A 144179-nucleotide genomic window follows, 5' to 3' on the forward strand; every position below is an offset into this window, starting at 1 on the left:
ATGCTTATACTTAAACTGCAATGGCAACATTTGTTAAAACTATTCTCTAATCTTTCTTAAAAGGAAAAATTAGTGAGGACATCCGGTTAAGTCGGGTTTAGTATCTTCCCACCTTTCCCGAGAACTCCCTTGTAAACACAGCTTATCAAAGACATAACATGTTTCAATATACATTGCCAAGCGCTCAACTGAAGACAAATCTATTCTCAACCCAGGTTCTTCATCCACAAAAGTTTAATGACTAAAATAACACAAAGAATGAACAAAGGTTTTATTGGCATGTTCATTGTTGTAAACAGCATCTGGCATGAAAAAGTTTTACCAAAACCTTTTTATTGATTTTTATAAATTAGATGGTATTTCAAAATTTGTGTTGAATTGTTTCTTGAATACCTAGCAAAGCAATAACTTGCTGATTCGAATGAGCCTGCAATGAAATCATGTTGACTGCCTCAGTCTGAACCACAACCTGATCTTACCAGCAAGTTTACTCAATGTGATGTTAAGACATTTCCCCAAAGTTAAAATACATTTAACTACAAATTGACTTTAAAAATTAAAATGGGACTTAAAAGCATTTTAGAAGTTTCAGACTTGAAGTAAATCTTCAAAAATAAGTGTACAAAGAGAAAAATACCAGAAGGCGCTGAACAGAAAAGCCTTATTAACAGGGCAAATACAATCCTACAGGACGCAGCACTGAGGAACCTCACTGAGGATGACATTTACATAGGTTGCTTCACTTCTCAATGTACACAAAATGTACATCATAGATGATATGTGAAGAGAATAACCAGGGGAGATAGGTGAGCTCAAACTGGGATAACTCAAGAGGATCATTTTATTTACATGCCGAATGAACGTGTGAAACATATTCTCTACATCCATAACTTAAGTACAATCAGGTATAATTACAACACCACAGCAACTGTAGCTGCCACCTGCTGCAAGCGGTCTAAGGGAAATGAACTGATGTTCCGGAATTATGTTCTTAATACTCTCCAAACAATGAAATGAAAAACACAACTTCACAATTCTTCTCTAGGTTACGGCTGGTTCTAAGAATTTTTTTTCTTCAGTTCTTACTTTTGCTGCTTTCCAAGAGTCAACACATGTTGCATTAACTTCTGAATTATCAATGAGGTAATGTGTGTATCAGTGAAATAAACAGAAAATCCATTCATTCATGGCCTTTGCACAGCTTTTATTATTAAGCTATGAGATCCTGTTGGAGGCTAGTTTTACCAGCAGCTATGTGCACATCTGTCCGCAATAAAAGAAGTTTGCTCATTTCCCCATCCCCCTTTTCTAGTAGCAGGTTTTGCTTTTTGTTTTTGTATTTTTAAAATTTTTGCACATCCCTTTTCACTTTACAGTAAATTTGCCTATAGTGCACAACATGATTCCAAGTCAAAACAGTGGCCCATTGGGCACTGAGCTTCTGATTGGTGAAGGGCAGTCCAATCAGTGCTGGTGTCACGGGTTACCCCAACCATGTCCGACCATAATGGCACTACGCAGTAGTAGTGAACCATCTAATTCAAACCAAAAATCCCCCAGGGAAAATGCTACACTAGCAGAGTCAGTCTTGAGTCAGATCTTTATTTGGTGCTCCATCCAGATATATTTTTAGTGCTTTCTCTTTACGAGGGGAATACGTTACACGATGTCCAGTCTTCTGGAGTCGACTGCTTTCTTTTTTCATCAGTTCATTTCTCTGTTCATCTGTCAACTCCATTACTTCTTCTGTTTTATCCCTATGTTTAAAATATTAACATATTAGATCACTGTAGCTAAGAGCCTCTGTTATTTTCTGCTTGAGTGCTATGATGTTCCTCAGTGAGATAATGGAATCTGCCTGTCACTGGTGGAGTTCTATAATCTCACATACAAGGGTGTCTTGGACTCCTAATGTAGGTAGCTCTCATATGAACAAGTTGCTCACTTTTAGAAATGGCAAAGAATTTCCATGCTCTAACTAGTAGCAATAATAGCTGTCATTAATGAACATCTTTGTACAACAGGGACTGTGCTAGGTATTTAAAAATAATTCTCCCAGAATCTTTAAGGTAGGTTATCATTTCTGCCTTTTTAAAGATGAGGAGCAGGTTGGAAATAACAGCCAGATTGGAATCCATGTCTGTCAGTTCCAATGACTATTCTTTTGCTTCTATGTATTCTCTAATATGGTGGTCATCAGACATGGGTGGTTACCAAGCACTTGAAATACACTTGGCCCACATTATGAAATGCTAGAAATATAAAATCTATGTAACATTTCTAGGACTTGGTACAAGAAAAATCTGAATTATGTCATGAATGCTTTTCTATACTGATGACATGTAATGAGGCATTTTAGATGTAAAGGATTAAAAATACTTCACTAAAATTAATTTCACCTGTTTCTTTTTACTGTTTTCAATGTGGTTACTAGAAAACTTGGAATTATAATGTGTGGCTCTCATTCTATTTCTATTGGTTAGGACTGCTCTACAAGAAAATAGTAGTAAAAGATATTTAGGGGAAAATGAAGTATTGATGCACACCCAAAATGCGTTCACTTGGAGCAACAAAACACTGTGAATGTTACCTATAAAATATGACTGCACCATCATCACAGATATAAAGAGGCCAGACATTCAGGGCAGAAACTTTAGGATTCCAGTCCAAATCCTGATGAATATCAAGGACAGAAATATCACAGGGAAAAGTTCCTCTGCCCTGAGAAGAGAAGAATAAGTGAATAAATCATGCCATCAGCCAGAGTTACTGTGCATTAACACACAGGTGCCAACATTGTTAGTGCTTTACCTTGGCAAATTCAATATCTTCCAAAGGAATCCCGCTGATTTCACTAAGCTGTAAAAGAAAATATCTTATGAATGCATTTACAAATAAACTTGCTTTAGGGAAGGTATTTTCCTTCTATTCCACAAACAGAAATAGCTTTACATTTTTGTAAAAACATGCCATCCCCCAAAAAAGAAACCCAAAACAACCCATATCTGTACAAGAGAGAAGAAAAAATGAAATGAAATTTTCTCTTCTATAACTCTTCAAATACTGCATCTCAGATATGTGATTGGTTTATTCCTTTCAGATTTTATATGATACTTAGGCACACTATATTCACATACCTACAAAAATATAACACTGCCAATAATTTCCATGATTGTAAACAGAATACATGAAAAACAAACAAACAAACAAAACAGGGGTACAGAGTAGCTTCATTCTCATTGGCTGAGCCATTTTCAATTTTTGCAGGTAACAATGCTATGCTATATCCCTCCATGAACATCAAACTCCAGGATGCAGAATCATACATTTGAAATGTCAAATTCGATCATAAAAAATTTCTATTATCCACAGATGGACAATAATACCCATTTCCCTCAAGTCTTGACAACTCTAGACAATTTCTGACTTTCTAAATCTTTACCAAGAAAGAAATGAAAACCTGCCATGGTTTATTTTTTTCTTTCATGAGCTGGATAATCATCTGCTTATGTTAAAGTTAAACTGAGGTAGTGTCACTTTATATATTATGGACATATTTCACTTATGTTTCAAATAATTGTCTTCTAAATGTTCACAGGTTGTATGCCAAACTTTTCTTTAAAGCTTTATTTATTTTTATTTCAAAGGTGAGCTTCTAAGTAATGAGAGATCTTTCATCCACTGTTCAATCCCTAAATACAATGGCTAGAGGCAGGCCAGCCCAAGATAGGGCCAGGAGCTTCCTGTGGGTCTCCCACATGAGTGCAAGGGTTTCCAAGCATTTGGGCCATCCTCTGCTGCCTTCTCAGGCCATTAGCAGGGAGCTGGATCAGAAGTGTAGCCCCCATGACTCAAATTGGTGCCTAAATGGAATGCCGGTGCCGCAGGTGGAAGCTTAGCCTCACATACCATGGCGCCAGCCCTAAATACTTCTTTGAGGAGCTGTGTAGCAGAGTTAAACTTTTATGTGGTGGATCTTTTCAGTTTCTTGTTTTTTTTTTGGTATTACAGGATGGAAAAAATACTTTAAATATTATTTTCATATTGAGCATTTATTATTTCATATGTATTTCAAACACATAGGATTTATTTTTGTGTCTAGTATGAAACAGAGAAGCAAGTCTTTTTCCTGATGGGATACACCCAACAACTCATTTTTTACCCAAGATCCTTAAGAGATCCTGCCATAAAACATAAAATACAAAATAAACTTTTATCTGGATTTTTCACTCAATACAATTGAATTTTTTAATGGACCTACAGCAATGTATAGATTTCTAACTACTCAGGACAAAGGGGATGACAGTTTTCACTTTCTACAGAAAGCCTGTTTCAGGATGGTCAAAGCCTATCACTCAGAACAAGAGTGTGGCACAGGGTGTGAGAGAGGTCAAGAAAGAATGGCAGCTGCTGTTAGTGTCGAGTCCTTGTTTCCGAGGCTGACCCTCATGCAACAGTCAAAACTGTGGATCAGCTCACTGTGTTTAGAATGAACTTACCTTCTCTCGCAGTTCATCAACATTATTGCTTTCCAGTACAACCTCCTGGAAGGGATCCAGCTTCATCTCCGAAGGCCTCCACCGGCGCGACAAAACCGCAAGCTGTGACATGGACTTCATCTTCTCTACCCCTAATAATTTTAAGATTACATCAGCATAATGTTTTCTCAACCGGTGCAAATATGACTTTTCTCACAGTGCTGACTAACCAAAAATGTTTAGTTCTTTTTTGTTGTTGTGTTTAGTTCTTAAAAGGGGGTACACATTAAACATATTATCCAAGGAGTTTTGAGAATTAAGTATTTATTCTCTTCCCTCCAGCCTCTATAAGGTTATTCTTTCCTTTTTCAAGCTATTCCACCCACCACCAACTCCTTTTATACTCTGCTTTATCAATTACACTCTTCTCTGGATCTCTAATCTTTGTTTCTGTTTTGGCTATTAGTCCAATCTAAATGAATAATCAAATCATCTGTACTTCACCTTTGTACTCAAGCTGTCAGTGATTCCTTCTTTCTCAAATTTAATGATTCATCATCTAGTTCAACTGTTTTACATAATGCAACTTCAGATTTTGTGTATCATTTGAGAATCACAGACTTGTAATTCTGCTTTCTTTCAGATTGTGTGTATATTGGGGCAATCACGAGTTTTACTCATTTTATAGCATGAGGTATTAGCACTGCTAGTATATTATATGTCAAAAACTTTATATATATATATAAAGTTATATGGTTAACCATATAACTTACTCCTTATTTTGATGCTAAGATACATAATGAAATGATGCTGATACAGTATTATTTTCCTTTTCAATTCATCCTTCTCTGCTTTGTACTCAACCTTTTCTACAAGGATGGCTTCCATGTCCTTCTGAAAAAGCTTGAAATAGGTGAAATACTATTACTAAAACCTCAAAAAAATCAATGCCCAGAACTGATGTCGTAAATATCCACAGAAACAAGGGAAAATTAAAATCTTTCTAAGTAAAAGCAAAAGCATAAAAGAATCCAGAATTAATCCTTTACTTTGATGTGATCTCTCCAAGGCCAACTATTCCCTTATTACCTCTTCAAAAAGCCCAAGTTTTTGAATGTGCCCAGGCTGACAAGGCTTGGAAGCATGCCAAATATAAGTGCTCTTCCAAGTCAGTGTGAGGGACTGTGTATGAGCAGGCTCTTCTCCTGATCGCAGGTACTTCAGGATGTGACCACATTTGCAAACGGGGTCCTCACACAAGTAATCAAGTTAAAACCAGGTCATTTGGGTGGCCTCTAACACAACTAATATTTTATAAAAAGGGAATTACAGACACAGATACACAAGCTTACAGAGAAAACATTGTGAAAATGAAAGCAAAAATTGGGGTGATGGATTGACAAGCCTAGGAATGCCAAAGAATGCTAACCACCTAGCAGAAGCTAGGAGAGCACACAGCCCTCAGAGGGAAGGTAACTGTGCTTACCAATCCCTTGCTTTCTGACCTCCAAGCCTTTGTTTGTGGCTTTTTGTACAGACACTGTTCTCACAAATCATCACTACTACAATTCAATGTAAAATAAACTATAAGAAAAAAAGAAACTAAGAGAACAAAAATGGCTAAGAAAATCTTAGATGAACTTTCCATAAAAATGTACTGAAGACATAACTCTGAAAACAATTTCGCTATCAGAGAGAATCAATACTCTCAAAATTAGAGAAAAGATACTTAAAAGATAAATGGGACTTAAAGAAAAAAAGGAGAAAGCTGAGAACACTGGATGTTTTCTTAAAAATGAAAAGTAAACAGTTACATTAGGATACAGCAAAAGATAACACTCTGGGGAATGGGATGGGGAGGAATCACATCAGTCCACAAAATGGCATCTTTATTACGCTTCAGGAAGCACAAAAATGCTGAACTGCCTCCTGGTCTCCAGGTAACTCACTGCTTAATTAAAATCTATAGGCTTCTGCTACCTCTAGAGTATTGCCAACTGATATTTCCCCACAATAATGTAGATAATACCATCAAGAACTTCAAGGAAAACCTCCCAGTTGCTGGAAATATTAATATCTTCTTCATAAATATGATAATCCAAAAACACAGTGCCAGGATTCTTCCATGTTTTTTTCCGTAGACGAAACCTACAAACATGATGACATTTAAAACTATCATCTGACATTCTCAATTTAAAAACTGACATTAGTCTGATCCCAAGAAAAAGATAACTATGTCCAAATACAAAGTCAAATGGTCACTCATTAAAAAGGTGTAAATGTTCACAATACTTCAAATTTAGTATTCTCTGCAGGAAATGCAAACAAAATTACAATATTCTAACTTAGCCTATTAAATTAATCTGTAGCACTAATACTGTCAACAACACCAGAGGTTTTTAATTCTTCAAGTTTAGAATGTCATTCCAGTCTCTGTCATCTGGCCATACAGCTGTTTCTTCAATCAGGGATGACACTGTAACATGGCTTTACCTGTCAATACTGAGCTCTAAACCACAATGCTCCCTGAGTTGAGGAATTAACTCCTCTTTTGATTGCCGCACAGTCATTCCTTTAGCAAACACAGCATCTAGCAGAAACTTGCATGGCTAGAAACACAAACATAAACAATTAGGTCTTGAATTATATGGTAAAATAATGATTATCGAGACATTTTACCTACCTTCAGAAGTCTATCTAGTTACAAATCTGAGCTCCTCTATTTACTAACTCAGGCTTATTAGTCAAGTTTATTTATTATCTGTTCAAAAGTGTTCTCGTTTGTGAGCTGTGGACAATATCTTCTTCACAAAGTCATTATAAAGATTACATAGAATATACTCACTTCTCATAATAAGATTATCACAATTTTCAAAATAAAATACTTTGTGAACTAAAACAAGAAAAATGCATACTAACTCTCCAAATGCATTAATTAATTGTTCTAAAACAGACCTAACAGCCACTGATATTGATAGATCCTGAACTCAGAAGCAACATATGAAGGAGCTTCAAAAAATTCTTGGAAAAAGCTACGTATCTTTATGTCACATTTCCCCACAAATCTATTTAAGCCTTTTATGCAAGTCAAATGGTAACACATGATAACATAAGACGTATGACTAATACCTGATAAAATGTTGAATGAATAAAGGCATTTTATGAAAACTTTACGGTTTTCCTATTTGTCTAAGTCCCCAATAAATATGTTAAGAGAAACATCTTGAAAACAGGGTGCTGTACAGCACAAGAACTAAAACACTGTACTGCTTTCTCTCTAATCACTTGTTTAGATCCATAAACTACCAGTTGCAAGCTATGTGCCTACTTAACTAAGATATTTTTTTCATCCATAGAATATATCACAGAGTTAACTGATGAGGATTAAATGAGTTAGTATTTACAAGCACTTACAGCATGTAATTAGTACATAAATACTTGCTGAATACTAAAATGATTCAGGACATAGAGTTTTGATAGTTCTACAACACAACCTATAGCACTGGGATTTTTTCCAGAAGGCAAACACAAATTCCTTTTAAAAGTAGAAAAATTCGGCTTCACTCCAGGATTGTAGCAATACTTTAAGGCAAGCATATGACAGACAATGGCCTGTGGGCCAAATTCACTATTGCTTGTTTTAGTAAATAAAGTTTTTTAGGGACACAATCATTTCCACCGGTGATGACAACTTTTGCACCACCAGGGCAGAACACAGCAGCTCCAATAGACACATAATATGCAAAATTATAATAGTAAAAAAAAATGTACAATAAAGTTTCTGCATTGTATGATTTCAGCAACACAAAAAGTGCTATTATATTGCTCTTCAATGTGTTTCTTACCTCTTGTTCATTGACTAAAAGCTGGTACACTTTAACTCTGTATTCTCCTTTTTTAAGTGCTCTCCCCAGTCTAATTGTAATCTACAAATTAAAAACACTTTTTTAGACATATTATTTAAGGAGATTAAACAACCCATTTTAACCCCCATTGTTTGGTTTTCCAAAGTTCTCTAGATTATGGGCTGTTTGAGAACATGTATGTATATGTATATTTATTTATTTATATGTATCTTTTACCTCTGAGTTCCCAGCACCTAGAATAGTAACTGACACAGAGTTAACACTTAATAAATGCTTGTTAGAAGAAGAAAAACAACCACCAAAATACCCAAATAATCACTAAACATCAAAGAAAAATGACCCTTTTAGGGTATCTACTTCACCTTACTAGGAAGTAGTACAAGATGTTCTCAAATCTATCATTTACAATAGAGTCTAATTATGCAAAGATGATTTTAATCAACCTTAGTGTCATCTGAAAATGATGAAAGTGTCTCATTCAGTCGGACGCTCTCAAACTCTTGATTGCTGGCATATACTCGAAAGACCTTGAAGTGAGAGGACAAAACTCCAACAAAGGGCTCTAAATGTTGTTTGAAAGCTGCCAGAGTAATTCTTTTATCAACATGCACCATCAACCCTAAGCATAAAAAAACCAAAACAGGAACAAAAATGTAAAAGAAAACCTCTTTTGAATATAAACAAAACAGGTCATATGCTTTTTATTATACTATAATCAGGAAAAAGTACCCCCTTTAGCTGATGTACTGAATAGCCACAACTCATGGACTCTGGGTATAAGACAAGAATGATTTAACACCTTTAAACATTCTGAGGTATCTAAGTGCTTAGGTGTGCGTAAGTCACAGTTCTTTGGCATACATACATTCCTATTTCTATCCAGATACAGTGTAGGCTCTGGATGAGTTCCAACCCTGCCTCCTGTGTTTACTGGCTGCAGGACACAGAGAAAGCCATCAGCCTGCATACTTCCCATTTCTCCACTAGAAAAATAACAGTATCTAGCTAAGTGTGAATTCAATGAGGCAAACATTTCATCATGCTTTCAGCACAGTGCCAGATGCACAGTAACTGCCTCAAAATCTTCAAACCAGACTAAATTCTGACGTTTTGACTAGAAAAACATTTAAAAACTAGTATATCAAGATATTTATATCACATGGTTGAATTGTGACAGAAACTATTATATGGATCAGAAACTATTATTTTCTGCAGTTCTAAATGTAAGCATTCTTGGCACTGTAATTGGATTTTTGATGAGCTGTTACCTTTTCCTAATACTTTTCCATCTTTTTGTCCCTCACTTTATAAGCCACTTATGAATGTACTACTGGAATGCTCCTATTTATCTTGGTGCACATTCTAGCAAAAAACAAAACTAAACTTAGTTGTTAGTTCCTCTTGTCATCCCGCAGTGTTGAACGCCAAGAGCAGCCATGGTCCCTGAGGACTTCCTCTGCAGTACATTCACCCTTTCTATGAAATCTCTTTCACAGGTGAAGGATGGAGGCCTCCCAAAATGCCCCTCCTGGGTTTACACTCTCAGGTTATCTCAACTCTTGAGCTGATGAATTTTTCAGATAATCATAGAAAATGAGACAAGCACAAATTGGAAGAAAATAATAGTGTTCTTTGTTTACTATACACCTTCAAGACAACAACTCTTTGGTTTAAAATGTCAGACTTTGGGGCAGGTATGTGGTGTGGTGGTTAGCTCATCCCACATACAAGTGCCTGGGTTGCAGTCTTGGCTCTGCTCCTGAATCATGCTATTGTGAGTGACACTGACTCCAGTACCTGGAGACCAAGATTGGCTTCTGATTCCTGGTTTCAGCCTGGACCAGCCCTTGCTATTGTGGGCATTGGAGTGAACAAGTAGATGGAGAACTGCCTGTTTTTGCCTTTCAAATAAATAAAAGATAAAAAAATTTAATTAAGAAAAATTGTTTATTTTTGATTGGAAAATTAGATTTACAGAGAGAAACAGAGAGAAAGATGCCCCCACTGTTGAATCACCCCCCAAATGGCTGCAACAGTAGAAACTGAGCTGATCTGAAGCCAGGAGCCTCCTCCAGGTCTCCCATGCAGATGCAGGGTCCCAAGGCTTTGAGTTATCCTACTGTTTTCCCAGGCCATAAGCAGGTATTTGGATGGAAAGTGGAACAGCTAGTACATGAACCAGCACCCACATGGGATTCTGGCACATGCAAGGCAAGAAATGTTCTGGGCCCTTAATTTTTTAAACAAGTACTTATTTCATTTACTTCAAAGGCAGAGACAGGGGGGGAAGAGAGAAAGATCGTGACAGATGCCACCTGTTGGTTCACTCCAACTGCCTGCAACAGCTCAAGCCAGGAACCAAGAATTCAGCTTGGATCTCTGAAATGGATGGCAGGAACACAACCACCTGCATCGCGACCTGCTGTTCCTGAGAATATACATTATCAGGAAGCTGTAATGAAGAGCAGAGTTGGAGCTGAAACCTAGACACACTGATATGGATGCAGGCAACCAAAGTGGCAGGCATTTTAACCATGACACTACATCTACACTCCAAGATGTCAATTTTTATGCTTTAAGTGGTACCCCTAAGTCTTAATAATATGCTGTTGGCCAAGCAGCCCCTATTTATGTTGTCTGGCAAGGTACTTCTTGTGAAGGGTTTACTAGAGAAATTTCTTGCCTAGGAACTGTAGCACCATAACCAGATTTCAGTTTTGCTACGTAAGCGTGATAACTGGCTGTTGCTTGGTCATCCAGCCTTCTTAAACCTGTTTTCCACATGATCACACCACCACAGTGCCACAGGTTGTTATGACAAGAGTAGTACATTCTAAAACATTACTCAAACAGAAGCTGTTCTTACCATCTTGGTTTCTCTCATCTCTAGCAATGGCCTATCAAAGGGTGACACAAATGCTTGCTGGTTATTGACACAGTGCTGTATGGTGATTGGGTACAAAGGACTCTGGGGTTCAATGGCCTATCCTGAATCAATTCCTGACTTTTCTTTCTATATTAGATTTGTGACTTTGCCTTCTTAAACTGTTTATGCCTCATAGTATTAATACTTCGTAGTATGTTTCTGGATCAATGCATGTAAAACAGTGAGCACAGCCTTCCAAAGATTGTTGCTGTAATTTACTAGCTATTATTATATCAAAGACCAACATCATGCCATTTTTCCCATCTACCCTTTGAAATTAAGAGTCATTATTCTTTAGAGCACACCTCAAAACACTGTTAGGGGCTTTTCTTTTTCCTTTTCCTACATTTAGTAAGTAGTAGCCAAAACTGTACAAAGAAACATCAGTGCCAATATATTCCTTGATTACCTTAGCCTTCCTGGTCATTCCAAAGTACCTACATATTACTATTAGGTCACCCTGGGACAGTATTTTCACAGAATAGTCTGTAATTATTCCTTGAAACTGTTCCTGGATTATAAGTGAGAGCTTAAAGACGAACATTTTCGGTGCATAAGGGACGTGTCCACACTGGGCAGAGCAGTCACTTTTCAGACATCAGCTCTGTTTACTAGTACTGCCCACCATACCACTTCACTACTCTGAAGAACCCCTACTACTATCACGCCCATGTTTTCCAAGTTCTGACTTTCAGATCACTGAAGAACTGAGACATACCATTCCAGCAGTGACCCCTGAGAAATCTGACGGCTTGCTGTCCTCCCCACTCCTCTACCCCAAGCCAAGTTTTTACTTTTTCTTTTCAAATAAGCCTTCTTTGTTGTTTCTGAAAGCCTAATGTATTACAGCAAATGACTTCTCTTCATGACTTGCTGACTTTCCCAGCAACCACTAGGAACTGAACCTAGTTTGAGTTTTCAATGGATAGAAATGTCTCTTTTTAAAGATCTTAACTTCTCTAAGACATAAATGAGACTCTTGAAATTGTAATTCTAAGTGGCCTCACTAAATTCTGCTTACGGCTGACTGTTATCTAGTTAAAACTTTAGCACCACATTCTACAACAAACCAGTTAAAAGATGTTTCCACCCTCTCCTGAAGAGGACTGGGTTGACTTTTCCCAAACTACCCAATGCGCTGAGTGTGGTAAGAAAGTAGAGTGTCGGGCCCAGCGCGGTGGCGCAAGTAGTTAAGGTCCTCGCCTTGCACGCCCGGGATCCCATATGGGCGCCGGTTCTAATCCCGGCAGCCCCGCTTCCCTTCCAGCTCCCTGCCTGTGGCCTGGGAAAGCAGTCGAGGACAGCCCAAAGCTTTGGGACCCTGCACCCGCGTGGGAGACCCGGAAGAGGCTCCTGGCTTCGGACTGGCATAGTATCGGCCCGTTGTGCTCACTTGGGGAGTGAATCATCGGATGGAAGATCTTCCTCTCTGTCTCTCCTCTCTGTATATCCACCTTTCCAATAAAAAAATAATAATAAAAATAAATCTTTAAAAAAAAAAAAGAAAGTAGAGTGTCACCTGGCTATTTTCCCTTTACTATGATGGAGTAAAGAGCGAGAGCAACAAGGGTTGGCAGCAACAGGGTGGCTGCTGACTCAGAATACCAGTGTTTGATGCTAGCAGTGTGACCTCCCAAGCTGTGTGATCCCAGGCTGATTATTCAACCTGTCTGAGCCAGTTACTTCATCAGTGAAAATGCTACCAATTCCACACAGCTGCTAAGAGAACTAAATGATACAGTACAGTTAGCGAGCCTTAGGAGGTAGAAGCTCCATGGGAATGGAACATCACTGTAATGATTTTAGTGTTCCTACTCTGGCCCACTAATGCACTGGTCTTTCCACAAGATACATATGTGGTTGTCTTATTTCAGTCTAATATGGACTAATTAAAACAAAGCACACACATTTGTATGTTTACATACCACCACTTCCACTTAGTGGCAGAATGTTGAGACTGAAAGCACAACAGTTTTTCTAGTGGGTGTATGTGCACCTTCCCCACCAGATGAAGCCTGAGGCTCTATCTTGGTCATTTCGGCTTCTAACTGCTGCGTGTGGTCAGGAGGATGGATGTAGGAATCCATTCTGGAACTATTAGCGGTGGGCAGGTGAGTGGACAGATGGTGGATGGAGCTCTCTCTTGCAAGCATACGACAAGCAAGAGCATGCTACCACAGGTCTTAAGCTTTAACAATGAAACTACTACTTACTAGATGTATCTCTATTTTTGGACAAGTTATTCAACCTCCCTGATATTTGTTAACTAAGGACATCCATGTTTGCTTTATTAACTTAAGAGAAAGTTTAAATAACTTTGAGAAGTAGAAATGTAAGGAATAGAAGGAATACTAATATGTACTTTGTTTGAAGACTAAAACTATTTCGTTTTCTCCCATTTCCTTTGTTTTGATTTTGTAATCTTAACTGGGCTGTTTGCTAATTCTTTGGCTCATTTTAGTCTGAAGTTGATAAAAGTTCTTTCAAGTCTTACGCAATGTTGATTTTTTATTGCTCTTCTCAAATGCCCGAACTGATAAATCTCTTCCCCCTCGCCTTTTTCTTTTTGAGAGTTATGCAATTTGGAGTCCCTAGTTGGTCCTTTGCCTGAAGTCTTCCAAGTAACAAATTAAAAAAAATATGTTTTAACTTTTCTGATAAACTAATTAGGACTATTTTGGAAGTTTAGGAAAAAGAATTGTTTGCACTGAGTGGTGAGACAGGTGAGTGCACAAATCAAAAATATTTTTCTAAATATTCAATATCAGCATTTCTAAAGCATCTGGGCTTTACGTTTTTGATACACTGTTCACTTTAAAAACTATTCCTTAGCTCTTCACTAAGTACTTTTAGTACTGTTTCAACTTTTTACCTCACCAGTTTTGACAGAACCACATAGCACTGTTTAACACAACCACATCAAAAACCAAAGAAAGGTCAAGAGAATAATCTTATAATCCAGGAAGTTATAGATAGTCTTAAATCGAAGCCCTTAATTCTAAACTAAAATTTAAGTCAACTAAGAAATGTACTGATGCTGTCTCAAAGAGCCCTTGTCTTTTGAAGTACATACATTTATGGCCTTCCCCAGAACCTTCATCTGCAGCATAGGGTTCTGCTTTGAAATACATGTACTGCATTTCTCCCCTACTCTTGCCACTCTCATCATATTCACTATCAGTTCCGGAGTCTTCTTCTGCTGTATCCCACGTCTCTTTTTTCCCTTCATTTGCTTTAGTTCTTCTACTACTTGTGATACTGTGAGAATCGAGTCCATTAGCCAAGGGGATCTGGGCACTGTCTGCATTGCACAAAGTATCACTGCTGTGACTGGAACTAAGGATATCACTGTCCACTGAGCTTGTACTCCGGTCGTTGTTCACATCTGAATCTGATCGTTCTTCAGACTGAAAATGTTCTGGATCGGAAGTCTGAATATGCTGGTCCAGTTCTCTGTTGTCTACTGATGTGGAGGAGTCTCTCTCATTGAGAGGTGATTCAATGTTTTCAAAGTCACTTGTCTCAGTACTTTTGCTGCTGTCCCCGTTATCTCCATCCTGCTGTTGCTGCAGTGACAAACTTTTGAGTTTTTCAGTGCTTTCTTCTAGAATAGCTTCCACAGACTTCAGACTGCCTGCAGGTCCTTTGACTCTTTCACAATCATCATCCACATTACTTGAATCACCCCCAGCTTTCTGGTATCCTGTCCTTTTGGAATAAGATCCTGGAGATTGTTCAGGTAGCAAAACAAATAATCGGATTGTATTTGCATGCCGATCCAGGAGTTTCCATAGATGGGAGTCTGTAAAGGCCATCTGGTAATCCAAAGTCTCTGAACTCTCAACAAACACCTAAACCGCAAGTCAAAGTTATAGTACATTTTAATTTAACATCATTCTCATTTTCTGAAGAATAGCAGCACATCAACATAAAACTGTTCGGTAAGTTACAAAACTCACCTTGATAAACTTTATATAGCACACTGCCTGGTTTTAGAAATTAAATAATAGACTCATGTATGTTTTAACTCATCACAAAACAGACACACACACACACATATATACCCTTGTTTACTGGCTTGTCCATTTTCAGATATATTTTGTATTATACATCTGCTCTTTAGGAAATCAAAGCTTAATACAAGAATACACACAGGAACATCTATAAAGATATGTTAGCATTGTAGGACCAAAATCTGGGACACAGGAAAACTTAATGGGTAAATAAGCTCTAAGCACACAGGGGGATCCACAGCTTAAAACAGACTCAAGAGATATATTATAGACTCGATTTGGATCCTGATTTAAACAAAAAAGAAACCCTTTCACAATAAGGGAAATCTGAATGTCAACTATATGCTGGTTGGTACTGCACCATTTTTTAATTTTTAAAGAATGCTCATGTTTCTACATGCATGTTTATATTACGTATAGATGAGATGATACAATGCTGGGAAGTTTATCTTGGGGAAGTAGGTGAAACAATTCAGAAAGTGTAAAAGCTGGTCACTGTATTATGTTTACTTCAGCTTATGTTTGAAATTAAGTTTAAAAAATTAAATGCGTATAAATAAATGTGGCAATTATCAACAACATTCTGGGTTTTATGTAAGAAACCCATTATTTATCAAGATTACAAATTGAGACTATCAGCCAACTATATAGAGAAGGTCAGATCCTTCCTGGATCTTTCATGGTTAATTAGACTATGTTACATACATAAACACCACACAGATATTAAAATAGCTTAATAAAATTATGCATTAGGATTAATAAAGTAATACCATAAAAAAAAGGTTAAATGATAATAAGAACCAGACTTTGCTAAAATGAACGGGACAGGAAATGCTGCTGCCTTGTGGTAGAAATTTAAGAAAAAACAGAAAGGAAGGACCTCAGCATTGTGGGCCTACCTAGTTAGGAAGACTTGGCCAATGAGGTTTGGCTTCATCAAAGTGGACTAATCTGGGAGAAAAAATACTCCAGGCAGGCACACATAAAAAACGCAAAAAGGAAACCACCAAGATTGATTTGTAAGACAGACAGACTGCTCTGACCTGACTGCAGAAGTGACTACAGGGAGGAAGTGAGAGTTCAAAAGATAAACTCAGGACAGATGTTGGGGGCAGAAGAATCCTGATCTTAATTCCACTTATTATCAGAACAGCAAACAGTAATGAGATATTAAAGACATACCTTGTTACTTCTAAAAAACCCTTCAGCTTTCAGAGTTTTACTGGGCACACTGAGAAGACGCAAATCATTATAGCAGCGTTCCAGTACTATTCGCATTGTTTCAGCAGGTAAATGGGTGGCCTATAACAAAAGCAATTTGATAAAAAAGTGCTCTGCACAGCACAGTAATGCTGCTGGACATAAATATGTAAGAACAAAACATGAATGAATTTTTCTTAAAAACAGCAGAGAGAAAGCAAAGAGAAAAATAATTTTAGTGGAAGCTTTAAAATTTTTGGATAAGGTCTGATACGATAGCTCAGTTGGCTAATTTTTAACCTCCAAGTGCCAGGATCCCATATGGGCACCAGTTTGTATCCTGACTACATTTGGTCCATCCTACACATTTCCCAGGATGGACCAAAACCTTGGGACCTTGCACCTGTATGGGAGACCCAGAGGGAGTTCCTGGCATTGGATTGACTCAGCTTAACCACTGAGCCCATCTGGGGAGAGAACCAGCAGATCAAAGACATTTCTCTGTCTCCCCTCTCTATAATCTACCTTTCCAATAAAATGAAGTAAATCTTCCAAAAAAAAAAGGGGGGGAGATATCATAAGGGAAAACGCAGAATCATTAAATATGCTATCAAGTATGAGATAATATAAATCACTCATAGATGCTCCACTAAAACTTCTATTTTCCTTGAAGTCCTAAAGTAAACGGGGTGATCTGATTCCAGAGAAATTGAGAATTAATGTCAAATTTACATCCAGTTAATCTTGATGGTTGTGATAAGTTATTCTGCATTCTGTAAACAGTTGTTAATAATTTTACTAGGTCGAATTTGTATAAATTGGAGATAGAATTTAAAGCCATTATGAAATTTCACATCCTTAATTTTTGGGGTCACTTTTATGAATTCTACATGAAATGAACAGATAAAAATAATTATTTTAAAAACATTTTGCTTTCAATAACACTGTATCAATTATAAATACCTAGTTATTAGGCAGTCTAGATATAACTTCAAATCGCGTATTTTCCAAATTAATATTAGTTTCATCAAGGGAACATCCCGTGACTCTATTGTATTCTACCTTGGTATTCCTACTCTAGATTACACTGATTTTTTTTTTTTACACCTGGAATGTAAAAAATGTAGTGTAAAACAATTTTGTACAATATATACATACAATAATATATGTAATATAGAGTAGTAGTTAAATCACAAAATGAAGTCTAACCGGATCTGATCTGTTTGCTGGCTACTACCACTCCAGCAGAAGTGAAAATATTAGAAGTCATTATTGTTTTTTAAGCATAGTAATAACCACATTCTGATAAGACACTTGGCAAAGTTTTTAGCAAACACCCTGTATTTTATTAATTCCTATAACCATGTAAACAGGTATCAAGGTCTTAAATAATTATATCAAACACTAACTAAAAAAATATTTATAATTACTGAATAATTTATTCTATACAAGGGTTGTTAACCTGGAGTTCAGAAACTGCAAGATTTTGCTTACATTTATATGCTCATCATCATGTTTTTTTCAGCTCAAAAATTTTCAATGATGGGACCAACACTGTGGTACTGAGGATTAAGGCCACCACCTGCAAATCAGAATCCAGGGTGCTTTCACTTGTGATCCATTTCCCTGATAACAGGCCTGGGGAAGCACAAGATAATGGCCCAAGGACGTAGGCCTCTGCTACCCAGATAAAGTTCCTGGCTCAAACCTAGCTATCGTAGTCATTTTGGAGTGAACCAGTAGATGGAAAATCTCTTTCTTTGCCCATGATTTTGCCTTTCAAATCAGCACATCTTTTGAAAAAAATAGTAATCCTAAATGAGCCTACATTTTTAATAACTGATTCACACTATGGGGCATATATTTATCACCTTCCTTATTAAATCTGTCTCCTTAGCTTATCTTGTTTCTCTTAATACATCACCACCTTTCTGACTGATCAACTTTGAAACCCTTAGGGTCATCTGTATTCCTGGTTTATCCCTATATTTACCAACACCAAGTCCTGCAAATTCTACTTACATATTTTCTCTCCAATATTTTCCCTCTTGGGCCCAGCATGGTAGCCACGCAGCTAAAGTCCTCGTCTTGTATGTGCTGGGATCCTATATGGGTGCCGGTTCTAATATAAGCAGACTTGCTTCCCATCCAGCTCCCTCCTTGTGGCCTGGGAAAGCAGTCAAGGATGGCCCAAAGCCTTGGGACCCTGCACCCGTGTGGAAGACCCTGAAGAAGCTCCAGACTCCTGGCACTGGATTGACTCAGCACAGCTCTGGCTGTTGCGGCCATTTGGAGGACTGAATGTTTGGACGGAATATCTTCCTGTCTCTCCTTCTCTCTGTATATCTGACTTTGCAAAAAACAAACAAACAAACAAACAAACAAACAAAAACGCCCTCTGACTTCCAGAAATATGCTTTCATTTGAATATTCACAGCTGCTTCATCTGCTCCATTCCTGATGCTCCTTCAGGTCATCTGGAACTCTAGGTCTAGTGTCACCAGACTTAAAGGTCTACAGCATGGAGCTCATCCATCATACCACTACTGTACTTAATGATGATGATAATAATTTACCTTCTACAGGTCACACTAAAGTCAGTACAAACCATTGTGCTTACTATTTAAAACTTTTCATGAACTGAACTGAACACAGAAGGCCTATATTTTAAAATGACTTAAACACACAAGCTATATTATAAGCACCTGAATTGTTCTTTCTTAATTTTTTATTCAAAATGTCTGCTTTTACTTAGTTGTGTCCTAATTATAACATTTTTACTTCTTAAGGCAGACCTATATCATACTCCTAAAATAATGCCTTGTGTGTTTGTGTGTATGTATGCTTATACAAAGCAGAAATTCAAAATAATCAATGGCCAATTTGAAAACTTACCTTTGAAATCAGCTGCTTGAACTCTGTAACTGTTTGACTTAAGTAAGCACGAACAGTTACAGGAAGAGCTACAGATTCTGCCTTTAGATCAACAACATGAACTTTCACCATCACTTCTGTCACATTTGAAGACACAGAAAACAGTGGAAGGTTATTTTTACTCATTTCACATTAGAAATACATTTTTCCTGTTTATCACAAATGGTAATAACACTATCTTCTAATTAACAAGATGGCAGAGGTACATCATATATATAACATACATGAAAAGACTTCTCTTTCACAGTTTATTATAATACTAGCAAATATACACAAAGAAACGAAAATGAGGACAATAAAAAATCCTCCTAAATCTGTTTTAAACTGCTTTAAATGCAGCCATCATTAGCATTGCATCTCCTATAGAATTCAAAGATTTAAAGAAGCTCAAGATTTAAAAAAAAATTTGAATTTAAATTTAAAAATAAAATTTGAAAATACCACTGGCAAATTTACCACGCATATTAAAAACACAAATCCAAAAGTTCTTAATATAGACCAAAACTACACACTAGAGAAACATAAATAACCAGAGACTACACACAACACTAGATGGGATTTAGCCCCCTCACTTGCTTATAAATAACCTTCAGCACACCACACATCATCTTCCTTCTCAAAGTTCTTTCCTTAAAATAGTGTTATCTATGTCTTACAATGGAGAATTCTACATAAAATTCTGCACAAAAACTTACTTATGTGCCTATTTTTCCCCCTAAATCTCTTATAACTAAATACCACCTTCTTGCCCGTTTTCAAGATATGTCTGTAACTAAACTCTCAGTCTCTTGGGAAATGAGTAATAGTTACTCTTTTTGGGAACATCTTTTAGGTGTACTAATCCTCAGTTTCCTCCATGCTGCTAATCTAAATCTGACAAAATATTCTACCCAAGAACTTATTAACAAATAAAGATTACAAGGAGTTTATAATGTACACATTTAGAGTTCTTTTTTAAATACATAGTTTTAGTGCTTACTTCTGCTATATTTTAATTGTTATCTTTTTTTTTTTCCTACTTCTAAAAAGGACTCTTTACAGATAGGGTAGAGTCTGACTGAAATAGTTATTACCAAGTTTTCAGAAATGAAATTTTGCTACTTGAGAAGTAGGTTCTCTGATGAAAATTCCCCTTAAGGTACTTTAGAAAAAAAAAAATCTTCACAATACAAAAGTTTTCAGGATCCATAGAGAAACATAATTTAGAAAGGCAATATAAGGTTTTAAGTTAAATTTACAGGGGTAAACGTAGAGAATATAATTCCAAAATGTGATTAAGGAAACTAAGGTTAAGATACACAGATAGAATTTTCAAAGATAATTTCAACTTTTCTCCTATTAGAACTTATAGATGGTGATTATAGAAAACTTGGGACATGAGAAAGATGGGGTAACTGTTCTTAGAACTAGTATACTAGAAACAATGTATTTTGTTTTCCAACTGGTCTCAAGGAAAAAAACAATTGCAACAATGTACTCGGAGAGCATGGTAGATTTATGAAAACCAGCTAATCACCCGAACCTGTGATGTGGAGAAGACAAACATTTTAAATGTTGATGGTTATAAAAACATCCTTCCAAAGACAGCCTGAAAATATAAGCCTTGAATAACATGTTTTAAACTACATGGGTTCACTTATGTGTGGATTTTTAACAGTTCTTGGTGTGTGTGTGTGTGAAGATCTAAGACAATGAAATCTCATGGATCTACTGCATAACTTAGAAATACATAAAAAATTAAGGTCAAGTGTGTCATGAGTGCATACAATATATATAGATAGTCTATTTGCTTATTTACTATCATCAAACACAAAAATTTTATATTAGATTTTATAAGTTAACATTTTCAAAACATGCATACAGCTTGTACATCGTATCATCTGTAGTTGAGAGAAAGGCAAATAAACATTAATATGCAATATTAAATTATAACTGCACAAAAGTAGCTGTAGTATGTACTATACTAGGGTAATAGTTCTGGAGCCATCTCTTGTTGCTACAGTGTTGAGCTCATTCAAGTGTTGTGAGCATCAGTTTAACACGTTCTTTGACGCTAATCATCTCTGCATAAGTACTTCCTTTCTCTAGTAAACTATATTCTGTGGTAAAAAGCAATTTCTGGTAGTTCTTGTGCAATTTTCACCATATATAATGCATGTAACATGCAAAATATATGTTATCCAACTGCTTACATTATAGGCTTCCAGTAAAGAGCAGACTACTAAAAGAGGAGTTAAGAGTTAACTTCCATCTTGTCCAAGGGTCAACTGTATTTCAGAAACTTTAAGGGAACGCACTTCTTTGGTCTAGGGTCTGGGGGTATGAGTCAGGGGAAACAGAAACGGAGGACAGAGAAAGACGTAGGGACAGGGATAGAGATCCACCTAAAAGACAAGCTTATAACTAATATATAACATGTATTTTCTGCATTTTTAGAATGAATACTGAATGGTTCAGCTCTACACTTTACAGAAATTCTGTCGTTGTTAGTTTTTAAAATTCTATGTGCAGACTGATTTATTTCCTTTGCTTTTATTTGTGAACTTTTACTTTGTATTTTCAAGTAATCTAGAAATTAATTCCAAGCTTGTGGCTAAGTCCCAACATGTCAAAATCATTCTACATTAAAGGAACATATTAAAAATTTTAATCATATCTGTTTTTAAAAACAAAACCCTTTTCATGAAAATTTTAAGTACATTGCAATTTTAAATACTAAAAGCCGCTCACCTCCAGGTTTATAAGATTGGAAAACTTGATCAGGCTTCCTTATCTCCAACAGCAGATCAAACATATATGTTGATTTGACGCCACCTAAGAGAAGTCCCATTGGCGTATCTTCTTCTCCTTCATACGATCGTTCCAGGTAATCATGAAACTCATCGTACTTCACAAGGCGACAGCAATCCAGGGGTATTACCTCTTCCAAATCCATCAACTAACCCCATAGCAAAAAGAAAAAAATACAGTGACTTATTCAGATGGCTACATATTAATACTAGCAGTTATGTCCTAGTACAATAAAATCAACATGCTTATGACATGCATCAAAGTAAAAGGTGCAAATGAATGTTGATTTGAGATATCTGTTTCATCACCTGTCAAATGATACAAACTATGCATTAACTTATTTTAAGAGCTCTTTTTATTTGAAAAAGTTGAACTGAAAATCAATGTATTATCACATATTGCTCTGTAATCACAAAGCTGGAAAGACGACAGGAGAATAAGATGCCAGCCAACTAGAATATGCATCTTTTTGTCTTCTTAAACCACTTTGGAGATGCACTAATACATGAACCTACTAATACACTCCTAAGTACAGCATGACAACAGATCTCTCTGGGCTACCACAAAGGCTGCAGCTCTGATGCCTCCAAGAGTCACCGCCCCCTTCCTCCAAAGACACCCCTTTAACACATATGCTGTTGCAGTACCTATAGCCCCCAGCATGTGGATTTCTGTGTAAGAATTGTCCTTCAGTTCATTTTAACAGATTTAACATAATCTGGATGCAACAGCCCTTCAGGGAACAATGAGCTTCCTAGAAGGAATACATGGAGGTACTGAATGTCCATTTAAAGCATGTGATTGTAAACCTACTAATTCTACCACCATTTTACCTCGCTCAGAGATAAGAGGGACGGATTTGTTTCTTGTTTGCTTTTGCTCATGACATTTTTTTTAAAGATTAACTTATTTTTATTGGAAAGTCAGATATATAATGAGAAAGAAAGAGAGGGAATCTTTTGTCCTCTGATTCACTCCCCAAGTGGCCACAACGGCTGGAACTGAGCCAATCCGAAGCCAGGAGCCAGGAGCCTGATCCATAACTTCCTTGCTGGTATGACCACATCTTTTCCCTGTTGTCTCTTACAACTCATGTGGTCTGTTCATCAGGGCATCTCATGCCTCATATGACAGGTACTCAGTAAGTATCTGCTAACTGAATGGAAAGAACACATTATGATTTTAATCCTAGTTCTGAGTTCTAGAAGATCTAAATGTGGTCTGTAGAGTAAGAAATTCTCAAAATCAACTGACCATGCTCTGAAACAATTATAAACTATATGGGATACATGAATCAGTTACTGTAAATCTATTATTACTATAATAAAACTCTGGCAAATTAATATTAAATGAGCTACCAATTTAGTAAAACTGAACATACCTTGTAAGCCATTTCCACTGCTTCCTTTAAGGTCTTATCCTTATGGACCTCTAATTTATTTTCCATCATTATTTGCTTCACAGGATGCAAACAGAATAACTTTATCTAGAAAAAGTTAAAAAATCATCATAAATCAAGCCTGTCAACAATTTTTTTTTTTTTTTTGTATACAGCATTTCCCTGACAAAATACTATGATTTAAAATTTTGGTTTGATTTTTGACAATCAAAGGTTAGACAGAGATGTCTTCCTCAAATTCTTCCATGAACTGGGTCTAGGCTAGGCCCAAGTTAGGAGTCCAGAACTGCATCGAGGTCTCCCTCGTGGGGGCAGAGAACCAAACCCAAGTCACCATCTGCTACCTCCTGACCACGCAGACATAGGCAGGGAGCTGGCTCAGAGACCCAGAGTCAGGGCTTGAACCAGGAATATCCAGATTGGATGCAAACACACATCAAAATACTTAATGTTTCACAAAACAAAACTGAGATAATTCTGTGTTTACATATCTCACTTGACTATATTTCCTATCAAAAAACCCTCAAAAACATGAATTCTAACCAACTGTTTCTTTATAAACATGTATCCTAATTTAGAAAACTGATAAACCCCCAGGATGTTTCCAATAGTTCCCTAGTTTACAAAATATTAGTATCCTTTTGATCAAGAATTTGTACAATGTCTGTGGCTATGTCATTAGCAATATTTCCAAAAGAGAGCTTAAAAGATAATGAATCTGCTTGAGACTCATGACAAATTTACTGTTTTATTCAGAAAGATTTTAAGGATCTATTCCTATGGTAGGATGAGAATTTCCTCCTTGCAACCTCACCTGCCTAGAACACTGTCAGTCATACAGTATTTGGTTTTTATGCATCAACTCTACACAAGTTTTACCTTCACAGTGTACTCGGAGAATGTGTGGCTCACAAAATCATTTGGTCTGACCCTGCCAAGGTAAGCTGCAGCTGCAACTTAGATGGACAATTCTATGGACCATTCCCTAAATGTCACAAACATTCAAATGGTCTTGGCAGAAAGTCCTTTAGCTTATTAATAACATTCACGCTATATGTTCATGGTGGTATAACTGTCTATATAGACTTAATCTAATGGGATTTTCAATGAAAATCATATCTAACCTTGCATGTGTTGCGTTCAATTTCTCGTTGTCTCTTTTCTTGTTCTTCCAATTCTCTTTCTCTCTCCACCAGATTTCTAATATGTTCTGGATATTCATCCACTTCTAAAAATTCTATTAATAAAAACAGAAGATAGTGTCACTGAAGTTAAGCTTCCTTTTCTCACTGTGCTTTCCTATGCTCCCATAGCACACACCTACATTATAATACTGATGAGAATCTATCTCAATTGCTCTCTCAATCGGAAACACAGGTTTCCTCCAGACAAAGGTAAATAACTATTGAAGCTAATAATATACTCAGTCTTCATAGATTCTGCAGATGTTATTGATAAAAGCTACTGGCTTTAGGACAACCTGAATATAGATTAAAAATTTTAAGAGCAAGATTTCCTTTAGCTTAATAACAACATGCATGCCACAACATTACATGGGATATAATATTTTATAAATGCTGTTGCTGTTCCAAAATCTGCCATTTATATTATCACTGCCCTATATTGTCTTTGCTTTAGTCTTACACTAGTCCTTCACAAGGCAGCTACAAAATTCACACTCTTTGTGCTAGCCTTGCCTCTATTTATCATCAAGATTCATATAAATGAAGAAAAAACATTTTCAACAACCATTTAAAACAAACCAGTATACGCAACAAATGATCTACACATAAACTGTTTCTGCTACTTCTGCTCTTAAATCTGTTTTGAGATTACTTGCCGTTACTACTTCCCTGATTTCATTAGTTCCACAATAACTTCTTGAGCAGATACTATGGGATAGTTCTGGGAATACAACTTTGTCCAAGTCTATTTATCAACTGAATTTATACTCTAAAAAGGGTTTACAAAAATGTGAATACATAAGGTTCAATAGCAGCATGGTCATTAATAGACAAAGGAAGACCATAATGGCGATCACATCTTTTAAATTACAAAAAGACGATGAGTCAGCACATCACCTGTACATGTATCTGTATATACCTACACGCCTCTACCTATCTGCAACACTGCTTCAAGTTAGAGAGTTAGCAATAATTGCTATTTTTAAAGCAATAATTAACCCTCAAAAGCCCAAGGGAGACAAAATTTATAATGGTTATTTAAAGGGTAAAAAGCTCAAAGACATTTTGTGGTCTATGCTCAGGGATGGGATAAGTGGGAGAAATGTCTCCATCCTCCATCCTGTGTTCATGGGACGATAGGAAACACCACTCAGCGCTGCCAGTCGCTTATGTGCCCTGGGAAGAGAGTGACCATATGAAAAACATGCTTGTATATTTAGGATTATTTCTGGTATTTTCTTTTTAAAGATTTATCATGCTGGGACCATTAGATTTAAAAGAATCCTAGGGCCCACTGGGATAGCCAGGTGGCTAAATCCTTGCCTTGCACACACTGGGAGCCCATATTGTTGCCAGTTTGTATCCCAGCTGCTCTAATTCCTATTCAGTTTCCTGCTTATGGCCTTGGAAAGTAGCAGAGGATGGTCCAAAGTCTTGGGACCCTGTGCCCACCTGGGAGACCCAGAAGAGGCTTCTGGATTCAGATCAGCTCAGCTCTGGCCACTGCAGATGGTTGGGGAGTGAACCAATGGAAGGAAGATCTTTCCTTTCTGTTTCTCCTTTTCTCTCTGTAAATCTGACTTTAATAAAAATAATAAATCTTTAACAAAAAATATTTATCTGAAATGTAGAATGACAGAGAGGAAGAGAGATCTTTTTTTTTTTTAAAAGATTTATTTTTATTATTTTTTTATTGGAAAGGCGGATATACAGAGAGGAGAGACAGAGAGGAAGATCTGCCGTCCGATGATTCACTCCCCAAGTGAGTGCAACGGGCCGGTACTATGCTGGTCCGAAGCCAGGAACCTCTTCCGGGTCTCCCACGAAGGTGCAGGGTCCCAAGGCTTTGGGCCGTCCCCGACCGCCTTCCCGGGCCACAGGCAGGGAGCTGGAAGGGAAGCGGGGCCGCCGGGACTAGAACCGGCGCCCACATGGGATCCCGGGCATGCAAGGCGAGGACCTTTAACCACTTGCGCCACCGCGCCGGGCCCGAAGAGATCTTTTAACTGCTGGTCCACTTCCTCAAACACCATTACAGTTAGAACTGGGCCACAGTGAAGACAGAGCCAGGAACTTCATCATGGTCTTCCACACAGGTGGCAGGACCCTAGCCCTCTGCCTTCCTTAGAACATTATCACGTAGCTAGAGCATAAGCAGAGCAGCTAGCCTAACTGGTACTCTGATGTAAGATGTAGGCATTTCTAGGAGTGGACCTTAACAATTAACCTACCAGGACACCACACCAGATCCTCTTGGATTTGCAGTAACATTAAGATGTAGTAAAGGATGTGCACAAGAATTATAAAACTTTGTGTTGTAATTAAAACAAAGATATTTGTAATTTCTAAAAAATGCTAGTGGTAGATTCGAAGTTCAAGTTAGCAAGTATCCCCAAGCCAGGACTTTAGAATTTATTACACTGAACCAGCTTGATGTTTTTAAAAAGCATTAGCTAAAGTTGAGTTTTTACTGTATACTAAGTATGTCATAAATGCTCAAAATTTTATCTCATTTATAATAACTTTTTCTCAAGTATTTTTTATCATGTACTATAGCCTCAAAATAATCTTTATAATTAATACTTCTGGGTATAAGAAAACTTAATTTCCTATCATGTACAAAGGAAATTAGTTTAGAATACAAATCAAATTGCTTTGTAATATAGGCTCAAGTCAAATAACTATAGGTCGACATACTTGCATTTCTTGTTGGATCCTTCAGTCTATATATCAGCATATATGCATTTGTAGAGCTGGTAGAAAAACAGAAAAATTAATAGGGATAAAATATAAAAGAACACTGTAAAGATTCTACCTCCTAACATTAAATATTTATTTCAAATTGTGAGGGTTCCCCCCCCACAAAATAATCATAATATGAAGCTACCATTTAGGGCCACATTCAAATATCAAACATCCTAAAAAGGAAAAATTTTCTTTGATTTCAATGATACACTCATAAGAAGACTCCCGTCTCTTCTTCATTAGACAGTGAAGAACAAAATTGTCCTGGAGTGACCGCAAACAGTAAGTGCAGAGTCTGAGTTTCTCTGGAGAGTCAAACAGTAAAAATCCTTGCTTTTGGGGGGGCATACTGGTCTATGCTATAATTACTCAAGGATGCCTTAATAGTATGAAGCCATGGACTATGACATACAAACAAATAACTATGGTCAGTGTTCCAATAAAACTTTACTTTCCAAAATATGGAGACAAACTAGATTTGGCTCAAGGATTATACTTTGCTGGTCTTTGGGTTAAGTATTTAACAATAATGGAACACTGAAAAGTTATATTAATTCTAACTTAAAAACACTAAAATTTGGAAAATGACTTTTTACCTTGCAAAAGCACTAGAATAATATCCTCTGTTTCCCGAAGATCCACCATGTGTTTTCTTAATGTCCTCTTGTGTTATCTAGAAAGTTGTTAGGTTTTAAGATGAAATCTATAGGAGCATTCTATTAAGATCATGATGTAACTGAATGTTTAAAGATCAGAGTTAAATGTTACATAAGAATTTCAGATACTGATTCATAAAATACAGCCAAGAAGCACATATGAAGGCTCAAAACAAGAGAATAACTGGTAGCTTATCTTTGGAAATAGGCCTCAAACCAAACAACAATGAAATAACAACAAGAAACAAAATCAGAATACTCAATGAAACAAAAAAGATGATATGACCCCTAAGATGCATTCCTGGACAGGCTTTCCCATTTTGCATTAAACCCAACTGGTGGTGATAACCATTCCTCCTCCCATAATTCAGAACAGTAACATTCAAAGAGACCGCCTTACCCTGCTCACATGCTGATCATTGAAGCTGTACCACTGCTCATCACTGAATGACTTTATACAAGCATAATAATGACCACCAGCAGCACTCCCCGAGTGAACCATAACAGAGAACAGCTCATAGATCAAGGAATTCTAAGTGGGAAAAAAATCAGTCACTCACAGGACAGGAGAATCACAAAAACATTAAACTCTTAGTTGCATAGTATTGTAACATGATAGTTGGCATAGTGTTGACTTATTTGGATTATAAATAAACTTTTAGTAAAAGATTAAAATGTCAAGTCATTAGATTATTTTATGCAACATAAATTTCCCGATGGGAGATTGGGGATTGAATACCTGGTTTGCTGGCTTTGGTCCATCCCAGACCTGGCAGTTGAGGGTATTAGATGTGGGAACCAAGCATGGGAATTCTCTCTTTGCCTCTCTGCCTCTTAAATGAATACATTTGAAAAAAAAATAATGTTTTAAATTACCTTTTCAAGTCCAGGTTTTGCAATCTTTTCAGTTCCAGTGTTGTTTTCCAGGCAGATTCCTTCATCAACACCATCATCATTGGAGAAATCATTGCTCATCTGATCACTGTGACAACTACCTTCGTTTTCTGCCCCACTGTCAGTGCAACTTTCAGTCTGAGGAGATTTCTTAATAAAACATAATTATTTTAAAATCATGAGCCAAACATTCTACTCATAGAAATGAGACCTTACATAAAATTATACAGGGAAGACATGTATTTTAAAAGCATTTGTTTCATGGTCTTAAAATTCCAATACAAGCCACAGATTCAACATTCCATTAAGCTCTGTTTATTCTTACCATTGTAAAGCTTTATAAATCAATTCTTTTCAGCAAAATCCATAAAGCAGAAAACCTAGACTCCAAAGCAATCAAGTTTTATTTTCAAATCCTAAAAGAATATCATCTCTTCTTGAACCAAAAAGTCAATTAAGTCTAATAGCATGTTAGGTATTATAAGTGATTAGAAAAGTAAGACATTGGATCTATCCTCAAGAACTACTCCGGTGTAAAGCAAGTAGAATGTAATTTTTTATGCTATACAGTTTTAAAATCAGATTCATGTGAAATTTAGCAATTCTATGTCTGGAAATCACCCAAGTAACTCTGTTCTTTTCATTTTTTACTAAAAATTATCTGTTTAAAAAGGTTTGCAACTCCCAAACATAAATGTTCTAGGTATGTGCAAGTTATTGAATGGAAGCCTTTGAATGAAATAAGCAGTTCATTAGCAATGTGCTTGCCACAAACTCATTTATAGATACACATTTTTACATATTTCCTAAATCTACACAAAACTTTGATTCATGGAAAATAGAGGCAAAAATCAACTTCAGGACTTGAAACTAAATCCAAAGAGATAATTATTGAAACTTTTTAAAGCTAAAATAACATCTGTTTTATCCAAGAATTAAAACCAGAACTCCCTAAAAAGATCCTGTAAACTTCATTCTAAGGTGTCTTCATCTTGGAAAACATATCCTTTGATAAGGAATATATAGTCTGTATATACCTACAGATTGTCACCATTTGAGTAGGGCATCCTAGAAAGATTGTCAGCTTTGAAAGTTTTGCATACTTAAGAGATTTTCCAGGTTTCAGCACATGAGAGATTATTTTAAATTAAACCTTTTCAAAATGCCATTCAATCAGCATTTCTTTGATCTAAGATACCTTCTTACAAAAGCTATAACAACTAATCTTACTTTATAAAAAGCAGAGTACGGATCAGAAAGGCTACATGAATGATCCAAGATCAAGAGGCTATTAAGCGTAGGGCAAGAACTTGAACTCTTATCTCAGCCAGGTCCAAACCTGTTCTACTGCTTCTTAGTACCTAACAGTTCTAAAGAAAATTATCTATATTTCAAATCTTTACTACTGTGCAAAGGCATTTTTGTAACTATATTAATTAGTTTCAGTCAGAAAAAAATGCTTCATGATAGCTTTGAGAATATTAAAGATTTCTTCCTTTATTACAACTATGCTGGGTGACTGTAAATATTCCACATAATAAAATCACAAAGTTTCCAAAGTAGGATACTATCAGTCATTCATTGAATAAGTATATAGAATTCTATGAGTACAATGAGTGGGAAAAAAACTGATGAGTATTAGGGGTCTTTCAAAGTCTGATGCTCAAACCATTTGCATAAATCTCCAAATGAAAATAAAAACTAAAAAAGGAAAACAAATAAAATACCTCATATTTTCTAGTTTTCTAATCTCGCCAATTTAAGACACAGCAAATTTTAGGTGGAATAACCCGAATACCTTAATCACTGAAAAAGACACTAAAGACAAATACAGATGCTGCATTCTTCCATTCAGCTGTACACGTTCTGCATTAGTTTGGCCATGCAATGAAACACAAGACAGATCTCTAGAACTGACATCCGCATGGTATTTTCAAAGAGTATCACACATTACTGAAACAAAATTTTTGAAATACAATTTCTTTTATGGAACTCAGCGTTAAAAAAAAACTTTTCATAAAGGAAAAAGTCTAAACAACATCAATATTAAATTTTCACAAACAGCTGCTCCAAAAACTGAGTATTAATGAAAAAGGTTTTTATGGCAGGAAAGTATAATAAATATTTACCTCATCTTCAACATCGATAAATGTACTCATATCCAGTTCCTCGGGAAATGACATTCGATCATTTAATTTAATTCTATGCATGGTTGTATAATCAAAATCAAACCTTTTCAACTGTAAGGTCAGGAGATAAGGGAAATGTAAAAACCGAAGACCCTAAAGAGGAAAAAAGAAGGGAAGAGACTCTGTGAAATGCTGAATACTACCTCAGATAATGAAGCATTAATTTCCACACTGCACTTACCTTTCGTGCATCACACTTCTTCTTACAGCGTTCACAGAAGTATTGATTTGGGCCATCCAAGATCTCTGGCTGGATAAATGCATGCAATGCTTCTTCCTACACACACACACACACACACACACAAAACTGTTTTATAATCACTTAAAGTATTATGTTAAATAACAAAGCCCTGATTATAAACATACTACAATGACTAATACAGTTAGAAGTAGAATGGCTGGAAAATTAGGAACTGAAAATTTATCAAGGCAAGAAAAGTTATCAACAGTAAAACGTTACCACTATAGAAGTAAACAAGATAATTACTCATTTCATTTGTTTAAAATTTGCATTCCTTAGTACTTCAAAACACAGTAAGTGATTTCTGCCTAATTGCTAACACTCTAAAAATGTTTTGCAAACCTAAAAACATCCTTGGTTTTTAAAAGTAAAGTTCCATACTTAATTGACACTGATCTCTGAAGAATTCACAGTACTCATAACTTTAAAAATCATATAATCATCATGTATCGCAATAATACAGTAATTCTTTTTTTTTTTTTTTAGATTTTTATTTTTATTATTTTTTCATTGGAAAGGCGGATATACAGAGAGGAGAGACAGAGAGGAAGATCTTCCGTCCGATGACTCACTCCCCAAGTGAGCGCAACGGGCCGATACTATGCCGATCCGAAGCCAGGAGCCTCTTCCGGGTCTCCCACGCGGGTGCAGGGTCCCAAAGCTTTGGGCCGTCCTCGACTGCTTTCCCGGGCCACAGGCAGGGAGCTGGAAGGGAAGCGGGGCTGCCGGGATTAGAACCGGCGCCCATATGGGATCCCGGGCGTGCAAGGCGAGGACTTAACCACTTGCGCCACCGCGCCGGGCCCAAGTAATTCTTTTTTTTAAGATTTATTTTTATTGAAAAGTCAGATATATCGAAAAGAGGAGAGACAGAGAGGAAAGATCTTTTATCACTGATTCACTCCCAGCTGGCTGCAGTGGCCAGAGCCAAACTGATTTAAAGCAAGGAGCCTGGAGCTTCTTCAGGGTCTTCCACGCAGGAGCAGGGTTCCAAGGCTTTGGGATGTTTGTACTGCTTTCCCAGGCCACAAGCAGGGAGCTGGTTGGGAAGTGAAACTGCTGGGATTAGAACAAGCAGCCCATAAAGGATCCCAGTGCTTTCAAGGCAAGGACTTTAGCCTCTAGGCCACGACGCTGGGCCTTGCTTCATCTTTGCTGCTATGCTTCTGAGTAGCCTCATGCCTTTTTTCATCTATGTCATTCTTTCCCAGATTTCTACCAAGTCTGCTGCTTCTAATCCTGTTTACTCAAAGTGCATTCTCCATAGCTGATACCATAAGTCATCTACATTCCAGCCTATACTCACTATTTCGGCACGTATTATTGTTCTCTCTTCTTGAAGGAGACTCCTAAAGTCCACTATGTTCTTCACAGACTTGAACTTCTCACTTTCATATTGTTTACATGTACAGCTCCTGTAGCAGCAGTGGAAGTTTTTGTTTTTCTGTCTTTGGTAGAGCATCCAATTAAAGATCCAGACTTGGAAATTTCCATTCCAAAAGAATTTTAATTATGAATTTAATTACCTTAGCAGCTATAAGCTATTCAAATAATCTGATTTACACCTCATGAGTCACAGTTTTTGTGCTTTTCAAAGTACTGGCTCATTTAATCTAAGTTGTCAAGTTTATATGTATACATAGCTGTTACACTTATTATCCATTTGATTGTTGCAAGATGCCCAATCATACTTTATGTTTGATATATTTTTTAATATTTTACCTTCATTGGTCTTTGCTTCTTCGATGTTTCTTTCATTTTCCAACATTACTGATTTCTTGTTTTTTATGTTATACATATTTGTATACCTTTAAAGTTTATATATGTTATAATTTGAATTTGATAGGCCACAGTGTTTGTTAAACTCATTTTTTCCAATGGCTGCTCTAGATGTTTCTTCATACATAAACAAAAATATATACAGATTACTCTACTGGTACTATTTTTTTTAATCACTTTCAATGGGAAACCTTACCTCCTTTTTCTAATGATCTGAAATATTTTTTGTATACAGATTTAGATGAACTACAGTTGTAATTTTGTAGAAAACTCATAAAGAGAAGGAAGGACTGTTAATTCATATTTGCTTAAATTCCTTTGTTTTTCCTTCCTGACATTCCAAGATGTTTTCCCTTATTTCGTGTTCAGGCACTTCAGCCATCTTTTTAGTATAGATCTGCTGGTGTTTTACATTCTCTCATGAAGCTGCCTGATTTCTCTTTCATTCCTGAAAACTATTTCCATTTACTATAAGACTCTCGCTGGTGGCTCTTTCAAAACTCTAAAACAGTTGCCACTTCTTTTGGGCCTTCTTAGTTTGTAATGAGAAACCAGAATGATTTCCTCATTTAAGAACAGCATCATTTGTTTTGTTACTTCTAATAATTTTGTCTATTACTTGTTAGAATCTTTGCTACAGATGAACTTGATGTAGACAGAGTTCTTTTGGCTTGTTTTGTTTGTTAGGATTGTTCAGCTATTCTTTTTCTTGCATAAAATGCTCAAGGTTTTCATTTGTTTTAGCAAGGGAAATGATAATGTATGCACCTATCCCATCTTCCTGAAAGTAGAAGTCTCCAGTTTTAAATTGGTTCCCACTATGTCTAACCACACAAATTCCTGGAATATGAGTGGCACAGGCTGGGAATGAGATTTTCCTTTATGTGATGCTTACATATTTGGACAAATTTGGACCATTCCTTCATCCAAATGATGACATGGTGGAGTCAGCTATAAAACAATGTCCAATATCAACTGTTAAAATCAGAATTGGATTTACAATATCAAATTTGTAACCTAAATATTTAAAATACTTTAAAAAAATACTTTTGAGTCCACAGATATCAATTCAACAATTTGCCATGCAAAACCTTAAAAGAATCACTACATTTTATTTCCATAGCGCCTCTATATAATCTGATGTCTCCAAAGATATTACACGGAAGAAAGTGGCTAAACCCAAGTTCAGACATTCAAACATATCTTGTCAGGTAACAAACATGAAGCTGAAGATATGCTCACAATAGAATAAAAGCACCCTAAATCAAAACAGCCTGGACAAGTGTGTGGTGTGCTACTAAGCATGCACTCATTAGGTACATTGTCATGACAACATACATTGTCTAAAACTTTAGTTTCAAATAGGAAAGCACTTACTTAGCTCACATAACATAATATGTCATGAGGTTATACGCTCATATAACATACTTATGAAAAAATAATGAAATATACTTTAATTAATCAACAAAAATATATTTCTCATTTCTATGTATTAGCAGAATGTACTTTGGAACATTTCATTTAATATATTCTAAAATGTGGTAGGAAACAGTAGAGACAATGACACTTTAAATAATTCAGATAAATCTACTTTCCATAAACTTTCAATGATGAACACATAAGGATCAAATTACTTAAGAATTCATTAAGAACAAAATTTTCTTAAAGGACTTTTAAGTAATCCTTCAGCTGATATTTATGTTTCAGGATTAATAAAAATATATAAAAACAGTAAGAAATTATACCATGTTTTAATATTCTTAATCCTCCAAAGATATATATGCTAACAAACTAGGGATTTTAAAGATCTTCTTAATCAAGTGCAATTTTCTGTAATTTGCTCCTCAGAATACTAACATTCCTGAAGACATTAACAGATGTTCCTTGAGACATTTAAATAAATTTCAGTATATGTATGCATAGGAATTGCAGTGCATTTGAAATAAAACATGCAATGTCGGGCCCAGCAGCGTGGCCTAGCAGCTAAAGTCCTCGCCTTGAACACGCCACGATCCCATATGTGCGCCAGTTCTAATCCCGGCAGCTCCACTTCCCTTCCAGCTCCCTGCTTGTGGCCTGGGAAAGCAGTCAAGGATGGCCCAAAGCCTTGGGACCCTGCACCCGTGTGGGATACCCGGAAGAAGCTCCTGGATCCTGGCTTTGGATTGGCATAGCATTGGCTGTTGCGCTCACTTGGGGAGTGAATCATCGGACGGAAGATCTTCCTCTCTGTCTCTCCTGTTCACTGTATATCTGACTTTCCAATAAATAAGTAAATCTTTAAAACATGCAATGTTATCTTAACAAAAAAGATTATAACTGCACTTCCTCAAATTCATTTATTGAAGGAACCCTTCCCAAGAACACTGCTAAACAAAAGTCAATCTGATAGTTCAGAATGATGTAAGAGACCTAAATACTGATCTCTGACTTGGGTAAAATCAAGTTCAGAAACATAAGAATTTTATAGCAATTTAAAAACAATAAAAAGGGCCTGGTACGGTAGCCTATTGGCTAAAATCTTCACCTTGAAAGCACTGGGATCCCATATGGGTGCCAGTTCTGATCCCGGTGGCCCTACTTCCCATCCAGCTCCCTGCTTGTGGCCTGGAAAAGCAGTCAAAGATGGCCCAAGGCCATGGGACCCTTCACCCACATGAGAGACCGGGGGTTGGAGGGGAGGCTCCTGGCTCTGGCTTCAGATCGGCTCAGCTCCAGCTGTTACAGCTACTTGGAGAGTGAAACAGTGGACGAAAGATGAAAGATCTTCCTCTCTGTTTCTCCTACTCTCTATATATCTGACTTTACAGTAAAAAGAAATAAGTCTTAAACAAAAATAAAGAAATTATTGTGAGACTATAGGACACTCCTAGTACTCATTATAAAAAAATATCAGCCATCAGAGTGAACACATAAAAATTAATTATAAATGCCACAATGATAAAATAGGTGACTGACGATTTCACTCATTTTATCTTAAATATTATTATAAATTTAATTTATTTGAGTATAGAGATTTAAAAAAAAAACTCCAGAAACAAAATGTTTCAGGTGAAAGTAAAAATAGAAGCTTTAAACAAAAAGAATCTTAACACTTAACTGAAATTCAACATTGCATGCCCAATTGCATAGAACATACAACCAATGCTGTGTGTACGTATATGTAGATGTCTTTCTATATAATATAAAAATAACAGTGTCTACTAATATTGGTAAAGTAACTTTTTCAAGAATTCAGATATAATTGATGCCAAATACTAATAATCTGATTTTAGTGGTTTCTTTAACCACATTTTTAGAATTTATATTAATTTTTAAAACACACAGAATTAACAACGGTGAGTAGTGACATGAACTAATTTTAGATGCTGCCATGATAATGCATGTGAACTAACAAAAGTAGGTTACAGATTTGGAATTTAGAAAATAACAATAAATCACTTACCTCTAAATTAATGTTTCTGAAGGTAGTGTCCTCCTTAGAACCCCTATCTTGGGTAGCTTCACCTGCTGTTCTTTCCCATAAGAAATTCTAAAAGTCTAGGAGTTTAAGTTCCCTTTCGCAAGCCCTAGTAGTGCATGTGTGTTGAAAATATGCTCATTTAGCTTCACAGCTGTAGCTTCCAATTTCCTACCACAACAGCACCACCCTTGTACCAAGGGGGACAGTAACCTTGGAAAAATTTCATTCAGAAATGTGGCTGAATTCACATCCCTGAAAGCATTCTCTACTTTGTACAATATACTTATCAGAGTGGTGGTAAAACAGTGTGTAAGTAATGACATATAACACTGAGCTAAGTAATCAAACTTGCTATATACTCAAGCATAATATTCCAACATAACAGCACAAACAATACTAGCTTCTTCAACATTCAGTATGCTTTTGAAAAGTAAACTGAAAAAAAAAATGTTTTATGAATAAAAAATTTAATAGACAAGGTTGGAAAAAAATATGAGACTACCAAGTGTTTTCCTGGTATGTTTTGCCAGATCAATGCCAATATTTAATATTTTAAAAATTAGCTAATTAATCAGTCATTTAAAGACATGTTTTACAACTTTTTAGTGATTTTTTTTCATTATATTATTTTTACTTCCAAATTGCCAAATTAAAGTAATACACAATTTCAAATATAAAGAAACCAATGGCGTTAGGCAGAGGAAAAAGATAGTCACCTAAATGAAGATTAATTTAATACCCTAGAATAGTAGGTTATAAGGAGATAAAATTTTCCAAATATATTTAAGTAACAAACTATGAAAAACAAAACAGTAAAGGATACCGGATCTTATGTCATCCAGACTAAGTAATTTTACTTAAATGTTTGTCTTGGGTCTCCCTTGAGTAATTTCAGAAATTCTTGCTGGAATAAAGCAAAATAAATCAAGCATCCTACAAACTACAGACCAAAAGACTAAAGCACACTTGCAGCACTATTTCTGAAGACAAGGCACACAACATTGATTATAGCTAGGAACCATCATCAAGTTGGTAACAGAAATGATGACATTCTTTATTCTTCCCTTAGAACTTGATGTCAAGAAGGTGTATGAGAGAATCTTAATCCCACAAGCTGATATTCAATGTGCAAATAAGATGACTATAGTCTTGATTCTTCTAATAATCTGTGCTCTCCCCAGTCAAAAATATTAGGGTATAGACGTATATTTTTTAAAAATACACAAATTTAAAAATATTTTTTAAATACTGTTGCTGTCTATTACTAAAAGCAGAAGCTAACTTTTTTTAAGGGAACAGAAAAATTCATTCCCTCAAAATAAGAAGTACTTTCCAAAGTGAGAAGAAGTTTCAAAAATATCATTTGCAAAATAGATCATCTGAAGTTACAAAGACAAAGGTGAAATCACCTAATCACTTATCAAACAAAAAATAAAACATGAGCCATGAGGCAGTACATCTGTATTCTCTTCTTACTAATGCACTATTAGGATTCACGGAAGGGAACCTTCTAGGTATTACTAGTTTAAAAGCAGGATTGACTAACAACCCAAGAAGGTGTATCTAGAACGATACTGACCTTACAAGAGATTATGCCACTGAGCTATTATGTTTTCAGTGTAAGGACACACAAACAGTCAGCTGAAAGGTACACACCACACTAGCAAATGCTTGGCTGGATCCATAAGGTCGGATGACCAGTGGAATATCAAGGTACGTATCGATTCTCCAGCCCTCATAACCACATTCCAGACACCTCACGTAGTCCTTCAGTTTGCCTTGATACAGCTCATTTATAAGATCAGCCTAAAAGCAAGAAAAATAACATTTTACAAGAGTTCTTTAAATTTTTAATAAAGACAATAATACATGCTGTCAAATTGGGCATGCTTTCAAAATACTGATTTTAAAAGTTATTGTGCTAGCTTGAATTTAAAATTTATCCAAAATTTACATTTGCTGTAACTATAAACATTTGTATCAAGAATTTATGACATTAACAAAAATTTAAAGACTCAATATGCACAGATGAACTATTTCAATATTTATGCTACTAAAAGGTTTACCTATTCAAAACTGTTTGATGAGTCACCAATTTATTACAGTGTTAAGCCTTATTAGAATGAGAATGAGAATACACACCAATGTATCACTCTAGGCATGTTAATAATCATGTTAGCTGAGTTTTGTAGCTTTCTCTCTATATATATCACTACTCTTAAAATAATAGTTTGATTCATAAAATCCTATGCTCTAACTCAAGAGACAAATACAAATTTTAGCTTTCAATAATACCAGGGGGTTCTCATAAAGTTCACAGAAAATACATATTTTGAGAAACTGTAGATTTCAAAAAACTTTGCAACATAATGAACTTTAACTTCATTTTCCAAGTACCTTAAAAATATCCTTTTTATATGAAAAAAAAAATGACTTGAAGGAAAAATGCTCAATTTTTTAAGTATATGAAAATTTATAATATATCTTAATACCCAGCCCAGTCAATACATCTTCAACTTAAAAAAAAAAAGGGGGGATCTCCCCACCAAGGACTGTCAGTACAGGCACCAAGGACTGCATCCCAACTGCCAAAGAGACCACGGGGAACTGGAATGCCTTCGGAGGCTGAGAACTCAGAGGACATCCCCTCACTTTTCTCTAGACCTACCACACGGGATGGAAGAAGCCCAAGCCATTCATCGGTGGACCCAGGGTCATTGGAACAACAGACAGGAACCCTGAGTGGTCCTCAGAACCAGAACACTAAACCTCCTTTAGAATTGGGGAGAGGAGCTTTCCCTGGTCCTTGCTCGGTTCCAACTTTAGGTCCTCAACCCTCTCTGCAATGACCATTAGGGTTGCTCCAGAACTCCCCCTCCAAACACACACACAAGTTAGAATAGATAGGCAGAGAACAAAAAGGAAAGCCTGAACAGCATAAACTCATACACACTTCACTAGGGAGGACACGAAGATTAAGTACTCCTTACCAAGGTATTGAGAATTTCTCTGCGCACCACCCCTCCTAAACTGTTTCACACCTCAATTGTTGAAATGTCATTGAAGCAGTCACAGGATGTGGTTAAGAACTTGCATTTAATGTTAATATATTGTTTACTCGATACTATGTCAATTAGTTCCACAAAATTGTATATTGTTGCTGATGTTATGTTGGGGCTTTTAATCGATCAGGATTTTACTTTGTTGGCTCTAACATTGGACCAGAGAGGGTCTCCCCAAGAAGCTGTTGAACTTATCTGGACGATGAGATGCTGGACTCTATTCTAGGTATATGCTCACAAGGAAGGAATCTCAACTGAACTTGAACTGTGGATACGCAACAAAGTGGAGGAATCCACCATGGGGGGAGGATTGGGGGAAGAGAGGGAGGAATTCCAGTACCTAAAAAGCTGTATCACATAACACAATGTAATAAATGGGGAAAAAATGGGGAATCTCTCACCTAGTCACCAAACTTAGTCAATCAGGGCTCTTCTGGCTCAAAGGATGCACATACCTCCCGAGAGGACCCTCCACCTACATGTCTTCTTCCCTCAAGATTCTTGTACCAAAGCTTGAGATCTTAGTTAAAATGCCTCAACTGTTATTAATGGAAGTATTGAGAGGACGATACCATACAGGGTAGGGCAAATAGGGAGAAATAGCCCCTAATATCATCTATTAAAAATGATTAAAATATAACTCCCATAGAGCTATGCACAGAAATTAGGTCACTAATTAAAAAGCTTTTCAATATGTCTCAAGAACAGGCATGAGAGAAAACATACACACAGAAAATTACATCTCTTAAAATGTCTAGATTTTATAAACCTTCTACTCTAATACTATTTGATGAAGCCTTCTTCATTCATCAGCCCCAAATCATATGTGATTTTATCTTCTGTACCTCCAAGGCATGTCAAAGTGGGTCAAGTCAGTGTTTTTCAAACATCTGACACAAGCCACCAAAGGCAGTGATTTATACTGCAATCCTGTAAGTCAATTGTAAAGGAAAAAATGTTTTATAGAAATACTTCCTTACTTAGCTGATGCATTCTCATATCTTTCTATTCCATTTTTCAAAAATGATGTTACAGACCCACTAAACTGATTTCACAGGCCACAAGTGGATCACAACCTAGTTTGAAAAATGTTGGTGTTGGTTCATGCTACCACCACCGTTCCAAACAAAAATCAGACTCTAGGCTACCTTTCTGGGTCCTCATTCACCACATCCAGTTTAAACTCTTCTTCATGTGGATTCCGATGGAGTTTAGTCCTACTCTATATCCCATAAACAGATCAACTACTGTCAACTAATGTTCCTGTTACCCATCTGTTCCTTTTCCCACGGGACAGAAAGAGGGCCAGATTAATTCTAAATGCTGTCAAATTTAGGATATATACATTACAAGGTATTGCAGATTATATAAAAATAGTAAAGATCCAAAAAATGTTCAGATGTCATTCCTTTGTCAAAACCTACATATGCATGCACTATATGATTTTTAACACTGAAAAAGACCTTCTAAATCATATCAGCCCAATTTCCTTATTTTAAACATCGTGAGGAAACTGTGGTCTAGGATGACATAGTGAGGATGGCCACAGCTCAGTGGTACTTTAAATCTTCCATCGAGACATCAAACACTGGAGTAATGTCCAAGTGTTGAAACATTCAAATGGAATAAACCACTTGAAGGAAATGATTCAATCAGACAAAAAGTCCTTCTGATTTGAGAGATATGAAATTACCTGTTCTGTTTGCTTCCATTTCTGTTCCAAAGCATCAAACATGACTCTACACAGTTCTTGTACATCATGTTGCTGCCAAGCTATTTTAAGACAAAATCTAATTAAAAATAGCAATAAACTTAGGGTAATGAAACACTAATTTCTTAAATAAAAAAATATAATAGTCATGCAAAGAAGTTAACAAGGAAGAGAATTTTTAAAAATCCTCAGCATTTTATAAATAAAAGCTTGCTAGTGCTAAAATACTTTTGATCAGTTAAAAATTTGCAGAAAAAAAAACAAAGATGAAAACAACTTAAACATCAAACTTATGAGAAAACAAACTAATTAAAACTTGATCCTTCAGAGCTTAAATTTTTACAAGTAAGTTATTGTGAAATTTCAGAAAAGGGAATGAAGAGGTAAAAGGTAAATTAAAGGTAAGCAACGTTATTAGTATGTATAACATTATCATATTATATCTCATAATTCCTTTTGCTGTTAGAAATTCTTATCTTTACAAGAGAATAAATACCCTCACTGCTATCCCATCCAAAGCTTCTCGTAACATCTGTAGTTTCAATGGCTCTTTTCTTGCTGGTTTGCAACAAAACAAAAAGCCTCTGAAGTTGGTATGGGATACTTGTCACTGGATCTTCTTCTGATTCTTCAAATTCCCACCTATCAAGATAAAATATTTGAAAATCAGTTGCAAAATAATTCTTTAAAAGAGTAATTTACATATAGTTTATTTGAAAAAGATTTATTTAGGGGCCAGTGTCATGGCGAAATGGGTAAGCTAATCTGTTTTTGGCACTGCCACCCTATATGGGTGCCAGTTCAAGTCCCAGTTGCTCCACTTTCAATCCAGCTCTCTGCTAATGGTTTGGGAAAGCAATGGAAAATGGTTCAAGCCATGCAACCCTGCACCCATGTGGGAGACCTGGAGGAAGCTCCTGGCTGTTGATCAGCTCAGTTCCAGCCCTTGTGGCCATCTGGGATGAATCAGTCGATTGTAACTAGGCCTTTAAATTAAATGAATCTTTAAAAACAAACAAATATTTTAAAAAACATATTTATTCATTGGAAAGGCAGGATTATAAAGAGTTTTACCATCTGCTGGTTCACTCCACCAAAGGGTTTCAAGATATGGGGCTGGGCATGGGCTGAAGCCAGGATCAAGGAACTCTACCTGGGTCCTGCACATGAGTGGGAGGGACCCAAGTAATTGCGCCATCTTTCACTGCTTTCCTAGATGTGTCAGCAGTAGAGAGTTGGATCTAAAATGGAGCAGCTGGGACCCAAGCAAGTATAGGATCCCAGTATGGGATGTTATTGTTTCAAGTCCCCACGAAACATACTAAGAGTTAATATTATGGAATCAAATATTGCCTCAGGGTCTATGAGAGAATCCTGAAATAAAAACAGTCAATGCCTTCATGTCCTGCAAGACAAATTTACTAGTGGTAGGAATTACTATAACCTCAAACTGCATTCTCACTTCTTTTAGGCCTGGCACACATACAATGAAAGATTTTAAATCTTGTTGATATATACTGTTAATCCACCATCACTTATTTCTGCTTTTGATGGTCTTCCCGTCTTCTCTTTCTTCTCAACCTGGTCAATCATATTGTTTCATGACTCCCTCAAGTTTTACGTTCTTTTCTAAGCCATTAATTTCCCTTCTCTCTAAACTGTCATGACACTTAACTGTCTTTGAATGTTGTTAAAACCATTCATATCTACATACACTGCTAAGTCAAGAGATTTACAAATTATCAAACACAAAGATCCTACTTCTTAACTCCCTGTCTACCAAGGACTTAGCAGGTAAACATATATGGAACGAAAAACATATCAACTTTCACAAGCAAATTTAAAAGACAAGCTTATAAATAAATATAGCAGTATAATATTATAATATTGTTTAAGCAATACAAATGCAGTATTAGAAGTTATAAAAATGAGTTTAATAGAAATTTCAAAAATGTTACTAAAAATAACTACATAAAAGGAAAAAAGATCAGTTAATCCTATTTTAAACTGCCTTTTAAAAAGATTATCTTAAAAGAATGCACAAAGCAAAGGTATTAATAATAGGATATTCAGAAAAATAAACATCTGACTTTAGAGTTCATTTATTGACTTTATATAGCATTTTTAAAAAAAAAGATTTACTTTATTTTTATTTGAAAGGTAGACTTACAGAGAGTAAGACAAATATCTCCCATCTGCTGGCTCATTTCCAAAATGGTTACAATGGCCAGAGTTGGGCCAATTGAAGCCAAGAGCTTCTTCTAGGTCTCCTATATAGGGGCAAGGGTCTAAGAACTTGAGCCATCCTATCAGCTTTCCCAGATCATAGGCAGGGAGCTGGATAGAAAGTGGAGCATCTGGGACATGAACCAGCACCCATTTGGAATGTTGACACCGCTGTTAGAGGCTTAGCTTACCATATGCCATAATGTCAGCCCTCAAGTGCCTGGTTTACACATAGTCCATTGAAAACAGACACACAATAAGCTACATTTTATATTAACCTGAAAGAAAGTTTGTAAGTTGAAAGAAGTAATTCAAGATTTATAAATGAAGAGGAAAATATAGGTTTACATATTTATTTTCTCTCAAAAGCAGATAACACAGGCAGGTGTCACACTGCAGTGGGTTATGCTAGTGCTTAAAGACTTTCCCTATTAGAGTGCCAGTTGGTGATCTGGCAATTCAGCTTCTGAGCCAGTGTCCACCAGTGAGCCTAAGAGGACAGCAGATAATAGCCCAAGTGCTCCCAGTCACCTAGGTGGGAGACCCAGATGTAACTCCTGGCTCCTGGAACTAACTGCCCTAACTGTTGTGTATATTTGGGGAGTGAACCAGCAGGTGGATGCTCATTCTCTCTGCCACTCTATTTTTCAAATGAGTAAATAACTAAATAAACCCTTTTAAAAGGGAGATTAAGATTTATTCTTCTTTAAAATGCTAAAGCTGTGACAAGCTAAACGTACCCTTCACATAATTCATCAATGTATCCTTTGGCTGTGTATGCAGCTCTGATTACCTTCTACATTCTGCAAGCCAGTTTCTCACAAAAACTGTGTTGTCACATAATATTGAAGAAGTTGTGGCTAATGAAGTGAAATTAGACTTTAACAGTTAAGGACTATATTTTCATTTTTACATCAACTTTATTTATAGAATTTTTCTTTTAGTACTCACTTATATAGTGCATTCCTAAATTCAGGTGTCATAAAAAGTGTCTGCAAAAGGCTATTCAAATAGCATGTCATTGCCTGGTTTACTAATCCCACATATCCTTTAAAGAGAAAAAAAAAAACAAAAAACAAAAAACAGGTATGAGTCAACATTTAGATTTTATAAAACAATTATGTATTTAATACAACAGGAAAACTCAAAAATTAAAATTACTCCATTGGAAATCACTTTAATGTTTTCAACATCACCTAAGAATGTATTTCTAATATGTAAACTGTGTTTCTCAGTTCAGTTTATTGTATACATGTTTAGAAATCTACATGAATATTATACAGCATTTAATAACATGGAAAGAGTAATATACTGCCTAATTTCATGCAATCTTTCCCTCCCATTTAAAAGTTATAGATTAAAATGAAGTTACAAAAACACTTTATATAAATATATATATATATGCTCAATGTAGGGAGAAAGTATTGAAAGAGTTATCCCTTTCATCAAGACCTATAAATCTATTTTTATTAAGATTCAGTAACATGAGATAAATGTATTATATGAAAAATCACAAAGCTGAGGAAGTCATAAAACTGACTTTCTTTATTTCCACAAACCCATCAAACATAATATTCTACAGGTCACCATGCTATGCAGAGTGAAACATCATCTTCATTTACACACTGTATTCAAGTTCAAGCTTTATTTCTTTTTTATTTCAAAGCACTGTTTATTTATTTTATATATGAACATACATGTTTATGTATTTTACTTTCATTATTATAGAACTACAAACTGCCTCAGTCAGTTATTTTTGACTACTCCTACCTGAGTTGTTCTTACAGCACCCTCCTTAATTTGTTACTTGTTAATTTCAATGAGAGCCTTTTATTTTGCAATTACCCATTCAAATGTCTCCCTCACTACACAGAGAAAACAGATGTCAACTCTGATTGGCTTCTCTCTCCTACTACCTGGCCCAGCAGCAGATGAGCTGGAGGGGGAAGTGTATATGATTTACAGTAACAGCTGATCTGATTCCTAACAATGAAAAGTGCTATTTCCCTCTTAATTCATCTAAACAGCCTCTTCCCCTGTGAACAAAGGTGCTTTGTGTAGATCCTCAGATTGTTCTGCAGCTTGTTCTCAACTATAAACTGTCTCCTCCTCTCCATCTCATCGACCCAATTTTCAACAACCAGGTAAAATCAATTAATTTAAGTCTTAACAAGCAAACAAATATTACTACTGTGCTTCGTGAACTTAAGCATCAATCATATATCACTTATTGTGACACTGCTTCCCTTTTGGCTTAAAAAATGGGGTGGGGGGCAGTGTGAGAGGAGAGGATTTGAAGCCAATAAAGGAAAAACAACATTTTTGTTATTGCTCTTTATTTTGTCATTATCAATAATAATTGTGATGTTTTTTACTTAACATCATATTTAAACCGAACAGTATCTTACATAAATGTACTACTATTTTCTAAAAGTATGAAGATTTTAATGAAATTACTAGGATGAAAAGTGTTAATGGATTAATAGTCTTTTGTCAATATGTATTAATTAAGATAACAAATTTCAAATGGCAGTTATCATCAAATATGCTCTATATCTGAAATAGTTACAAGTCGATATTTCCAACATAAGCCAGTAAGAAAGAAGTTGAGAACATATACTAACTATCATGTAGGGTACCTGTGTAGCAATACTCATTACAACCAACAGGTAAAGAAGGAAAAGAAAAACCAAAATCATTAAATGAAATACAATCAAACAAGCAAACTTATCGAGCAGCTAAAACTGTTTAACTTCAACAACCCAATCTCCTGTGAACAGTGGCTGGCTACCAGAGTTGGCAGACAGAAAAATCAGGGACCAATGCTCAGGTGTAGTTCATAAAGCTGCGGCCTGCAACTTCAGCAACAAACATGGGTTCGGTTCGGGTTCTTCACTTTCAAGATTACTTCCTACTAATGGCCTGGGAAAAGAGGCACAAGATGGCTAAGTGTTTGGGCACCTGCCACCCACAAGGGAGATTAGGAGGAAGCTCCTGGCTCCTGATCTTGGAGTGGACCAGTGCTGGTTGATGCAGTGATCTGGGGAATCAATCAGCAGATGAAAGATCCCTCCCTCTCTGTGTAACTCTTTCAAAAAAACAAATAAACAAATAAATATTTTTTAGAAGAACGGAGAATACATTATCTGTCTAAATCTGCTGTATTGAGAAATGTATTTGTAGAGCCCTAAGTTGAAATCATGGAGCATTTTCCAACAAACATTTCATATGCAATACCATGATTTACAATAACTTAATAAGGGAAACATAAATTCGATAGCAATTAACAAAATAATGTTTAAGTCATAACTTTCAGATTTTTATAGGTTATTTCAATTTTAAGACAGGATCCCTGAAAGCTAAAGGAAAATATGTAGGTAGGGAAATGGAGTGGAGGTATGTGAGGAACAGTAATTGGGAATGACGACTACACTTACATAGCATTGTACATTAAAAACTTCTAAAAACTTAAAAAATAAATTGCAAGTTACTAATTCAATCTTTGGGAACTTACTCTAAGAAATACTCAGAGATAAGAATAAAAAATATAACACTTTCTATAATACAAATTGTGATAGCTTACAGAAATCCATATAATGTAGTATTTTTAGCTACTTAAAACTATGCAAAATACTACAGTACTATTTAATATCATTGAAAAACGTTCCTTGCAGAGGAATAGCTGAAAAATTTATTTTTTAAAATGTGTTCATAATACAATTTTCCATTTTCTTAAGGGTAAACTAAACATGGAGAAAAGAAGCAAAAAAGCAGAATCACTAAGGTGATTTCTGCAAATAGTACTGCCAACGATTTTCCCTTTTCTACTTTACAGTAATAGGCACATGCCACATTTGTATAATCAAAGAAAGAAATGTCCTGGTCTCTAGGAATTCATAGGCAACAGAAAGCCATAGCAAGTTGAACCTAGGACACACCACAAAGTAGGATTTCTATAAATATATGCTGCAGAAAGAACCAAATCATATGTCAGAATACACAGCAAATATTTCAAGAATACTGATATGCTAAATCTGGAACTTGCTCAAGATGTTAACTTCTCAAAATAATCTGGGGCACCCATTTAAAACAAAATGCCTCTTTGTCCAACCTAATGCACAGCAGCTAAGTTAGCAATTTGAAAAATAATATCTTGGGACCTGTATTTTATTTTATATTATTACTTTCTGCTTTAACATTTTGTAGGTATTGGGCTTCCTCTGGCCCCCCATCGTTCCTCCTTTTCCCCTCTCCATTGGGACCTGTACTTTTAACAAGTATCCCCACATGATTTTTAAATAAATAAAAATCTAGGGGCCTGACCCAGCTATCCCACTCCTAGGAATACAACCAAAGGAAATGAAAACCACATACAGGAAGGAGAGCTGTAATCCTATATTTACAGCAGCACAATCTACAATAGCAAAGACATGGAAATAATCTAGATGCTCATACAAAGAGGAGTGGTTAAAGAAATTGTAAAGAATGAAATTATACTATTTACAACTAGATGGTCCAAACTCAAGATCATTACGGTCAGTGAAATAAGTCAATCAAAAAAGACACATACCATACGGTTCTCTCTAATATAAGGAAATGACTATGCAAATTAAGTTAAATAACCCTTTCATACTGCTTTTGCTGCATCCCATGTGTTTTGATGTTTTTTGTTTTATTTTCATTTCTTCCAAATACTTTTTTTTCTCTTGTCAAATTCATCGCTGGCAATACTTTCTTCTCTCAGGCTCATGGATCCCACGGTGGCATCATTTTACTCAAGAGGCTTTTGTGTTTTCTTTTCTTTTCGTCACCCATGCATTGGTTACTCAGGGGCGAATTTTTTTGGCTTCATGGTATTGTATTTTTTTTGTTTTAACTTCATTCCCGCTGTTGACATTGTTTCATGGCTTCTCATTTAAGGGAATGTATAGTGATGGAGTAATAGAGATTGCCATGTCCAGATGTGAACACACAATGCAACATGTATCCCTATTCCAAATCAAGGACGGACTCCCAATGAAACTGTTGGACATATCCAGACAATAGGATGATCGCCTGTCAATGGGATCGCCTGTCAATGTCAGGGCACACTTAAATAACAGACTGATGGAATTATTACTCCTTATGAAGGTCTATACTATTGTAACAACACGGGGAAAATCAGTGGGGGGGATGGGAAATTGGTTGAGGGGGTGAATCGCAGGCTCTGTGGAATTGTACCATAAAATTGAAAAAAGAAAAGAAAAATCTAAGGGCCAGTACCATGGCTAGCAAGCTGATCCTTTCCCTGCAGCACTGGCATCCTATATGGGCACTGGTGCGTGTCCAAACTGCTCCACTTCCAATTCAGCTTCCTGCTAATAATCTGGGAAAGCAGCAGAGGATGGGTCAAATCTTTGGGCACTTGCATCCATGTGAAAAACCAGGAGGAATCTCTTGGTTTCTGGTTTTGGATTGGCTCAGTTACAGCAGTCTGTCCGCTTGAGAAATGAACCACCAGCAGAAAGCTCTCTCTCTTCTCTGTAAGTCTACCTTTCCAACAAAAATAAATAAATCTGGACCTGGCGCAATAGCGTAGTGGTTAAAGTCCTCGCCTTGCATGTGCTGGGGTTCCATGTGGTCGCCGGTTCTAATCCCAGTGGCCCTGCTTCCCATCCAGCTCCCAAGGAACAGTCCAAATCCCTAGGACCTTGCACCCATGCAGGAGACCCAGAAGAGCTCCTGGCTCCTGACTTCGAATTGGATCAGCTCCAGCCATTGTGCTCACTTGGGGAGTGAACCATCACACGGATGATCCTCCTCTCTGTATATCTGACTTTCCAATAATAAAAAAATAAATCTTTAAAAAAATAAATAATTTTTTAAAAAAATCTAGGGCTTGGTGCAGTTGCCTAGTGGCTAAAGTCCTCACCTTATATGCACTGGGTTCTCATATGGACCGGTTCTAATCCTGGTGGCCTTACTTCCCATTCAGCTCCTTGCCTGGGACCTGGAAAAGCAGTCGAGCATGGCCCAAAAGCCTTGGGACCTTGTACCCAAGTGTGAGACCTGGAAGAGGTTCTGGGTTCCTAGCTTAGGAACGGCTCAGCTCCGATCACTGCAGCCACTTGGAGAGTGAGACATCAGACTGAAGATCTTTCCTCTCTGTCTCTACTCCTCTCTGTATACCTGCCTTTCCAATGAAAATCTGTAGCTCTATACTTTTGTTTTTATTTGAAATTTACTTAAAAAGTGAGGTGAATCACAGATACATGTGAGCAGGCTCAGGGAGAAAGGGAAATATTTGTCTTTTATTCTGTGTCCATGGGAAGAGAATTAATCCCTCCATGCTGTCAGTCCTCACGTGATCTTGAAAAGAGGAGTGGTCCATGATACTACCCCAATGCCCTGCTGAAACAGAGTATGCCCTGGAAAAAGAGTCCTGATTGATAAGTAGGATTTACAAAGTGCTGGGCAACTGTAGCTTTCAGCTCCTGAGCCTGAGCTAGGTACTTACCTGTCCCACTTCATTCCCCCCTTCAGAGGTTTCCAAATTTTTTTTTAAGGTTTCCAACTTTTAATCTAAGGGTTACGAAAAGGTGCAGATTCAATATAGCATCTGTAGTTGTATCCTGCTGATTAGGGGAATGGGGTTTGCCTAACCTGGGCTCAGAACTCTCTTACTATAACATCTAATGGATCCCGCTCACATGCCAGAGAAGATCCATTCAGTGTCAATGGTTATTTCCCACACATTTTCGTAATTACTCTGAGGAGTTGTCGGCTACTTTGCACAGGAGACTGTAACATAGGTGGCCCAATCATACAACATGCGTGCCAAAGTCAAATCACAAATCCACAGGTCCTGGTCCCTGAGATCTGAGCTCCAGACATGTCTGAGGCCAAAATGAGATGACAGGATGAACTGTTGCAGACACCAAAAGCCACTGGTGAGCTTCTCACTAGCAGATGCAGCAGCCTGCCCAGGGAGGTCTGGGGCACCAGCCTATTTGGCTTCTTTCCAGCCTGCCCCCAGCTCCAGCTCTCACATGAATGAGAGCTGAAGGTACAGCAGCCTGGCCCAGGGAATCTCTGTATTTTCTTTTTATATTGAATGCTTGTAACACAATTTTTAAAAAACATCTCTGTTTTAAAGTTAAGAGTAAACGTTCTGAAGCCATGCCTACCACAAAACACCATTAACTCCCATTTTCATTGCTTCCAACATAAAAATATTACTTATGGAAAACATTCGTTAATGATGAAATGACACATGAAAATATCTGCATTATGTTAACAAATCAATCTTATAAATTAAGTCAGCATAATATAACTTTCCTAGCTCAATAATTTGAAAAATTAAAAATTATGTTTAATGTTCAGAAAACATGAACTGAAATTTTGAATAACATGACACATTTCAAAAATATGACTAAACTAAGCTTAAGGAACAACAACAAAGCACAGCAGATCCAATAAAATATGCATGGTGTTCACAGTCTATTCTAACCCAAAAGAAGGTAAAGCTTTCTCTTTCCAGAAGTCAACTTTAAAAATTTAAGATTAAAGTCAAACCAAAAAATTATCAAAAAGAACTCTTCTCTCAGTATACAATATCCAAAATCTTTATGTTACCATTAGACAATGACAATGCAAGCATACAAAAAATAACGTGTTAAGGAAGAGAAACTACATTTTGGTTCTAAATCTGCTGCAGCTAGCTTGTGATTTTGCTCAAACACTAGGGGAGATTAGGTTTGAAATCTCTAAGAATACTATGGGTCTAATGCTCTAGGATTGTATAAAAATACAAAACAAGAACAAATCTTACCAGTTTCTGATTTATTCAAAATAGACGAGTAGGAGTAGTTCTGGCTGACATAATCACTGGTAGAGCCCACAGAACCTTCTCTTGGAAGAGGACCTATAAACCTGTCATGAACACTGTCATCCACGGTATTAGAATCCTCCTAAAATGCAATAATCCATATTCACTGAACAGTAAGTGTTGTCAAACAATGAAAAACATGAACTAACTGCTGAGGCAAAGAGAACAAACAGCAGCATTATTACTATTGTTTCATCATGCCACTTAAAGGATTATACCTTCTCAACCATTTGCTGTAGGAAGCTTTAAAAGATGCAGATTTAAAACATGTTATGTTTGCAACAATTGATGAAGAGAGGGGGTGGAAAACTGAGAGGGAAAAGGGGAGTGAGGAAAAGTGTGATTGTCTTCTTGAAACTGTAACTATGGAACATAGAAAATCTTTCTCTCTTTGTTAAGGTTTATTTTATTTTTATTGGAAAGTCAGATATACAGAGAGGAGGAGAGATAGAGAAGAAAAGATCTTCCATCTGATGACTCACTCCCCAAGTGGTCGTGATGGCTGGAGCTAAGCTGATCCAATGCCAGGAGCCTAGAGCCTCTTCCAGGTCTCCCACATGGGTGCAGGATCCCAAGGCCTTTGGCCATCCTCAACTGCTTTTCCAGGCCACAAGCAGGGAGCTGCATGGGAAGTGGAGCAGCCAAGATAAGAACTAGCACCCACATGGGATTCTGGCACATGCTAGTTGAGGATTTTAGCCAACAGGCCACCGAGCTGGGCTAAAAAAAATCTGTTTTCTTTACATTAAAACAAAGTACTTTCAAAGTGCTTAATCTTCTTCCAAAGTGTTTAGTTTTTAGAATTCCTTTAATTCTTCCTCAAATGTATATTTGCAAGAAGAAAGGAGATCTGGGATGCTAACAAGCCAAAAGTAGGCTGTGAACTCCTTAATGACAAAATATTTCATTTCTATATCATCCTTATCAAGCAGGCCTGGCATAAAGGGGATGCCCAATAATTGCCAAATGAACAAATTATGAAAAAAAATTGAAAAGGATTAAACGATATTAAACACAGCAGAGGAATTAGGACTGAAAAACAAATATCATGCATTTTAAAACATAAACCTCCACACTGTGAATCCAAAGTTCCTAAAACACACAGAAAATTTAGATTTCAGTGTCATTCAGAATAACCAAAATTGTCTCAAGTTGTTTCAAAAATAAATGATGGGATTAAGTAAGGTCAGAAATCATATTCTGGAATTGCTTAAGGAGAAATGCACTTTTTACTCAGAATAGAATTTTACAACAAAGTTTTACTGAAAAGAACTTGGGGGAAAATAATTCACAATCTTTGAGTCTTAGCTTCCTCAGGCTATAAAAGAGTGAGATAAATCAAACTGTTTTCTTCTCTTTTTTTAACCCATGTTACACATGTACTATATATCTTAAGTCCATATTTGAAACCATCAGGCAAAATTTAGTTTCCATAGTTTTCAACTTCAAGACAAAAAGGATTCTAAGAGGACAATTTTTTAAGTTTATAGATGCTCAACCTTTCATAAGTCAGAAATGTCTGAGAAAATATTTCTAAAATCAGAAGTTACCGGATTAGCTCATCTCTAAGGCTACTGGACTAGAAACGGAAACATACTAACTTGGCGTAAACACTAAAAGAACAGAAATAAATGAAGCATTTAATTTACCCAATGATCATCACAAATAAGGCTGGTGGGAGTGGAATCAAGTTTGGTGAGAGGGAAAGGAATGGAAATGTGAAAATACTAAAAAGTTGACAAAACTGCTAAAGATTTACAACCAAGTGAATGTTTAACTGGAAGGCCACACAAGAGCTCTGCAGTATTCAGCTTACTCTAAACCCAGCCCTTACCCCAGTGTGCTAGCGCTTTTGAAGACAGCAAGTCATGTTATATAAACTCAATGAGACAATCTATATACACAAACAGTGGTGCTTCAATGTCCAATGTAACTGTGTTATTATGCACACTTAAACACAAAATATAAAACTAATAATTTGTTACACAAATCACAAAATTTTTAGCTTCTCTTTTTTTAGGAAAACTGCATTTCCAAGTACTAAGTAACAGTGCATAAAATGTATGAATATAGAGCTGTATAAACAGCTTACCAGAAGTATTTGAGGCTGTTCACCATCTTTATCTGTCAAATGCAGAAAGTTCTTCTTTCCTGGCTCAAAATTAGCATCAAGCAGAGACTTCTCACTGGTATGATCCAGTGGAGCCTATGAGAATAAAAAGTAATATCTCAGATCATGAAGAATCATTAGCTATGGCAGTAAAAGCAACAAGCAATACGTAAACAACACATTTCTACATTTAAACAGTATTTTACAGTAATAACTGGTAAAACTCTATTCACATAGGCTTGCAATGGATTCATCTACTCACACTGGGACAGCTAGGCCCACTAATGGTGTACATACTGACTGATATTGCAGAAGTTCACATTTCCAAACATCTAAAAAAAACCTGGGAAAATGGGAAACCAAACATCCAAAAAACATGGGAGAACGGGATGAGGATGGCACAGGGCACACTAATCCTCTACCTCCTGCCTCCCATATAGCCACAGTTGGTGTCTTGGCTGCTCTACTTTGGATCCAGCTCCCTGCCAAGGTGTGGAAGATGGCAAGTCCTTGGAACCCTGCACCCACACTGAAGACCAGCAGAAAGCTCCCAGCTTTGGATTGGCTCAACTCCGATCATTGTAGCTACTGGTGAGTGAATCACCAGGAAAAAAAAATCTCTTTCTCCCCTTCTCTCTGTGTATCTCCCTTTCAAATAAAAATAAATCTTTTTTATTTTAATGGTCAATGGTAAGGCAAAATACTGAAGTACTACACAAAAAAATGTATGCAATATACAATTTAATGGATTTTTGTGAAAAGTAAAGGGAATTCTAGGTAATGGAAACCTGTAAAATCAATTTTTTATTATGAATATGAGGATTCCCAATTCAGCAGCATATTAAAAAATACAAGCAAAATAGTTATATAATATTATTACATAACTAAAATGCATAACATAACCTTCAGAAAGACTCCTTTAAGCAAAATTTGTCCTAACAAATCATTCCATTCCAAGTCTGCTGCTAGGACCAAAGATCACAGTGAGGGTGGAAATGATCACTCCTTTGAAAACCTATCAAATTCAGGAGTCTCCACCTAACTTTTAAAAGGGTGGGCAATTCTAAATTTCATCATCATTCTGATACATTCTACTTGGGGAATGACAGAAGGAACTCCATATGTTCCACTCTCCAACCCTACTCCCTATCACTGTTGGGCAAATGAATAAGGATAAATATGTTATTTTGCAACAGTAAGAAATGTTTTTAACTTTTTCAAAAACATGGGTGATAACTCCTTAGAAAGACTAAGTTTAGGAAAGGTATTTATTTCTTAGGAAATTAAAGTTATACAAAAGTGAAAGTATTAATGACCAAAAAAAAAAAAAAAAAGACTAGTTACAAGAGATTGTGCTCCTTACTGTCCTTGTGATGTTTTTGGACACGTTACTTCACCTCCCCATGATTCAGCTTTCCCATTTATAGTATGAGTCTGTAATACCTTATGGTACAGTTACAAAAATGAGGCTATAGGTGCATTGTATTCAGCTCAGAACATTATTAGAGACATAGTAAGTACAAAATAAATGCTAACTAAGCAAAACAGAAAATGTATCTATGGTCTGCTTCTTAACTGGCTCACACCTACAAATTTATGAGGAAAATAGGACAGAACACCTGAAATTAAGAGTATCCACATGGAAGGAGGGAAAGTATTCCCAGCCCATAAAAGATCAGCTGATTTAGCTGGAATTCACAATTTATCTCAATAAATATGTATGAACTTATGGCTGGCTAAGTGGACTTGGTTTTCAGAAGAATATCAAATAACAATGTGTGGTGAAAGCTGGCATACTCTCAAAACAGAAATGAAACCTTAGGAGTAGTCATCACTGAAGGGGGACAAATAGGATAATCCTGACAAGCAGCAGAGGGCCTAGAAGGAGTTCCTATGGAGAATATAAATTAATACTATGAGGTAGTTGCCATCAAATAATTATATTCTACCAACTGAAAAGACAGAAATAAATAACCATTTTAAAAAGAGACTATGCATGGCATGGGAGGAAATAAAAGGACCTAGGAGACAAGTAGGATAAAATTCCTTTAAAGTAGAATGATAAAACATCAAGGCTTCTGAAAGAAAAAGAAACACTTGATAATGCAGAATTATTCTTCTACAAATGCAAAAAGAAACACCACTAAAATTATATGGTGACATGTCACAAAATAAAGGTTAGAGATTAAACATTATTTTTCAATGTGTTGAAGGAATATCACCTTTTCTGGCCCAATTTACAGAAAAAAGGTAATTAAAACTCTGCATTTTCAAAAATCAATTTTCTTTTAAGATATTTATTTATTTATTTGAAAGCCAGAGTTACTGACAGGGAAAAACAGAAAATCTTCCACCTCTGGCTTACTTCCCAGATGGCTGTAACAGGCAGGGCTGGATCTAGTAAACACTGGGAACCAGGCCTTAACACAATCACTAGTAAGAACATTAATGGCCTCAGACCATTAATAGATTAAGAAAAAGATGTTTTAAGCCTAGAGTTTTACCATATCAGCAGTACTGATTCCGTTTCCCCACACCAAATCAAAGGTTCCATTTATGTAGCCTACTTTGCTGGCCACATCTTCAAAGAGCTTTCTGACTGGAGTAGAAGCTGGCAAATTCAAAGTGATCCGCTCATTCACTGTCTTTGAATTAGTAGTATCTTGTATTATACATAAGACTCTAGGTTCTTCAGCAGCATTTTCTATCTGAAATTGAAAAAATATATATATATTATTTCAAATATAACTTCTTACCTTGACAAGAAAATGAGACAACTAATGTCACAAAACTTTGTGATAAATTAAAACCCATAGCAGTGTTCTATGCTACTGTTATTATTTTAGTATTTCTGAAATACACTCTCTCAAGGAGCTTATATTAAGCACATAAGCACAGCAGAATACATTTCTCTTAAGAAAGCTGGATATATTTCAGAATCAATCACCATTTCTTGTCAACAATGGCTTTCATATTTTCAGATTATAAATAAATGAAGACATGAAGACACTATATCTAAGCAAATTTTAAGTTTAAAATTACAAAATATGATCTTTAAAAATGTGTCACTGCCATGCTAACATAATCAAATGAAGTATTTCTGGATCCCCTGAAGAAAGAGAAAGGCAACTATGCAGAAATGCAGTAAGAGTTATCTAAAAATTATAACGCCTATTAACTAAGGGACATGGGTAACCATGTTTGCTAATCCTTATACTGCTAACACTGCCTGATGATCAAAAAGGCTTACGTAAAATGTGCTGGGAGTTGACAAGCTTATTTAAACAGATATACCAGGCAGTGGTGGTTTATCTTTCAATTGTTAAATGCAGAAGAATGAGGGTCTCAAACTCTTTCCTTCTTTTTCAACTACTCATAAATTAAGTAATTGTTGACAAACATTTTAAAAACAAGATTCAAGAAGCTATACTCATCCCCAAGCTGTTTAAGTCGCTGTTGTCTTTTCACTTTCCACTGGGTAGCAGGCTGCATCAGAAACTTCAGAGGAAAGGAATTTTTTTTTCTCAATAAGCAGCACCACCATCTGCCTGCCTGAAGCAAACAGCTAAGCCCCACAAGCTGCTTGCCTCCAGTCTTCTTCACTCCGTGCAATCACCAGATCCCATCAACCCTACTATGGGAGACCTCTCCAGCTGTCTATCTCCTACTCCTTAGACCTAACTGCAAGACAAGAAATTTATCAACGTTACGGCGAATATGTCAAAATCACGGCTATACTTCTTTGCAAGTTTAACTTCTTTAAAACTTAAATCTCTCTGGGCTTGTCTGGACAATAGGATGCTGGACTCTATGCTGGGTATATGCTTGCAACGAAGGAATCTCAACTGAACTTGCACTGCGGTTATGCAGCAAGGTGGAGGAATCCACCATGGATGGAGGGTTGTGGGAGGGATGGGGGGAATCCCAGTACCTATAAAACTGCTTCACATAATACAATGTTACTAACAAAAAAAAAATTCCAATACAAATAAATAAATCTAAAACTAATGCCTTTCCCATAAGAAGAAATAAACAGATGACAACAGAAAAAAAAAAAAAACTTAGATCTCTCAGCCCAGACCAACATTACTATCAATACAGTAACTTCATTCAAAATGGTAATTTTTTTGCTTCTATACTATCTCTTAAGATACTTATTATCATTGACTAGTACTGAAGAGTACAGCCATAAAGCTTTCATTTGGTGAAGCAATTATAATTTGCTCTTGCGATACACAATTTGGGGTTTCCAAGCATTACTTAAAACGAATTCTATTAGCAAAGAATGTAAACAAGTTGTTATGAAAGTATATGCTATCAAAATATTAGCTGGCACATTTCAGAAAAATCAAGATATTTAATTGTCAGTAACAATGTATTGTAAAATAAAAAGGAAGTAATTTCTGCAAAATAAAATCTGAAAAAGATTGCTAAGTTTCTCAAAAAATAAAGTGTTTTTAAAGTATGGGTGTTATATTAACACATATAATGGGATTTTATACACTCTAATTCTAAAATAAAATGGACCTTTAAAAAATTTTACAAGAGTTTAGAAGACAAAGTAAACTTCAACTACAAAAGATACACTTGTATAGTTTCAAAGGTCAGTCAAGGATAAACTCAAACATTCACTTTAAAACTTTAGGTAAATTGTAGTTGAGCATCTGAAGAAGCTGACCCTAAACATTCAAAGAGGAAAGTGGCACACACATAATACACAAGAATTGTGATGTGCAGCACCATATGGCCAGACTTTAGCAGCTCCTGGTTCATTCTCTAAATAAGCAAGCACAGGATACAAGCACTGTAAATCTTTCTTCTTCTATCTAAACATAAGAGAAATTACCCTACAATAGAATCCCATTTGAAAATTGTTGAAAGCAGTAAACAAAAGTTAATCTCATACATACCCTTTACTTTTCAAAATAACCTTATTTTCTGTACATGCAGTTTTGCTCAGTTTTTAAGACACAATAAAACGAAAATACGGGGCCCAGCACGGTAGACTAGGGATCCCAAAGGGGTGCCTATTTGTGTTCCGGCGGCCCCACTTCCCATCCAGCTCCCTGCTTGTGGCCTGGGAAAGCAGTTGAGGACAGCTTTAAGCCTTGAGACCCTGCACTCATGTGGGAGACCAGGAACAAACTCCTGGCTCCTGGCTTCAGATTGGCCCAGCTACAGCCGTTAGGGGCCACTTAGGGAGTGAATTAATGGACGAAGATCTTTCCTCTCTGCCTCTCCTCCTCTTTGTATATCTGACTTTCCAATAAAAATAAGTAAATCTTAAAAAAAAAAAAAAAGGATAAAAACAGATACTGTTTGTAATCCTATAACCAAGAGACAAAAATATTTGGGTATGTATCCTTCCAAATATTTTTCCTACACAAAGAAACAGAGAAACATGCATGCGTCTTAAGTACAAACACAAGCTTAGAATATACACACTGTTCTCAACCTTTTAGTTGTATACTTTCCCTGTCAAGCTTTCTTTTCTTTTTTTTTTAAAGATTCATGCATTCATTCATTTCAAAGTCACGGTTATAGATTAGGAGAGTCAGAGCTGGACTAGGTCAAAGCCCAAAGCCAGGAGCTTCATTAAGGTTTCCACATCGATAGCAGTGGCCCAAACATTCCCAGGTCATTAGCAGTGAGCTATATTGGAAGAGAAGCAGCCAGAACATGAATCGGTGCCCATGTGGGATGCTGGTGTCACAGGCAGCAGCCTTACCTACTATGCCACAATGCCAGCTCTGTTACTAAGCTTTTTCCAAATCATCATTTTAATAGGCAAATTGTATTTTTCAAAAAATACATGAATAATAACTTAGTGAGTTAATTCTACTTTACAGACAGTAAAAGCTATATTTTATTACAGTTTTACAAATAACTGATGGACACATAATTAAGAAACCTACATAAATTTACATAGTATTTCCTTTAAATTTTTATACCTAGAATTTATGTGCCAATTACATTTTTTATCCATGAATTCAATTACATTTTTTATCCATGGATTCAATTACAAGATAACTTGAACAAACTAAAATCTCCATCTTCAAAGATTCAACCTAGCCACTCATAAAACGCAGTACTTTATAACTTCTCTCCTGCTCATTCTTAGTATATGTGCTGCCAAAGCAAGCACACTCTCCTACTAATTATTTTTTGTACCTGCAATTTAACCCCATCACTACCATCCAAGAATCTCACCTAAATTTCGGAAACTCTGTTAACATTAATCAAACTAAAATAAAATTTCTCTTTCTCCTATTCCAAATTTGGACCTGAGAAAACAATTTTTTTTCAATTTGAAGATAGTTTTACCTGATTTGACTTTTAAATCTACTTTGAATAGACCAATAAGATTTTTATGATTTATTTATTTACATGAAAGAAATACATAGGGTGAGTGCAGGGATCCAAGTCCTTGCATCATTATCTGCCACTTTCCCAGGCACATAAACAGGGGACTGGATTGGAAGTGGAGCAGCCAGGACTCAACATGGTGCCCATATATATGCAATGCCAGTTTTTCAGGCAGCAGCTTAAACAGCTACTCTACAATGCTAGACACACCCAATAATCTTACAACACCTTTTCAAGAGAAAAAAATTCATAATACAAAACAAATGTGCAGATTTCCAAGAAAGTCAAAGCAAAAAGGTATTTCTAAGAAGTGGGAAAAATAAGATAGCAGTCTTCTCCATTTCTTTAGGGTTTTACCCCAGATTGCTCCTGGCTACACCCAATGAAAAAAACAGTATCATCTCGAAGTGGGTGACACGTGACTACAGTGTTCTGACAGTGTTCTGCCACTCTTTTCTGTTCCTCCTTCCTATGAACCTGGGCTAGCCATTTGACCATCTAGGACCCAGGGAATGGGACAAAAGTGACATTCTCCAACTTAAGTCAGGGTCCATTATTATTATTAATTATCATTATTATTATTTTCCATTATAAGTTTTTTAGGTACATTTCCATCTCATAATTCAAGATACAGAAGGCAAGTTCAAAATTTCAGAAAAGCTTGAAACATGTTCCATTTAGGAAACATCTAATATACTTTATGAGCCAAAAGAAAAATACAAAGTTTTCTAAACAGAAAATCTAGCAAGGACAAAAGAGGTGCAAAACATACAATTAAAACTTAATTTTAATAACAGTTTACTGTGAGCAAAAATGGGAAGTCAAGAGCAGTTACATTTAACACTGTCTATGCTGAGAGCATGCTGCATCTTTTTCCATGCTCCTTGGAAAAATGAAGTTAAATTTTCTAGCAAAAATGAACAGAGAAATCTTAGAGAAAAAAACCACAGTAGTTTACAAAGGTAAAATGTATTTGAATATGACATCGAAAACATAGTTTTCACCTAGACTTATTAGTAGGAACATTTGGAAGTGCTGACATACTAAATTCTCACCCCCCAAAAGTCATCTTGTCTCTTTAATGCTTCGAATGTTTTTAAGTCTAAATCTGAATTTTCTGGTGAAAAGATCATTTTTATTTCAAAGAAAAAAATACTTCCTACATGTTTCTTGAAAACAAAATACCAGCTGGGACAGGTGTTTGGCCTATAAACATCTCTTGGGACATCTGCAACACATATCAGAATGCCTGTGTTTGAGCCCCAACTCTGCTCCAGTTACTTGTTGGACAGTTAGATCAGGTGAAAAACCTGAACTGAATTCCTAGCTCCTGGCTTCCACCTGCCTGGCCCTGACTGTTACATGTGTGCAGGAGACAAAGCAACGGATCTAAAGAAACAAAACAAAACAAAAAAACAACTCACACAAATTAAGGTGTAGAACGTGTAGTATATATTCAGAATGACATTAACATAGAAAATAAGTTAGTATCAAACAAAATTCAAAACTATTAAGATTCATATTATTCTAAACAAATTTTAAGTAAGGGATTAAAGATAAGGAACTGCTTTACCTCTGAATTTAATGGCCAACCTATTCTCTGTCAAGACTTTTCTTCCTTTCAATACCATAAACAGTATAGTCGTAAACCTAGAAATATCCACAGAAATGAAGCTCACTTTCCCTATTTCTTGGGACTAGAGCAGCTTTGAGGTAAGAAATTAAGCCTCAGAGCACTATACTTCAGGGTATCCAAGGTAATAACAAATATACTGTCACAGATTTAAAAATGGACATGGCCTAGCAGCTAAAGTCCTCGCCTTGCACATGCCAGGATCTCATATGGGCACTGGTTCTAATCCCATCAGCCTTACTTCCAATCCAGCTCCTTGCCTGTGGCCTGGGAAAGCAGTCGAGGACAGCTTTAAGCCTTGGGACCATGCACCTGCATGGGAGACCCAGAAGAGGCTCTGGGTTCCTAGCTTTGGATTGGCTCAGCTCTGGCCGTTGCAGCCACTTGGAGAGCTCCTACCTGTCTCTCCCCCTCTTCGTATATCTGACTTTTCAATAAAAATAAACAAGCCTTAAAAAAATAACAAGGAATAAGCAATATAAATTCATTAAAGGTGACTTCTTAAAAAATTATTAATACTGGGCAGAGAAACAAAACAGCCAAACATAAAATTTAAGACATGCCTTGTTATTAAAACATGAACATGCTGTTACTTGTTTTGCTGACTATCACACTAATGTAATTGTATCAGCAGACTACCTGTGAAAATTTCTTCTTCATTTCATCAAAGATATTTTGTCTGCATCTCCAAAACACATCCTATGATACATAAGAACAAAATGAGTTGCAAATTATTTCTACAAAATAAAGGAGGAAGACAGTAAAAGAATAATCTAAAAACCTCTTGGAATAAAATATATATGAAACTATTAGTATGTCCTAGGAATTTTATTCATAAGTAAAATTAGCAATTTTTACTTAGGCCTCACATACTTGTGTACTATTTATTAAAAATCATATGAAACTGATACAAGAATAAGATTAACTTAGAAAATAGTCACATAATATTCTGAGTCCACTGAAGAAATTTTGCAGCTCTTTGCAATAAAGGAAATCAAGTGATCCTGATTTTGCAAGTTTACAAATTTTAATTTCTCATATAGCCATTCTGAAAATAAAGCTCTTTAACATTACTCCCATCATTTTTTTCTTTTAGCATTTCTTTCCTATTATCAGACAAGCTTTTTTAACAATTAATAAAACATAGAAATCTATAAAATGAAATAAAAGTAACTCATAATCAAGAGGCAATTTCTTTTTAAAATTTTTCTGTGTTTTTTCTGTATTTTCTATACTTTGTTTCTATTGCCCTTTCCTTTCTTCAGTTAAGAGACCAATGTATTAACATGATTTAGCTTTGACAATATTTCTATCCTAACAGCAATACAATAATCTTCATTATTAAATATATGATAAAGAATCCTATCAGTATCCTCCATTCTATGCACATAAATTATTATATACAGTTAATTTTAATAAAATAAGATAAGCATATTATAATTTGATTTTTACTCCTTGTCTCTTGAAATATCTTCATCATTCTCCAAAACATTAAAAAATGCAATATTCTGGCACAAAGAAAACATAATTTAATCAATTTATTGATGAGCATATATGCATCTTCATATTTTCGTTATAAGCACTCTACATATCTCACTATAAACTGCTTGTCTATATGATTTTTCTGTGATATTCTCATTTTTCAGAGTTTTGATAGCTGGCACCAATCAATTGGTCAAAACTGTATTGAGTACTTAGTTCTTATTCTTACGGCAGTGACGTACAAACAGAACTAAAGAGCATCCATGACTCTCAGGGTCTGGAATGCCTTTCTCCAGGTACCCACCCTTACCTCCTATGCTCAAATATCACAGTGATGGCTTAAAACAGATTCCTTGACACACCCTCAGCAAGAGCACAAAGTTAACTGTAGTCTCCAGCAAGGGCCAACCTCAGTGTCTCCCTGTGCTCACAGCATGAATTCTAAGGTTACACAGAACTCTTGGCTTCCTCTCCCAAGGTTTGTTCCCAGACCCCAGCCACTAGGCTGTGAGGAAGCCAAAAAGCCAAATGGAGAGGCCTCGTGCACATATTCCGGATTCAGTCCAAATGATATCCCAACTGACAACCAGCATCAAATTAACAAAAGCAAAGCAGAAACCTAACAATATCATCAAATAACAAAATCTAACCCAACATTTATAAAACATTCCAACCAACAAGGGCAGAAAATGCACTGTTTCCAAACATCCATAGGACATACACCAAACAGGGCATATGCTGAGCCATAAAATAAACTTTCCCTACGTAAAGACTGAAATCATACAATGTATTTTCTCACCAAAATTGCATAAAAGATCCAAAAAACTGGAAAGACATAATTACCTCTTATAGTGGATAGATCAACAAAATAAAGATGTTATTTCTTCCTAAATAATTACACAAGTTTCTTTTACTCCATGTTGTACTATTATCACTCTTATTGATACTGTGACAATGGTAACTAAATTTCACCAGTTATGGAAGGAAAGCGCTTGCAAACCATAGCAACATCTAGGATACATTCTATAAAAACCCCAACAAGAGTTTTTTAAAGGCATAGACAACATTATTATAAAGTGTATATGGAAAAACAAAAAATTTGAAAAAGAATTAAGAAGACTCAGTTTACCCTAATTTAGCCTTTTAAAAAATTTTCATTGGAAACACAAAGTTTTACAGAGAGGAGAGATAAAAAGATCTGTTGATTCATTTCCCAAATGGCCACAATGGCTGGAGCTGAGCCCATTTGAAGTCAGGAGCCTCCTTTAGGTCTCCCACATGGGTACAGGTTCCCAAGGTTTTGGGTCATACTGATTTCCCAGGCCACAAGCAGGGCGTTTTATAGGAAGTGGAGCAGCCGGGACACAAACTGGAACCCATGTGGGATCCTGGAGCTTATAAAGAAAGGATTAGCCAATTGAACCATCATGCTGCACCCAATTCAAACTTATTATATGGCTACAACAAACAAGACTGCAGTCCCAGTAGACAAGCTAGAAACACACAGCAAAGTCACAATAAAAAAATACACTAATATGTCCAACTAACTTCTGATCAGGTGTAAAGGCAACTCAATGGAGAAAAACAATCTTTTCAATAAATGATACTAGAGTAAGGCAAATAAATAATCTATAATCTAAGTCTCTATCCTTACACAAAATTTTACCAAATGCAAATCATGAATATAAATGAAAAACAAAATTATAAAAACCTTAGGGAAATAAGCCTATAGACTGTATCAAGAAAAATAACAAATAAATAAACATTAAGAAAAAAAAAAAAAACCTCAGGAAAAAAACCCCAGAGCTGAGGTTAAGTAGAATTCTCAGATTTTATAGCAAATTAGTAAATTTGTTTTTTTAAAGATTTATTTTTATTATTTTTTCATTGGAAAGGCGGATATACAGAGAGGAGAGACAGAGAGGAAGATCTTCCGTCCGATGATTCACTCCCCAAGTGAGCACAACGGGCCGATACTATGCCGATCCGAAGCCAGGAGCCTCTTCCGGGTCTCCCACGCGGGTGCAGGTTCCCAAAGCCTTGGGCCGTCCTTGACTGCTTTCCCAAGCCACAGGCAGGGAGCTGGAAGGGAAGCGGGGCTGCCGGGATTAGAACTGGCGCCCATATGGGATCCCGGGCGTGCAAGGCGAGGACCTTTAACCACCTGCGCCAGCGCGCCGGGCCCCATAAAATTTGCGCCGGGCCCCATAAAATTTTTAACTTCAACAAAATATCAACATGTCTCATCTGCAAAGACTGTGTTAATGATTAAAAAGGTAAGTGCTAAGGCCCGGCGTGGTAGCCTAGTGGCTAAAGTCCTTGTTCTGCATGCACTGGGATCCCATACGGGTGCTGGTTTTTGCCCTGGCAGCTCCGCTTCCCTTCCAGCTCCCTGCTTGTGGCCTGGGAAAGCAGTAGAGAATGGCCCAAAGCCTTGGGACCCTTGCACCTGCACTGGAGACCCAGAAGAAGCTTTTGGCTCCTGGCTTTGGATCAGCTCCGGCCATTGTGGCCACCTGGGGAGTGAACCAGTGGATCTTCCTGTCTCCCCCTCTGTGTATATCTGACTGACTGATAAAATAAATAAATAAATAAAACCTTAAAAAACAAAATTCATACCCAAGGTAAAGCTAAAAAAAAAAAAAAAAAAAAAAAAAGCAAGTGCCAGATTAGGAAAAAAACATTTCAGACCACATTCTCAAAAAGGAATTGTACCTTGTAAAAATCTAATTTTAAAAAAGCACAAAACTCAGTTGGCATGTAGGCAAAAATCATGAAGTGGTTTTTCAGTGGAAGAGAGAGAAAAACAGCAAATAAGCACAAGGAAGAAGGCACAGCATCATAAACCAGTAACACTACAATAAGACATGACTGCACAGCTATGGGAATTTCTAAATAAACAACTGACTTCATGAAATGCTGGCAAGGATGAAGAGAAATTTTCTGAAGTCTAAAGTGCCCTTGTTTCTAATTTTTAAAATGTATATATGTATATATTCGAGTAGTCAGAGAGCTTCCATCCGCTGGCTAATCTCCCAAATGTTCACAGTGGCTGGTCCAACCCTGAGGGCCAAAAATTCACTTCAGGTCTCCCAAATGACTGGCAGTAATTCAGTTACTTGAGCTATTACCACTGTCTTGCAGCACACTAGAAGAAGCTTGGGTTGGAAGCCAGAGCCAGAAATTCAAACCAGTAGTCCTAGATGGGATGGGATGCCTGTGTAACTGACAACTGTTAGGATAAACGTCTGCCCCTCAAATGTGGTTTTAATGCCTTTTTTGCCCCTGCTAATGCACCTGAAAAAGCAGTCGAAGGTGGCCCAAGTGCTTGGACCCCTATCACCCATGTGGGAAACGCACACGAACATATGAGTTCCTGGCTTTGGCCTGTGTCGGCCCTGGCCAATGTAGCCATTTGAGGGGTATACAGCTAACAGATATTTTGTTTATGCCTCTCTGTCTGTAACTCTGCCTTTCAAATAAATAAATAAATCTTCAAATTTACCAAAGAAATAGTCAATGTAGAGTAAAAATACAATTTAAAAAAGACATCCAGAACTTTATAGGTAATAAGAATATACCACAAACTAACAAAAAGAATTATAAGATTTATGATAAATGTATTCAGTGCTATTCAAGTAGTCATTAGATAATGCTATTAAGACATGCACTAACAAGGGAAAATGTTTCTAAGAAATAATGTAAGCATTTAAGTGTATCTACAACAGCATTTTTTTTTAAGTATCTATGGAAAAGGTGGGGGTTAAAGTCTCTGTGGAAAAAATAAGGGAAGAAATTGCACAAGAAAAAAAAAGAATTATATCAAAATATTAACAGTGCTGTCTTTGAACAGAATTAGAACTGATCTCTTTTCTTTCCTTAATGTTTTGCTGAGATTTCCAATTATTTGGCACTGGATATGTATTCGTTTCTATAACATAAATGTGAACAACAACAAAGATTTTAACAAAATTAACAAAATAGTAAAATTTTTAAAGTATTACTTCCACTTCTCAAAAGATAAAACTACACAGGTAAGGAAATAAAAAATAATTTTCCTATGGAGCAGGACATAACAAAAAAGATACAGGGAGATCTGTGGGACTAAACCTAGGTGTACAAACAGAATATTGTATCTGCAAAATGCAAAACAAAAACTAGCCTCATTTACTACCAGTTAACTTTAACAGACATTAACATACAGATTACAGGCAACTTGCAGAAAATACCTAAGAAAATTGATTGGATTAGAGCTATCTTAAAAAAAAAAAAAAAAAAAGAAGGCTTATGATAATAACCTTCAACCTGCAAGATTCCTTCATTTTAATCAATAAGTACAGCAGAAAGAGTAGAAAACTAGAAAAGAAATTTAAAAGAACACAGCATTCATTTAGAAAGTGAACAAAAATAAATTGTCATTTTGACAGTCGTAGTGCCACACAGAATATTCTACTCTAAAACATCAAGTATTTCCAGTACCGAAACAACTGAAAACTTTCGTGTAACACAGATGATCAAGACGACACTGAGGAGAAAGGAAGCATACTGGCTAGGGATCTCAGGACCCAAGGAACGATGGGGATGAATTCGTGGGTTGCTTTATTGCCTACTACCTTCCTGGTCTGGGAGGATCAGATCGAGCCCCAAGACCTGCACTGGCAGTACCTGCTGATGGCTGCCAAGCTCCAAGAGACCATCACCTTCAAGGTGCCAAGCAGAGAGAGCAACAAGGCCAGGGGCAAGTTCTGGATTCACTGGAATAAGAAGACCAAGCAGTTTTTCCTGCAGCTCAACTTCAATACGGAGAAGCTGCAGGCCCTGCCCAGCTTCCCTGCTGCACCTGGTACACCCCGTGAAGCAGCCCCCACCCCCATTGATGAATGGTCTGCCCCTTAAGCCACCTCTCACCGAGCCTCTATCTCTGCCCCCACTCGGAGGTCTCCCCCTGCCTCCTATGCCCTCTGGCTGGCCTTACTGGACCCAGGTGTCCACCCTCTTGCCCATGTGGTCCACCCTCATCTCTAGGTATCCAATCTTCAGCATGCAGTGTCTACTCGCCCGTCCCGGGGGTTTACATGCCCCAAGCCGCTAGGATGCACTTTGCTAGGGTGCACTTTGAGGCCCCAGGAATGCGTCCCCCAGCACCAGGGGTTCACCAGTAGGTTCCTAACATCCACCCACTTAGGCCCTGGCATCTATCCATCGTCCCCTGGGACCTCGCCCAGTCTCTTGGGATTCACCGTGCAGCTGCTGGGATACTCCCAGCCCCTAGGAATTCACCTCTCCAACTCTGGGGTGCACCCTCCGATCCCCATGCCCCTGGTGCTGAGGCCCCCTCTCTGCCTGCCATAGGTCCTGGGAACATTCCTCTCCCTCCTGCAGCCATCTGAAAAGCTGCAGCCCCAAGGTCTCCCTTTGGGCCTCTGCCCTGCCCAGCACCCCAGTTTGTGCTGCTCCCACCCCAGGTCTCATTAAATGTCTCCTATACTGAAAATAAACAAATCTTAAAAGAAAAAAAGAGAAATGAGAACGCTAAAAAATCACTTCAAACTGAAAATGAAACAAGACTATATTCTAAAATACTGTGAAAATACATTTCATGCAAATGATTAGAGTATGCCTATGACTAACATATTATGGGAAATCTATAATACAAAATAAGTCAATGTTATAACTTACACTAATGTATATAAGTTACTTTCACAGAAATCCAGAATAATCATGACAGTCTAAAAATAAATATCAAATTTGATATTAACAGTTAAAATATTTTAGACATTTTTTAATTGTTGGGAATTAATCACTTGTTATTTCTATTTCTGTGGTTTCATGATTTTGAATGCTTCCATATTAAGGTGGATGAAAACTACAGTTCAAGGACATAATTAAGAGCTACCATACTTTTCATAGTTTGATTAACTTAAAAAAACAAGTTGCAGCAATTTTTCAAACAAAATAATTCTATGAGTCATGAATAAAAGAAAACTACATTTATCTGGCCTGGCATGATAGCCTAGTGGCTAAATCCTTGCCTTGCATCCATCGGGATCCCATATGGGCATGGGTATGAGTCCTGGCCACTCCTTTTCCATCTAGCTCCCTGCTTATGCTGGGAAAGCAGTAGAGGATGGTCCAAAGCCTTTGGAACCTGCACCTGTGTGGAAGTCCTGGAAAAAGATCCTGGCTCTTGGCTCTGGGTTTGCTTAGCTTCAGCCATTGAGACCACTTGGGGAGTGAACTAGCGGATGCAAGAGCTTCCCCTCTCTCTCCTCTCTGTAGATCTGCCTTTCCAAAAAAAAATAAATAAATCTTTAAAAAAAAATTTCTTTTAAAGAACAAGGGACTGGTGTGATGGCTCAATTGGCTGACCCTCTACCTGCAAGAACCAGAATGCTGGTTCATCCCCCAGCTGTTCCACTTCCCATCCTGTTCCTTGCTTATGCCCTGTGAAAGCAGCAAAGAATGGCCCAAGGCCTTGAGCTCCTGGCCCCATATACCCATGCCCATATGGGAGACCTGGACAAAATTCCTGGCTCCTGGCTTCAGACTGGCTCAACACCAGCCACCAAAGCCATTTGGGCTGTAAACCAGCAGATGGATGGAAGATCTTTGTATCTTCTCTCTGTAAACATGCCTTTCCAAAAAAAAAATTATATATATATATATATATATTTTAATATATATATTTTAATATATATATATATTAAACACACAAAATTTGAGGCCAGCACAGAAGCCCAGCAAGCTAATTCTCCACCATGTGGTGCCAACATGCCATATGAGCTCTGGTTTGTGTTCCATATGCTCCAATTCTAATTTAGCTCCCTCCTTAATGGCCTGGGAAAAAAGCGGAGGATGGCCCAAGTCTTTGGGACCCTGCACCTACCTGCTGGAAGACCCAGAAGATCTCCTGGTTCCTACTTTTGGATCAGCTCAGCTCTGGTAAATGAAGCCATTTAGAGAGTGAACCAGTGGATGGAAGACCTTCTCTATCTCTCCTTCTCTCTCAATAAATGTTGCCTTTCAAATAAAAATAAACCTTTTTTAAAAAATTGAATTTGAAAATATAAAAATTACAACTAAATATACTATTTTAATGCAAATTCTGTGATAAATTTACTTGTATTATTAACAGATGTTCAAGTATCACATCATGGATTTTCTGAACATAAACAAATTACAGATATCATAAATTGCATGTTATTATGACAACTGTTTCCAGATTACATAGCAAAAAAATCTCAATGAGATATTTTTAAAAAGTTGACTTGGATAAAGTATGTTTTTTTAAAAAAAAATATTTATTTTTACTGGAAAGTCAGACATACAGAGGAGACAGAGAGGAAAATCTTCCATCTGATGATTCACTCCCCAAGTGGCCACCACAGCCGGAGTTGAGCTGATCCGAAAGCAGGAGCCAGGAGCTTCTTCTGGGTCTCCCACATGGGTGCAAGGTTCCAAGGTTTTGGGTCATCCTCAACTACTTTCCGAGGCCACAAGCAGGTAGCCAGATGGGAAGCGGGGCAATCAGGACGTGAAGCCCATATGGGATCCCACAGCATGCAACGTGAGGACTTTAGCCACTATGCTACAGCGCCAGGCCCTGAAGTATGCATTTTAAATTTTGCAGAAGTACTTATTTTCATATCTTCCCCCTGTGCTCAAGAGTAAGGGTATCCCTTAAATAGCTGCATTCCATTTTCTAAAATCCTCATGAGATAAACTCCTAGAATCCCATAACCTAAATATAAGACTGTTAACCCTAAATAATTTGAATTTTCAAATACTTTACAATTTACTAATTTGTTATATACCATTTTTATATGTAAGCTGAAAGCAACCAAGCAAATCACACACGCTAGGTAGCCTGTAGACATCAGATCACATTCCTTACTTTACAGATAATAAAACTTCAGAAGCCTGAAGTGACTTGCGCAAGGTCACATGTTAACACAGCTCCTTATGTAAGAGGTTTTCTCATAAATTTATAATGTCAACGTGTTTGTCATTATCAAAACTGTAAATGGGCTGCTTGGGCAGCCTCCGGCCGCCATGCTGGGTGGAGACCTCTTCTGTCTGGAGTCAGGCCCTGGGGCTGCCCAGTGGCATGCTCATGGTGTTTGGGGGTTTGGATCTGCAGGGCAACTGGGGGATCACAGAGGCAGAAGTGAGTGATGACTTGAGGGTTCACGCCTGAGAGAGGAACTACTGCTGAGGGACTCTCATGGATAAGGCCACTGCACATGCAGGTAAGCAAGGGGTTGAGAACAAATGGTTCAGAGGTGGGTAACAGGAGGGCTTTTAAGGGTCAGGCTGTAGTGTCGGCACACATGCAAAACCTGAGCTGGGGTAGTTAGCATTCACTATCAACAAGCACGACTCATTGGCACACACTAAAGCTAAGGTTGGGGCCAACCTGACAGGGCAAGATCACAGCACCTACCACTGAGAGTTGAAACAGAGGACGGTGATGTTAGAATGGGCCATGACAATAACTAGCATGTGAGAAAATCAGGTCTGGTAGCAGAATCTATGGGGAATATGTGGGCTAACCCCTGAGGAACTGCAATCTTCACTGGCACACCTAAGAGCTTTGGATGGAAATAGGTCTGTCTGGGGAGCTAAGGGCTGGACTGAGTCTGGGCTGGACATGGCTATATCCTCCCTTGGGTCTGGGAACAGCAAACTGGGCTACACTGCAGTACCCACTGGTACTCCTGAGAGCCAGGATATGTGTAGAACTGGCTGGGCTAGGTCTCAACTCCTGCTGAACCATGCGAAAGCTGGGTCTGGGTGTGAACCAGAAGTGGCTGGGCTGCAACACACAACAGTAAGAATCAGAATGGGTTTGGACTGGTTGAGCAAGACCATTATTCCTGCAAGGACAAGAGGTAGACAAAGTCAACCTGAGCCAATTACCCACTGATCTGCCACTGGGAGGAGATCCAGTAGAGGAGCTTGGGAAACTCCTTCATCGGGACACAGTCTCTGCAGGTGAATGCACGAATCAAGGCAAGGAGCATCCCAGACCATGCCAGGTTACAGTACCTGCCAGCATACATGTGGGTCAGGTATAGGGCTGGGCCAGGCTGGGCCAGGCTGGGCCAGTTCATAACATCCACTGGCAGATCTGGGAACCAGGACAAGGTGCAGGGGACCAGGTCAGTTCGCAACACCAGCCAGTTCACATTAAGGCCGGGACAACAATCAGGCTGGACTAAACCAGACTGCGCAACAAGATGATGGATGTTGAAGTGAGGTGAGCCATTCCAGCCTGGGGTCAGTGGGTACCAAGTTCATGAGCCCACGGGGCAAGGGATCTGGTGGGGATCGGGTCGCCTAGTCCAGGTGCTGGGGCCTGCCTGTGAGGCGGGTGCTGGGTTTGTGAACCGCAGGGGTCGAGGATCCAACGGGGCTCAGGTAGCCTGGCCCAGGTCCTGGAGCCTGCCTGCGTGGTGGGTGCTGGGTTTGTGAGTCCCAGGGGTGGTAGATCCAGCTGGGCTTTGTTCGTCTGGTATGGGTCCTAGGGCCTGCGTACAAGTGAAATAGGCAGAAAAATGGATGCAGACCCTGATTCATATAGAGAATACGGCAGCTCATTTGGTACCACAGCAGAGGAAGAAGGACTGAACAAAATGAACAACTATCCCAGTCAAATGACGACAGCAGAAATCCAGATGAATGGAGACTTGAGGTAAACCATGGTAGCCAATGGTCATTGGGAGGACTGCCTCACCGTTGAATTGGCAAAACAGAGAGCATTTTAGAACCATCTAAACCTCTTGGGTAGAACCCTTGGAACAAGCACTACTTTGGGATGCTGGGTTGATATTTGGTGGTGGCTCTCCATCCCTGGGTTCTGGGACATTTGGGAGGCTGGATATGGTTTCCCTTTTTAATTCTCCCTTTCCCCCAAAGACAAGGAGAAACAGCAAATTTGGAAACAATGATCTCACCCAATTTTTCCTAACGCTTGACCATTCCTTCATGCTTTTCACCCTGATCAACCATGTAATCACCATCAAAATTAAAAAAAAAAAAGTAAATGGCATTATTTTTCTTCAAAAGAATGTCATTTTTCCTTTAAAATGTTAATCATGAATAACCACTAATAATATAATGTACATATATAAAATTAGAAACTAGAACTATTCTCAGGAAGTGAAATAATATGCCCTTTCCCCATCTTGTTCTCTTCATTTTGGATAACACCTGAGATTTCTTCTGTGAGAACTGTGTTGCTAGTGATGCAGCTTTGGATAGGACTTGTTCATAGTTTTTAAATGTTCCACTCCATTACTGCTAAATCAAAGGAGTGTATGTTACCTATTACCATGCAGTAATATTTAAAAGCATGAAGAGTAATTTTCAAGCAAGAGTATTATTGTAACACTTTGAATACAAAATTATGCAACTGAGAAAAACATTTCAGGACTGTTTATTTTCTGCTAATGTGGCCTGTGTTGTAGAATCAGTGTTCTACAGAGTTGAAAAACCTAAGCTAAAATCCTCAGGTTAACGTGATTATTTTCCTTTTAGTTACACAATCCTGCATAAACCACTTAATTTATCTTTGACTCTGAGTCCTCAAAGTGAATATATCCTACACACAACTTCTATGAACACCAAAGTAAGGTATTATGATGGAACTATCAGTTACTATCCTTAAAATAGATTTAAGAAATACTTGTGTATAATACAATTTTTCTTGAAAAAAAATTTTTTTTTATTTGAAAGGCAGAATTAGAGAATTTCCATCCTCTGGGTCACTCCTCAAATAGCTAAAATAACCAGAGCTGAGCCAGTCCAAAGCCAGGAGCCAGGAGTTTCTTCAGTCTCTCACATGGCTGCAGGGCACAAGCATTAGCAGGGAACCAGATCAGATGTGGAACAGCCAGAACATGAACTGGCATCCATGTGGCATGCCAGAGCTGCAACTACAGCATTAGCCCCTATGATAAAATTTATGCTGCAGTTAGTAACATTTAGAATTTCAAAATGTTACCTTTTCAGGTGGCAAATAACAGGAATTTATCAGATGAAGGAAATTAAAAAAAATTTTTTTTGTGGCCTTCTCACAAAATTTGCACCTGAGATAACAATGCACAGTGGTCCAAGTGCATGAGCCCCTGCACAAACAAAACAGACCTGGATGAAGCTCCTAGCTCTGCTTCAGCCTGCTTAGGTCCGGTTATTGAAGTCATTTAGGTGTGAATCAATGGACGGAAGACCTCCCACTACCTCTCTGTAACTACGACTTTCAAATAAATAATTCTTTTTAAAAAGTAAAAATAAAAGTTTGGTCCCAGCCCAACAGCCTAGCAGCTGAAGTCCTTTCCTTGCACATGCCAGGATCCCAGGTGGGGGTAGGTTCTAATCCTGGCAGCTCCCTCCTTGTGGCCTGGGAAAGCAGTCAAAGACGGCCTAAAATCTTGGGACCCTGTACCTGCGTGGGAGAGCTGGAAGAAACTCCTGGTTCCTGGCTTCAGACTGGCTTAGCTCCAGCCATTGCAGTTACTCGGGGAATATATCAGTAGATGGAAGATCTTCCCCTTTGTCTCTACTCCCCTCTCTATATATATACCTGACTTTCCAATAAAAATAAATCAAAGAAAAGTTTATATGAGGGAGAAAAATTTTGCAGTGATATATAATTAAACTTTACAATATATATAGTCATACACTCTCATTTAACAGAAACAAAGCCGAAGACCTAAAGATCAAGCAATCAAAGGAAGGTCAAATCACTGAAATTTTCCGATTATACAACCATTGTTCTTTCTCACCAGATCGGGTAAAATGTTAAACTCTTTCTCAAAGAGCCTACCAAAACTATAACCAGCACTATTAATCCAAGGACCAGTTTTCCCTAGTAAATCATAAACTCCCTGACAAAACATTCTTTTGTTTCTCTATCAAAAGCTAGCAATATCTTAACACATTATATTTTCAGAAAATATGTTAGAGTAAACTTAATAAGAAACCAAGTCACTACATCATTAGTCACTAGGGAAATGCAAATAAAACCAGAAAGAGGTACCATGTCAAACTTGCCAAAATAAAATCGACATTACCAAGTACCAATAAGGATGCAGAGCCACCAGAATTCTCAGCATACACTGCTGAGAATCAACACAAAATTGAGTTAGCAATGTCTTACAAAGTTAAACACACACACCATATGAAGACACATGTCCACCAAAATATGTACACATGTATTTATGGCAACTTGGCTCAGAATCACCAAAACCTGGAAACCCAAAGTCCACCAGCTAATGAATGAACAAACTTTGGCATTCAGCAATGAAAAGGAACAGACTGATACTAGCAAGAACAGATAAATTTCAAGCACTCCCAGAAGAATCCAGATTCAAAGTCTACACTCAATATGAAGATAGTTTCATTTACACAACATTCTTAAAAGGTAAAATATGAGGACAAAAAGCAAATGGAAGGTTGCCACAGCCTGGTAGTAGGGGAAGCAGACTAACTCTAAAAAATATCACAGAACTTTTCAAGGTGATGGAACTATTTTATATCTTGATTATAGGGATGATTATATAATTACATTAAGATCACACTGTCTTAAAAGGGGACATCTTATTGTATATAAATTATAACTCAGTAAACCTGACTTTAAAAAAGGTTTCATTCATGCTCCTCAATTCATTTAAGATTTATTTATTTTGAAAGTCAGAACTACAAAGAGGGTGAGACAAACAGAAAGAACTTCCCCTCACTGGTTCACTCTCGAAATGGCCACAACAGCCAGGGCTAAACCAGGCCAAAGTCAGGAGCCAGGAGCTTCTTCCAGGTCTCCTACATGGGTGACAAAGGCCCAAACACTTGGGCTATCCTCTGCTGCTTTCCCAGGCCATGAGGAGGGAGCTGAATTGGAAGTGGAGCAATCAGGACTGGAACCAGTGCCAAGATGGGATGCTGGTGTCACAGGTGGTGGCTTTACTCACTATATTGCAATGCTGGTCTACCCTGAATGACTTACTGAGCTTTTACAGCCATCAGTTTTTCTCATCTTGAAAATGAAGGGACTACAACAATATGTAAATACTACATCCTTTCAGTGTTAAAATTATCATTATTATTCAGTGTGGAAGCATGTTTATTCTTAAAATAAATATTTCAACATGAAAGCAAAAATATTTCTCAAAAGCCTTAGTAAGAGGCTTGGTTATTAAACACTTGACTTTTTGTCAATTCCATTTTATTATCACAGAATATAATAAACAGACATAAAATAACAACTTACATAACCTTGTGAAAACTTACGGCTAATAAAATTTAAATCTCTACATATACAAATGGTAGAATTTTATATTTATAAATGGATAAAACGCATTTAAGCTCATATGTGGATTCTTTTAAACTAAAGCAACATGTTACATCTTTTAGGAAATGAGTCATACCAGAAAAACTCATACTTCTTAATGCACCCTGGAACCAAGCCTGTAATCAAGAGCTCTTCTAGATTAAATATGAAAATCCTAATTTTATTTGGAGCATTGGTAATATTCATGGAAGATTTCATTAATGTCCTAATTAAAATCATCCCTTCTGGTGCCACTAACACCACCACTCAATATCTTCTAGCACAGTGCCACCTGATGAGCCTGCAGAGCTTCAGCCACAAAGAACTGGGATAGCTGAGAGCTCTCTACCAGCAGGCTGCTACCAAGTCAAATACCCACAAACAGATCACTGGAAAAGAACTGAAGAAGCAAGTAGCTACAAAAGCCACTCAGAAGAATGTGCCATATATGCAAAAGGTTAAAAAACCACATCACTCCAAACCCGTGAACTGCAGCTCTCGGAGAAAACGTCAAGTACATTGGACTTCTCACCTGCCAACTTCCCTTCCTGCATAAAGTGTGAGAAACTGCTCAGGACTGCATAGGCGAGCTAAATTCCCAGAATGCAATAGCAGCAACCAGCACCTGGCCCTACTCTACAGGCAAATGAGTCCTATCTGCTTAGGCTATTTGAAGACAACAATCTGTGTGTTTATTCACTTTAAATATTTAAAAATTATGCCAAAGGATATCCTGCCAAAATAATGAATATGCAGAAAATGCACTACGTTGCCTTGATGGGAAATGTTTCATTTTTAAGAAATAAAGCATCTAATTATGCAACTGCAAATGAAAAAAGCAGGTGAGAGAGTAAAGTATCTACAAGATTTCCTCCTATCTTCATTTGTGTGCAAATTTTTAGTATTAACGTGAAGGACATAAAACATTTAGACAAATAAAAATGTTTTAGCAATTAAGCTTCAAAGCAATGCTAAACAAATCTGTTAACTTTTTTCTGGGAAACAATATTATCCCCTAATGTGTACACATGAAAATCTAAACTCTTTCCAGGGATACAAAGCCTTTGGAAATTTCAGGCACTACCTGCTGGAATTATCTTTTCTTACTCAACTCCAGGCAACTCATGCATTCAACTAACCTTTTTTTTTTTTTTTGGTCATTTTTACAATGCATTAGCTTTTGTGTTTCTAAACACTATTCCTTCTAACTAAATAGCTCTTACTACCTTCTCTACCAAACAAATCATCCATTGTAGTCTAGATGATATGCTAGATTCTCATAAAATCCCTCAGATAAAACCAGCTGTTCCCTCTCTTTTGGGGCCCCCGTTAATTCCATACCACACATTTGTCTTATCACAAATATCACTTCCATTAAACTAGACTAGCATCTAGGACTAGGCCAGGTCCTTATTCATGAGAAAGAACTAGACAAACCCAAATTAACGGCCATTCCACAAAATAACAGACTAGTAATCTCCAAGTGACAAGGTCATGAAAAATTATAACAGATAAAAACATTCTAAGGAGCCCTGACAACTAAATCTAATGAATTGAAATACTGGGAAAAAGAAAGTGTGATAGTAGAAAAACTGGTAAAATGTGAATTATATTCTGAATATAGTTAACAGTATGGTACAAAAGTTAATTTCTTTCTATCACTGTTCAATGGTTTTACCCTAAAATGAGAAGCTGAATAAACGGTATAAGGGAACTCAAAACTCTTCTACAAAGTAATTTGAAAATCCAAGAGCCTCACAAAGTTTCAGGTAGGTTTAAGGGTAGAATTGGAACTGGGAGAACAACCCCCAGATATCCTCTTCTACACTTTGACCATTCTTGACGAAAGATTTAACAGTTTCTAGAAAGCATAAAACAGGGTGTTTCTGGACTAAAGAACATCAGGATTGAGTTGAAAGAGAACCTATTTAAAACGGGGTAACTAAGTGAAAGCCTATGTGCATTCTTAGTGGTGAGACCCCTGACGTCCTTTCCCACTTGTTACCCAAGTTTATGCCCTCCCATTGAAAGATCAGAAGTCTCAGAGAATCAATTAAGCACAAAAGAAAAATGTGCCATTGCAGGCTACTGTCTGAATGTTTGTGATCTGCCCAAATTCCTATGTTGAGCCTAATCAATACAGTAACAGGGAATGGGGCCTTTGGATGTGATAAGAACATAAATGAGATTAGTGCCCTTATAAAGCAGACCCCAGAAGCTGCCTTGTCCTTTTCTTCTACCATGTGAGGACACTGTAGAAGGTACTGATCTTTCATGCACAAGGCAGGCCTTCGCCAGATGCCAAACCTGCCCAAATCCTTGATCTCACACTTTCCAGCATACAATGTCTACTGTTCTACTGGTTTCCTAGGCACATTAGTAGGGAACTGGATAGGAAACAAAACATCAATGACTGAAACCAGTGCTAATATGGAATGCCAGCATCACAGACAGCAGCTTAGCCCACTGTACAACAATAAGAGCCCTCGATGTTAGAAATTTGAAAGGCAGAGACACATTGAAAAGGACAGAGATTTCCCACCTGCAGGTTCACTTTTCAAATGCCAATAGCACGAGGCCAGGCCCAAGCTAGATCCAGGAACTCAATGTGAGTCAATGTGAGTCTCCCACATGAGTGGCAGGGATCTAAGTACCTGGGCAACCACTGATGCTCCCCAGTGTGCATTAGCAGCACGCTGGAGTCACACCTGGGACAGCAGTGAGGGATGTGGCATCCCAGATGGGATTCTAACCACTGCGATGAACGCCCATTGATGTTCTTTGATCTCCAGCTTAAGTCTAACCCAGTCCATCCCAAGTACCTGCAGAGTGAAGCAGTTGATAACAGCACACTCTGCCTTGCTGCTTTTCAAATAAAAGAATAAATTAAAAATTAACTAAATAAGCAGAAATTTCTAAAAATCAAATATACGCCAACATTTCCCAAGAAAGGTAAAATTAAACTCATAATAATTTAAAATGTTTTGCAAGAAAAAAGGACAGTGGAAATTATACATGCTATAACAGGACCAAAAAAAATTTAGTAGAAAAACTGGAAGATAAAGAGATATCTCCCAGAAAGTAGAAAAAAAGAAACAGGAAATAAATAAAACAGGAAGATAAAAAGGAAAATTAAGGTGCCAGTCAGTAGCCCAGTATCTAAATTACAGGAATTCAAGAGTGAAATAATAGACAAAATGAAGAATCAAATAAATTATTGAAGGATATTTTCCAGAACTGTTGAGTTCCAAACTGAACTGGACTCCTGGCAGAAAAGCTAAAAGCAGAACCATAACCAAGCTATGAATTCCAGAACTCCTGGCACTGTGGCATAGTGGGGAAAGCCAGTACCTCTATGATGCAAACATTCCATTTGGATGCCAGTTCATGCCCCAGCTGCACCACTTCCAATTCAGCTCCCTGCTAATGGCCTAGGGGAAAGCAGCAGAAAATGACTCAAGTATTAGGCTCCTGCGACCCACATGGGAGACCTGAAAGAAAAAAATACCCTGATTTTGACCCTGCCCTGACCCAGCTGTTGCAGCCATTTGGGGAATAAACCAGTAGAACGAAGGTCTCTGTCCCTCTCTCTCTTTCAAATAAATCAATACATTTTTAGCCAAATGGGAAAAGATAGTAGAAAAGGATTTTACAGGGATCCAATATGATTAATAGAAGAAAGCCTTTAAAATTCCGAGAAAAAAATTACTTCTTAATGAGAAAAATCTGTTTAAGTAAACTATCAAGAAAACAAGGAAAAAGACCTTCAGATATATTTTTTCAAAAAGCTACTAAAACCAGTTCTCCAAAATTATGATGACATCATATATAGTCACAGCAGCTCCAACACAAGAGAGCTGAGGGAAATCATCAGTGGATAGCAAAGCAAACCTAAGACAGGAGCTGCATGCAAATTCTGGATTTAACACAATCAGAAGGCAGCAGTAGGTAGGAGGGCCCAGAGTTCCTTGGGATGGTAATATTGGGCTAAATCACTGTTTCTCAACAGAGATACTACTGACACTGTGGGCCATGTAATTCTTCCTTGTGGCAGGCTGTCCTAAGCAGTATAGAACGGATGGTAGCATACCTGACTTCTACCTACAAGTCATCAAACACTGTCTGCCCACCTCCTCTCAAATCTGTTGCCACCTTTCCTTAGAGAAGCTGAGAAGCACTTGACTAAATCACTAAGTATACAGCAATTCAAGCGAAGCAAAGAATTATTCTTTAAATTCCTTGTTTTTCCCTAACTCAGAAAAAAACAAAAAGGGCCTGGCATGATAGTGTAGTGGCTAAAATCCTTGCCTTGGATGCGCTGGGATCCCATATGGACACTGGTTCTAATCCCAGTGGTCCTGCTTCCCATCCAGCTCCCTGCCTGTGGCCTGGGAAAGCAGCTGAGGACAGCTCAAAGCTTTGGGACCTGCACCCATGTGGAAAACCCAGAAGAAGCTCCTGGCTCCTGGCTTCGGACTGGCTCAGATTCAGCTGTTGCGGCCACTTGGGGGAGTAAACCATCAGAAGGAAGATCTTCCTCTCTGTCTCTCCTCCTCTCTGTATATCTGCCTTTCTAATAAAAATAAATCAATCTTAAAAAAAAAAATGTACAGCAAAGGAAAATAATAATACATAGTTCAACTGAGAATAGTTTATGGTTTATAGTAAAATAAACTTTGAAATATTGATATGTGTAAACAACTAACAAAATGACAATATTGGGAACACTGTCTTAGGTTTGCTTTGCTATCCACTTGATGAGTGTCTCTATGGTTGTGGATAGTGGTAAACCCTATCTATCACTGTACAAAGACAAGAGATAAAAACAGCTTAAATTGAAAAGGAATATTATAAAAATGCTAGTTTGAAGTATGGAAACAAGTACTTAAAGTGATCAAAGAAAGGTGCCTGCAAGTGCTGGCATCCCATAAGTAGGTGCTAATTCATGTCCAGGCTGCCCCACTCTGCACCCAGCTCCTTGCTATAGCCTGGGAAATCAGTGGAGAACGGTCCAAAGCCTTGTGACCCTGCATCTGTTTGGGAGATCTGGGAGCAGCTCCTAGATCCTGGATTTGGATAAGCTCAGCTCCAGCTGTTACAGTTATTTGGGGAGTGAAACAGTGGATGGAAGATCTTTCTGTCTCCTCTACTTCTGTAAATCTGCCTTTCCAATAAAAAATAATTCTTTAAAAAAAAAATCTCTCATCATGATTGGAGTGGCAGGGTCACCAGCAATTCAAGACTGCTGAACTATATCAAAACCTCCTGAGAACTTCATGGTGTTGTAAATTTCTATTTTTCTTCCTGTTGTCGATTGTGGGGAGCACGGGATGCTGAAGCCGATCTGGGATTGAGAGGGGCCGTTGCAAGATGGCGGCTAGCCTAGGGCCAGGAGGCGGGGTTGGTCTTGCCAGCAGGTAAACAGGAAGCCACAGGGATAGGCTAATGCCCCCACTGCGATTATGTCATTGCTACTGACCTATCAGATAGTGCCAAGTAGACCCATGGGAAGAAGTGATTGGTGGAGAATTATATAAAAGTAACCAGTAAAAGCAAGGTGATGGACACGAAGGATGACAGACAACGATGGACGGATGATGACGAGAAAGACGGGGAGAAGAAGGACGGGCGGGAAGAAGGGTGGCAGAGAGAGGGCTGGAAAAGAGGGATACAGATAGAAGCAGTAAAAGCAGTATGGAGATATGGGGACAAGAACAGAGAAATGCAGCAGAAAGTGCGGGAAGAAATATGGGAAGAAGGGTGGTGGAAAGAGGGCTGGAGAAGCAGGGAGGAAAGCTTAGACCAATGGGGGACAGAAGCAGTGGAGGTAAGGATTTAAATGTGGCCACTTTTGGCAGTGAAGGGTCTGCTGCAGTTCAGGCTTTTCCCAGACCCTCAAGAGTATGCCTCGTCGTTTTAGTGTCGCTGCTGGTCAGCGACAGTTGATTTTGTACTGTGGCCTTTCATTTAAGAGGGATATGTGGTGACTGTGTAATGGAGACTATCATGTCCAGATATGAGGATGCAGTGCAGTGTGCATCTCTACTACCAGATCAAAGATAGACTACTAATGAAACTATTAGCTGTATCTTAACAATAGGATGCCGGACTCTCTACCATTGTCCATGCCCACAATGATGAACATGTGATTGTTTATGAAGAGCTATGCTATAGTAATAATATAGGGGAATTCAGTGGGGGGAAGGGGACAGGGGAAATCCCAGGGCCTATGGAATTGTATCATAGAAATGATGACAATAATTTAAAAAGAAGCTAAAATTATATATAAAAAATCTTAACAAGTAAATAAATAGAATGATGGTGATAAAACTAACTGAACAAGAGAACCCAAAGAATTAGGCTAGAAGGAAGTGAAAAAAAATGAGAAATGAGCTGGATATTACCAGTATTATTAATCTATGGGTTCCATTGAACAGCCATATAGTGATCCAACAAGCAGGTGGAAATCTGAATCTAAAAAAGGTGTCAGTCCTAGAAATATAAATGTTTAGATCAGAATCACAAGTTGACATTACACAAACAGCTCAGATTACACCATGCAAACATACAAGGCAAGAAAAGTGGGAAAAATAACAACCAAGAATATAAAAAAAAGATGAAATTATGTAAATAACTACTTAGAAAGAAAGGCTCAGCTTGTAAAATGACCAAAACCAAGAATGACCATTTCAGCACATTTCCTCCAGTGATTTAATTAGAAGAAACAAAAGCAAAAGGCTACTCATTTGGTGTGTTTCATAACAGAATCCAATGAAGACATTTTAGAGATGTTGAAAAGCGAGTTGTTTATTGGCTGAGACTCTCTCAGCATCAATGCACTGCCCTTTAAGTACACAAGAAGTTGCTGTGACATTCAACTGAATTAATACACATGAAGCACATATAAAGTATCTGGCATATAAATAAATGCTCAATAAATACTGATTATAATTATCATCTTTAGATGCCAAAAGCCAGTTCTAGATAGAAGAGGTAATCACTGCATGGAGAAACAAAAAGGATGAAAAAATCTGAGATACAGAATTTACATCTCTAGTCTTTTTCTTGCATTTTTTTCATTTGCTCTCTATATTTACATACTCCAAGGGCACTTTAACTTTTGGAATGAAAGTATTATTTTTTAAACCACCAATAATTATAATCTTTACTTAGACAAAAAGATAGTCGTAACAAGAATGAATTTTTGTCTAAGTTTTTCCACTATGGTAAAGTAATATGCACAGCGAGTCCTCAAAAGATATTAATGTCATTGGCTCTTATAAGGAAACAAAATCATAAAATCAATCAAGCAATAACTGAAATGGGGATGATATTAAAAGGATGAACTGTCAATGCGACGATGAACATACCACAATTCAAAGACACACAGCAAGACACTGAGTGGACAAGCTGTGTGGCCTACCACCATGAACAGACTATATTTTCTGTATAACCCAGAAGGAACACAAAACATGTCATGATAAGTCCAAAAGAGAGAAGTCTAAGGAACCTTTAAGGATGCTGAGAATAAAGAGAAGGTTTTTAGCCCTCCTCCTGGCCAACTCCATCTTCAGTGGTGAAGAAATCTCTGAGAGGGTATATGCGTTAAAGGCTCTTGTGTTGCCCAGAGGCAAGTATCAAAGGATGGCAGTATGGACAGCTGGCTATTTCTCTCAACTCAATAGCTTCTAAGGCCAATGTGACCAGAGATTAGTGACAACAGCATTCAGGCAAAATCACTAAGAAAACAACTTGCCAGTGATGAGGACAATTTGGTTAGAATTCTAAGCTTCCTTAAAACTCTGTACTTACATCAGCAAGTATTTACTGAGTATTTGCTCCAGAAAGGATACCATCCTACATTGCATCATGTACAAAATCATGAAGCAAAGAAACATGGAGATCTCTACTGTCAAGGAATTCATCACAAATATACAAAACATATATTATAGCTTGAGACCACACTAAAAGGTTGGGAAACAGGGGTTACCAGCAGACAAATTCTATGCATAAAGATCACTTGAGGGTAAGAAATCCCTGAGGTGATAACACTAAAAGTTCTCCAGAAGATAGGAGGTACTGACTGAGAAACGCATATGAAGGTTCTGAACAGGTAAAAGGAAGCAGGAAAGAGAGGACGGCACAAATTAAAGTTAAAACAAGTCAGGGAGAAACCTGTTTGGCTACATTAAAAACTTGTTTCATAGGGAAAGAGATAAGCTGGGGGGATGGGGGGGCAGGTTGTAGCCAGAATCAACTGTATTGGGACCTTAAATTCCAAAAGCAGTTTCAAATTTACCTCGCATACAAGTCTCTGGAACAACTCCTGACTGATGAAAGTTTCTACAGTCACAGAAAATAGTAACTAAATAGCATGGCTGTGTTTCAATTGGACATCTCAATTTCATGCATTTTCATGTGTCACAGACCATCGTTATTCATTTAATTTTTTTTCTTCAACAATTTGAAAATACAAAAATCACACTTAATTCATGGGCCACCCAAAAACAAGATGCATGTTGGATTTGCTCCACAGGTCATGGTTTGCCAACCCCTGAACTAAGCTACCTTATTTAGTAGTCCTCTAAGATAAATTTTCCATGAGTTTCAGTTATTCTCAACAAACACCTAGCTAAGATCTAAATCTGGTAAGGGGTCAGAGGTTTTATATATATAAGCACCTTAAGAAATAAAAACAAACAGAAAAAAAAATGTTTCCTCAAGATTGCTGATGATGGGGCAGAAGTGGTGGCATAACAAGCTAACTCTCAACTTTCAAGCATCAGAGTCCCATTCAGGTGCTGGTTCCTGTCCTGGCAGTTCCACTTCTGATCTCGCTCCCTTCTTACGGCAATATCTGCCTTTCAAATTAAAAAAAGTTTTAAAAAATATTGTTAAATGATAGATCAAGTCCCATTTCTTTTGGTGGGCAGGGGGTAGACAGCAGGCAGAATTACAAAAAGAAGGAGAGAGGAGGAGAGATCTTTCACAAATGGCTGCAATGATCACAGCTAGACTGATCCAAAACCAGGAGCCAGGAGCCTCTTCCAGGGCTCCCACACACATAGAAGGGTCCAAGACGTGAGTCATCCTCCACTGCTTCCAGGTCATATGCAAGAGCTGGATGTGAGGGAAGTGGAAGAGCTAGGACACGAACCAGCACCCCTATGGGATACAGGTATCACAGGAGAAAGCTTAACCTACTACACTACAGTGCCAGCCCAAGTTATAATTATCTCTTTAGATTCTGCAATTTATTTTCACATAACGTATGTTCTTTGAGAGTTAAAAATGGTTTTTATAGAGCCTCTAGGTTACATGATGGAATCTCTGAAACACCTTGTAACTGAGCAATAGAAGCAAAGGGTGTGTGTTCCAGCCTTAGCTGGGTCATTTACTTCTCACTGGCTCTTCAACAAAGGCACTGTCAATCTCTAGTATCAGCTCCTCCATCCACAGAGTGAAGAGGCTTAATTCACTCAATGATTACCATGTTGGCTTCTAGCTATAGCACTATGGCATTCGACTACTACAGAGGATCAGTTAGGGAACATTAAAGATCAAGTGAAAGTGATCTTTCAGGATATACCCAAAAAACCAAGGCTTTCACTGAACAAAGGTAGGCAGGGAGGCCAAACAGACAGAAACATGCAGGATCATTCTGGAACAGAGCGTTCCCACCAGCTAGTTTACCTCCTAAATGCCTGCACGAAACTGGAATGTGAGGACTCAACCCTAGCCTACCCCTTGGGTAGAAAGCAGCCCAATTACTTAATCCCAACACTATTGCCTCTCAGGGTCTGGAGAAAGACAAAGTTTAACAGGAAGCTAGAGTCAGGGGCAAGAGCTGGGTACAGAACCAAGTATTCCAATATGAGATGTGGGATCTTACCCACTAGGCTAACTGTCCATCCCAAGGAGTTCTTATTTTTTTTTTTTTAAGTATTAAATTCTACCACTGATCACTGAAAAAAAATCACTGGAGACCTTCAGGAAGATATTTGCAGCATTCTAGAAACAAATATGGAAATACAGGCATAGGGCCCGGCGGCGTGGCCTAGCAGCTAAAGTCCTCGTCTTGAACACGCCAGGATCCCATATGTGCGCTAGTTCTAATCCCGGCAGCTCCACTTCCCATCCAGCTTCCTGCCTGTGGCCTGGGAAAGCAGCTGAGGATGGCCCAAAGCCTTGGGACCCTGCACCCATGTGGGAGGCCTGGAGGAAGTTCCTGGCTGCTGGCTCTTCAGACCGGCACAGCACTGGCTGTTGTGCTCACTTGGGGAGTGAATCAGATGGAAGATCTTTCTCTCTTTCTCTCCTCCTCTGCATATCTGACTTTGTAATAAAAATAAATAAATCCTTAAAAAAGAAAAAAGAAAGATAGGCACTCATAGAACAATGAATATAGATATTAAAGAAAACCATAATTGAAAAAAGGCAAAAGCCTTAAGATTTGACAGTACTGTGCACACTTAGGAATCATGAAAGCAGTGGAAACTAAATTACAGAAAATAAAGGTACGGAAAGGAAACAAAAAAGTTGTGATAAGCTTGAAACACCAACAAAAAGAGTTCAAGGAGAGATAATCTGTAAACTTCCAAGAGGCAATGGCAGCACCACAGTACCAGTTCTGCAAAACAGATACACTGCTGTGAGGCTGTTTATATTGTGTCTTTTACAAATTATTAAGAAGATAAATTATTATTTTTGTAGGGAAATAAATCTAGTGCCAAGTCTTCTTAAAGCAGAATTTCACTTACATTATAGCTTCTATTGAAAAAAAAAAAGTTAAGGATTAACTTTGCTTTTGAAGAACACATGGCTCTAAGCGGAAACTGTTTACATCTTTTTTATAGGGAGCCAAAGCATGATTAGGACAGTAAAGGCAATGGTGGGTTTTCTAAAAATTAAGGATTAACTTTGTTTTTCTAGAATGAAAATCAGCAATATATAGTTTTGAGAAGAAACTGTTCATACTTTTCTTACACACCTATCACTTCTATATACACAAGTCACTTATGCAGTCTACTGTACCAAGCTTCTGCATGCAAAGACTCGGTGCTTCCTCTCTCAGTGTTCAGAAAACTCCCACGGCAAGAACTCTGATGAATTCACCTACTTAGCTGCTTTGCAGAGCTGGTGATGCTTGGTGAATAAATACTGACGTCCTTGCACAACAACGAGCCCTGTTCCACTAGGTTGGTTGGGAACCTATCTCTATCATGTGGGTAGGTAGCTCCAACAACACTTTTGCAGAGTGTCGGAGCTTGCTCCACGACTTGCTAGAGAACAACTTTCCAAAGGGAAAAAATAGTTTAGAATCTGTAAGCATCACTCACAATGACATCAAAATCCTCATAGCTAACTTCTCCAACACTTGCCTATTTAAGGTATATGAGAGATAAAAATCCAAAGCTCTAGCCTGATGATCAGCCTGTTAAAAATACACGTTCCAATGCGCTGCAGATATTTATAAAGCCAACAGAGATACTATTAATACCCTGAAACTCACTGGCCAATGCTGGAGTCTACTACTACTTACTATTCAAGAGAAGCCAAGAAGGCAAGCTGTCTCCTATCGCTTGCTCTTAAGAATTTAAGAAGCCACCCGAATGCGCACACACGACCCAGCCACCCCAAAAATATTAATAATAATAATGAAGCAGTCCAGCTCTCCATATGGCAAGCCTATCTCCTACCTGCGCAGGGAGGTCCCATTTATTACTTCCCAGCGACCTTTGGTAGGCCTCAGGGAGGCAGGCCCGCAGCACTACGAAGTAACAGGAGTTGAGAAAAGTCCTAACAGAAAAGTCTACCCTCCCACAGATCTCCACCGGGAAAGCTATCTCTCCGAGGCCACTGTCAAAATCCGAAGCAGCACTGTCACCCTGGGGTGCCGTCCGCAACTGTCCCAGAATGTTACCTTTCAATTCATCTTTCTCCCTAACCGCCCCCCCCCCTCACGTTAGAGAAGGACTTTCAAAAGCCACCTTCGTCCCCGAAACCAGGACCCGGCCCCTTCCCGTCCGCGCCTTTATTCGTCCAGCCCCCCAACAAACAAACCCGACGGGGCTGTTGGGTCCCCGCCGCCGGTCCCGACACCCCGCGGGTCTCCCAACTGCTGGCCGCCCCCCACCCACCTCACGGCCCGCGTCGGCCGCACATCGCCCCCGCCGCCCGACCCGCGTCGCAGCCGGGTCCGCAGCCGGCCCCGCGGCCGGGCCTGCGTCGTTTCGAGCGGCCGCAGGCCTCAGGCCTACTAGCCTCCTCCGCTGGCCCCTCACCTCTTTCGGGACCAACTGGTTCTCCTCGCCGGGCACCATCGCTCTGACTCCGGGCCGCTCCTCTCCGCCCTGCCGGGGGAGGGTGGCGGGTTGGCGGCGGCCTCTCAGGAGAGAACGGCAGCGGCGGTCATCCTGTCCGCCGCCCGCGCTCCGACGATCGCGGAGGCCTCAGGCTGGGCCTCAGACACCAGCGCGCAGACACCTACCCAGGGCTCCGCCGCCGCTGCCGCCGCCTTCGTCGTCGGCCCCTCCCCCCGCTCGCTGCAATCAATGGAAAAATGGCGGCGGCCGCTCTCGCGAGAATTCGGCCCGTCGGGCTCCGAGTGTGGCGCCTGGGGCGTCCGGGAGATGGGTCGCTCTCCCGCTTTTAACCACCTCGGCGTCTACTTTGCTCCAGCATGTACAAGATTGGTTGAGGAGCCCTGCAAACACCGTTTTTTAAGAGAAAAGTAGGACCTTGCATCGCGGGGCTTCTTTTGCCGGCAGGGGAAAAATAGCAGGCCCCGGCGTCTCCGTGCCCGGCTCCTCTGACCCGGTGCGCCTCAGGAAAAGACGCCAGCAGAAAGGCCCTTCCCTGACGCCGCCACTAATAGGCTTCTTCGCTGTCAGTGGAGGTTCCGAACGTAACGTCCTCTTCAAATACTCCAGGCCTCGGGCTCGAGGAGGAAGCCCCGCGGTCTCCCACCCGGCCTGCGCCCTCAGGCGGGGCCGTGGCCTGTGCAGTCGGGCTGACCGTGTTTTTTCCTCTCCCTGCCACCACCGGCTGGGGGACCCCAGGGCCCACCTTCTACCTGGAGAGGCTGCACCCTTGGGCCCCGCGAAGCGGCGGCTCACCAGCCCGGTCCCCCCGAACTGCATCCCCGCCCCCTTCCACCCCTTCTCCACCAGGGCCAAACTGCTGCGATGGATAATTTGCTTTGAAAACAAGCGAACTTCCATCTCTTCTGGCTACAGAACGCCTTGTGGCGCGTATTAGGTGCAGCAAATATTGCCAATAATCATTTCCCCAAACCCGTCTGCTTCCATGATGAAAACATTGACAGATGCGGGAATCTGCCTGCGCACTGGGCGAAGGCAATCCTGCCAGATTCCTGACACCCGTGGCATTAGCCACCTGTATCCGGGATCGCCAGACTTCTTGTAGATCCTACGCTGTGTCAAAAAAGGTACCCACGTATTCAAGTCATAGATTCTGGTGGTGGACAGTGTTATAAAACTTTTAGTAAACAGTAAAAGGATACGTTAGAGATGATATCAACATGTTTTTATACTAAAGGTATAAAATTTTTTGTGATACTGCTAAAAAAATGTATTTAGCGAACTTACTATGATGGACTAGTTTTGATTAGCTTTTAAAAATCTCCAAGGCCTTGCGATACAGTTATTGAAATCCCCCATTCCACAATGAGGCTATTTCTGGAGCTGGTGTTCACAGGCTGTCATTAGCCGAGATAAAGATGTAGATGCTATGAAAACAGCACATCTTTGGCTGCCCTTACCAGTCCAACACCCATTTTTTAATCAGCTCCAACCACAAACTTTGCAGAGGTTTTTGTTGAAATTCAAGTTAAGTTTCATCTCCCTTGACAGCAAACAGAAGATGTGGCATTTTCATCCTTTTAGCAAATTGGTTCTAGACAATGTAAAGTAAATTTCTTAAGAACACACTGAATGTTTTTTTTTTAAAAAAAGATATATTTTATTTCACAAAAAGAAAAAGAAAAAATTTTAAAAAAAACAAAAAAAGATATATTTGATTTTTATTGCAAAGACAGATATACAGAAAGGAGGAGAGACAGAGAGGAAGATCTGTCTGCTGAATCACACAACAGGTAGAACTGTGCCAATCCAAAGCCAGGAGCTCAGAGCCTCCTCTGGGTGTCCCATGCGGGTGCAGGATTCCAAGGCTTTGGGGCGTCCTCAACTGCTTTTCCAGGCCACAAACAGAGAGCTGGATGGGAAGTGGGGTTTGCAAAGGTTAGAAACAAGGCAAATGGGATTCTGGCGTGTGCAAGGTAAGGACTTTAGCTGCTAGGCTACTGTGCCGGGCCTTGAAAAGTAAATTGCTTGAGAGATTTTTAGTTGATTGAAGTATTTTAACTTTCAAGTTTAAATGTACTATGCTAAAGTTTTGGGGGAATATTAACTTTTCTTTAAAACTTCTAAATTCCTTACAAATTTTTTAAAGTAACTGACTTTTCAAAGTATTATCCTGAGATTATTTATCTTGATGACTGGATGTTTGGGCACTTGCTTAAATTTTGTACCTGAAGTGAATGACTCATTTGCCTTCCCAGAATCACAATCTAAAGTAGCACACTGACAGAATTTTTGCATCAGAATCACATAATAGAAATATTTCCAAGTCTCTAGTTTCAAAATGTCATCCTCTTCATTTAGTGATCTCAAGCCAGCAGTGCCATCCCTGTTATCATGGCTTACACTTGCATTGGATTGATTTAAGGAAGTGATAATACTGTTGGTAACTTTATGTAACTTGGTATACATAAGACAGGAATAAATCACAGTATACTAAGAGGAAATAAAATGAAAGGCTTTGTGAATTACTCTAAATGGAAGAACCCACAATTTCCCTAAGGAAGAGCTAGAATGCCAGTTTGGATAAAGATATTACTGCTAAGACATGAATATTTTCATTTTTTTAAAAATTCTTTTATTTTGATAATCTTTACATAGTTGATTAGGGCACAAAGGGTCAAGGGCTACAGAAAAGTGGGTAAGGCCATTGTTTCTGCATTGTGTTTTTTTTTTTTTTTTTCCTGTATCTGGGGTAAAGGGGAGAGAAAGAGAGAGAAGCCCCACCCAGCCTCCCACCCATCCCAGGTCCCCAATGTGAGGCATGCTCCAAGGGTCCTGCTCATGTAGTTTTGATAGTTCATCAGTTCTGAATTGCTACCAATCTCACTGTAGCAAGCACGATGAAATCTCTTCAGAATCCATTGGCTAACATAGTCTGTTTATGGTTGAGGTTCTGAGATCAGCAGTTCAGTTGGAGGAATCCCCAAAGAAACTTCGTCTAAGGTGATCCCAGACCTGATTCTTGTGTGTGAATGCCAGTACAGGGTCCAACATAGTCCATTGCCCCAATCAGCTTATGCATATGCTGCTGGTTGCATTTGCTGGGTCATTTCTGTTTCCAGACCTGTCTTCCACACGAACCAATGTGTGTTGCAGTCAAGCATGATTCTGCCCAGCACACGCTTGGCTCATTTGCAAACCAGTGGGAACTGCAGCCTAGTCTGGGCGGCTCTCAATAACCCCCACCAGGCCTACCCCCTACCCTGGTTCCCATGCTTGCCAGTATGTACAGCAGACTTTTCCAGTCTGTCCCACATCCCATTCAGCTCTTATACATGTCAGTGGGCATTGGGACCTAGTTCCACCCAACTAGCCCTACTTTCCAACTCACACACATGCTGGTAGATGTCATTCTGTCTAGCTACCCCAGCCCCAGTCATGGTTTTCATGCTGTCCAATGGGGAGTGGTAGCCCAAGAGGGAGGTGCCCACTTTTTCCCTACTGGGCCACGCCTACTCTCAGATTATGCTCTCTGCAGGTGATTCTGTGGTTTAACTTGACAGAATTAGACCCCAGTGCCAGCATCTGCCAGCTGATGCTGTGGCAAAACCCAACCAACCTTCACTCACTCTGATTTATGCTTGCACCAGTAGAAACAGTCAGCCCAGCCTGGCTTTTCCTTGATTTAGCTCACATGAGGCCCACAGGTGTTGTAGCCCTGCCTAGTCTAGTCTGCCTTCATCCCAACTCAGGCTTTCCAGTGGGAGTGGCAGTCCAGCAGGGGAGCCCTCCCCATTCTCCCTTACGGCTTTGGCCCCTCCCCCACTGATTCTCATGTGTGCTGATTGGGTGCTATGGCCCAATTTTGCTTGGCCCCCCCTCACCTTGGCATTTGCCAGTGGATGCTGTAGGTTGTGCCAGGCCCACAAGTATTATTTTTTTATAAGGATTTATATTTAGAGTATTTTTGAAAGGTTTGTTTATTTTTATTTGAAAGGCAGATTTATGAAGAAAAGAGGGGACAAAGAGATCCTCTATCTACTGGTTTACCTACCAAGTGATTGAAGCAGGCAGAGTTAGACTGATATGAAGTCAGGAGCAAGAGCTAGCAGGTAAAGCCACCATCTGAATTTGCACTGTTTACTTCCCATATGGGATACTGGTTTGTATCCTAGTCATTCCATTTCAGATCCTGCTCCCTGCTAATGGCCTGGGAAAAGCTGTGGCAGATGGTTGCTTGGGTCCCAGCCACTCGTGGGGGAGATATGGATGAAAGCCCTGGTGGCTTCAGCCTGGCCCTGTCTTAGCTGTTGCAGCTATTTGAAGAGTAAACCAGCTTTCTTTTCTTTCTCACTCAACCTTTACCTTCCAAATAAATAAAATAAAGTCTTTTGTTTTTTTTAAGTCATCATGGTTGGGCAGTTAGTGCAGTGCTTAAGTTGCCATTTGGGTGTTAATATCCTGTGACAACTGCCTAGGTTAGTCTGGCTCTGCTTTATGGTCTCCTTCCTGCTAATGTGAAACCTGGAGGCAGCTTGTGCTAGTTTCAAGTGCTTGGTCCCTGCTTCAAGAGAAAATGCCTCAGGAAACATATCCAAATAGGAGAAGATAATTGGTTCATCCAAAGGTCCTCCATTATTCTCTATCTACTCAAATTTCAAGAAACAAAAAAAGGAGGAATCCAATAAAGTCAACTTGGAGGCTTGATGTTGCTAATCTGGCTGAAATGATTTAATAAAATTCTTTTTTTTTTAAGATTTAATTATTTATTGGAAAGTCAGATATACAGAGAGGAGGAGAGACAGAGAGGAAGATCTTCTGTCCGATGATTCACTCCCCAAGTGAGTGCAATGGCTGATGCTATGCCGATCTGAAGCCAGGATCCAGGAACTTCTTCCGGGTATCCCACATGGGTGCAGGGTCCCAAGGCTTTGGACCATCCTCGACTGCTTTCCCAGGCCAGAAGCTGGGAGCTGGATGTGAAGTGGAGCTGCTGGGATTAGAACTGGCACCCATATGGGATCCTGGTGTGCTCAAGGCGAGGACTTTAGCAGCTAGGCCACGCCGCTGGGCCCATAAAGTTCTTATAATAAAATAATACTTGTGGGCCTGGCACAGTGGCCTGCTTGTGGCCTGGAAAAGCAGTTGAGGACAGCCCAAAGCTTTGGGACCCTACACACATGTAGGAGACCTGGAGGAAGTTCCTGGCTCCTGGCTTCAGATTGCCGTACCACCAGCCATTGCAGCTACTTGGGGAGTGAATCATCAGACAGAAGATTTTCCTCTCTGTCTCTCCTTCTCTCTTTATATCTGACTTTTCAATAAAAATAAAGAAATCTTTAAAAAAAAAATACTTGTAAATTTGGCATTGGAAGTGTTCTCAGTATTTCTTGGAATGTCATGGATGAATATTAGAAATAAGGTATATGAAAATGAATATTATATTAAATATTGGTATGGAATAAAAATAAAACCCAAAAGCTTAAATGAAATGTAGTAATTTAATGGAATCATATCTTGAGTGTAGTAAAATGCTAATATTAGCATAAATTCAGAAGAAAAATATCAGTAGCAAACATGACAAATGTCTGATCTCCATATGAAAAAGGTCTTATAAATCAATAAGGAAAAGATGAACAACCCAACAGAAGAATACTTAAAGAAGATAAATTAGCACTTCATAGAAAATGAAATACAAATGGCCAATAAATATCTGAAGAGATGCTCAACTTTATCCATCATTAAATAACTGCTAACAGAAACAACAAATACCACTGTCATTCTTAAATTAGCAAGGCTTGTGAGAAAACAAGAACTCTTATTCAAATTTGTGGAATATGAATTAGTGTAACCACTTTGGAGCCAATATGATGATTATATGAAAATTTTAAAGGTACAACTCTTTTGACTTTGAATTTCTATTTTTAGGATTATGCACAGTATAGTACAAAAATGTGAACTGCTGTTCATTATGATACTATTTGTAATAATGAAAAGCTAGAAATAAAAACATTTGTCAATAGGATCATAAATTATGACATATCAATATTGTATAATACTAGGATGTGTTCAAAATATGAGATGGAGGGCCCAGCACAGTAGCCTAATGGCTAAGGTCCTCGCCTTGCATGCTCCAGGATCTCCTATGGGTGCTAGCTTGTGTTCCAGCTGCTCCACTTCGCATCCAGCTCCCTACTTGAGGCCTGGGAAAGCAGTTGAAGATGACCCAAAGCTTTGGGATCTTACACCCACATGGGAAACCTGGAGGAAGCTCCTGGCTCCTGGCTTTGGATCGGCTCAGCTCCAGCTGTTGAGGCTACTTGGGGAGTGAACCATGGATGGAGGATCTTTCTCTGTCCTTCCTTTTTTTCTGTAAATCTGACTTACCAATAAAAAAAAAGAGAGAGAGAGAGAGATGCAAAATAGAAAGTGACATGGATTAAATGCACCTTGGTGTGCTGGTTTGGATTCTTGAAGGAAGTTAAAAAACATAATAAAAAAAGAAAGCAAAACAGAACAGTTACTGGGCCAGCACTGTAGTATAAAGCATAAAGCCACTGCCCACAATGATGATATCCTGTATGGGTACTGGTTGGAGTCTTAGCTGCTCTACTTCCAATACAGTTTCCTGCTAATGTGTCTGGCAAAGCAACAGAAGATGGCCCAAGTGCTTGGGCTCCTGACCCGATATAGGAGACCTGAAAGAAGCTTCTGGCTCCTGGTTTCAGACCAGCCCAACTCTGGCCATTGTGGCCAGTTGAGGAACAAACCAGGAGATGGAAATTTCTCTCTTTCTCTTTCTCTCTCTCTCCTTCCCCTATCTCTGTAACTGTCTTTTCAAATAAATAACAAAATATTTAAAATTTTTTGAAAGAAGGGAATGGTAGAAAAATCAATGAAATCCAAATGAATGTCTAGAATGTAACTAATATCAATGCACCAATAATAATTTCTTCTTTTTGACAAAAGTATCTTAATTATATAAATGTTAAAAGCACGTTTTCTACAAATGCAAAATTCTGCCAAAATGAAAAATTCATTTAAAAATATTCACATAGGAAAAGAAACAAGGTATGATACATGAAAACAGTTTGAGGATAGTATATATAGCATTTATGTAGTAACAGATGGGAGATATATATATGTATATACATAAATTTATGAAAAATACATATGTGTGTATACATACATATACACACATATTGATATAGGCATACACGTCTCTAGGAACATGTGTTCCTCCCCCCAAAGTAGTTTATAGGAGATGCTTCTGAGTCATTGGAATGGAGGTTTTCAATGTCATTGAAAATAAGATGTTGAGGTCTTTTTCATTTTCACATTAAATCATCCTATGCTATTTAAATTCTCTTTCCTAGGGACATGTCTTTTATATACTTTAAGGACACTCATTCAGCAAAATAAAGTATGCAAATTGGCTGGCATGATTGCTGACATATTGAAGATGTTCACTAGTTGAAAAATTCCATGACATTTTACTATCTACTTTGCTCCGTTACTTCTTTACTATATCTTTAACTGTAGTCATAAAGTTTTACTAATACTTACTATGGCCGCGACTCTGGACTAAGTATTTTACGAATTATCTCACTACTCCCTGCAGTAACATCCTGATTTGAGTATAATGATTATCTTCCATTTTAGGGAATGGACAAGTAAAAACTGCCACATTCACAGAGTGAATAAATGTTAGAACTAGAAACCAAACTCAAGCATCCTGACTCCATAGTCTTGCTGTAAGTAAAATTGTGGTTGCTTCTATGAATAGTGCATTTTTTTTAACTTGAATGGTTATGTGGCAAGTGCAGTCTACCAACAGTGGAAGAAAGCAATGACTAATTATTTTTACTCTTAGAGTAGACTAACTTTATCTCTGAATCTTTCCAGAAAAAAAAATGGGTCTTATGGCTTAATTCTTTACATTTTAAACATTCCACGTTGCCTTTGAATTATTTGGTGGTTTTAACTGGATTAAATAGTATCATATCTGGATCATTTTTGGAAATAGTTCTTTGATTTTGTTTTAATGAAGACTATTAACATCCTTCCTTAACATAGGACTTTTTCTTTAAACAAGATAATTAGCTTTTGTTGTCCCTTTTCTCGTTTCTTTTTCGCTCTCCTGGTTTTGTTTGGCAAGTAAGGTTTTGCATAAGCCCACCTAAATTTGTCAATCAAGATCTCTCATTGAACAATATGAGTGAGTAAATAAATAGCCTTTCATTAGTTTACAAGGCTTTTGTAATAGAAAAAACTTAAAGCCAGCAGTTAGATGTCAGTTGTTGATAGAATTATCTACAAGCACAGAAAACAAGGTCATTTTTAAAATTTAAAATATTTCAGTAATTTTATTTTATTTTCTAATCCATAAGAAAACACAGGTTTTTGATCCCAATTATCATCATATTTTTGTTAATTAACAATACTTACTGGATTTTTCTTCTTTATATGGTATCATTGTTTATGAGGAAATAAATTCCTAGTCAGACTCAATGTCTCATTGGATTTAACTACAAAAAACTTCCAAATTTAGTGTGCATATGAGTGTCACAATCTTACAAAGCTCTCTTGAAGATAGGATACAATAAATAAAACTTAAAACTTAGAAGATAGATCATAAAAATATGGACCTGAAAATGTGTTGAAAAGAACAGAAAATGAGCAAGGGTCATTTATCATAACAATTGAATCTCTACTAAATATCTCTAAGGTGCTTGACATTGTGATTACGGTTGTTTAAGAGAGTGGAAATTCAGTTCATTGACTGATTTCCTGCACAATTGAATCACGAATATTAAAAATGATGGAGCATGTCAGAATTTTATGTCTGAAAATGTACTCTGAAGTTCAACAAACAGTTATGGAGAGTCTTTGAATAAGCACGTTGCTGGGGACTGTGTCAGATCAATGGCTGCGAATGCTCCCTACTCTCAGGGAGTGTGCAGTCTGGTTAGGGCAGTGCTGCCCAATGTGTGCATTTGCAAAGGCACCACAAGCTCGTAGTCTGATTACCTTGGTATCTGTGAATAGTGCACAACTTGCACAATCATATGTGGCAGCCCTAGCTGTACATAAACAAATACGAGAAATGTTTCCCTATGATCCTGAGTGTGGGAAAACAGGCACAGTCTGAATGCAGCATTTGTGCTTCACTTTGGATGACTGACAGTGGGAAAAGGGGCTTCTTTACTTTGCACTGGTGCAGTCTAGGTCATGTGTCTGACAGACAGATCAAGACTGAACTGCGTGCTGACAGTCTTAGTAGAGATACAAGGAGAGGACCATCTGGGAGGCCCAAGCAACCTGGGAGGAGTGGAGAAGGGGGATCACGAATATGGAACGTATTAAGTGCTATGCTAAGAAGGTAGGCTGTTTTTATTTGGTAGAGAAAAAGGAATAAATCTTTCCTTACCAGGGCTGGTGTTGTGGTGCAGTGAGCCAAGCTGCCACTTGTAATGCCAGCATCCCAATCAGCACCAATTCCAGTCTTGACTGTTCTTCTGATCCAGCTCTGTATAAACAATCCTGGAAAAACAGCAGGATGTGGCCATTGCTGCCCAGATGGGAGTCACAGTTGGTACTCCTGACTCCTGGCTTTGGCCTGGACCAGCCTCAGCTTCACAATGTTGCTTATCCCCAAAAATGTTTGTGGCAGTTACTTTCTGGGAAATTAGATTGCTCAGGGGAAATTGTTTTAAAATGACATTTCCGCTTATTGCTTACAGATTTAAATAATGGTGACATTTCCTAAGCTGCTATGAAATATTTAGTAAAGAACATTTCTTTGTAATTTATGTGTTTGAAGGAGAGAATCACACACACACACACACACACACACACACACACACACACACACACACACACACAGAGGGGGAGAGATATCTGTCTACTTGTTCACATCGCAGATGGCTGCAATGGCTAGGCCTGGACCAGAGCAAAGCTGGGAACCTTGAAATCCCATCCAGGACTCCAATGTGGGTGGCAGAAACTGATATACTTAGCCATCCTCTGCTGCTTTCCACAAGCTATTATCAGGCACCTGGATTGGAAGTGTTTCAGCCAGAGCTTGAACCTGTGCCTATAATGCATGCCAGTGTCACATATCCCATGCCACTCCCCTACCCCAGATTAATTTATTTTTAAAGGCAAAGTGTATCTTGTGACTGTTGGCTAACATCCTCAGACTTAGCAGCTTAGGGCAAAGTTCATCATTAAAGATTGTAAATGCCAGTCTGTTTCCATATGGGTTGCTTCCTGACAAGTTGTTTCACCATTGTGCTTCTCTGACTAGACAGCATCATTGTGCCTCTGACCATCCTAAGATGGCCAAGAGAAGCCAGGTGTCCTTGGGCTTGCATGCAGGGTGGCTTGGCCATGAGGGGCACTGAGTCTACAGAGAAACTGCCGGGTGCAAGCGCAGCTCTGCAGGTGATTAGCAACTTAATCCAGCTATGTCTGCTGCTTCACACTTAGAATAGGAACAAAGCTGTGTATTCCTACCAGAACTTTGGGGAGGTACCTGAGGTAAGAGAGGAATTTCTATGCCAGTGTTCCATATGGAATACTCGAGTTTTCTGCTGGGAACCTCATATAAAGTCACTTTTCTATGTTATGAAGGCTAGTTGAAACCAGGTAATACATTTCTCTCTACCCCACTGTACCCTCACAGACCCATCTCTTTCCCAAGGAATCTCTTCCCTGCATTCCTGGCAATTTACCTGAGGACAGTGCTAACCAAGAGGTTTTCAGACGGGCATGCCAAGTAGGGTACTGCTGTCTTGCCACATGGAAAACACTAGTGAGACTACCTTTTTCTTGTATTTTGGTATTTTGAAAAGAAATAAATGCATGTCTGGCTATACGTGTGTGTGTATATATATGTATACACATAAGCATATATGTATAAGTATATGTGTATGCATATGTCTATATATGTGTGTATGGCTGTAGACATCTAAATACATGTATATATGTATCTGTACACACAAATTTACGCATATATACATTATAAGTATATATATGTATATATTTGCATATTCATGCATGGATGTGTTGTGCATGTATACAGACAAACAAAAAGTTCCTGAAAATGAAATTTAAAAGCAAATTTGGGGCCTGGTGTGATAACCTAATTGCTGAATCCTCACCTTGCATACACTGGGATCCCAAATGGGCATTGGTTCATGTCGGCTGCCTTACTTCCCATCCAGCTCCCTGCTTGTGGCCTGGGAAAACAGTCAAGGACAGTAAAAGCCTTGGGACCCTGCACCTGCACAGGAGACCTGGAAAAAGCTCCTGGCTCCTGGCTTTGGATCAGCTCAGCTCTGACTATTGAGGCCATTTAGGGTTGAACCAGTGGACAGAAGGTCTTTCTCTCTGTATCTCCTTCTCTTTCTAAATCTTCCTTTCCAATAAAAAATGAATAAATTTTTTTTAAGTAAATTTGTTTTGGCATAAAGAATCATGAGATCCTTGCATGGCTTTTTCATAATTCATTCTTATAAACTTTTTGAAAACTCTTCATGTGTATGCTGTGCACATATACACATGTGTAAAGACACAGGCATGCATGCATGCATGCATGTGTATATATGCAGATAGATGTGTGTGTAGATGTGTGTGTGTGTACAGATGCAAGTGTGTGTATATGTTAGAGTATGTCTTGTCTAGTATTTTCCTTTCACACATCAGTGGGTTTGGGGGATATTCCATGCAATGTGCATTTCCTTCTCTCCTGTTGGAGGCTCCCAAGCTGGAGGATGCCTGCTGAGAGTGAATCTGCAGCCTGCCGCAGGGGCAAGGACTATGGAGGCAGAACCTGACCAAGGCTGAGCTGTGAGCAGGAGAGAAATGTGTGGGCAGGCAAGGGCAGGGAGGGCCCAGGAAACTGGCCAGGGTGCAACAGTCAGATTAGCTGTCTGCATAGTTCTGTGGCCGAGTATCTTCCTACGGGAGCCGGCAGGGCCTTAAGGTTCCAGGGACAGCATGCTCCAGCCATTTAGCTCCATTTGGAGAATATGGACTGTGCTGAAAGTATCAAAGCTCTACAGTTACTCTTTCAGGGAGTTTGTTATAGACATGACGTCACAGCCTTATGCAACTTCAGTGGAAATTGTTGGCTTGTATCTGTTAATACGTAAATGTTCTTACAACTTATGAATGAAGAGTACAGCCAAAAGCACTATCACAGGCAGTAATCTTCGGAGAAAATGTTTCCTAGAGGAAGGAAGGAAATGCTGCCTAGAAAAGTATTGAAAGCCTAGCTCTGGCTACTGCAGGCATTTGGGCTGTGAACCAGTGGATGGGAAGGACACTTTCTCTGCTTTTAAAATAAACAAATAATTTTAAAAGCACAAAGCAAAACAAAAAGAAACGTTGAAATCACAAAGTATTTCCTTTATTGAATATTGAAACATCAAAAAAAGTTTGCCTTTTAAGAATGTATTTTAGGGTCTGGTGCAATAGCCTAGTGGCTGAAGTCCTCACTTTGCATGTGCCACGATCCCATATGGGCACCAGTTCATATCCTAGCTGCTCCACTTCCCATCCAGCTCCCTGCCTGTGGCCTGGAAAAGCAGTGGAAGATGGCCCAAAGCCTTGGGACCCTGCGCCCGTGTGGGAGATCCAGAAGAAGCTCTTGGCTCCTGGCTTCAGATAGTTCAGATAGGCTCAGCTCTGGCTGTTGAGGGCGCTTGAGGAATGAACCAACAGATGGAAGATATTTCTCTCTGTATGTGACTTTCCAATAAAAATAAAATAAATTTTTAAAAATACGTATCTTTAATAAGCATATATTCTTAAATTTATTTACCTTTTTAATATTTGTTTATTTGAAAGGTTATGTTGAAAGAGAGCTAGAGGTCATCCTTTTACTGGTTCACTCCCCAACTAGGACACGAGAGAACCAGTTCTGGGGGCAGATTCTGTGGAGGATTTGTGGGCTCACCCTTGTGGAACTTCAGTGCCCACTGGTTTGCAGAAGAGCTGCGTGTGGTTATGGACCCAGGCAGACATGACCATTGATGGAAAGCAGAGCATGTTGGACAGCTCTCCAGGCCCAGCTTTGACAGCAGGTGTATGAATGTGTGGACTAGTCTAGGGCAGACTTTGTCAACTAATAGACCTTGGAAAGATTTTCTCAACCCTGGAGCAATGAAATTACTGGTGTCTCACAACTATCAAAACCACTCAAGTAACACTTTCAGAAATTCTTCCCTATATCAGGGTCTCTAAGATGACATCCAGTGGTTGTCTCCCATCCCAGGGTGCTGACGTAGTTTGGCAGCAAGGAGCAGCTCCCTTCCCTTCGTCCTGCCTACCCACTTGCAGGTATGGGAAGAAAAAAAAAGTTGGAAACATTTGTCCCACCCTTTTTCCTTTGTGCCTTGAAACTCCCCGTCCTAATTGGTGGCTCACATGGATAAGCATCCTTCTCAACTACGTAAACAACATTAAAAATAAATAAGAAAAATACATTTTAAAAAGGAATATATTCTTTTGGGGCTGGCCTTGTGGCTCAGTGGTTTAGATAGAGGCCTGCTGTGGTGCCATCCCAGATGGGTGCTGATTCGAGTCCTGGCTGCTTCACTTCCTACCCAGCTCGGTAACATGTCTGCAGAAGCAGTGGAGAATGGCTCACATGTTTGGGTCCCTGCACTCCCATATGAGACCCAGAAGAAACTCCTGACTTTTGACTACAGACTGGCCCAGCCACAGACATTGCAGCCAGTTGGGGAGTGAATCAGCAAATAGATGACGTCTCTCTCTCAATGCTACTATTCAAATAAATAAATATTTAAAAGGTAAATACATTTAAGAATATATCTGTTTGTCATTAAAGATACATGTTCTTAGTGACCTGAGATCTGCCTAGAGCTACCACGAAATAAAACACCAAGTGCATGAAGACAGTTGTTTGTTTTTGTTCACTGCTCAGTGTGAACAAACAGTGTTAAAGAATTAATAAATTAAAGAGACTGTGCATGTGAACTGTAAGTTAAAAGGCTTTACATTTTCTCTTTGAATCCCGGGAAAAGTATTGTGTGGGACCCCAGGGATCATTTGGTCCAATTCCATAGCTGAAGAGCCAAGGCCCACAGAGACTGAGTGGTCAACCCAGCCAAGGCAATGCAGGACAGCAGGTGGAGACAGGCCTCAAATTCCTATTTCCCAACAGCTAGCCTGGGGCTTTCTTCATGATCCAATGGCACCGCCCCAGGAGTACCAGATGGCCACAACTTGTCTTGTGCTATTCAGGTCCCCTCGGGAGCCAGAAATGAATGTGACTGCAGAAGGCTGAAAGAAAGGATGACAGCCTGCGATTTTCCTGTGCAGCTGCTGTGCTCTGTTTGGCTTTGCTCGGAACCAATGGTTTCATATGTCTTGAATGCTTCAGATATGAAATGAGAAACAGCCAAGTAGCAGTGTCCCTGTAGATGCAATCTAAGTTATGAAATACACATTCTCTATTTCCCTCATTTTCCAAGCAAACCAGCCACAGTCCAATCTAGGTAGCTCAGCATTCAGCAAGAATATGATTTGAAGATCTCAGAGTTCTTCATTGTTCTTTTTTCTCCCCAAAGATTTATTTATTTGAAAGAGAGTGGAAGAAGACAGGAGAGAGAAAATGAGCAAGTGGTAGAGAAACAGAGAGAGAGAGAGAGAGAGAGAGAGAGAGAGAGAGAGAGAGAGAGAGAATCTTCCGTCTCCTGGCTCACTTCTGAAATTGTGACAGCAACCATGGTTGTGTCAAGCCAAAGCCAGGAGTCAAAAACTCCAACCAGATCTTTGCAGTGGGTGGCAGAGTCCCATGCACTCTGGCCATCATTTGTTGCATTCCCAGGTACATTAGCGGTAAACTGGATCAGAAGTGCACAGCAACTGAAACTTGAACCAACACTGTATTATGGGATGTCAGCATTGCAGGTGGTGGTTAATGTCCTGCACCACCACTCTGGGCTCTTCATTGCTTTTTTTTTTTTTTTTTTTTACATTTTTAAATTATATTTTGACAATCTTTACATAGTTAATTAGGGTAAAAAGGTTCAAGGGCTACAGGAAAGTGGGTAAGACTATTATTTTTCCATATTGTTTCCTTCATGTTTAAAGGGGGGTATTAAGGGAGAAGGCCCACCCAATTTCCCACCCTCCCCAGGTCCCAGATGTAGGGTATGCTTTGAGGTTCTTGCTCAAGTGGTTTTGTTATTTCAACAGTTATGAATCGCTGCCAATCTTGCCACTCTAAGCACTGAGAGATCCTTTAAGAATCCACTGGTTGACATAGTCCATCATAGAGTTCTGTTTGCCCTGTATTTCGCTGCCAAGATATAGCTGAGATGGTTGGTTGACCTGTTCTGTCTTCTCTCCTTTCTTGGTTAGGGTTCTGAGTCCAGCAGTTTGATTAGGGATATCTCCAAAGAAACTTTGTCTGAGATGTTCTCAAACCAGATGCTTGTATGTGCTAGCAAGTACAGGGCCCGGCACAGTCCATCGCCCCATCAGCTGGTGGTTGCAATTGCTGGGTTGGTTCTGTTTTCAGCCCCAACTTCCACTCTTCATTGCTTTTTTTTAGAGATTTATTTTAAAATGTTTTATGTGTAAAGCAGAATTACAGAGAGAAGAAGAGAGAGCGTGTGTGTTTCCATCTGCTGGCTTACTCCTGAAATGGCTGCAATGGCCAAAGAAATGCCAATCCAAAGCCAGAAGCCTGGAGCTTCCTCCAGGTCTCCCACATAGGTGCAGGGGCCCAAGGACTTGGGCCATGTTTGACTGCTTTCCCAGGAACATCAGCAGAGAGCTAGATAGGAAGTGGTAAGCCAGTCCAGCAATACTAGCTTTACCCACCATGCCACAGTACTGGATCCATCTTCATTGTTCTTACGGACACAATTTAAGTGACTATATATTCATAAATATATTATGAGCATATATTTGCATTATGCATATATATGATATGAGTCTATAAATTCATTTTGTATAGAACTGCAGTTAAATTCATGTGCGTGTGTGAGACCAACAAATCAAATTTTAAATTTCAGGTTTTTGGGCACAAACCTAACCTTGTGATATCACCCTGTGGTCCCTGAATAATTATTATTGTTCTGAAGGATATGTCTCTTCCACCCTTTCTAAATAGAAAACACCCTAAATGTTATCATGTTGTTCTCCACCCTCCTCTTTCAATTTGAGAGGCAGAGAGAAAGTGCCAATGTGTGTGACCAAGAGGCAGGTAGAGAGCTCTCAGCCACCAGTTCACGCTCCAAATGTCCACAACAGCCAAGGCTGGAGTCAGGAGTCAGCAATGTAACCCAGGTCTCCCTTGTAGTTGTCAGGGACCCGCTACTTGAACCATTGTGTGTTGCTTTTCAGAGTCTGCCTTAGCAGGGAGCTAGATCCAGGAGCCAGTGACAGGCCTTTAAAGCCAGTTACTGTGATGTGGGATGATAACTATGGAGCATCTTACCTGCTAGGCTAAGCACCCACCTCTGTCTCCTCTTTTGAACTTAAATTTGTATCTAACAGTCTGTTTTTCCAGGCCTAGTTGTTTGACAGTTCTCCGTCCTAAATATATCTCTGTAGTGCCTTCTTTTCACCTTCATTGCCGTACTCAGAACTGACCCATGATCCTCTCTCACTAAGACAAATAACCACTTCTTACCTGTCTACCCTTCCTCCAGCACCTTTTCCACAGAGTAGTTGGAATACCTGTTACAGAAAGAATTGTGTAACTTTTTTCTGCTTACAGTCTTTTCAGAGTTTCCAATGCTTGTAAGGTAGAGACCAAAGTTGTTAATGTGTCTCCTAGGACTGCTCGTGATCTGGCCCCTGCCTCACCCACTTTGTCTTGGTGTCACTCCTTGGTATATGATTCCGGCTGTCTTCTCTTGCAGTCTGATAGTAGTCAGCTTTTTCTCTTCCCCAGGACTCTGTACATGTTGTGTCAGCATTCCAGATGGCTCTCTACTATAGCTTTTTCCACCAGTCCACCCACCTCATTTTCTGCTTACCATCAGAGCTCACCTCTTCAAGGAAATCAAGTCGATGCCTTGTCAGATCCTCTAGCCACTGCTTCTCCTACCTTTTTGCATGCTTAACATAACAGTAATCAAATACTTACACTGTTAATTATCCAATGTTTTGTCTCCCCGAACAGTTTGTAGGTGCTACAAGAAACACCTTTTTCATCACTGTCACAGCATTGGCAGGAAAAAAATGATATTTTTTAATTAAAAATATTCATAAAGCAAAAGTGGTGTGTTATAAAAGGGAAAATCCAATTATTAAAGTAATTGAACATAACATAAATATATGCTGGGAAACAGAACTAGATACTGCCCTAAAATAGATGTTTCTTTCTCTGTGTCTTTTTTTGCATTTCTCAAAATAATAATTTACAAAAGGAAAAAGTTCAACTACAATGAGACAAATATTGCCAGAGCAGGAAGGAAGCAGAGAAGGTCTTAGGTCGGGTGACCAGGGTAATTGAAGAACCAGGGTACCAGCTGAGGTAGATTGCCTGGCCCAGCTAGGTACCTTAGAGATCACCTCTGGGGAGTCCTCCATGCCACCTGCTAGGGAGAGAAAAAGAAGAGAGTATATTCTTGATGAAGGCAAAAGAAGCAGACAGGTTGATAAACTTCCTTGAGACAACTCCTCCTGTCCCCAGGTCGCTGGGAGCTGGGCCAGGTAGAAAATCTGAGGCTAGGTTTATGGGTAGGGACTGGGTGTGTCTTAAATAGCTGAACCTCTATCAAAGGGTTAGATTCTCACCCAGAGCAGTGTTTCCCTAAGAGGAAGGTGTCCATTATAGGAACTCTGGTGATTGCCAGTGTGCAGTGATAGAGAAACAGGAAATGAACACTGTCCATGATCTCCTGGCATCTCAGAAGACTAGAGAGAGAGAACATGTAGGTGCAAGCTTCTCCTATGCTCTTGGCTTCCTGCTGCCTGTAGTATTAGTCCCAGCATGGTAGATTAATCATTAATTTATGTAGCTACATTGTAAGCTATCACCATATATTTACTGTTTGCCTATAAAATATGAGGGATTGCACAATGTAAAAGCATATTAAAGAGGTATGTATTTAGAATTTACATTAAAAGAAAATAGCAACTGCCTTTTACGGTGCTTGAAGTCACTTTTTCCAAATCTATATTAGAGTTAGAATCATCTGGTTGGGTAGAGTTGTAAATTAACTTTTGGTGAACAAGGAATTCTCACCCTGTTATGCTAGCATCTCATTACTATATAAGATAAAGAATGACAACAGCCAAGATTCTTGACCAAAGTGGCCTTCAAAGGAATTTGCTATAGGGTTGGCGGACTTGCTTGCCAATTAAAAGTTAATTGAAGGATGTCTGTATCAGCTGATTCATTTTAAGGGTTTCTCTGAATGGCAGTAGTAATACCTTCTGGAATTTGGAACTACCAGGAGCTGAGTCCTTTACAGTGGTTTGCAGCAGGATGATGAAATATAAGAAAAGAGGACCAATTTTAGGGAAAACTATGAGATGCCCTTTGGGAATTTGTATAAAATTTGAAAAGAATTCTTGAGGCTGAATTTGGGAAAAAAGCAGCAAGCAGTATGTGTATGCCATGGGCCATGCAGTTTTTTGTATGTTGTGTTGTGTTTTGTTTTCATATTCTGTTTTGCACTGAATTGACTTCAAAATGACATGGTAGATAAAAATTCACATTCTTTGCTAAATATCGGTAGGCATACAGGTACTCTGTGGGTGTTTGTTGACTTGAGTACTGCAGCAGGAGGAATTTCTGCCTGGAATGCTTAAGAATATATTTGAAATAATAGCTCCTATTAATTGAACCAGATGTTGCATATAATTGACACACCCTTCACATTAAATTCTAACTAACTGCAGGTGAAAGTATTAAATCTCATTGTTTTACAGAAAATGATACTGAGGCTTGAAGAGATTCAGGCTCTGGCTCAAGTCAGTAAGTGGCAGGGCCAAGAATCAAATCAAGAATTGATCAAATGAACAGCCTGTGTTCCAAGTTCCCATGCTGCTTTGCCTTTCTGCATTACTGAGGAAGCAGAACTAAGAGCTTGTTCCCAAGAGAAATTATTCCAATTTCCTACTCAGTAATTATATGGAAGCTTAAGTTATTACTTGTATGTTTATATCTTCTATAAATGTGTTTATATATTCTATGAAGTTTTTTTTATACTTAAGCTTATATTATTCCTTGTGTGTTATACATTCTGTGAAGGCTTTCGAAGTGGAGAAAGCTAATTCTTCCTCATATCACTGCCTCTTTCCCAGTGCCAAATGCTCTATCTCAATGCTCCACAAAGACTGCATCATCTGTACACTACTCCTCTCTTCATTTTACACGAAAGAAATGGAATCACAAAGAGATGAAGTAATTTGCCCCAGTTCTAGAGGCTTTGGGTATACATCATTCCCTGGCTCTTCTTTCTTTCCTGGCAAGTGGGAGGGTCCATTTCTTACTCTTTTGCAATGAGGTAGCCTTGTGACTAGAAATGATCAGTCAGGCACAAGTAGAATTGGTTTGTGTCACCACTGTGTCATGCATGACGTCTCTGATGAAGCATGGAATTGTTGGTATAAGACTCTCCAGGGCTCAAAGAGTGCACCTCACCAACAAGATGCTAGAATATTTGTTGCCTGAGATTCATAAGTGATTGTGGGGTATACTATTCCCTATTCCCTACAATGGAAATATGGAATTTGGGTGTAATCTGTAACCATAGCAAATGTAACTCATCTTGACTAATAAACAGGATCAGAATTATAGTGAGTGATGGAGTAGAGATTTAAACCCAGGCCATCTATATGTTAAACTGTGTCTAAATCATTACCCTATATTTGATGGGTAAATGTCTAATGGACTAAATAAATGAATCAATGTTAAGAGGACCCTGTTACTCTGTTAGACTCAGTAATCAGGGTCTAGCTTTGGTGAAGGGTAAATATTTTCCTTTTTCTAAAAACACCATCCCGGGCCCGGCGCGGTGGCGCAAGTGGTTAAAGGTCCTCGCCTTGCACGCCCGGGATCCCATATGGGCGCCGGTTCTAATCCCGGCAGCCCCGCTTCCCTTCCAGCTCCCTGCCTGTGGCCTGGGAAAGCAGTCTAGGACGGCCCAAAGCTTTGGGAACCTGCACCCACAAGGGAGACCCAGAAGAGGCTCCTGGCTTCGGATCGGCATAGTATCGGCCCGTTGCGCTCACTTGGGGAGTGAATCATCGGACGGAAGATCTTCCTCTCTGTCTCTCCTCTCTGTACATCTGCCTTTCCAATAAAAAAAAAATAATAAAAATAAATCTAAAAAAAAAAATAAAAAAAAATAAAAACACCATCCCATTTTCATCTTGAAGCACTAGATGGTATTGGTATTTCCAGTGAAACAAATACATCTAATTGCCATGTTTATCTTGCACAATAGCTTTGAAAAATTTTTTTATTATATTTTTGACAATCTTTACATAGTTAATTAGGGTAAAAAGGTTCGGGGTTATAGGGAAGTGGGTAAGACTATTATTTCCATATTATTTCCTTCTTGTTTCTGAGGTAAAGGGAGATATTGAGGGAGAAGCCCCACCCAGTCTCCCACCCACCCCAAGTCCCAGATGTGGGAAATGCTCTGAGATACTTGCTTAAGTGGTTTTGAGTGATTCATTTATGAATCACTGCCAATCTCAGCACTCCAAGCACGATGAGGTTGTTGAAGAATCCACTGATTGACACAGTCCCTCAGAGAGTCTCCATTTGTCCAGTATTTTGCCGCCAACAAATAGCTGAGGTGGTTGATTGACTTGTTCTGTCTTCTGTCTTTTCTTAGTTAGGGTTCTGAGTCCAGCATTTGAATTGGGGAGGGCCCGGCACATTCCATCGCCCCGATCGGCTGGTGGTTTTCAGTCCTGACTTCCACTGGAACCAATGGGTGTTGCAGTCCAGCCTGGTTCTGCCCAGCACATACTCGGCCCTCACATAAACTAGTAGGAGCTGCAGCCTAGTAGAAGTGACCCGCAATAACCCCCACCAGGCCCGCCCCCTACCCTGGTTTCCCAGTATGTGTAGCAGACTAGTCCAGTCTGTCCCATATGCCATTCAGCTCTTATACATGTTGATGGGTATTGAAGCTTAGTTCCATCCAACCAGCTCAACTATCCAGTCCTCATGGATGTTGTTGAGTGCCTCTCTGTCTAGCCACCACCGCCCCCATCCTAGTTTTCGTGCCCTCCCGTGGGAGTGGTAACCCAAGAGGGAGGAGCCCACTATTTCCCTCCCAGGCCTCTCCCACTCCCAGATTATGCGCTCTTTAGGTGGTTCTGGCATTTGACTTAACAGAATTAGCCCCCAGTGCTAGCTTCTGCCAGCTGATGCTGCGGCTAAGCCCAAACAACCCTTAACCACTCTAATTTATGCTTGCACCAGTAGGAATAATCAGCTCAGCCTGGCGTTTCCCTGATCTAGGCCACATGAGGCCCACAGGTGTTGTAGCCCTGCTTAGTCTGGTCTGCCCCCATCCCAACCTACGCTCTCCAGTGGGAGTAGCTGTCCAGCAAGGGGACCCTCCCTTATTCTCCCTGCTGGGTCTGCCCCCTCCCTTCCTGGTTCTCACACGTGCTGGTTGGGTGCTGCGGTCTCATCCGGTACAGGCAATCTCACCTTGGCATTCTGTATTGTGCATTGGTTTTTGTCGCGACCGAACCTGGCCTGACCCACACTCTGTTCTGGTGCCTGGATTTGCCAGTGGATGACATGAACTGATTCAGCCTGGTCTGCCCCCAACCCATGCCAAATGTATGCCAGTCGGAAACTTTCCATGGCTTGTTCTGGGCTCTTTCCTATCATGCTTCTTGTGCTTACCTGCAGGGACTGTGTCCTGCCAGAGGAGTTGCCCAGGCTCCTCTATTAGAACCCCTCCCAATGCCAGATTTTGCGCATACCAGGGGTTCCATGAGCCAGCCCTACTCAGTTCACCTCCTGTCCTAGCAGGAACAGTGGCTTTTCCTGATTGGCCTTCAACCCAAGCTGGTCCTTGCTGTGGATGTTTCAGACCAGCCATGGTTTGTCCATACCCACATATGGCTCACTTATACATGGCTCAGTAGGGGTTGAGACCTAGCCTAGTCCATCGCATATCTACCCTGGTCCTCCAGGACACCAGATGGTGTTGGGGTCTGGCCTGGCCTGGTGTATCCATTCCCAGTCTATACTTGTGCCAAATGAGATTGCAATTGTATCCTGATTAGAATGCAGCCCCAATTCCAGCCCATGCGCCCCTTGGTGAGAACCTCCACCCAACTAGGGTATCGCCTTAGCTCCCCAACCGGGCCTGTTCCCAGCCATAGATCACGCACATGCCAGTGGTTGCTCTGATTCAGCTTGATTCAGCCCCTCACCTGTTCCGGCTTCTGCCTTAGACACTGTGGCTTAGCATCCCTGACTCACGCAGACCAGTAGGTGCAAGAGCCTAGCTCAGCTTGACCTGTGCTCCATGCTGGTTTCTAGTTTCACTTGTAGGCCAAGGCTTGCTCAGTCCTGCCTAGTACATCGCGCTCCATTACCAATTCACACAATGGCCAGCCGTTGGAGCTACTTTGCCCAGCTTATCCAATCCCCAGGTCTGGACCACATGTTCACCAGTGGGAGCTGTGACTAGCCAGGGGAGTTCCCCAAGCTCTTCCACTTGATCCACTCCCTGACCCAGTTCTCATACATGCCAATGGGTTTTAGCCACCAATGGGTTTTAGGCCAGTGCCTGGCGCAGTCTGGCCTTCCATTTGGCCTTGTATGAGCTGGTGAATGTTGCAGCCCGGTCCTACCCCACACCCTATCCAGGATGCACATTTGGGTGCTGCTGCCTTGACCAGTCCAGACTGTTGCAGGTTCCTTTGCCTGTGACTGATGGCAAGCTCCTTGGTCACACCTAGCATAGTCCATCACCACCCAAACTGTTGAGCTAACCAGTGGGGCTAGAATTTCCACAGGGTGTGGCCCACACATCCCTCACAGAATCCACCCCCGGTTATGGTTCTCAAGTGCTAGTTAATGTCATGGCCCTGCCTAATGTGACCCTTCAGCTGATCCATCATCATGTCAGGTAATAGGATATCCTGCTGGACAAGGCCCAAGCCTTAGCTTTTGCATGAACTGGTGCTCAGCATTGTTAAGTGATTACAAGTTCTTCAAAGGAAGAGTTACTGTCATTGGGAATCTTTAGGATTGACTCACATCCCAAAAGCACAGTGGGTTCAACCTGGAGCTACCTAAGCAGTGATTCAAAGAAACCAAATCTCAGAGCTCCCCAGCCGGGCGGCCAGCAGGTGGAGCCTGGCACCAAATGGTGCACTGGCCACCTGGGGACAGCTCACCATGTGCACATGGTGGCTGGTGTGTGGGATCCAGGCATGAGAGGCCCCGTCCTGAGACCCAGTACACAATAAATTTTTAAAGGTATTTGGCTAAATTAGAGATTTTAGGTCTTGTCAGAATTGAATCATTTGGCTGCCTTGCAATGAGTCAGTTTTGACTCTGAGTATTTAAAATGACGGTACTATTAATAAAATGAAATTTTAGTCAGAATCTTTAATAACTAATAAGAGGCACAGCCAATTTGGTAATAAAAGAGGCTTCTTCATAGAGATTGTCCATAGATGCTCTTGGATTTGTTGAAAAGTTTGTAAATGGTAACAAAAAAAATCTCACAATGTTCAGAAAATTTAAAATGTAGTGACAATGATTCGTATTTCAACAACCTATCAATTATTTTTATATTACTCTTACAATTTCTAATGACTTTATTTACTTAAAAGGAAAAGTGATAAAGAGAGAAGTGGGGACATTGAGAAGATCTTTCACTTGTTGGTTCACTCCCCAGATAACTGCAAATCCTAAGGCTGGGTCAGGCTGAAGTCAGGACCCAGGTACTCCATCTGGGTCTCCCATGTGGACCATCTCTAACTATGTCCTCAGGCACATTAGCAGGAAACTGAATTGGAAACACAACAGCTGGTATTTGAATAGGCACTCTAACATGGCAATGCAAGTGGTGGCTTAACCTTTTGTGTCATGACACCAGCCCTCCTTATAATTTATATATTATAACAATAGGGGCATATCTTTTAGATTTTATTTTGCTACTTAATATTACCCCACACATATTTTTCAAATTATTCTAAATTCACAGTCCATAATTATGTAGTCAAAGCACTATAATTTTCTGCTTTCAATTTTGTGCTTTTATGCAGATGTCTTCCTTTTTTTTCTTGCTGAAAACAGGATGCAATGAATAGATTTGCTAAAGAAAAATCAATGACTTTATTGAATGAGGTTGAGGAAGAGCATCTACTTATTATTTTTATTACCTGTTGAGCATTTTTCAGTTAATACAACAGATGAAAATACCTAATTAGATTCTGTTGTCTTTTATTTTGTTAAACCAGTATTTCTGTACCCTGTGATTGTATACTGTGTTTCTATACTTCAAGAGTGACACGAGATATGTGATATATGTGAAAGTATGCATTTTGCCATAACAAAATAATATAGACCAAATGGCTTAAGCAGTAGAAATTTATCTGCTCATAAGACTGGAGGTTTGAAGTGTAAGAGCACTGGCCAGTGTGATTGGATTCTGATGGAGACCCTCTTCTTGGCTTGCAGATGGCTTCCTCTAGCTCTGTGTGTATGTGGGAGAGGGCGGGAGGGAAGAGGGTGAGTGGATGGATGGAGGGAGGGAGGGAGGGATGGAGGGAGAAAGAGAGAGAGAGAAGAGGGAATGATAGCTTTCTTCTTCTCATCTTGTAAGACCACAGTGTTACCAGGTTAAGACCCCATCTTTATGATCCCATTTAACCTTATTTCCTCTGTCAGGGTCCTGCCTCCAGAGGTTTCAGTGTGTGAATTTTGCTGGGGCACAATCTGTCCATGCAAAGTGTCACTAACATACTACAGTCCAGGAGTCAGAAAGAATGGTACATGATTAAACTTTAACAGGATTAGAAAATTCATGTCCTTAATTGTCATTTCCATTACTGCATTTACCTCTTTTTTTAACCCTGCCTCTGTAGATACAGAAGAAATGAAAGCAACACAAAAATACATTGTTTGGGGTTTCCTTAAGCTCAGCACACTCTAGAGTTTACAGTGGTACTTTGTATAATTTTTACTGGAATTTATTGTGCTTAATAACCAAGAAACAGTGGTTTAAGGTTTCCTTCCTAGGGGCTTAATATTTTTCCATCTTATTCTAATGCATGTGGAGTTTGCCTTTTAACATTCAAATGATCTTATAGACAGATTAAACTCTATCAAATTTAAAGCATTCATATTCATTAAGTAAGAGACCAATATGCAAAAGAGAGTGTTGAATAAGTTAAGTTGCAAGGTCCTGAAAATATTGAATTATAATGAAAATATCTCCTTAACCATAACTGCGGTGGTTAAAATTTAATGCAACATTCACGGTGAAGTATGGCTTCACTAATGGTCTTTGCTCCTGCTTTGTAAAAGCTGAGAAAGATTTATGCCACAAACAGACTCTGTGTTCATGGAAATGCACAGCTCAGTTTTTAAATATCCCCAACACATGGGAAGACCACTTGCTCTGCTTTATGTTTTCTCTGTGTTTATTGGTTTGTAATAAAAACTGTGACCTCCAGAGGCTGCACATTTGCTGGGAGTTAATGATCTGTCGGGTTAGCGACCCATAGCTTCATGCTGAGATCATTAATCAGCCTGTGGCCTTTAACTTGTGGGCAACACCCTCTGCCATCAGTCATCATGACTCAGGTCCTCTAGGCCAGAGCACACAGTCTGAAAGGTCTACACCACAGGCTGGCTTCACTGAACACTGCAGCACACTGTTAATCACACCGGGGTAAGTCAGTATCTGAGGCTCCACGCCACAGAGCACAGATCTCCTTTGACTGCCTTCCTTCTAAAGCCTTGAGCCTGCATCTCCACCAGTCCAATGAGAGGGTAGCTCAGCTCTCCATTTCAAGCCACTAGTGTCAAGATAGTCCCAGGCAATTTCATAGAAATAAACCTCGTTTAAATGAGCTTTTCTAACAGTGGAAAGCCAGGTTGTTTTTTTTTTTTTTTTTAAGATTTATTTATTTGTATTGGAAAGTTAGAAATACAGAGAGGAAGAGAGACAGAGAGGAAGATCTTCCATCCAATGATTCACTCCCCAAGTGGCCAGAATGTCTGGAGCTAAGCCAATCTGAAGCCAGGAACCCGGAGCCTCTTCCAGGTCCCCCACACAGTTGCAGGGTCCCAAGGCTTCGGGCCGTCCTCAGCTGCTTTCACAGGCCACAGGCAGGGAGCTAGATAGGAAATGGGGCCACCAGGACACGAACCAGCAGCCACATGGGATCCCAGCGTGTGCAAGTGAGGACTTTAGCTGCTAGGCTACTGCGCCAGGCCCCAGAGTGGGTTTTGTAAACAGGAAAATCACTAAGGAGCCCACTAGTTGATTTTATGTTAGATTTGCCTTCTCCTTCTCCTCCTTCTTTCAGCATATCAAGGGAATTTTTTCATTTATTTATTTATTGTTATTGCAAAGTCAGATATATACAGAGAGGAGGAGAGACAGAGAGGAAGATCTCCCGTCCGATGATTCACTCCCCAAGTGACTGCAATGGCTGATGCTGCACCAATCCGAAGCCAGGAGCCCAGGTCCTCCTCCAGGTTTCCCATGTGGGTGCAGGGTCCCAAAGCCATGGGCCACCCTCAACTGCTTTCACAGGCCACAAGGGAGCTGGATGAGAAGCAGGGACACTGGGATTAGAGCTGGCGCCCATATGGGATCCTGGTGTGTTCAAGGTGAGGACTTTAGCCTCTAGGCAATGGTGCCAGGCCCATAATTAAGGGATTTGTTTGAAAGATTTATTTATTATTATTGGAAAGGCAGATACACAGAGACAAAGAGAAAGATCATCCATCTGCTGTTTCAATCCCTAAGTTGCTGCAATGGCCAGAACTGAGCCTGTCCAAAGCCAGGAGCCAGAAGCTTCTTCCAGGTCTCCCACACGTGTATAGGATCCCAAGGTTTGGGGTCATCCTCCACTGCTTTCCCAGGCCACAGGCAGAGAGCTGGATGGGTAGTGGTGAAGCCAAGATTAGAGGTGGCACCCAAATGGGATCCTGGTGCGGGTGAAAACTTTAGCCACTAGGCTATCATGCGGGGCCTATATTAAAGGATTCTTACCATATGTTAATTCACCTCCAGGTGCTGGTGCTATGGTAGATAGGGTGAAGTCCCCGCCTGCAGCACTGGCATCTCATATGAGCACTGGTTCAAGGTCAGGCTGTTCCACTTCTGATCCAGCTCCCTGCTAAAATGCCTGGGAAAATAATGGAAGATGACTCAAATGTTTGTGTTCCATATAAGAGACTTGGATGAAGCTCCTGGCTCCTGGCTTTGGGCTGGCCCAGGTCTGGCTATTGTGACCATATGGGGAATGTACCAGCAGATGGAAGACCTCTTTCTGGCTCTCCTCTCTTAAAAAAATTTTTTTTAACACAAAAAATTCAACTCTTTATAAGTGTCCAGTTTAATGTGTTTGAGTGTATCTACACATGGATGGTATAATCACTGTTACCATTGAGTTTTGGAATATTTTCATCATCCAGCAAAATTTCTCCATGCTCCAACCTTGGCCCTCTGACTTGTCTCTCATTCAAATTGCTTGGACTTTCCTAGAGTGTGGTAGAAACGAACTCAGTGTATTCAGGTCTTTGTCTTCTGTTTAGTGTGCAATGAGTGAGTGTGTAGTTTTGTTCATTTTTACTGTAGACTAAAACTCCAACATAGAGACACACAATATTCAACTTGCCCAATAGTCTAAAACTTTTAACTCCTCTGGGCATCGATCTCAGTCTCACTTTACAAACAGGCACAATAGTGGCAGCCATACCTCTGTGCAAAATATTTGAGGCTGAGTTTGGTACCTAGTAGGTGTTCCTGCTACCTGATAGTCTGCTCATTCTATTTCATTATTTACTCATAGCAGGGGCTCAGATCAACCCCATTTAGGTCAGAATTTGACTTCTTGTCTTCCCAAGGCACAGATGAATCTTCCAGTACCTGACCACCAGACCCAGAGGCTGGAGTGGGGTGGGGAGAGGGGTGAGGGGAGAAGTGCTGGAGTGTCCTGTGGCACCAGGGACCAATGGCCTAGGGGCAGGACATGGTGGTGGGAAGGAGTGGGGTAGGACTAGGGGTTGGTGCATCTGGCCCCAGGGATTGATGTAGCCCTGCTCTGCTCATCTGCTTCTTCCCTGAGTTTTGAGTCTAACTGGCTCTCATCTCTTGGATAGCCCCATGATTGATGAAAATGTTGTAGGATTTTTTGACACAAGACGCGGCAGCAACCTCAATCCTTGCCTCACATGAAAGAAGAATGTTCATGAGGACAAAGTTTAATTTGCAAAGTATGATTTATTTAGGAAAGGAGAGCTTCTGCCTTAGTGACGGGGGCGGGGGACAGGGAGGGTGGCTCAAAGGGAGGAAAAAACCCCAGGCCTCCTGCCATAGTGGCAGGAGGAAGAAAAAAAATCCAAGTTAACAGCGGAGATACTGTCTTTTAAAGCTTCACTTCAAAGAAGTTTCTCCAAAACCGAAGGAAAAGTCGTGGTTCCATGGTACCTGGTTCCGAGACAAAAAGCTCAGAAAGGTGTTACAGGTTAACTTCCTCAGTCCCTTTCTAGTGACAATTGGGCCAGACACTACCCCCTTAGCAATGGCCTGGAGATGAAATTGGGCAGGTGCTTTAGTTGGGGAGCTGATGTATTAATTTCGCCCTTGTCTTTTGGGGGAAACAAGTTTTTGGTGAATTTAAGACATGGAGGAAAAAATACCTTTTTTATATTTGAGAAAAATGACTCGGGGTCCTAGAAAACCCTAGCTGCCTACTATCCCATCTGACCCCTGACACAAAACAGGCTCTGTGCTAGGAGTCCTCACCCTCAGCTTGCAGGAGGATGAGGCGGGAGGCCCTGCTCTGTCCATGCTGTTTGATAAAGGAGCCTATTTTCTGTACTAAGCATGGTGGGCGTTGGGTGTTTCAAACCCTTCTCTGTGAAAATATGAAGTAGGAGAGAGAGCCAAATCCAGTCCCAGGACACTTAGTATACACAGCAAGTATTCAGGTTTAAAATTCCCCCTTTGCTCTCTGGGGATGCTTAGCCAGCCATCCTGGGAGTCTACTCTCTGGCACCAGGGGCCCCGATGGACTTCTGGGCTTCTTTCCCTTTGTCGAACGACCTCCAAGCCTCCCTGGATCTTCACTTCTGAGAAAGGTGACCTGGGAGAGCTGGCAGCCTCTGCCTTTGGGGCTTGCAGGGGCACAGGAGACAGCAGGTGCTCTGAGAGGAGTTAAAGTTTATTTTCCTCAGGTGCTCTGTGCCCAGCCATGCTCTTTAAGTTGGGTGACTAATAGAAGCCTCCCTTTTCTTTATTATTATTATTAAGGATTTACTTATTTGAAAGTCAGAGTTACAAAGAGAGAGGGAAAGACAGATCTTCCATTCACTAGTTCACTTCCCAGTTGCTGATAACAGCTGGGGCTGGGTTGGATCAGTCAGAAGCCAGGAGTCTCATATGGGTCTTCACTGCTTTTCCAGATGCATTATCAGGAATCCAGATCAAAAATAGAGAAGCTGAGACTTAATAACCATCGTCCGTTGGGGATGCTGGCAGCACAGGCTGCAACTCGAGCCACAGAAGCCTACCCTTTCAAACCCTTGTAGTGACTGTGATTCACTTGTGTGTGATGGACAAAGGGAGACTAAAGGTTTATGTGTTTGTTTCTCCAAAAAGTTTAGTCAAACTGTTTTGCATACAGCTGATCCCCTTTGGTATTTTTTTAAAAAGCAGGATGAAATGTCTCTCATATCTGCCTCCTGCCCCAAACTCTGATAACAACAAAAGCCTTTCTCCTGTGCCTGTGAGCCCTGGAGCTTGGGTTCTTCTTCATGAACAAAGGGTTTCCTCCCACGTAAGGGCCATTCCTGAGACTTTGTGCTTCCTTCTACAGAAGCTTTTCAAGAGGGATTTTGTTTAACTACAGTATAACAGAGTGACCAAGATGGACAGGAGGCTTTAAGTCATGTTGCCCTAGGAGCAGTTGCACATATTTAAACTGCGGGGTTATTGTTCCTCCGGGAAGGAAAGGAGGCCAAGGCTGTGACAGCTGGCTTCCAAAGGACAGGCTGCCAGGAGAAGGGCTGGCTTTGTATTCCTCAAGTAGGGAGAAGCTGCAGGAGGCTAATTTTGACTAGCATGACTGAGAAGTTTTTAATGATCACAAGATCCAGAAGTAGAAGGGGCTGCCCCAGGGGGCGTTGATTTGCAATCAGGGGTATGTTTACCTAGTGTCTGCACTCCAAGTGTGGGATTATTGTCAGAGGAACCGATGCAGAAGGGTGGGGAAATAGGAAACAATATTTCTTCTTTTTTACTTTTTTTCCTCAAAAAGGGTTTATCTATTTATTTGAAAGTAGAGTTATACACCAGAGAGAGAGGAGAGAGAAACACACACACACACACACACACACACACACACACACACACACACACACACACACACAGAAAGAGAGAGAGAGAGAGAGAGAGAGAAACACAGAGAGAGAGATTCTTCCATGCTCTGGTTGACTCTCCAGATGGCAGAAATGGCCCGGGTGGCAGCTGGGCCATGAGGAAGCCTGGAACCAGGAGCTTTTATCATGTCTCCCCCATTGGGCCCAGGAGTCCAACCACTCCTGGCCATCTTTTACTACTTTCCCCAGGCCATTAATCAGGAAGCTGAATTGGAGGTAGAGCAGCTAGAACACAAATCAGAGTCCATGTGAGATGCTAATGTTGCAGTTGGCAGCTACATTGCTGGCAAGGGAAAGAAGACTTCCAAGGTCAGGTTGAGATACCTAAATCTAGGCATTAAATTCTAGTTAAGAATATCTGATTTTTAATAATTCACACTAGAGGCCCATTCTTTTTTATTTGATATCATTTTATTTATTTTAAAAAGTATTGATTTGAAAGGTGGAAGAGACAGATGGGAGGAGAAGGGCAAAGAGCATTATTACCCTTTGGTTCACTCCCCAAAAGTTGGCAACAATCAGAACTGCATCAGGCCATAACCGTGAGTCAGGGATACAGGAGTTCTATCCAGGATTCCCATGTGAGAAGCAGGAGTCCAGCCACTTCTGCCATCCTCTGTTGCTTTCCCAGGGCAGGAAGCCTGGCATATGAAATGTTGCTGTCACAAGTGGCAACTTAACTGAGCTCCCAAAAGTCTTCTTTCCAAAGTCTTGGAGTTGGGAACTGGAGATGGGGTGGGGATTGGAGTCTTGGGGTGGAAAGTCTAGAGAAAATAAGAAGGAAATAGACAAATGAGAAGAGCCCATGAGAAAGGGGCCTGCTAAGGGAAATTATCTTAACATACGTTACCCCAACAGTTCCCCAATCAATTCTATTCATCCTGGTGTAGAACTGTTTGGGCAGTTTAGTATAGAATGTGCTGCTGCAGAGCTTCTCTCTCTTCTTCCTACTGTTCTTTCTGTAAATAACACTCCACATATTGTCAACTTATTTTTACTTATATTTATTTGAAAGGAAGAGTAGCACAAATACAGAGGGAGAGAGAAAGGAAGAGAGGGAGGAGGGGGAGAGAGAGAGAGTGAGAGAAAATATGAATCTGGCATCTGCTGGTTTACTCCTCAAATGTCTCCACCAACCCTGATGAATGTCAGGGTCAGATTTAAAGATGAAGGGACAATTTAACTGTTGGAAGTTCTGTTTTCATCCCTTCCCTTCTGTGTAGGCCAATGGTTAGAAGTTGGATATTTTGTTTCCCATTGCTCAGTGTGCATTATATTCTCATTGGCTGAGCCAGCTTTATTTGGTTAGATTTTAGTTGGAGCCCAGCTTCACAGTGCAAGGTTTACCTTCATATAATGCAGCGTGCCCAAGACAGAGTTCTTCTGATGACAACCCCTGTCTAGTGGCACAGATACTGTCCCTTCAGGTTTGCATTATGGCTTCAAGTGGTAAGATGTGTAACATCCTTTTCCATTTAATGATATGGGATGTAGAGAGCATCTTGGAAGCAGGCGTACCGTGTACAAGTAAGTCTTATGATGGATAACACGCAATTCCTAGGGAAAAGTTTATATATGTGGGGATTTGCTAGTACCTTACTAGAAGAACACACTCTGGTTGGATTTTTGATATGCTATTAGATGGATAGAGTTGCTTCTGTAGTTAATTAGCATCTTTAGATTCCAGAGGTATGATGTATCTGAAGTATTAAAATAGCCTTTCTCCTAGCCATGTGACCCCTAGATGAGGTTCCACCATAGATTCTTTGCTTTCCTACTCAAAACATAGCCTCTTAGATACCCTTCTTCACAAAGAAATAGTCTCTCCTTTACACTTCACTAAGTTGGCAACCAAAACACTATTTTTCATGCTTAAAAAATGTCAAATAATGGGGGCAGCATTGTGGCGTAGCAGATTAAGGCCTCCATGTATGATGTTAGCATCCCATATGGGCACTGGTTTGAGTTCCAGCTGCTCCACTTCTAGTCCAGCTCTCTGCTAATGCCCCGGGGAAACAACGGAAGCTGGTCCAAATACTTGGGCTTTTGCATCCAAGTTGGTGACCTGGAAAAGGTCCTCAGCTGCTGATAGAGCCTGGCGCAGCCCTGGCAATTGTAGCTGTCTGAGGAGTGAGCCAGCCCCTTTTCTCTGTAACTCTGCCTTTCAAATAAACAAAAGGAAAACAATGTTGAAAAATGAAAGATCAAATCAAAAGTTTACACTTTGTTTTAGCAGCACATGCTTAAGAAAGTAACCATTTCTAATCAAAGTTCAGCAAATCATCCTATGTGTAATGATTTTAGACATATTCAAGTTTCTTGAGTTGTCGTTAAATTATTGTGCTATGTGTAGTGCTAATGAACATTATAGATTTACTTTTAGGAATAGCTGTCTCCATCTGACTACCTATTGTATATTTTCCTAATTTTTTTCTTTTGGTGGATCCTTTACCATATTGTTAAGATATGACATTATATAACATATAGCATAGAGGGCCCGGCGCTGTGGCGCAAGTGGTTAAAAGGTCCTCACCTTGCCGCCCGGGATCCCATATGGGCGCCGGTTCTAATCCCGGCAATCCCGCTTCCCTTCCAGCTCCCTGCCTGTGGCCTGGGAAAGCAGCAGAGGACGGCCCAAAGCTTTGGGACCCTGCACCCGCGTGGGAGACCCGGAAGAGGCTCCTGGCTTCGGATCGGCATAGTATCGGCCCGTTGCGCTCACTTGGGGAGTGAATCATCGGACGGAAGATCTTCCTCTCTGTCTCTCCTCTCTGTATATCTGCCTTTCCAATGAAAAAATAATAAAAATAAATCTTAAAAAAAAAAACATATAGCATAGAGCTTTGCACATAGTGACTATTAACATCTTTTTAATATTGATAAATTGAGCCTATAGTTGTCTTATTTTAAGTATCAGTTGCAACTTGATGAGTACCAGTTGGAAAACTCCAGTGTCTGTAAGAGAATATTGAGAACAAGTCATTATCAAACAACAAATAAAGCTAGAAAATCACAGATTGTCAAAATAAGCCGCATCTTTTGTATGAGAAAAATGGAAGATGTGATGCTACATTAAGAATTTGACATTTCCAGTTATTTAAAAAAATCAAATGCTTCTAATGCCTCATAAGAATAAAGTTCCTAAAAGTAAACATGTTAAACCTGACAAAGATGTACACAAGATCAAAGCCACCAATGATGACATGTATCAAGATCACCTTGTTCTCTTTCATCTTCTTTCTTATCTTTTATTGATAAGTAGAGAAAAAACACATTTACAAGTCTTAGTTAAAACTCACTGTGAGGCTTTGAAAAGGCTTTGTAGACGCCATATCTTTCTCAAGAAAACCAAGACCAAATATGGCTGGAAGAGCCTGTGAGTGCTTATGTGTGCAGATCAGGGATGACCCCAGAACTTCCAAAGCTACTGGCTAATGGCCACGGAGATCTGAACACTGCTTGGTACATTTTTTTTCTTCTTTTTTTAGTGGGTGGGATCCCAGCAGATCTCAAAGATGGAAAGAAGAAAGCACACAAGGCAGTCACTGTTGGTCTTGTGTTTGGAGTCGCCGTCCTTTAGTCAGCAGCTGTCTTCAGAGCACAGACCCTCTGGTGCCATCCTTCTGTGGTCAATTGAAAAACACGTAACTCAGACCACGGGTCTGGAAAGAAAGTCTGAAAAACAAGAGGGTTCTCCAATATGTAGTGTAAGCCTTCAAAAAAAGGCAATCGTTTTGATCACACTTAAGAGATTTTTTCTAATTCAAAGGCCTCGGTCAGGAAAAAAAACAGTCAGGACTTGTCCGTCCTCTCCTGGGGAGTCACAGCAGTCACTGTAGGCAGTTTTCCTAACAGCTCTCCTTGGCGTCAGGGCTGCAAGTGCAGTGGGAATGGCCACTTCAGTGATCCCTAGAAGCTGGGTCCAGATCGGCGAGTGGAGAAAGAATTCACGGGGAACGCCCATCTCCCTCTGAGCAACTTTTGGGTTCTCCCAGGGGATTGAGAGCCATGTGGGCACCCACAGGGTCAGTCACTCTTTGTGCATTCTTCTAAGACAAAGAATAGCCTGAGGGGTTTGCCTAGCAGAAGCAGGTTGTGGCTAAAAGGAGATTTTAAGAGTGGATTTTATGAGGGGTGAGCAGAATGTCTTGTTAGAGTTATAAGCTAGCATGGACTATCCCAAAATCCACCAAGTTCAGTAAAAATTATGTTTCAGCACCACAAACTACTAAATACAAAAATGAAAATAGACATGAGATAGCTGAATAGTATCCTATAGTCATTTTAAGGTATATAGCAGCCAATTGTGTATATACCAAAATTAATATGTCAATGAAGTAATCACAGGATGTGGTTAAGAACTTGCATTTTCTAATTACATTGGTCACTCAATACCATGTCAATTAATTCCATAAGGTTGTAAACCATTGTTGATATTATATTGTGGTTTTTAATGGGTTGGGACGATATTTTGCCAGCTCTACCTTCAGACCAGAGATGGTCTAGCCAAGAAACTTGAATTTATCTGCACAATAAGATGCTGGACGCTTTGCAAAGTACATGCTTGCAATGAAAGAAGTATGACCAGATTTGAACTGTAACACTGCAATAAGGTGGAGGAACCCACCATGGGGGGAGGGTACGGGGAGGGATTGGGGGAATCCCAGAGCCTATGAAACTGTGTCATAAAATCAAATGTAATAAAAAAAAAAGTCAATTTTACAACACTGCTTGCTGGTAATATGACTTCTAAGTATGTTTTGGAGAGCGTGAGCCTTATGAAAGGTAATAATGGAGACTTGGGTATAATGGTCACTGTTTTTGGTGGTTGGTATCAGCATCAAACAAACAAAATGCATTCAGACAAAATTGAATGCACTCTTTCTCTTAAAAAGTGGGCAGCTTCCTAATATATCTTGAGTGTTTAGTGAAAATATAAACCAAGACAAAGATTCTTTAGACATAGAAATTACCTAGAGACAGTAGCTAATTCAAATGTCAGAGCAATTTTCAGCTTTTCCACTTGTGTTATTTTGTATTAAAAAAACAAAGCATCTTAAAATGATATGCATATGTATACACATACATTTGTACATATGTGATTTTTAATTTTAACACATTTGTGTTATAAATGAAATAAGCTGAGGAAATAAGAAAATGGCGATTTCTCTTTTTAAAAAGATTTATTTTATTTTATTATTGAAAAGTCAGATATACAGAGAGGAAGAGAGACAGAGAGGAAGGTCTTCCGTCTGTTGATCCACTCCCCAAGTAGCCGCAATGACCAGAATGTGCCATTTTAAAGCAAGGAGCCCAGAGCCTCCTCAGGGTCTCCCATGCTGGTGCAGGATAGCAAGGATTTGGGCCATCCTCAGCTGCTTTCCCAGGCCACAAGAAGGGAGCTGCATCAGAAGCGGGGTTGCCGGGGTTAGAACTGGTACCCATATGGGATCCCAGCGCGTTTAAGGTGAGGACTTCAGCTGCTTGGCTACCATGCCAGACCTGGCAATTTCTTTCTTTTTTTTTTTTAAATCACTTTATTGGGTTATAACTGCTACATAAAAAGCTGTGCAAATTTAATGTATGCAACTTGTTGAGTGTGGGGATAAGTGCATACTCATGAAACCATCATTGTTTTCAAGGTCATAGACATCCCCTGCATCTCCCAGTTTTTTCTCACTCCTTCATTATTCCTCTTTATTAATATTATTGAACTTTATTTTACTTTTTCGTGGTAAGAAAAATTAAAATAAGAACTACCTACTTAGGAAATTTTAGGTATACACAGTAGTGCTGTTAGCTGTAGCCACTAGGCTCTATAGAAGATTCTAGAATTTATTTTTATCTTGTGTAACTGAAACTTGGCACACTTGACCATCATTTCTGTTTCTCATCTCCTTCAACCACTGGCAATCATCATTTTCCTCTTAGTTCCTATGAGTTTGACTATTTTAGATTGTACATGTGAATATAGTCATATAGTATTTGTCCTATGTTTGATTTATTTCATTTAGCATAATCATCAAATGTAGGTTTTTTTCTCTTTTTGGGAAGGAACATTCTGAACCTAGTGGCTTGGGGTTTTTGTGAACCTAAGCTTGAGTCTTTGGGAACCTGGGAAACACTGAGGTGGCATTGCTTTGACAGAATGTCACAAGGCGCTTTTCTAAAAGCCAGGAAATGAGCCCCTCCTCTTTAATAGGCGGCTCTCACCCCAGGGGAGGCTACTTGCTGCTAAACAGCCAGCTGAGGATTGAAAGGTCATGCAAGGCACACTTAACTCAGCCCACCTGGCATGAATCAGTCTCCCAGTATACCAAGGTTGAGGTAGGACTTCTGTGGGGGGACAAGTTTTTGCACCGCTCTTTGTCAGATGGAGCCACTGCCAATGGCTGATGGCCTGGTTAGCTAAGGACCACTGATGTCTCTGCCATTCCCACCTTCTTAACCAGTGCTCCTGTGAGCTGTTCCCTCACCTGCCTGTTCTCCTACCGAGAATCCTCTGTCCCTAGTTCCATTATTATCATTATTATTATTATTTTCATCTGAGTCCATGAGCATGGCCCTGGCCATTTTTCCTTATGCATTCCCCTTGATTGACTGAGCAAGCCACTTCCTGGTCACAACTCTGCATTACCTTGCACTCTGGACTCATTCCTCAGAACATTAACTCTAGGTCTATTGTTTTCTAAGATTCTGTTTCTTTTGGAAAGGTCCACAGCACCACACAGACTGTGCTATGCCATCTCTTAAAGCCCAGGCTCACATGGGTCTGTACTGGTGTTCTCTTGTCCTTGACTTCGTCAGCATCTTGAACAACAGTTGTTTACTAGCTTCTGCTTTCACTACTCTCCTCAAGCCCTATGCCACCCTCTACTGCTCAACTCTGTCACAGGCATTTTCTTCCTAAAGGCACAAGGCACTGAGGCCATTTCCTTACGCAGCTCTCCATTTGTCTTACTGTAATTAAATTTTGTCCCCAGTATTCTCCCTTGATCTCTCTCTCTCTCTCTCTCTCTCTTTTTTTTTTAAAGATTTATTTATTTTTATTGGAAAGTCAGATATACAGAGAGGAGGAGAGACAAAGAGGAATCAGATCTTCTGTCTGATGCTTCACTCCCCAAGTGAGCACAACAGCCAAGGCTATGCTGATCCAAAGCCAGGATCCAGGAACTTCTTCCGGGTATCCCACATGGGTGCAGGGTCCCAAAGCTTTGAGTCGTCCTCAACTGCTTTCCCAGGCCACAAGCAGGGAGCTGGAAGGGAAGTGGAGCTGCCAGGATTAGAACCGGTGCCCATATGGGATCGTGGCGTGTTCAAGGAGAGGACTTGAGCCACTAGGCCACTCCGCTGGGCCCCCCTGATCTCTCTTCAAGTGCGTTGTGAGTTTCTGTTGTGTAAAATCCCCACTCTTTGTCTCCATGTACCCTGGAATGTCCACAGCTGTGGCGTAACTGGTCTGTGTTTTCATGAGCCCCATCCTTTTTCTTTTCACTTGACTGGGGGCGGGAGAGGGGGGCAGCACACTGTCTTTGGTGACTTTCCACCTACTGGCCACTCTATCTCAATCTTCTTCCTCAATTCCTCCCCTTTTCTCTGACTTCTAAATGCTTGAGCATGTCAGAGCTCAGATCTTGGCTTTGTCCATGCTCTTTCTCACTCATTGATCCTCATTGATGGCTTTAAATACCATCTATAGGCTCATCATTATGTCTCAAAATCCAGATTTGTATTTTTTGACTTCCTAGTTGGCATATGCCCTTGAATTTCCAGTAGGCACCTCAAACTGAGTGTGCCCCAAACAAACTTCTTAATTTCTCTTTCAGCCATCCCTATCTGAGTTGTCCAAGTCAAATCATTCTTGCTACTTTTCTTTCGTCCTTGTCCTATTTTTTTGATTAAAACAGATCTCAGCCAACTCACCTTGCTTCAAAGTACCATCATTTAACAAAGGGGCAGCTACATTTTCCACATAGGAAGCAGAGTGATCACTTAGCAATTTGAGATAAGGTCACTCCTTTAATTAAAACGAACCAGCTTTTCTTGATATTTCAAATAAAATATAGATTTCTCCACTTTATAAAGTGCTATGCGGTTTGTTTCGCCCATATCTATGGATTCTTTGCTTGCTTTTCTCCTCGATCCATTCCAATCCACTTCACTGGTCTGCTTTTCAGTCTTCCAAATCAATTACATTCCTCTGATTTTCACATGGCCTTGGCAGTCCTAAAGAGACCCTCCTCAAATTGACTGAGCACACATCCTAAAGGAGCTCAAGTCCTTTCTATTTCCACATTCTATTTTATTTATTTATTTATTTATTTTTCAACAGGCACAGAGACAGATGGGGACACACACACAACACACACACACCTTCCATTTATTGGTTTACTCTACATTGCCCATGTCAGCCAGGGCTGGGCCAGGCTATAGCCAGGAAGAGGGCATTAGAAACAGAGTGAGATCTTTTAATGGGTGATATAGACCTCAAACAGAAACTTAGCTATTTTGTTAAATGCACACCCCAACTTTCTTCTAATTGTGTGCATGATGCCTTATCTCAACTGGATATCTTTCTGGTTGGTATTGTTTGTCTCAACTCTAAGATCACCAGCAGCTTTGCTTTTCTCATTCCTGTATCCTTGTACTACCCACAGTTGCATATTTGGGTCCAAGGCACAGAATAAGTGAGTTGTTATTGGCTGAAACTTAATGCAATATTTCACCAGAACTTGCTGATTAATCTGTGAATTATTTGTCCATTTCAACACTTTCCCTTGATCATCAAGGGGTCAGAGAAAACATAGGCTGTCATCACTTCTTTCCATTATTATTTATAGTTTCCCTCCTTGGGTCTTTTCCCCATTCAATTAATTTACTACCATGGCACAAGTCTGATGTTACACTCATGCTTACAACTTGAAAAGCTCCTAGTCTTCATCAGCAAGATAGAGTCACTTGCCTAAGAGGATGGTCCTCAGGGACATCCTCTCCATGTACACTCTTCCCTCTTGCTTCATGTTCATGGTAACAACAATACCACTAAATAACACAGCAGATCCCCTGCAGACTTTGGGTAGTTTCTTGACTTGCTACCCCTGAGAGAAAAATAACCAAATTTGGTTTGAAATTCTAACTATCTGCTCTGCTTCTTTATCTTTTGATTTAGCTCCTTCCCTGTACTGCCAAGAAACTTTGAGTTTTATAGAATTCCCATTCCCAGGTTCTCTAATATTCAGGGGGTAAGATAAGCACTTGATCCTCACTTGGTTCCAAAACCTTCCCTGGATGTACTGTCCATGGAAGGATTTGCTGAGGTTGCTCAGTATTGCATGTTTTGGAATTGAAAACTGAGACATTGGAATTTCTACCAATGTTTGCCATGGACTTCTGAATGGTCAGGCTTTAGCAGTACTCTGGAATTTCCTGGTGTGGCTCATAAGTACAGGAATAACCATAGCACAGGGGAATGGAACCTGCCAAGTTCAAAGTCCTTTGGCACTACTTATTATCACTGCAAAGGGGACTAGACCTTTTTCCAGCATCTTGTAGACTGAGATATAAAGGAGATAATGACATGTTCTTACCTTTCAGGGTGTGGTGGGAATGAGAAAGGGCTTTGGAGCCAGTGGGATGTGTTGGCCTAGAGTGCTCCACAGGAACAAACTTCAGGATTGTTGTCCTTAACGATGACCTTGGACTAGATGAAAATGGTACTTACCCAGATGAGCCAGGTCACCTGGTAATTTGGGGGATTTTGAACCTACTTTCAAGGTTCAGTTACTCTGAGCTTGGTGAATGTCAAGTGAGTATCTGATATACTTTACTCAGCCTTTAAGAAGTAAGCCAAATAAACACCTTCCAAGTGCTAGATAATGTGAAATATACTGTGATACATTCTAAAAAGAATCATGACTCCTTCTGCCTCTACCCCACCCCAAATGCATAGTCTGGTAGGGACTATAGACACATGGAGAAATAATGAATACGCTGAGCAGGGAATGACAATGACTCAAGATAAGTAGAAATAAAATACAAAGTGTGTTCAGAGTAGGGCAAGTTATTCAACCACTGGTGAAAGGTCTGGAGTGCATTTTTAGTGCCAGGAGTGTTTGGATTAAAGGATTAGAGCTACATACCAGGTGGAACCATGACAGGTAAGCCCGAGTGTGTTAAGTGCATAAAGACAGGACAGGCTGCGATTTGAGCTTAGTGTGTCCTCATCTGTGTAAGGAGTCTGGGCCTTATTCTTTAGGTAATACCTTAAGCTGAAGGTGTGAGTGTTTTAGGAGAAGTTACAGATGGGATGTAGAGTGCCTGGGAGGAAGATAGAATGTGGAGAGACACAGGGCAATTACTAGGATAGTTTAAGCAGGTGGACAAGGGCAACCTACCAGGCATTTTTGAATTACAATGAACATATCTTGGCAACTGATTATAATAGAGGGCCAATTAAAATATTTTATTCACTTGAAAAATAGAAATACAGAAAGCAGGCTTTCATCTACTGGCTCACTCCCCAAATGCCTGGGACTGGGGCAGCTTGGAACTCGGTCCAGATCTCCCAGGTGACTGACAGGTACCCCATCATTTGAGCATCACCTATTGCTCCTGGAGTGTACTTTAGTAGAAAGCTGCAATTGGAAGTGGAACTGGGATGTGAACCCAGTCATTCTGATATGGGATATGGGCATTCCAAGTGGGGTTGTAAACTCTATGCCAAATGCCTACCCTGTACAAATATTTTTGAAGCACTTTCATACTTAGAAGGATGCGTGGCACAAATGCTTAATAAAAGCTGGTGATATTAAAAAATCATTACCACAGATAATGGGAATTGCTGTTGACAGAAACTTGAGAACACTGACACTTTTAGTGGATGGAGGAAGAGATGTCAGAAAAGGAGACAGAAATCATCAGACTCTAGCAAGGCCTCGGGAGCCACTGGTATCAGTAGTGTTAAGAGTGATTGTGGCTGAGTGTAGAGGAAACACTCACCCATACCTTTGAAAAGGGAGTGTGTTGTGTTGTGAGGGTTCTTGTAGCAAAGCACTGTGAATCAGTTAGCTTCAACCACAGAAATGTATTGTCTCGGGGTTTTGGGGGCTTGAAATGTATGATCAGGACATCGCCAAGGTCAATTCCTTCTAAAGACTGTGAGGGTTGGATTGGTACCATGTCCCCCTCCTAGCTTCTGGCCGTTTGCTGAAACTTTCAATGTTTCTTGGCTTTACTGACCCATCACTCCCATTTTGGCCTTCATGTGCACGTGACATTTCCCTGTGTATAGTGTGTTGTATAGTGTGTATTAGAATTTCCCCGCCTACCCACTTTTTTTTTTTTTTTTAGGAACACTGATCATAATGGATTAGAGGCTCACCTACACCCTAATTAGTCAGGATGAGTTCACCTTGGCTAATTACACCTGTAAACATCCTATTCCCACACATGACCACATCCTTATGTTCTGGAGGTTTGGAGTTTAACATTTGAATATTGGTAGGGGTAAAACTGAGCTCACAATAAGGAAGTTGTCTCTGGGAGAATGCTCTAGTAGACGTCATATTCTACATTGGGCAGTGAGAGTGAAACTCTGAAATGGATGGGAAATAGACTAGTAGGGGACAAATAGAAGTGGACATAGAAGATGTTTACCCTGAGGACCAAGTAAACTGAACAGTAAACCGTGTCCTTGTCCACAGTGTAGCAGTGGACTTTTCTGCACCCTCCATTTCTTCCTTCTTCCCTCCCTCCTGTCACATTCTCCACTCCTTTCTTCCTCTCTTCTTGTTTGACTTTTCTAGAGGTTTTTTTTTCTAGTTTTCTCATGGAAAATAAAGTTTTTATTATTATTATTACTTTTTATTGGAAAGGCAGATATACAGAGAGGAGAGTCAGAGAGGAAGATCTTCCGTCTGATGATTCACTCCCCAAGCAAGCGCAACAGTCGATGCTATGCCAATCCGAAGCCAGGAGCCTCTTCCGGGTCTCCCACGCGGATGCAGGGTCCCAAGGCCTTGGGCCATCCTCGACTGATTTCCCGGGCCACAGGCAGGGAGCTGGAAGGGAAGCAGGGCTGCCGGGATAGAACCGGTGCCCATATGGGATCCCGGGCGTGCAAGGCGAGGACCTTAACCACTTGCGCCACCGCGCCGGGCCCGGAAAATAAAGTTTAAATAATTGTGGCAGAGTTTAAAAAGTAAGCACATGCAAGCTATACAGCTTATATCACATTGTAGAACTATACCGAGGGAGCAAGGAAGGAAGACGGACTTAGGATACAACTGAAGCTTATGTTCTTGTAGAATTTCAATTTCTTTGAAAATATTTTCTCCAAGAAGTTATGTAGCTTAGAATGAAGAACATTTCCTTTGAGAAAAAGCTGTAAAGATGGTAATAACCTTAATTAAATAGTCTTTCATATTCAGAAGGGAACAAAATTATAAATGTACATACAACATTCAAGCATATGTTCTTTTTAATGATATTAATATATCTCCAGAGATAGCAGTAAAGCTCCTTTCTAATTAGGTAGTATTTTATTAAACTGAATGAAATCTCATGTTAGTTTGCATACCATTTTCAAGAATTAAATAACAACCAGACTCAAATAAAGGGAATTTTTGCTTTCATCCTTGGAAATGATAGGTGCTGGCCAAAATATGGTTTTAGGATGAAGGAAATGAATCTGCTCATTAAATGAACACAACTTAAATTCTTCAAGGTTTTGCAATACGTGGACTTATTACTACTAACTCTATTAATGCTAGGACAGTTATTTTTAAGTAAAACTGAGAATAATCCAAACTTGGTCAAAATCAGATTTGTTCAATTGACTACCATTTTCAATCAAATAGGCAACATGACTTACATTTATAGATGCAGTTTTAATCATCCTCTGGGAATATGGTATGCAGCAGTGGCCTGAGGACTGGAGCAGGAAGCAGAGACTGGAGTTCAAACTCTGATTCTGTGATTAGGGAAAAAATGAAGAGTAAGCTGTGTAGAATTGGAAATGATAGGGGTTAAAATAGTCACATGGAGTATTACTTGCCCCTCCCTGGCAATGCACTTGAAAACAAACAGGATGGCTGATTTCACAGTAAAAATATAAGTCACCAAAAGGAAGAGCCGAAGTGAAAATGGCAACTACTCCTTACTGTATTAAGAAATTAGAAGGCTGTTTGCAGTACTATGTTTGAAGAAGACAACAGGACAGGTAGTTCAGATGTGTTATAAGCCAAAGTCACAGACAATGATTGTGTGTGAATGTAAATGTAAAACTTCTAAATAAAATATTAGCAAATAGATTCTAGTGTTCTAGTGATGTTTCTAATGAGCAATAAAACAAGCACAGGTTATTCTAAGAGTGCAAACATGACTTAACATCAGAAAACCTATAATTATGATCCATTAATCAACAAATTAAAGGAGAAAAACAAATCAGCATGTCAGTTGAAAAGATATTTGATTAACATTTTCAACTACACGTAATAAAACTCTCAATAAAATAAATATTATTCACCAAAAATAAACAACAAATATCATCCTAAATGGTAAAATATAACCTTTTCAGTTTCAACCAAGAACTACATAAGAAAGCCTACCCTCACAATTACTGCTTAACATTGTCTTAGAGGCTATTGTAAATATAATAAATAGGTAACTGGCAAAATGCTGGAAAATAGAAAAAAAAATAATTTTTTTGTAGCAGTGCGGTTATAAATAGAAAGAATCCAGGAAATTTTAGTAAAAATCTAGAGTTAGGGGCCAGAATAATGGTTCAATTGGCTAATATTTAGCCTGCATGTGCCAGCATCCCATATGGGTACCAGTTTGTGTCCTGGCTGCTCCACTTCCCATTCCCTGGGAAACCAGTGGAGGGTGGCCCAAAGTCTTGGGCCCCTGCATCCACGTGAGAGACCTGTAAGAGGCTGCAGGTTTCTGCCTTTGAACTGGCTCAGCTCTGACTGCTGCAGCCATTAGAAGAGTGAGTCAGTGGAAGAGATTTCTATGTGTCTCTTCTTCTGTCTGTAAATCTGACTCTCCAATAAAAATAGATAATACTGTTTTTTAAAAAAAACCCTAGAGTTAATAAGAGAATTTGTTTAGATATCTAGATATAGGTAAATATATGAATATCAATAATTTTTAATAAGAAGAAACTTAACAAGAAAGGCATAGACTTTTAAGTGAAAGTCTTTTTAATTTTTTAATTTAATTTTAATTTGAAAGGCAGATTTTACAGAGAGAAAAGGAGACAGAGAAAGCAGTCTTCCATCTACTCGTTTGCTCCCTAAGTGGCTACAAAGATCAGAACTGAGCTGATTGGAAGCCAGGAGCCTCTACTGGCTTTCTCATGTGGGTTCAGGGACACAAGGACTTGGATCATTCTTTGTTGCTTTCCCAGCCATAAGCAGAGAGTTGGACTGGACGTGGAGCAGTCTGGCATGAACCATTGTTCAAATGGGAGGCTGGTGCTACAGGGCAGAGGATTAACTTGTGGTGCCATTGTGCCAGCCCCTAAAGTGAAAGTCTTACAGAAGAACATCAAACATGACATAAACAAACAGAAAGATCATGTTTTTGGAAGTCTTAACATGAAAAATTGACATGATGGTGCAGCAAGCTAATCTGCTCTTTAGTGCCAGCATCCCACATTGGTGCTGGTTTGTGTCCCTGCTATTCCACTTCCAGTCCAGCTCTTGGCTAAGCGGTAGAGGATAGCCCAAGTTAGTCCTTGGGCCCCTGCACTCATGCGGAAGACCCTGATAAAGCTCCTGGCTCCTGGCTTTGGATCAGTGCAGGTTTGGCCATTGTGACCACTTTGGGAGTGAACCAAGGTGGAAGATCTTTCTCTCTGTCTCTCCTCTCTATAAATTTGACTTTCAAATAAAAATTTAAAAATTCTTTAAAAATATGGTCAATTCTCTCCAAACTAGTATATACATACATATATATGTATATATATATATATATATATATATATATATATATAATACAATTATCAGCATATCAGTGTCTTGGTGCAAGGGAATTTGATAAAATGGTCTTGAAGTTTGTATAAGAAGAGTAAATGGCCAAAGATAGGTCAGAAAAGTATGCTCAATGGATGAATGGGAATTTTATTAGCAATCAGAATTAGTTAAAAATTGAATATAGCTAATATATGTTCAATATAAATTGAATAGGTAGATAGATGAAACTCTTATAATAGGTCATGCAAAGGGCCTCTTTATGTCTGTCTGTCTATCCATCTGTCTATATATCTATGCATCTATCTACCTGTCTTCATATATTGGAAAACTGGCAGTTCTGTTTGGTGGGCAAAGAATACATTTTACAACGTATGATCCTGGCACAATCAGTTATCCAGTTGGAAGATAAACTTGAACCCCTAACTGAGGTATATGCAAAAATCAAGTAAAGATGCATATAAAAATTAAATATGAAAGTTAATAACACCTTGTAAGATAATCTGGAAGATTACATTCTTAGACTTTTCAAAGAAAGCAGGATGATGGGAGGAGACCTTTATAACCCGTTAATTAACTTGTAAAACTTTACGTTCTATATTGGCAAAGGTCTTGTAGGTAAACTCAATAGACAAATAATTGAGTTAAACATAGTTGTAATGTAAGTGACAGATATCAGATTCATCATAAAAGTAACCATACAAGATGAAGATAAACTTTCCATTAAAGAATGGCCACATCTAAACCTCCACCTGTGTCACTGGCATCCCATATGGTTGGAGGTTCGACTCCTGGACACTTCCTGTTAACAGCCTAGGAAAGCAGTAGAGGTTGGCTCAAGTCCTTGGACTTCTGTATCCATGTGGGAGATGCTGAAGTAGCTCCTGGCTTCTGGCTTCGGATCAGCCCAGCTCCAGCCATTGTGGCTATTTGTGGAATAAACCAGTGAAGAGAACATTTCAGTCTCTCCTCTCTGTAAATCTCTTTTCAATAAAAAAATCTTTTTTTCTTTTAAAGAATGGTCACGTCATATAAGTAAGCATTTTGTTTGAGAACAGATTCAGTTGCCAGAAAACATGAAAAAAATGCCCAAATCTTTAGGTATTAAAGAAATGCAAACCAGAGTAATAATGAGATTAATTATTACATTTATCAGTTTGGTGGAAAAAGCAATGGAACTTCATGTAACACTGAATATTGGTAGGATGTAAAGAATAAGTTAGACACTTTGCCAGAGGAAGTGAGAATTTAAAAACTCCTTTTGGAAAATAATGTGGTCATTCTCTTAAAAAATAAAGATGTATTTTACGTTTAACCCAGAAATCTTTCTCATGAACTTTCTTTTATACAAAGGAGCCCAGCAAGATGGGAAAATGTTTTTGTAAGGTACTATTCAGTAAGGAAAACAAGATGCCAGGAAATGTACAATACTTGATTAGGCTTTTCAAAGACAAACAGCAAAAAGCCTCTCTCTATGCAAGCAGAATATGGGATTATGTAAGTGTGGATAAATCTATGAAAGCTACATGGGAGGTTATTGACATGGATTTTCTGTTGTATTGGGAAGAGGATGGTAATTATTAACCTCAACATTGCTTCTTGAACAATTTTCTACACTGTATGTTTTAGTGATTCCTTATTTTTAATATTTACTGAAGTTGTCAGTATCAGGGTCAATTGTTTTCCACATATTTTTTGACAAGGTAGTTAATTAGCATTTTATATATGTAAATACTTCAAAATGTTCATGGAAAGTACTCTGAGTTTTTTCATGAACATTTTGAACTACTCCCATGCATGTCTTAACTGATTATAGCTGGTTGTTGTGAGTTTTCTTTTAAACCAATAATGTTAGCAAATACACTTGTCCTGAATCAAATGTTAGATTAAGACTTCGTGAAGAATATTCCATTCATTTGTATAGAAAATTGAAGTTCAACTTCTGCTGTTTACAATATTAGCTAAAGATTTTTTTTATCCTTTCTTATGTCAGTGACAAATTTTACTGCCTGAAGCTTATTGCCACAAATCTTTTTGGTTGTATAGATGTGTTTGCAAGTAATATTAATGATGATTTAGTTCAGTTGTTGAGTCGATGTTACTTGGCACAGAGAACAAAGCTAATGAGCAGAGCAAAGATAGGAGACCTGAACAGACAATGGAATGAAAATGTCCTTGAGATTCAAAAGTTAGGGTCAGAATGTTTTTCTTTGTGCTTGGCACAAGCTGAGTGCTTGGAGAGAACTCATTACTACCATCATTATTACTTGCAGGGGTAAATGGCTTCTGTATTCACTCATTCAACTAGGTGGCCTTTCTACTCCATGCAAGGTTTTACAGTTGGGAATCAGGAGTTGGAATCGATGGCAAAATGAGCGAGCAAGAGAAAGAATTGTGTGTACGTGAGCGGATGTCAGAATGGGGAGGACACATTCAGGCTCTGGGGATGTTTGCTACTCAGCTCTAGTGAGTTTCTGTCTTGGAGAAAAGTGGGTCACCTGCTGCCACATTCTTGGATTTGTTAGTCAAAGCACTGGTGAGTATGATGTGGGACAACGTTCTGTTGTTCATGCAAGTTACATGCTGGGATTTAGACTTCATATGCAGCATAGCCCAGGGCTGTTCTCATGATCCCAGTGCAGGATGATAATGTGACTTACCAGGAAAATATTCTCTCCTGCCCTAGAAGAAAATGTCTTTTTGCCAAAGAAGTTGTGCTGATCCTGAAGCCTAGGGTCAAAAACCTCAAGGATGCATTCTGTCTCTGTCCGGAGCTGAGGGGTGGAGGCAGAGGGGATTGTTATCTTGAAGTGCCTCAGATAGTCTCCCGTTTCAGTCATGCATTCCTTTCAAACAGCAACATGGGATGCTGGTTGTCCAGCAGGTGGCAGCATCAGAACAGTGATTGGCCATGCTGGGCCTTGCAATTCCGTCCTTCTCTCTGTCCTTATTTGCATATGAATAAGAAAAGGAACAGCTTGCCTTAGATCAGCTTGAGAGGAAAGAAAATTATTTGCCATACATTTTTCAATTAAAAAAATATGTAAGCTCCTGTTATGTGTCAACCACCGCAACACTCTGAACCGTCATCTTGAATCCTTGCAAGCTGTGGTGTGGGCAGCTATTAGCCCCAGCTGCAAGATAAGGCCATGGAAGCTGTACAGTTTTTAAGAGGCAGGGCTCAGTCTGTAAGTAGGCCATTGTGTCTTTTCCTGGCATCACACCTGTTACTGTCTACATTGTGGTCCTTCTGCTGTCTCAAATCTGTTCACAGTTTGCCTGAATCCTTGAGGCACTTCTGGCATGAGAAAGCAGTACTGGGGAGGGGCACTTACCCCACATGCTCATGAGGTGGCTGTGCCCCAATCTGGTAATTGAAAGAAGATGGACACTGTTAGGTAGGATCACCATGCTTGCCATCTAGAGAGTGGATGTGACAATGTGATATATTTCTCATTTTTAGTGTAACAATTCCTGCAACAAGACCACAGTGTCTTTTTCCTTATTTCTTATTGTTCAAAGGGTTGGCAGAGAAAATACTACCTAGAAAATGTCACACTTCTTGTGGTCCAGGTGGGGAGCGCACCATCATCCCAGGCTTTGGATTCTCACAGCTGCAGTAGATCCACCTCTTGGCGAATTCATACCCTGTCAGATTGCATTTGATTAAAAACGATTCATCTCATGGTTTTGTGTAAATGGCTGAAGTCTCTTAAACAAATTGCCAAATGAATTAGCTCAACTGGCAACATTCAGGATTTCTTTCAGCTGAGACAGTGTTGGGTTGAGAGCAGATTCATAGATCTATAATTCTCTGTGACCCGGAGCAAGTGTGCCAAGGCCTCTGCTTGCCTACTTATCAAGTAAGGGTTGAGGGTGGGGGGACAGGATGTCACCATGGGGGTCCCTCTTCTTGCAACCTCAGTGAGTCCACATGTGAGCAGTGTTAACTGCACACCCATGTGTGGGAGCCCCAGAGATGGACACCTGGAACCAATCAAGAGAACTGTGTTCAGTAGCATCTAAAGAACACTCACTTAGAAGGGATAGCCTTGGTCCCAATCTCAGCTCTGTGGGTAGCCAGCCCTCTAATAACCTTGGGAGGTGATTTACACTGACCCCCCTCCCTTTTTGGGGGGCAGATCTCTGAGCTTCCATTTTCTTAGGAGATACCCTCAAGATTTGTTGTGAGTGGCAAAAAAGTCAGTTTAGAATGTGTTTGCATTGGGTTGTGGCCCAATACATGTTAACTGCTTTCCCAAGTCACCTGATAATTCTTAGGTTGAATTCCTAGCCTACAGTGGCTCAGGGGTAACCTACATTGGGGCAAGGGTCTGGCAGGCTGAGAGTCGCTTTCACCTGAATTGCTGTTCTACCACTAACTTACCCTGCTCTGAAGGTATCCTTTGTAACATCTATAAGACAATTCTCTGTTTCGATTTTTTTTGTTTGTTTTGTTTGAAAGGCATTTTTATTGGAAAGGCAGATATACAGAGAGGAGGAGAGACAGAGGGGAAGATCTTGTGTTCAATGGTTCACTCCCCAAGTGGCCGCAATGGCTGGAGCTGAGCCAGTCTGAAGCCAGGAACCCGGAGCTTCTTCCAGGTCTCCCATGCAGGTGCAGGGTCCCAAGGCTCTAGACCATCCTCTACTGCTATCCCAGGCCACAAGAGGGAGCTAGATGGTTAGCGGGGCATCAGGATTAAAACCAGTGCCCATATGGGAGCCCGGTGTGCTCAAGATGAGGACTTCAGCCACTAAACTATCATACTGGGACTGGAAAGGCAGATTTTTTTTTTTTTTGCCTTTGCACATTTCTGTGGATACTGCTTTCAAAAGGCAGATTTTTATAAAGAGAGGAGAGACACAGAGAAAGAGTTTGATTTTTCCATCTGTTCTTTCATTCACCAAATGACTACACTGGCTAAAGCTGAGTCAATCCAAAGCCAGAAGCTGGAAGATTTTCTCTGAGTCTCCCACATGGGTGCAGGGTCCCAAGAACCTGAGTCATCCACTCTGGCTTTCCTAGAGCAGAAGCAGGGAGCAAGATTGGAAGTGGAGCATTTGAAACTCAAATTGGCCCTATATGGGATATTGAGGCAGGTACAAGATTAGCTTGCTATGCCACCATGCTAGCACAATTTTATACAAATTCTATGGTGTAAGTGCTCACATGAACTTTCTGGTACTATTATTGCCCCATTTTATACATGAGGAAATCAAGACATAGCTCTATTTTTTTTAAAGATTTATTTTTATTATTTTTTCATTGGAAAGGCGGATATACAGAGAGGAGAGACAGAGAGGAAGATCTTCCGTCCGATGATTCACTCCCCAAGTGAGCGCAACGGGCCGATACTATGCCGATCCGAAGCCAGGAGCCTCTTCCGGGTCTCCCACGCGGGTGCAGGTTCCCAAAGCTTTGGGCCATCCTCGACTGCTTTCCCAGGCCACAGGCAGGGAGCTGGAAGGGAAGCGGGGCTGCCGGGATTAGAACCGGCGCCCATATGGGATCCCGGGCATGCAAGGCGAGGACCTTTAACCACTTGCGCCACTGCACCGGGCCCAAGACATAGCTCTATTAAATAACTTAACCCAGGCTCACCCATCTAGGAAGCAGGTTGGCCAGGGGTTGGATGGATTCTAGATAATCTGATCCAGAATCTTCACCCAGATTCTCACAGTGAGCTGCTAGCTCCATGCGCAGAAGCATGGAGATGATTGGGTTGGTAGAGAAGGCAGAAGTCTGGCTGGCTACAGCTCATCGACAGGACCTGCAGCAGTAGAATGGAGCCGACCCATTACTCTGGCCCCAGAGCACCTTCTATCTCCCATACTGAACACAGTGGCATCCACTCCCTGACCTTCATGGAAACTGCTAAGCTGTACCTTTCGCCAGAACCTAGGGTTATTGTTCTTGCTGAAAGTCTTTCAGATTTCCACTACCACTGATGTGGAAAGCTGCCTAGGAGAGACAGAAAGGCATGCAGGCTTGGGTGTCAGATGCCTGCGTATGGATTCTGGCTGTGTTAATGATAGCCTGGTGACCTCAGATGACCTCAGATTCTCAACTATAAAATGGGAGTGACAGCAGTACTTGTCTCCGAGAGTGGTTGTGGTGATGGTTATCAATGCAAGAATCCTTTTAAATCAAGCTCAGCAAGTTCTTAACAAATCTTGGTTGTTGCTATACAGTGTTGTGGGATAGGGCAGACTGATGATAGTTTCTCCCAAAAAGGGACTGAGTGCTATCCATCCTATGTATTAAATATATGAAATTAAATAACTTGTCATCCATAGTACAATAGAAATACAGATTCTAATATTAAAATTTTAGGCAGCTTGAAATTTTGTGGGAAACATGATGGCATCTAGTGGCAGATAATCAATACTTGTTGAATGGATTAATGAAATGTGAAGTGAGGCTGATCATGAGACATAATGGTCATTTAGATATCCAGAGGGATGCCCGAGCAACTGGGATGCCTGAGAAAGGGGGGGAGCAGTCATTCTTGTTTTTTTTTTTTTTTTTTTAAAGATTTGTATAATTTTGTTGGAAAGGCAGATTTAGAAAGAAGAGAGACAAGAGAGAAAAATCTTTCATTCACTGATTGACTCCTCAAATGGGCACAGCAGCTAGAGCTGAGCCAATCCGAAGCTAGCAGCCAGGAGCCTCTTCCAGGACTCTCATGTGGGTGCAGGGTTCCAAGGCTTTTCCAGGCCATATGCAGGAAAGTGGAGTAGTCAGGACAGGAACCGGTGCCCATATCAGATGTTGGTGATTGAGGCAGAGGATTAGCCAACTTAGTCATCACACTGGCTCCCCCCCCCCCCCCAGATTCTTAATTCTAGAGTATGAGGTGGATCTGACCTAGCTCAGCATGAAACAGAGAGAGGTGAGGGAGCAATGGGAGACTTGAGAATGTCACCACCACCATCGTGGTGATGTTGACATTGAACTGAGTACTCAGCTAGAGGAAACAGGCTGGGGAGGAAGAGTTGCAGGGAGAAGGACATGGGGAAAGAGCCCTGGCCAGTTGGGATCCATTGCAAGGAATGGAAAATCCAAGGACCAGTACTGAAGCCTGTTGGACAGAAAGATTACACTGTGGGAAGTAGGGGTCGCTGGTGGCTTTGTGCTCACCTCGGGAGTCCCCAAACCCAGGGCTCTTTGTAGTCAGGCATGGGGCACAGGAAGTAGTGGCACTGCAGGCTCTGATTGCTGTGTGAGTCAAGACTGCTCACATGTGGGTGATGACTCCAGATCCCACATGAAACAAGCCTATTCACATGTGGGTAAAGCCCAGTCCCATGTGATTCCAGCCTGAGACCTTGTGAACTGAGGGCAGGTTCTCACACCTGGCAGCCTGGATGTGGTTGTAACATGTCAATAGCTGAACTCCAGATTACATGTTACAAGACATAGGGACCAAATGAGAGCAGGCAACCCTATTCTAAGCAGACCAGTAATTTACATTAGCAAACTCCTGTCCCCTGTGTCTCTTATAGAAGTGAAGTCCATTGGTACATTTTCCAAACCCATGGAAATATAGGTTTATCAGGAAGAAAAATGCAGAAATTCTCTAGCAGTGATCAATGTAAATAACAGTGCCCCTGTACTGTGAGATAATATGTATTAATCAGAGATGAGGAAAGTATACTTGTATATGCACATGGAAAGGTGATTATATTAAATGAAAAAGGTGCATTTTAGAAGAATGCATAAGTGTTACTCTCATGTGTAAGAAGTAAGAATTACATGCATGTATTCCAATATGTGAGTATTGCATGGGACACACCTGAAAGAACATAGCCTGTGCTATGGAGAAAACTGGGCTGCAGGTTCACCAGCACAGCCATGCCCCAGAAGCCAAGGAAAGTGAGGGCAACACCTGCTCCTTGAAGCTGCCACCTTGTTAGGTGTCCGGAAAGTCTCAAGGGTTTGAAAGCATCCATATGCTATGTGATGCTCCAACTATACAAAAGAGAGTAAGTAGCATGAAGTGAAAGCAAATGTCCCCCAGTGGGCCTATAGGAAGAATGAAGCTTTGAGAGAGATTTATGGTTAGGTCCATTGCTTGGGGGCACATTCTAGCCCAGGGGTGTACCCTGTACTGGGCAGTCCTCATAGTCTGCTTCAGTGCTCATCACATTCAACAGAAATGGCAGTAAGGCCAACTGAACCTCTCAAGTGAACTCTGACCCTTTCCTCTTTTTTTTTTTTTTAAAGATTTATTGATTTTTTTTTTTAATTGGAAAGGCAGATTTAGAAAGAGAAGGAGGTAGAGAGAAAGACTTCTGGCTGCTGGTTTACTCCCCAAGTGGTCACAATAGCTGGAACGAAGCCCATCTGAAGCCAGAAACCAGGAGCTTCTTCTGAGTTTCCCATGCAGGTGCAGAGCCCCAAGGCTTTGGGCCATCCTCTACTGCTATCCCAGGCCATGTCGCGCCCACGTGTCTTATTGTCCCGCAATAAGACGCAGACGCGAGTGGAGTCTTCTGCGGTAAAATTTATTGCGTGCACAAAGATGAGGAAGAGGAAGGGGGCCCCAACCCCGGCAGGCTTTCTACTCTTATGTGCTGACCGGCCCCGCCTCCGCCGATGATAGGTCGGCGTCATGATCACGCAGGGTCCTGGGCGACCGGATTCGTCAGTCCCCAGTGTTCACGTGCCGGCCACGCCGCAGCTCACTGCGCATGCCCTAGGCGCCTGCGCAGTACCGCGAAGGCTACGTGACTTCCACCACGCACGAAGGTGTGGCTTCTCTGGCCGGCGCCATTTTAGACACAGCATGTGGCCAGTGCATACAGATGCAGCTTGCAACAAGGCCACAAGCAGGGAGCTCAACGGGAAGTGGAGGAGCTGAACATGAGCCTATGGCTGTATGGGATCCCAGCAGTTACCATGTGAGGATTTAGCCAGTAGGCCATTGCACTGGACCCCCTGACTCCTTTTTGAGGCATTTGCCCCTCAATGTCAAGAACAGGGCTCAGAGGAGAGAGAAGGCTGGTTGGCCAATTGACACCCTTACTAGTGAGGAGATTATTGTACATACTTATGATTCATGGAGATTCAGGTTACTGCTCAGCATCCAAGAAGTGACCACAGTTTGTGTCTTGGTGGAGTTACTTAAGAATGCTCCAAGGAAACATGGCATCTTTTGAATTTAGGAGAGCCACTGTGACATTCAACTTCCCTTACATCAGCCAGGGCAGCTCCTTTTACTGTGATTTAGAAGGCAGGGAGCTCATGCCTGGGAAGCCTCCCTCTGAACTAAAGAGGAATTATCACATTTTTTCCAAATTCGTCACTTAAGATGTTGACTTATCAAGCTGTTCCCCTGGGCTCAGACACTTTATTGTCCCCTAGATATGTTTGGAGGTGTTTTCATCTCCTTTGTTTTTGTCTCACTGAATTGTTTCCTAGAAGTTTTTTTTTTTTAAATTAGAAACAAAGCTCACATAACATGAAGTTAATGATAAACCATTTAAAGTGGACAACTCATTATGTATAGAACATCTACTAGCTGTGTGACCAATATCTCCATCTACTTACAACACATCTTCTTACACCATAAGGAATTCTTGTGCCCATTAAACCCCTCCTCTGTTTCTACCCTCAGCCCTGGCAATCAATATGCTTCCTGTCTCCATGGACATGCCTTTTCTAGATATTTCACATAGACAGAATCATGTAATATATGACGTTTTGTGCTTAGTTTCTTTC

The 144179-nt window shown here is 39.6% G+C and overlaps 1 protein-coding gene across 11 annotated transcripts; it reads right to left on the minus strand.

Annotated features, from left to right (window-relative positions):
• Nucleotides 1–217: 217 nt before the first annotated feature.
• On the minus strand, nt 218–89078 carry USP47 (ubiquitin specific peptidase 47). Of its 11 annotated transcripts, none has more exons than XM_040989108.1 (29): nt 88826–89058; nt 62372–62431; nt 56238–56441; nt 53716–53829; nt 51567–51705; nt 44708–44804; nt 42027–42172; nt 41513–41592; nt 38414–38563; nt 31456–31551; nt 31215–31367; nt 29068–29235; nt 28592–28723; nt 28132–28208; nt 27488–27543; nt 24731–24843; nt 23589–23693; nt 22148–22355; nt 19379–19494; nt 16466–16585; nt 14344–15121; nt 8788–8963; nt 8324–8404; nt 6972–7087; nt 6508–6626; nt 4500–4630; nt 2812–2859; nt 2610–2721; nt 218–1757 (listed from the first exon to the last, which is right to left on the minus strand). In XM_040989108.1, exons 1-29 carry the CDS (start codon nt 88862–88864, stop codon nt 1738–1740), a joined length of 3954 nt encoding a protein of 1317 aa, XP_040845042.1. In that variant the 5' UTR covers nt 88865–89058; the 3' UTR covers nt 218–1737. The 11 variants fall into 11 exon arrangements, with proteins under 11 accessions (XP_040845042.1, XP_040845037.1, XP_040845039.1 ...); XM_040989103.1 differs by having other exon boundaries at nt 2591–2721; XM_040989105.1 differs by lacking the exon at nt 62372–62431 and having other exon boundaries at nt 2591–2721; nt 19379–19491; nt 88826–89078.
• Nucleotides 89079–144179: the final 55101 nt, after the last annotated feature.

The sequence above is a fragment of the Ochotona curzoniae genome, unplaced genomic scaffold, assembly GCF_017591425.1.
Source record: "Ochotona curzoniae isolate NIBS_2020 unplaced genomic scaffold, NIBS_Ocur_1.0 contig_517, whole genome shotgun sequence".
NCBI classification, from domain to species: Eukaryota; Metazoa; Chordata; class Mammalia; order Lagomorpha; family Ochotonidae; genus Ochotona; species Ochotona curzoniae.

Excerpts from the sequence above, each read along its gene's own strand:
- USP47 (XM_040989103.1), bottom strand. The coding sequence starts at position 88,864 with ATGGTGCCCGGCGAGGAGAACCAGTTGGTCCCGAAAGAG. Across the intron at positions 31,368-31,455 it reads AGAAGTGTGATGCACGAAAG|GGTCTTCGGTTTTTACATTT; the intron begins GTAAGTGCAGTG and ends TTTCCTCTTTAG. Across the intron at positions 23,694-24,730 it reads TTGAACGCAACACATGCAAG|ATAAAGTTATTCTGTTTGCA; the intron begins GTTAGATATGAT and ends AACTTTTTCTAG.